Source organism: Glycine soja, chromosome 2, assembly GCF_004193775.1.
Source record: "Glycine soja cultivar W05 chromosome 2, ASM419377v2, whole genome shotgun sequence".
In the NCBI taxonomy this organism is placed as follows: Eukaryota; Viridiplantae; Streptophyta; class Magnoliopsida; order Fabales; family Fabaceae; genus Glycine; species Glycine soja.
This window is the reverse complement of record NC_041003.1, coordinates 27523908-27647767: the sequence shown is the minus strand read 5'-3', so window position 1 is coordinate 27647767 and position 123860 is coordinate 27523908. Positions and strand designations below refer to the sequence as shown.

At 34.9% G+C, this 123860-nt stretch overlaps 5 protein-coding genes, 1 long non-coding RNA gene and 1 pseudogene across 11 annotated transcripts; 4 read left to right on the top strand and 3 right to left on the bottom strand.

The window, feature by feature from the left end:
- Positions 1–8309: 8309 nt before the first annotated feature.
- Positions 8310–10349, bottom strand: LOC114374404 (annotated as a pseudogene).
- Positions 10350–14761: 4412 nt separating this feature from the next.
- LOC114374395 lies at positions 14762–15295 on the top strand. Its single transcript, XM_028332041.1, has 2 exons — positions 14762–15016; positions 15089–15295. Exons 1-2 carry the CDS (start codon positions 14762–14764, stop codon positions 15293–15295), a joined length of 462 nt encoding a protein of 153 aa, XP_028187842.1.
- Positions 15296–16318: 1023 nt separating this feature from the next.
- LOC114391804 (rRNA biogenesis protein RRP5-like) lies at positions 16319–56820 on the top strand. 2 transcript variants are annotated; one of them, XM_028352789.1, is made up of 40 exons: positions 16319–16675; positions 16768–16964; positions 17455–17595; positions 17765–17935; positions 21482–21581; positions 21685–21803; positions 28819–28941; positions 29058–29129; positions 29929–30021; positions 30241–30354; positions 30483–30605; positions 31769–31954; positions 32092–32166; positions 34687–34823; positions 36601–36735; positions 36946–37091; positions 37178–37243; positions 37854–37960; positions 38100–38180; positions 38281–38355; positions 38456–38557; positions 39328–39496; positions 39600–39745; positions 40126–40209; positions 40312–40412; positions 41281–41425; positions 41534–41608; positions 41884–42034; positions 42547–43153; positions 45160–45208; positions 51870–52015; positions 52099–52282; positions 52608–52706; positions 53544–53914; positions 54025–54201; positions 55297–55393; positions 55489–55644; positions 55730–55960; positions 56037–56120; positions 56212–56820. In XM_028352789.1, the coding sequence occupies exons 1-40, from the start codon at positions 16486–16488 to the stop codon at positions 56317–56319; spliced, it is 5733 nt and encodes a 1910-aa protein (XP_028208590.1). In that variant the 5' UTR covers positions 16319–16485; the 3' UTR covers positions 56320–56820. The 2 variants fall into 2 exon arrangements, with proteins under 2 accessions (XP_028208590.1, XP_028208584.1); XM_028352783.1 differs by having other exon boundaries at positions 45148–45208.
- Positions 56821–83199: 26379 nt separating this feature from the next.
- Positions 83200–84603, bottom strand: LOC114391795. Of its 2 annotated transcripts, XR_003662177.1 has the most exons (3): positions 84513–84603; positions 84385–84428; positions 83200–84168 (listed from the first exon to the last, which is right to left on the bottom strand). It is a non-coding gene; the product is annotated as an uncharacterized LOC114391795 (long non-coding RNA). The 2 variants fall into 2 exon arrangements; XR_003662175.1 differs by having other exon boundaries at positions 84385–84603.
- Positions 84604–105678: 21075 nt separating this feature from the next.
- Positions 105679–108733, top strand: LOC114391789. Of its 2 annotated transcripts, XM_028352749.1 has the most exons (4): positions 105692–105842; positions 106310–106354; positions 106450–107388; positions 108208–108733. In XM_028352749.1, the coding sequence occupies exons 1-4, from the start codon at positions 105837–105839 to the stop codon at positions 108511–108513; spliced, it is 1296 nt and encodes a 431-aa protein (XP_028208550.1). In that variant the 5' UTR covers positions 105692–105836; the 3' UTR covers positions 108514–108733. The 2 variants fall into 2 exon arrangements, with proteins under 2 accessions (XP_028208561.1, XP_028208550.1); XM_028352760.1 differs by lacking the exon at positions 106310–106354 and having other exon boundaries at positions 105679–105842.
- Positions 108734–110715: 1982 nt separating this feature from the next.
- Positions 110716–115495, bottom strand: LOC114391771 (DNA-directed RNA polymerases II, IV and V subunit 8B-like). 3 transcript variants are annotated; one of them, XM_028352721.1, is made up of 5 exons: positions 115439–115495; positions 115203–115297; positions 113930–114087; positions 111774–111862; positions 110716–111237 (listed from the first exon to the last, which is right to left on the bottom strand). In XM_028352721.1, exons 2-5 carry the CDS (start codon positions 115279–115281, stop codon positions 111126–111128), a joined length of 438 nt encoding a protein of 145 aa, XP_028208522.1. In that variant the 5' UTR covers positions 115282–115297; positions 115439–115495; the 3' UTR covers positions 110716–111125. The 3 variants fall into 3 exon arrangements, with proteins under 3 accessions (XP_028208522.1, XP_028208529.1, XP_028208539.1); XM_028352728.1 differs by having other exon boundaries at positions 115203–115283; positions 115354–115483; XM_028352738.1 differs by having other exon boundaries at positions 115203–115283; positions 115439–115481.
- A 465-nt stretch (positions 115496–115960) lies between these two features.
- LOC114374359 (protein MAIN-LIKE 1-like) lies at positions 115961–118596 on the top strand. The gene is made up of 4 exons (XM_028332001.1): positions 115961–116008; positions 117685–118107; positions 118180–118324; positions 118448–118596. Exons 1-4 carry the CDS (start codon positions 115961–115963, stop codon positions 118594–118596), a joined length of 765 nt encoding a protein of 254 aa, XP_028187802.1.
- The last annotated feature ends 5264 nt before the right edge of the window (positions 118597–123860 follow it).

Genomic DNA, 123860 nt, shown 5'->3' with positions numbered 1-123860 from the left:
AATCTTAATAAATACATTCGTTAACCTAATTAGTAGGCGCGTGGGAACAATATTGATTCGTTACTGCGTGTATATGTAGTCATTGTAGTGGGTTGGATAAACTTGGGATAGAAAAAATACACACATACGTACGTATACAGAAGGAACTTTTAAGGGAGGCAATGGAATGCGTGAATGGCTGAATGCGATGCAGGTGACGCGTCCCCATCCTTTTCTATTTGTAATAATGCTTTTTCTGGTAGTTCGGTACAAATATTGGAACCTAGGATTTGTTGGTTAGTGTTTGGTTGGAAATTTTATGTTCACGACAAAATAAAGAAAAACTAGTTGGAAATTAATTTTCTGGCAAATAAGACATGGACCTCTTCCACTGCAACACTCATGTGAAAAAAGTGCAGGATTGTGCAATCATAATTCAATGGTTTAAATTATGTTTGTTATAAAATATAAAAGACTAGAATACATTAAAATATGTTTGTGATTCTTATTAAATATTTAAATTTTGTGTTTTTTATAATAAAAAATTCATTTTTCATTCCTGATAAAACAGATTTATTTTTTATTCTTAATATTTTTTAGTTCTTAATAAATTAATGAACTTTATATTTGTTTTTTTGATAAAAACAAATTCATTTATTATTAATTTTTTTGAAAAAGACTAAAAGCAAATAAAAAAAGTTTATCAAGGAATAAATATATAATTATCTAATTTATCGGGAACTAAAGAAAGTGTTAAAAATCAAAAAATAAAATTATTATTTTATTAAAATTTAATAAAAGAATCATAAAAACAAATATAAAATTCAAGATTTATTAAGCATAAAAATATATTTTAGCCAATATATAAAATTATGCGTGTAGGTTTTGCCAAATCTTGCAATAATTTTGGTTAGATGATTTATTAGGGTATTCAATTATCTATTAAGAGATTGAAAGGTAAAGACGGTCGCCAGTAAAGTAAACAAACAAACAAAAAACGAAATATTTTGAGTATTTTTCAAGAGTTTAACTTTTCATGTATTGTAAGTTTAAAAAAATTTCCTACTATTAGCTAATAAAAAATAATATTTTGTTGACTTTTAAGTTAATTAATATAAAAATTAATAAAATTATAATACATAATTATTTATTATTAATGACAATATAAAATTCTTTATACTTTATGTGTATACACTATTTATTTATAATGATTATTTATACTTTATGTGTTATCGGGACATGACTTGATTGGGTGTAGGAGAAAATTCAGAGTAGAGATAGCTTATGATCATATCAGGTAAAATAGTTTGATAGGGTCTTTTTTTACCTGATTTAAATTTGGGACCAACTGGAAAAAAGAAAAATGTTGATCAAGATACGACTTTTTTTCTTTTTTAATTGTGCAATAGTCAATACAAAATTACGAAGTAGTTTCATCTACTAGCTGTAACTGAAAGAGATGTTGAGTAGTTAGTACATGAAAATGGAGTTTTTTGGGATCTATAGGGCCACAACGTAACAAATCTAACTTTGTCTCTTCTTCATCTTCAATTTCTTTAAGAAAAATTGCGTGATGTTATGTCTATCAAGTGAGTTATTATATCGAGTATAATTAAACTTCTTTTGAAGATGAGTATGAAGTGAAATTATTTGATAAAACCAAGTTGATAAATCCTCCAATCAAATAATATAATAATTGTAATTCTATAGTTGATAAAAACTAACAAATCTTCCATACAGATAAATTTATTATTTGAACATATATGTCTTTCTTATTCTCAAATCACCCACAATTATATTCAAATAACGTTGAATTTTATTTTTTTTTAGTAGAAATTGAAGACAAGAGATTTATAATAATTCACATATTCTTTCTCAAAATTAAATTAGACCTCTTGACAAATAATATAGGATTAAACATATACAAAATTCATTTAAAAAAATACATAATTTTGACGCATGAAATATTACTCCTAATATCATATGATTGCACTCAAGCATGCATAAACTTAACCCACTTTGATATATCACATGTTGAATTTTTATACATTATTAATAATTAGATTGAATCATAATTGTACGAAATAGGACACCAAAATAATTAAAAATGATCAATGATACTTAACTCTTAAGTCATGCTTGATTCTTGTTTTGATACTTTCTTGCTATGCTTCTTATCTTTATGAGTGTGGGATATGATCTCTTCTTTATCTTATCTCCTTTTAGAATTGATAAGATTCAAATTAACCTTTCCATATGTCCCAAAGACACATTTATAGAAAGAGTGGAAAGGTAAATTTAGCATTTTACGTAAGGCTACTATGGTTTATATTGTCTTTTCCCGAAACAATACAACCTTTCAAATCACACTCTTACATGAAAAGTTGCAATAGTTCTTGCTCATCAAAGAACCATTCAACCATAGTTTACACAATCTGGGTACCCTTACCATTTAATTTCCAATATCCATTGATTACAAAGATATGCCAGGAAACATCAAAATATATTTAAACAAGTGTTTATAAAATCAATGTAAGACAAAACTTTCTATTTGGTAAATGACTTCAGTTGAAAGATTATATTGTCAGTTTTTCCAGCGGGATACTTGAGAGTGTTACACATTTTTAGAGATAACTTTAAAACTTTATTTTATTTTGACTAACCATTGAAGGGTATAATTTTAGGGTGAAAGGGTTTCCTTTGCATAAATGAGTCTTTAAATATACTCAAGTATGATTTGGAGATGATTTCTTTTTAAAAAAACTTCAAACCAGTAGTATTGCTTGTTTCTCATTCTAAAACACATATTGAGTAGGCAGAAAGGCAAAAATCCAAATCTTAATCTAACACAACCAGTTCAATAGAATTAGAATCAAATATCAAGTACAAATGTTGTCTAGTCATAAAGCTGAAACAAAACCACCACAGGTCCCTCTACTGACAATCTGAAGTATTTCAACATACAAGCTCCATACAAAATACATATGAAAACTACAACATTTTCCACCGCACCCACCACCATGGTTATCAAGTTAATCACCTAAAATTGTCTGGACTTCTTGATGCGACTTCTTGATGCATAATGTTATGAGTTGAGAATCAACTCAAATGGTCCTAGACTTCGAGGGTCAGGTTCCTCCAAGGCAGAAAAGGGAAGGAAAGTGATTTATTAATTTTCTATGTCTTTCTTTACAGAATTCATGACTTATATAGCACTTGTGGCTTATTGATTTAGAGTTGTTATCCAAAATTCTAACAATTTTGGTAACAAATACATGGCTATCACTAACAGAAAAGATTCTAGCATTTTTTGGCAAATAATCGAAATGGAAATGGTAGACAAAATGATCTTGAAGGGCCAATAGATTTTTGCCAAGTCAGCACCCCTTGTCAGGGGTTGTTACACGAAATCTTTCAGGTATTGTGGCTTGGTCACCACCCTCTTTGGCCTTTGATTCATGTCTGCTAGTTGCGATTCTGGTTGTAATTCTGCTTGTTGCATTTCTAGTGAAGCTTGTTGTTTTCCTTCCATAACATTCCCATGCCCTTCGAAAAGCACCTTGTCCTCAAAGTGATACTCTTCTTTGAGGTCGTCCCAGGATTCCCACGAGGCATCATCAGGAAGCAATCCATTCCACTGAACCAAGACCCGAAGCTTAGGTGTGTTGTTCAAGGACTCCCATTTAGTGTTGAGGATTACTAAAGGCGATACAATGGGTTCATTGTTGATGGATGAAGATGGTAGCTCTGCGATTAAATTAAGTATGTCAGGGGCCTGATGGTATATGGCTTGAGAAGAGAGCAGTGGAACACGGGATGAATGTGGGAGTTAGGTGGCAGTTGAAGTTGGTAAGCCACGGGTCCCACCTTCTGCACTATTGGAAATGGTCCAAAAAAATCTTAGTCAACTTAGGATGTGAAACTCTCGTTACTGATGCTTGACAACGCGGTCTCAATTTCACGAACACCTAATCACCCACCTGAAAGCTAACATCACGTCTTTTATCATCAGCAAAGTGCTTCATTGTTTGCTGAGCCTTAAGAAGCTTCTTTCGTAAACTAGCAAACATCTCTTCTCGATTGACCAGAAGTTCATCAACAACGTCAATATTGGATGTTCCCACAATATACTGAGGAATAGTGGGAGGATATTTTCCGAAAGTGATCTCATACAAAGTCATCTGGATTCCTGAATGAGTGGAGGTGTTATAGGACCACTCTGTCCACGTGAAAAACTTCCCCCAACTCGTCGATCGAGAATGGACAAAAGCTCGGAGGTATTATTCAATGACTCTGTTTAACACTTCAGTCTGCTCATTGGACTGAGGGTGATAGGCCGAGCTCATTCGAAGCTTCGTGCCACTCAGTTTAAATAACTTCTGCCAGACGCGACTTATAAACAGAGGATCACGATCTGAGACTAGGTTGTGTGGCATACCATGAAGTTTGCTCACAATCTCCATAAAGAGTTGCGACCACATTGAAGGTTGTATGATGAGGCGCATAGTACCCAAATGGATTCCTTTGAAAAAGCGATCAACAACTACTAACACCACCGTGTGTCCTCGGAAAGCCGGTAATCCCCCAATGAAGTCTAGGGGTAAATCTTCCCATGGCCGAGACGGTATCAGAAGGGGGCATAGTAAACCAGGTTGTTTGTAGTGATCATATTTGGTCTGTTGGCAGTCAACACAAGTAAGAACAAAATTCCTAACGTCATCCTTGATGCCTGACCAGGTAAAGTTGTCGCTGATTTGAGCCAGAGTCTTCGCAATGCCCATGTGGCCTCCTGACGGTGTAGAGTGGAATTCTTCGAGAAGAGTCTTAATAAAGCATAATTTTTTTGGAAGCCAAATTCGACCTTTGTGCAGAATAAGGTCTTGCACAATGATGTTGTCTGAGTAATTGTGGTGATCCTGTTCTATTTTTGCACGAAATGCCACATATTCTGGATGAATATGTAATTGCTTCTTTAGATCTTGCAAGAATATGAAATTGGGAGTAGTTAGTAAAAGTTATTGCCCAATGAAGTTTCCAGGGATATGAGACAGGGCATCTGTGGCTATATTGGCTTTCCCTGAACGATATTGAATCTGATAGTCATAACCTAGCAATCTTGCCAAATAAAGTTGTTGTTTAGGAGTCTGCACTACTTGTTACATTAATTCCTTCAAACTCTGGTGATATGTTAGAATCGTAAATTGATGACCAAGTAAGTATTGACGCCACTTCTTTATTGCCAAAGTTATGGCGGCGAGCTCTCAAACATAAGTGGAGGCGTGAAGGAGTTTAGGAAAAAAGGCTTTACTGAAAATTGCAATAGGGTCATTCTGTTGAGAGAGAATGGCGCCCATACCCACCCCTGAGGCATCAGTTTTTACGACGAAGGGTAGTGAAAAATCCGGCAACCCGTGAACAGGGGCCTAACAAATGGCTTCCTTTAGCTTGTCAAAAGCCTTCTGGGCATCTAATGACTAGTGAAACTTATCTTTGGCTAGGAGTTAGGTCAAACGGACTACTATCGAAACATAACCTTTAATGCATCTTTGGTAAAAACCTGACAAGCCGAGAAATCCTCTCAAGGCCCTGGTGGAATGAGGTGTGGGCCATCGCTGAATAGCCTCAACCTTGGTTGGGACCGGTTGAACTCCATTTTGTGAGACCAAATGCCCTAAATATTTGACCTGCTTCTGAGCGAAAGTGCATTTGGATAATTTGAGGAAGAACTGACCAGTGAGTAGCACCTGAAAAGTCATCTCCAGGTGAACAAGATGGTCTAGAAAGGTTTTGCTATAGATAAGGATGTCATAAAAAAACAATGATGAATTTGCGTAAATAGGGCACGAAACCACTATTCATCGTTGCCTGAAATGATGATGAAGCGTTACTTAATCCAAACGGCATAACGTGGAATTCATAATGGCCATTGTGGGTTCTAAAGGTGGTTTTACTCACATCGTCCTCCTTCATCAATATCTGATGATACCCCTGCAACAGGTCCAATTTCGAGAACCAACAGGAGCCACCCAATTCATCCAACAACTCATCTATGGTTGGAATTGGGAAGCGGTCCTTGGCGGTAATGACATTCAGGGCCTTGTAATCAACGCAAAATCACCAAGATCCATCACATTTTTTGACTAACAATACCGGAGAAGAAAAATGACTAGTAATGGGTCTAATGATTCCCCTCTGCAACATAGTCTTGACCTGTGTTTCAATTTCGTGCTTCTGGAAGTAGGGGTAATGGTAGGGTCGCACATTGACAGGTTCAGAGTGAGGGAGCAGGTGAATGGAATGATTGGTGTTTCGAGAAGCAGGTAGGGTAGTTGGCGTTTGAAATAAGGGTTCGAAATTGCAGAGCAAACTGTCAATTTCAGGATATGGGGTTGGAGGTGTTTTGGTTGAAGGGAGTTCTAGAGTTAGAAGTCAAATGTGGAAATAAGCGTTGACACTATCGGTGCGAATCATATGGTGGAGCTGAGGAGGAGTTATCGAATGAAAGCCGCAGTCAGTGTCGCCCTTCAGTTCAACAATGTGACCCTTACTCATGAATTTCATTGTAAGGTCATTATAATCAGTAAGAACAGGACCCAAGGATTTTAGCCACTGAACACCTAGTACCACATCTGCGCCGCACAGGGGTAAGGCATGGAGGTCCATGGTGAAGTTGTGGTTCTGTATGTTGATTGTAACTCTGACACATAGCTGGTGGCAAACAACCTCATTGTCGTTTCCAACCACCACACGAAGGGGTTAAGTGGGCTGGGCAGTGAGGCCCAAAGAATGGACGAGACGAGCTTGCACAAAATTGTGCATACTTCCACCGTTAATCAGGATGATTACGATTTGATTCACGATCCGGCCCACTATTTGGAGTGTTTCTAGAGCCAGGTGACCCAATAAAGCTTAAAAGCTTATTTAGGCCTGGGCAGGTCAGAAATATCATTTGAAGGAGAAAGCTCTTCCTCGATAGGCTTAATGCCTACGGCCACATCTTCGGCATCTACAATGAGAAGGAAGAACTTGAAGGAACATCGGTGTCCTCGAGATAACTTCTCATCCCAATTTAAGCACAACCCATTTTCGCGGTGGACCGCCATTTCCTCCAGTGACAATCGTTTAAGAGGAAGGGGAGGCAATTTTGCTGGTGGTGGAAGTAGGGCCGAAGGCGATGTGGTTGGAAACAAGGATGATGGGTTTGCGGCAAATCGTCCTCAAAAGGCATGACAATGGTCAGCTAGCTTCTCTTCTTATATACGTGCTAGGGTCACGACGTGCATCAAGGTCAGGGGTTGGAGGACTTGAACCTCGCGATGAATGTCTGGTGCCAACCCCGAGATAAAGCAGCTGAGAAGGAAAGGGGTAGGTAACCCCACAATCTTGTTGGCAAGAGATTCAAACTATGACAAGTAATCCGTGACAGAGTCGCTTTGGGTAAGTTTAAAAAGGATACCGGTAGGGTCCTCATATTGCAAGGAAGCAAAGAGGGCTTCAAGAGCCTGAAGGAACCTATGCCACGATGTGATTTGACCACTCCTCATCATCCACTGAAACCACGCAATGGGGGGACCTTCCATGACGAAAGAGGCAATAATGAGGCGATCTGTTTCTGGGGTTATATGGTAGGTGAAGAACTGGTTGATTTTGAACATCCACCCAGAAGGGTCAGACCTATCGAAGCGGGGAACATCAAATTTCATTTTGGGTAGGTGGGAAGTGGAAGGTACAGGTGAGGGAATGGTGGACGAGGAAGAGGGGGATGAGGGTTGGTGTTGATTTGCCTCAATGATCGAGATGCATTGAATGAGTTCATCAAGTTTGTTGGAGACATTGAGATGATTGGAAGCCAATTTGGCAATTGCCTCTTCAATACGCTCCATGTTGGATTTCGAACGAGTTGATTTAGCCATGGCAGACACAAGAACCTCTCAATGAAAGCACCAAAGTGTATGAGCCGAGAATCAACTCAAGTGGTCCTAGACTTCGAGGGCTAGGTTCCTCCAAGACAGAAAAGGGAAGGAAAGTGATTTATTAATTTTCCATGCCTTTCTTTACAGAATTCATGACTTATATAACACTTGTGGCTTATTGATTTAGAGTTTATATCCAAAATTCTATCAATTCTGGTAACAGATACAAGGCTATCACTAACAAAAAAGATTCTAACATTTTTTGGCAAATAACCAAAATGGAAATGGCAGACAAGATGATCTTGAAGGGCTAATAGATTTCTGCCAGGTCAGCACCCCTTGTCAGGGGTTGTTACATGAAATCTTTCAGGTACTGTGGCTTGGTCACCACCCTCTTTGGCCTTTGATTCATGTTTGCTAGCTGCGATTCTGGTTGTAATTCTGCTTGTTGCATTTCTGGTGAAGCTTGTTGTTTTCCTTCCATAACACATAAGGTGATCTAGAGTATGATGGATCCCTACACTTTCTATCCCTTGGTGAGATTGACTTGAATCACAATAAAGGTGAGTATAAACACTATAGATCATCAGAAACGAAATTTTAGCTAATGTAATAACAAACTTGTAATGTCACCTTTGTCTTGGAGGAGAATAGTTTGCACTAGGTGAATAGGTTCGTGGAGATCGCCTATAATCATATGATCGATCCCTAGATCTTGATTAAATTTAATATAAAAAAAATCAAACATCAGGTAACAATATACAAATGCCCTTTCAAAATGACATGACAATAAGACTCTACTACTAAAACATGTTAAATAACATTGCAAGAAATACAAACACCCAATCCTTACCTTATGCGTTCTCTTGCTCTCATTTCAGCAAGTTTCTTTCTGTTTTCTTCGGCAAACACTATAGTTAACTCACGACCAAGAAGAATTTGACTGTCCATGTGATATTTTGCATCTGCAACATCAATTGGGTCCACATATTGGACAAACCCAAAACCTCTTGGCTCGTTGTGCCATAAAATTTGAAGTCATAAGTTACACCATATGCATGGTTTAGTAAGTAAACACACCTTCATACGGAAGGTGGGTTGATTGCAGATATCCACAAATATGATCGTGACTCCTAAACTATCACAAGTCATCTCAACACTCCACAAAAATCAATAATAAACACCACATGTATGCTAACCTTGTAGAAGCCAAAGTATTAATTGAGATTGAATTCTTCAAGACTTTAACTTCTGCACAATGAGTTCAAACTCAACCTTACGAACCTTCAAGGTCACTAACATCACCTTGAACAAAACTATTATTACTTATTTTTTTTCTTCAACACACTCTTATTACTTCATTTGTGTCTTCTACTCTTTCAATAAAACAACCAAATTCCCATAAAATAATTGGAGTATTAATTATTACTAACAAAGAAGTGGCAAAACTAAATACTTATGTAAACATCCACCACAAAAATTTTTGAAATCCCAATTCAAGAGATAACTTAACACAACTTCATAGTTGGAAATTTCTTAGTTAAATAAAGACTACTAGAGCAATTTATCAAAAGTGGCTACCAAGAAATCTTTCAACACATAAGGAACCATGTTTTAGCCAATGAAAAAACACATAACCAGTATAATAATCTCGAGGTAGGTAAACATCCTTAAGAAGACCAAATTGGCCAAATGGACTGTGCAAATCTTGTGGCCTGGAAAATGAGTATAGATGCAAAATCCCAATCAGTTCATGAAGTGCAAGTCTATTTGAGATTATTTGCTGAAAAATACTAGCCTTTAGCATTATAGGCAAACTCCCTTAGTAAACTGCAAAAAAAAAACAAGTAATCATTTTCTATAAAATAAATTAATCCAAGCACTTAAAATCATGATCGATTCAGATTTTCACCCAAGAAATAAATCACTTTTTTTCCAAGCTTCATCGGGAAACTAGGGAAGAAGCATTCAAACTATACATAAATGTCATACAAAAGGGGAGAAAAAAAATAGTTCATGCCTTCTCACCTTTTATAGTGTGTTCGAAACAGGTTCATAGTGAAAAAAATCAATTAATTTTTTGTGGTGAAGCTAAAGCAACAAACATATACAAACAAACTATATACCACCTAAGCTTCCATTACATACAAAAGATCAACCAAAGAAACATATACAAGCAACAAAGAGAAAATTCCATAATCATGATCTACATAATATCAACACTACAACAACCATGTAAATAAATAGAATAACTACTACAATGGAAAAAATTGTCCATTTACACAAATACCTGCAATCTCTGTGGAGGTTCCAAACCAAAGACTTGTTGGAAAATTTGTATCACGTCCTCTATAACGACCCCTAGGTCTAGGGCTGCGCTTTCTTTGGCAGTAACGCCTTGGAGGTGAAGGTGATGGGCTGTAGCTGTAGCTTCTTCCCCTCATGTTTGATGCTATTTCACCTATCACAACATAAACGAAAATATTGAAGACACACCATATTTTGCATATAGAGAAAACACAAACCCTAAAGCCACAATAGTTTCCAAAAAAAAATTCTGGAGAATCAACAAGTTCAACAGAGAAAACTAATCATAATATTTTATCTAGACGAAAATTACCTCTCATTTAAACCTTAAAAGAAAATTAGAAAAAAAGCATAAGACTAACCGCAACTTCCAATGCAATTTTGGAGAATCAACAAGTTCAAAATAGAGAAAAACTAATCAAATTCAATCTCAAAAAGAGAATTAGGAAAAGTAGAAGATTCCAAAGCCTAGAGAAAAATTTTTAAAATAGTTTTGCAGAATCAACAAGTTCAAAACAAAGAAAAACTAATCTCAAAAGAGAATTAGAAAGAAAAAAAAAACAAAAGATTTCAGCGCCAAGAGGCATTTTTTTTGTCACGAAAAATTCAACATTTACGAATTAGCATTTCATCACATACGATACGATGCAACCAATGAAGAAACAAGAATCAGATACACTTAACGATCGAATCAGAAGAAGAGATTAGAGTGTGAGATTTGAACTTTACCCGCGGCTTCACAATTCGCGAAACAAACGCAATCAAAATGTTCCAAACACGGAGAGGGACAAAGAGAGGAAGAAAGATAATACTTTGTTTTGTTGTTCAAAACCATAATTGCTGGGTAATATTTGTAACTGCATTCTTCTGGGTGTTGCTAGGTGATGTGTCATTATTTTCTCCTATTGCTTAACACTTTTTGTCACCATTTTAATTACTGATTAGCCTTAATTGTCAAATTAATTATGCAGTTTTATCATTTAGGCCTACTGGACTAATTTTGTGTTTTTAATTTAATTTCAGGAGAATTATAAGCAATTGGGCTTGAATCCGGAATTGAGCTTGGACTTGAAGAGAACATATAATATTATTTTATCAAATCTTATCTTATCCAGATTTTATCTCATCTAGATATTATTTCATCCAATCTTATCTTATCTAGATTTTATTTCATCAAATCTTATCTTATCTTGTCCAGATTTTATTTTATTTATGGGCTTGGACTTAAAACAGATTTGTAAGCTTTGGGTTGAGAACCTATATAACAACACCAAGGTTCTAGTTTTGAGAGTTTTTTTCGTTTGGGAGAAGAGGATAATTTTAGGTTTTGCAATTCCAGTTTTTACTGTTCATGTGCACTATTCACGTAGCAATAAAATTCATTTTCTGCTTCAATATGCAATTTTGTTTTCTGCTTTAATCTGCAATTTCATTTTCTATTGATTAATGGAAGGCTAAGTCTCCAATGTTGTTTTCTCTTGAGGATCAAGCACAACTCTCTTTGAGGTTTTGTTATTACTATTGAATTCTAATCAATTTTTCCTCTTCACCAATTACTCTGTATTTGTTGCTATTAATCCATGCATGCTTAGTACTTGATTAATTGTCTCTGCGCTTAATTTACGTTCATGTTTAATGATCAGTTTCATTCATGATTAATTGGTGTATGTGTTGCTTAATCACATAATGATAGCCTTATGTTAATTTTTGCTTAGTAATTTAATTTAGGGTTGGATTAAGTGGTTGAACTGATTAAGGATAAATTTTCGTAACCTAGGATAAGAGACTTGCTTGTGAATCAAGGGGAAACATGTTTTAATTCTATTATTTTCTAATTCAAAATTTGCTTGTTGTTTAAATTACAAAAACAAACACCCCCCCAATTCGCTACTGTTTTATTACTATCTGTTATGAACGTTTGGTTGACCATTGCTCGTTGGGAGATGACCTAGGATCACTTCCTAGATATTGCATTTTTAAAATTATCCTCCTCTCCCAAACGAAAAAAACTCTCAAAACTAAAACCTTGGTGCTGTTATATAGGTTCTCAGCCCCAAAGCTTACAAATTTATTTTAAGTCCAAGCCCATAAATAAAATAAAATCTGGACAAGATAAGATAAGATTGGATGAAATAAAATCTAGATAAGATAAGATAAGATTGGATGAAATAATATCTAGATGAGATAAAATCTGGATAAGATAAGATTTGATGAAATAAAATTGTCTACTCTCTTCAAGTCCAAGCTCAATTGCTTATAATTATCCTGAAATTAAATTAAAAACACAAAATTAGTCCAGTAGGCCCAAATGATAAAACTGCATAATTAATTTGACAATTAAGGCTAATTAATAATTAAAATGGTGACAAAAAGGGTGATAAAATAGGAGAAAATAATGACACATCATTAGGTGCACAAGCAATGTGCACTAGCATTATTGCTTGTGCACCCAGCAATTTTTGGTAATTTCAGAATACCCTCGCGTCTTCTTCGCTTTCTGCTCTATTGGTTTTTCCCGTTGAGTGAGGTGCCACTTGGGTGGAGGTGAAAGTGTTATCGACCGGTGATGATTGTTGCGGTGGTTGGTTCGATAGCAACGTCGTCGGAGGTACATAGGTTGTTGTTGTTGGTTTCCTGTTAAGTGATTTGATCCGTATGTTAAAATTAAAGTTATGGATTACATGATCCGTATAAAATATATGGATCATGTTATCCGTAAGTTTAATTTAAACATACGGATCACTTGCCATATAAATCATATGGATCACTTGATTCGTATGGTATATACAGATTTTTAAATTTGCTAAAATTGTTAAAGTTTTAATTCTTTTTAATTATAAATATGTTAGTGTGTAAATTTGTAAAAAATTATTTGTTTATATGTGTATTTGAAATAATTCGTATGTAGATTATATATATGGTTATGAATTGTAGTGTTTATAAAATGGTATGCAGTAAAAGAAGAAATATTCTGCTAACGTTGAAGGAGCAGAATGTCAATAGTTGTACAACAATCAAACAAATATACAATGCAAAAAGTGCATATCGTTCTTCAATTAGAGGAAGTGATACTGAAATGTAACATCTAATGAAGCTTCTTGAATGAGATCAATATATTCATTGACATAGATTAAAGGATGAAGATATGGTATGTGATATCTTTTGGTGTCACCCTGATATAGTGAAGTTATGCAATGCATGTAATTTGGTGTTTTTGATAGATAGTACCTACAAAACAAACAGGTATAGACTCTCACTACTTGACTTTGTTGGTGTGACACCAACGGAGATGACATTCTCTGCTAGTTTTGCATATCTGGAGGGTGAACGTGTTAATAATATGGTATGGGCTCTAGAATGGTTTTGAGGTCTTTTTCTAAGATGTGATGCCCTCCCTGGAGTTATTGTGACTAACAAAGACCTAGCATTGATGCATGCAATGAAAACTGTATTCCCTGAGTGAACAAACTTGTTGTGCAGGTTTCACATCGACAAGAATGTCAAGGCAAAATGTAAATCCTTAATTGGTCAAAAAAATGTTTGGGAGTATGTCATGGATGCTTGGGGAAGTTTGGTTGATTGTCCTTCGGAACATCAATTCGATGATTGCCTTAAGAAGTTTGAAATTGCTTGTTCATCATGACCAATGTTTGTTGACTATGTTAACGAAACATGTATAATTTCCCACAAGGAAAAATTTTTTACAGCTTGAACGAATAAGGTGATGCACTTAGGAAACACAATAACAAACAGGTATGAAAATGTTAATCTTTTTGTGTTAGGGTTGATGAATTGATGGTTTTTAATTATTGTATTTGTTTAATGTTTTTTGTAAATTTGAAATGTAGGGTTGAATTTGATTATTGGACTTTAAAAAGAGTATTACAAAATAGCCTTGGAGACCTATGTAGTGTTTGGGATGCCATGAACAACATGATCATGCTGCAACATATTGAAATTAAAACATCCTTTGAAACAAGTACACTTGTGGTTGCATATGTTTTTAAAGTTACCTTATACAAAAGGCTTCTTGGCATGGTTTCAATGTATGCTTTAAATCAAATTGCTGCTGAGTATGGGCGTGTACATTATGCTAACAAGAATCATTTTCGTTGTGGGTGTGTGATGAGAACTACGCATGATCTTCTTTATGCATGTGAGCTATCTAAATATGTTATTGGTAACATCCCACTAGATTCAATCCATATGCTTTGGAGGAGACTAAGTTTTTCAGACCAAGGGTTATCTGAGCCTCAAGTGACCATAACGGAAGAGATGAAAACCATATCTAAGCGATTTGAGGAACTTGATGTTTGTGGCAAAGTAATTCTAAAGAGTAAACTTCGAGAAATTGCATACCCTGATCAAAACTCTATGTGTTCTCCTCCAGAAAAGGTCAACACTAAAGGTGCACATAAGAAATCGATGAACAGAAACCAAAGATCACAAAGCATGATCCGTCTTACTAGGAGTATGTTGATGCTTTACATTATGTGCAAAATAGTAATTCTTCAGTGAAGCGTAGTGCATCATCTTCTGACCAAGCCATTCCAAGAAGGACCATGCCGATGTTGGATCAATTTCATCCGTTCATACACAATTTCATTGAGAACATTGTGGATGTCAAAGCTAACTGTAACTTTGGATATCATGCGATTGCTACTTTATTAGGTATGGGTGAAGATTCTTGGTCCTTGGTGCGCAACCATTTGCTTAAAGAACTTGGCAAATGGTCAAATGAGTATATCAACCTCTTTGGTGGCACAGAGAGATTCGAGGAATTAAGAAGGTCCCTACTTGTTGATGAATTATCCATGGTGTGTAATTTATGTTTTGTTTTTTAAGAATTAACTGTAAATAAATGTGATATGTATATTTGTTTGATTCAGGTTACTATGGATAAGTGGATGGATATAACTGAGATGAGATATGTCATTGCATCAAGGTATAATGTAATCCTTGTATCGTTGTCTCTGAAACAAAGCATGACGTTCTTTCCTCTTAGAAGTCAACCACCAACAGATTCTTCTGTGCTTCGCAAAATATGCATTGGTCACATCTATGACAATCATTTTGTTCAGGTAGATTCAAGATAATCCTATTTTTTAATTTATGCAATCATTTGTGTTATAATAACGTAAAATTGTTTGTGCATGTATAACATGCTTATTTAAAAGACCATTGTCCTTTACCGGCTCTAACATTGTTATGGTCTAGGAATTGTCATCCTCAGGCAAAACAGTGACCAACTCCATATATTAGTAGAATGTATCAGTACAAAAATTAAATGATGTTGAAAAGAGACTATGTTGACATAACTGAAGACTGAACAAAGATTCATTGACCTCTTTGCATCAACCAAGACCCATAGATCAAATCATGACAAGCTTGCATCAACTAGAGCCATCAACCAACTCCAGTGACAAGACCATCGCCAATTTAATTCAACATGATAAAAATTATACAAAAGCCATTCTTGTGGTTGCTACTAGTTTGTTTCACTACATGCATGTATTTTGTATTGTTTTAACACTTATGTTAGATTGTTTCATTTTTTGTTTATTTTGAAGTTGGATTTATATTGCCATTCATTGAGAATATATATTTTGTTTCCATGTAAGGGCATTTTTGTAAAAAAAACCTAAAGCATAAGGGTATACTTGGCAAAGAGAGGAGGTGTTTCAACAATTTTGTGTCTTGTTTTTCTTTTTTGGGGCTTGTGTTTAGGCCCATTATGCATCTTCTTGTTACCACTTCCCACCCTAAAGGGAACTGTTACGTGCATTCAACGAAATTGCTGGTACCCTTAACAATTCCTACACCCAGCAATTTCACAATTTTCTCATTTTGTCCTTTCCTTCCATAAAAGGATATAGATCAACTAATCTGTAAGTCTCACCAATTAGTTGATCCGTATGAGGCCCAATTCGAATTTTTTTTTCAAAAATATGTGTTACGAATTAATTTAAAATTAATTTGTAACACATATTTTTGAAAAAAAAAATTTAATTGAACCTCATACGATCAACTAATCCGTGGGTTTGATATGATTAAGCTAATCCGGGTCTCATATGGATGAGCCAGTGTGTATGAAACTTACATATTAGTTGGTCCTATACTTTTATGAAAGAACAAAATGGAAAAATTACAAAATGACTGGGTGTAGCTGGGCGTACTTAGCAGTGCGGCACCCTAAAACCCTTCTAAACCCTGATTCTTCTTCCTCTCGCTTCCAGGGACACAGCACAACACAACGCAACCTTGCGGAGCTAAGAAACGTTTCGACATGGCACCGCATTCTAAAAAACCGCAGAAGAAGAAGAAGAAGAACGACTCTGTAGACAAGCCGAAAATCGATAAAGCCTCTAAGAAAATATTCAAACCAAAGAAGAGGGAACAAAATGACGCCGTCGTCGCCGCTAAGTCCGAAGCACTCTCTCTGCAGCTAGAAGACGAGGTTCCCGATTTTCCTCGAGGTTGCAAACAATCACGCTGCTTATTTTTTCTGTTTTTTTCTTTGCGAATCCTCGTTTTTGAATTTGAATTTGGTTGAATGTGTTTCTTCTAGGCGGAGAATTTTCCGCGAAGGGAAGGAGTGATTACGACGAGTTTAGCGCCGAGGATCCCTCGAGGAAGACGAGGAAGAAGAAGAAGGGGAGAAGTGCGTCGAGTAAGAGTAATGAAGGCGCAGATGACTGGGGCTCGCTTTCTGGCGACGGCATCACCGGAAAATTGCCGCGGCGTGTGAATAGAATTACTCTCAAGGTAGGGTGCAGCAGTTTGTAGGATGGAGGATGCAAATTGGTTATTAAATAAGTTAATTTTTATAGCAATGCAAATGTTACTAAGTACATCAATGGCTATTTTTACATGTTTTTGTGTTGCATGCTTTGAGTGGTTTATTCTGCTTTCCAGATTAGAAATTCACACTAAGTAATTTCATGTAAAGAACATAGCTCTAGTGAACTGCAATTGTATATGGGGTTAATGTGCATAGCTTATAGAACTAGGTAGTTTTTGGTTTCATGATTTAGGGTTGAGTTTGTATATTCATGTCATGAAGTCACGATGAGTTCAATTAACAGTTAAAAGTTTTTTATTTTTTATGATATTATTTTTAATTCTTTATGATATGCTTTTAGCTTTAATTGTTGCATTTTTTTTATTTAGCTTATTGATATCATACACCTTTGGAGTTTAGATTCCTGTTGCCCGTGTGCTGTGCTTAAACCTTTCACTCTTGTATGCATTCCAGAATATAACTCCTGGAATGAAGCTTTGGGGAGTTGTTGCTGAAGTAAATGAGAAAGACCTTGTAGTTAGTTTACCAGGGGGTTTACGTGGTTTAGTTCATGCTTCAGATGCAGTGGATCCTATTTTTGATGACAAAATTGAGGTGTGCAATAAGCTTTTATTTGTATAATTCTGATTGTTCTTCTCCTGCGATTGTTGCAGTTTACACATATCTTCACTATGCTTAACATAAATTTTCTAATTAATTTTGAATTTTGTTGTTTGCCCATCAGTTTTAGCTCATCTATCTGTTTCTCTCCTTCTTGCTTCAGGTTGGGGAAATTTTCCTTTCTGGTGTATTTTGTGTTGGGCAGCTGGTTTCTTGTGTTGTACTGAGATTGGATGATGACAAGAAAGAGAAAGGAAGCAGGAAAATTTGGCTTTCTTTGCGTCTTTCTTTGTTACACAAGAACTACAACTTGGATGTTGTTCAGGAAGGCATGGTATGTCATTATTTTATCATGAAATTGTTTGTAGTTAACTTTTTTTTAAATCAATCATCTAGACTAGGATTTAGTTTCCTCTTTTGATTTTTAAGAGATTGTCAATTATGACATACTTGAGCCTGGCTATATGTTTTTTTTTTTTTGGAAGGCTGAAAATATATATATTTTATTAAAAGGTAAACCAGTACCAGTGGTACCAAAGATTAAAATTACAAAGCACCAAGGTGCTATCCTCCAAGAAAACCATCAACAAAAGCAAAAAACAACCAGGCCCAAACCCAACTAGGCAACGAAATTGGAAATATTAGAGGACCAGTAGTGTAAGCTAGAACTAAAATTTTTATCCTTAGCCTTTAACCATGACCAAGCTAAAATAATAGCATGATCCATGACTTTATAGGGATCAAAAGGTTTTCCTTGGAAAATCAAATGATTCCTATGCTGCCATATGGAGCTAGTTAAGGCAATCCACCACCCACATCTTGTACTATGATTCACATTTGCCCCAAACCCATCACAGAACTGATAGAAATGGTGAACAGGGTTAATGGAAAGGGGACCTACTACCCGAACCCAGCTCATAGATTCCCACCACAGGTCGTTTGTCATCTTACAGTTGAAAAACAAATGACCCACATCCTCCTGCACACAGCCACATAAGGAACAGGTGTCTTCCTGAGTAATGGCATTTCTTCTTAAGAGGTTGACCTTGGTAGGTAGTCTATTTTTAAGTAGTCTCCAACAGAAGATCACAGCCCGAGGGGGAATTTTCAGCTGCCATATTGCCTTAAAAATCTTGCCATCAGAATTTACTGAAGTGGTGTTCATGCATAAGCTATAAGCTGACCTAGTAGTGTATTGTCCATTAGATTCAGCCAACCACAGCATATTATCTTTCACCTGTCTTTGAATAGGAACAGAACTGATTTCCTCCATAAACTGCACAGCCAAATGGCTTTCATGATCAAAAAGATTCCTCCTCCACCTCATGTCCCACCTCCAGCTATCATGAGTAAAATGTCCCATTTGAGAGATGTGGTCCTTTTGCTGTCTACTTATGAGGAATAGCTGATTATACTTCTGCTGCAGAGTGTGTTGTTCCCCTAGCCAATTATCAGTCCAGAATTTAATATTCTCCCCACTCCCAACCTTCCAAGCCAAGTTGTCTTTAAAAATACTGCAGTCCGACTGGTGATACAGATTTCTAATGTCTCTCCACCAGTGGGAAAAGCCCCTTTTGTCACTACCATTTTGGAATTCTGACCAACCACCATATTTTGAAGTTAAAATTCTGACCCAGAGCTGCTGCTGATTAGATGCAAAAGCCCATATCCATCTTCCCATCAGAGCTATATTGAATTTAGAGATATCCTTTATCCCCAGACCCCCCTCAGTCTTAGGCAAACAAATATCATCCCATTTGACCCAAGAAATTTTTTTGTGATCATTGTCTCCACCCCACAGAAAGTTTCTTTGGAGGGATATAAGCTTTTTGACTACCCTTTGAGGTATTTTGAAAAAGGAAAGGAGATAAATTGGGAGGGCATTAAGGACAGAATTGATAAGGGTGATCTTCCCAACCATGGATATATCTCTTTGAGCCCATTTGGCTAATTTAGACTTGAACTTAGAAATGAGAGGCTCCCACACCAGCTGGCTTGAAGGATTAGCCCCAATAGGTATGCCTAAGTAGAGGAAAGGATACTCCAGCTGTCGGCAGTGCAGTATATTAGCTGCTTCCAAAGCCCAATTGACTCCACCACCTATTATCCCAAACTGACTTTTAGCAAAGTTAATCTTTAAACCAGAAGCTAATTCATATCCTCTTAATAAGGCCTTTATAACATGAATATTCTCCCACACAGCCTCTCCTACAAAGACAGTATCATCAGCATACTGCAAAATGTTGGTAGGTTCCTTTTTCTTTCCAACCAAGAAGCTTCTATATAGGTTTTTGTGGACTGCTTGTCTCATCATACCAGTAATACCTTCACCTACAATATTGAATAGCAAGGGAGCTAGGGGATCCCCTTGTCTCAAACCCCTTGTAGGGATAAATTCCTTAGAAGGGCTGCCATTAATCAAAATTGATATGGATGCTGAGTGGAGACAAGCTGATATCCATGATCTCCATTTTGGGCAGAATCCCAACCTAAACAGCATGCAGTCCAAAAAAGACCAAGAAACTGAGTCGTAGGCCTTTTCAAAATCCACCTTGAAGATCATCACAGGTTTCTTATTTCTCCTTGCTTCCTCAACCACCTCATTGAGAATCAAAATACCATGAAGAATATGCCTTCCTTTAATAAAGGCTGACTGCCTTTCATCAATTAACCCATCCATTACAGACCTCAATCTGTTAGACAGCAACGTGGCTATAACTTTATACATACAACCTATCAAGGATATAGGCCTATAGTCATTGAAGGACTGAGGATGGTTCATCTTAGGAATTAAAGCCACAAAGGAAGCATTGCTGCCTCTAGGAAAGCTGCCATGAGCATAGAACTCATCCACAAATCTTCTAAATTCTGGACTTATGATATCCCAAAATTTCTTGATAAAATTGAAGTTAAGGCCATCTGGCCCAGGGCATTTATCACCTCCACAACTCCATACAGCTTCTTTGATCTCTTGGTCAGAGAAGGGGACAGTCATCTGCTCTCTTTGCCCTTGAGAAATAGATTTAAAGGGGACCCCATCCAAATAAGGTCTAGAATAATCCTGTTCAGTAAATCTGGTCTGGAAATAATTAACAGCTGCAGTCTTCACTGAGTTAGGTTGCTGGACCCACACACCATCAATAGAATAATGTGTTTACAAAAATCTTCAATTTGGAAGAGTAATTTCAACAACATTTAAGCTATCCTATGCTGACCTTAACCTTAAATTATTGTGTGTATATTGGAGCCACTATGTTTCCTAGTCTCCTATAATTAACTTAGTCTTCTGTATTGTATACCTTACTCTGGATGGCACTTGTATTGGATGTAGGATTTAATTCACACTGCATTTGCCTACTTGCTGATTTATATATTGTATATTGCATATATAGTTTGCTTATTGTGTTACATTCTTACAATGCTCCTGTTTGCTCATAATAAAGCAACTTTCCATAAAAAAATTATAGGATTTGAACTTAGAATTGAATTTCCTATAAATTTTGATTGCTAAGAGTCACCATAATTTAATGCTACTGTTTAAAAAAAATTCTTTTTAAATCAGTTATACTGAGCAATTGCTAATTTTAATAAATAAATATGCTACCTTAAATCTGTTTATATTCTTTTTAATCTGTTTATTGCATTATAAAAATGTAATAAGAAAATAAAAATAAAAATTAACTAGTTGTTATTCTTATTATATACATTTTATTATGCTATTATGATCCACCATTATGATGATTGCATTTGCAAGGCATTTCATATTGTAGCCTGTTGTGGTTCTTAATCCATTCACTATATTCAGTGGCCTTTGAGTGTCATAGGGATTATGGAATATGATAGATGAAAGTTTTGATTTTTGTGCACTACGTATATTCAGGTCCTTGCTGCATATGTGAAGAGTATTGAAGATCATGGTTACATTCTTCATTTTGGTTTACCTTCTTTCTTGGGGTTCTTACCAAAAAACAGCTCTGCAGGTAAAAAATCAAGCAACTACTGTGAATTTTTTGCTCATCTTGTCTGGCATGATTGAACCAAGCTCAGTTTGTGGTTTTCTTTGCCCTTTCTTTTCTTATACAGAAGGTTGGGGTGGTGAAGTAAAAATTGGGAAACTTCTGCAGGGTTTGGTTAGAACCATTGATAAAGTTCGTAAAGTGGTTTACTTGAGTTCTGACCCTGATACAATGTCCAAAAGTGTGGTATGCTTCCTCTGTATTCATCATATTGTCTTTTTGGTATCTATTTTTAATGATTCTCAATTCCCTTTTGATTGGTTGTTTAACTTATTGTTGAATAAACTGAGAGAGAGAAAGGAGAGAAACATACAGAATAGTGAAGCTGATTTTTATTGATCTGAAAAGTTGATTGCAGTTAGTTACATATAGAGGTATATATAAACCTCTGTTCTGTTAACCTCTGTATAGATTCTAACTAACTCTAACTGATTCTAACTAACACTAACAGAAACTAACATAATCTGTTATCCTAACAGAAAACACAGATTCTAACTAACTCTAACTGATTCTAACACTAACAGAATATAGCCTTGTATCCTAATGAGGTGCAGTTGGTCAAAGCTAACTGCCCTTACCATCATACTACACATGTTTATCACTAGATGGGTGCTGTTAGCAAAAGCTAACAACCCTTACAATTAGCTTACAGAATTGTTTTCACAATTGTACAATAACATATTCCAATACTCCCTCAAACTCAAGGGGAAGCGTTTTTAGAAGAAACACTCTTCACATTGAGTTTGCCTCGGAGAACTTCAAATCTTGATGCAAATAGAGGCTTAGTGAGAACATCAGCCCACTGATCCAGAGCTGGAATATGGACAATAGAAAGCTGCTTGGCCAGAATCTTCTCCCTTACAAAAAAGACATCAATTTCCATGTGTTTTGTACGGCTGTGAAAAACAGGATTGTGTGCAATAGAGACAACACTTTGATTATCACAAAAAATAACAGGAGTGATGAATGAAACTTGTAATTCTGTTAGCAGAGTATGAATCCAAGTCAATTCAGTGGAAGTCTGAGCTATACTGCGATGCTAAGCTTGTGTACTGGACCTGTCAGTAACTTTTTGCTTGCGAGACCACCAAGATATTAAATTTGGACCAATGTTGTTAATGGCGGAAAGCCAAAAATCCGCTATAAAAATATGGCGGATGGTGTGGCGGACAAAAAAAAATACATATATATAAACTCATTGAAATTGAAAAAAACAATGGATTGTATTCAAATAAACTAAAAAAGTTTCATGAGTTCATACAATAATCAATTACAAAAAAAAAAATTGTGGTGTCAAATAGAAAAAAAAATTAAAAAGGGGACTGTCAAAAGTAAAAAGAGGGTGTCAAATAGCAAAAGGAAAAAAAGCTGTAGACAGAGAAAAGGGGTGTCAAACAGCAAAAACAAAACTAAAAAAAAAATAAAGCTTGCGCCCACCACTGAGTTGGATCGCGATGTTCACTGCGTGTGGGTTGTCGCCGCCGTTCACGCCGGTGCTCGTCGCTGCCATGGGTCGTCGCTACTGGCTGCGTTCTGTGTGTAGTGGGCCGCGCTTGGGTGTGGGGCGTCGCGGCTGGTTGCGGTGGTCGCGGCTGGGTTCCGGGGTTGCGGTTTTTGTTGGAGTTTGGAGAAAGGTTGCGTTCTGATTCAACCTTGCGTGGGAGGGGAGGGCTGTGCTTTTGATTAAGTTACCGGGTAGGGTTGGGTCGGGTTAGTCCAACTCCTACCGCGGGAAAAAAAACAAAAAAAAGACGGTATTCCGCCATGACCGCTATGCGAAAGCCGCCACGCCACCGCTATTCGGTGGCGGTATTTCAAAAAACCGCCACGCTTTTCCGCCATTGCGCCGTCATGGCCGCCATTTGACAACACTGATTTGGACCAAGAAAAATAGCAGTCCCTAATGTAGAGCGCCTGTCATCCACATCAGACGCCCAATCAACATCACAAAATGCTCGAATAACCAAGGGCTTTGTAACAGAAGTGGGTTGAAGAAGCAAACCATGAAACAAGATGCTCTTTAGATACCTTAATATTCTTTTCACCATTGTCCAATGAGAATCCAAGGGAGTAGCCATAAGTTGGCAAACTTTGTTAACACCAAAATTGATTTCAGGTCTAGTAAGGGTAGCATACTATAATGCACCAACTACAGATCTGTATAGGGTTGGATCATGAAAGGCATCAACACCATGTCTAGACAACTTGCAGTTGGAGACCATTGGAGAAGAAATAGAGTGAGCTTCAGTCATGTTAGTTCTATGAAGTAAATCTCTAATGTATTTGCTCTCAGTCATCAAGATAGAATTGTTGGGCAGATACTTAATTTCCAGACCCAGGAAATAATCTAAATGACCAAGCTACTTGAGTGAAAAGGTAGTATTTAGTTTGTATGTAAGCTGCTGAATCAGAGAAGTTGAACTACTTGTTATAATTATATCATCTACATAGACTAAAAGGTAAACAACATGCATTTGTTGGCGAAAGATGAATAGGGATGAATCACTTTTGCTCCCAACAAAACCAAACTTCAGCAGAGTAGATTTTAGCCTATCAAACCATTGTCTTGGGGCCTGTTTAAGCCATAGATGGCTTTGTTGAGTTTGCAGACCAATGACTTATCTGCAACTTCAAAACCAGGAGGCTGAGCCATAAAAACAATTTCTTCAAGTGATCCATTCAGAAAGGCACTGTTTATATCAAGTTGAAATAATTTTCACCCATGAGAGAGAGCAAGAGTAAGAATAATCCGAATAGTTACAGGCTATCAAAGGAGAAAATGTTTCATGAAAATCAAAACCGTGAACTTGATGAAATCCCTTGGCTACCAACCGTGCTTTGAACTTGTTAATGTAACCATCAACATTTTCTTTCACCCTGAAAACCCACTTACAACCAATAGCTTGTCTATTAGGAGGTAATGGTACTAAGTCTCAAGTCTTATTCTTCAACAAGGCATCATACTCCTGCTGCATAGCAGTAAGCCAATCTGAATTTGCCAAAGCTTGTTTTACAGTTTTAGGCTCAGAATGGGTAAGAAACAGAGAAGGATGTAACCAAGGATTGTGAATTCTGGATTTAGACCTTGTTTGCATAGGGTGAGTATTGACTGGTACAACATTTGATACAGAAATAGACTCCGAAGAGGATGTAGCAAGGGTAGTTGACTCTGAATTTAGAGGCTGAATTGAGACAGATACAAAGGAAGTAGAATTTTGAGGTACAGAAACAGTGGTGCTGAGCGAACAGTGTTGTTAAATGGCGGCCATGGCGGCGCCATGGCGGATTTTCATGGCGGTTTTTCGAAAAAACGCCACCGAATAGCGGTGGCGTGGCGGGTTTGGGATGGCGGCCGCATTAGCCATGGCGGTCATGGCGGTTATGGCGGGGTGGCGGAAAATGGCGTTTTTTTTTTTGCTTTTTGTCCGCGGTAGGAGTTGGGCTGACCCGACCCAACCCTACCCGGTTATTCATTCAGCTAAAAGACCCTCCAGCACAGCTCTGTGATTCAGAACAACCTTCCATCTAAGAGAGAACCCAACCGCGAGCCTCCCCTGCACCAGCCGCGTCCCTCCCGCACCCCACACGCGCACCCAGCCGCGACACCCGCAGCCGCGACGACCTCCGGCAGCGACGCACCGGCACAAACGGCGGCGACGAGCTCCGGCAGCGACGCACCTGTCACGAACGGCGGCCTGCAGCGAGAAGTTCTCGCGGAGAAGACGAAGCTGTCGCGAAGAAGAAGACGCAGGTTTTCTTAGTTTTATTTTTGCTGTTTGACACCCCCTGTTTTCTGTTTGCAGCTTTTTTTTTCCTTTTGCTATTTGACACCCCTTTTTACTTTTAACAGTCCCATTTTTTTTTTCGTATTTGACACCACAATTTTTTTGTTTTTGTTCAGTCCTCTTTTAAATGGCTGAGTTTATTTGAACTCTTTAATGAGTTTATTTGGTGTTGGTACTTGATTATTGTATGAACTCATGAAACTTTTTTAGTTTATTTGAATGCAATCCTTTGTTTTTTTCAATTTCAATGAGTTTATATATATGTTTTTTTTTTTTTGGTCCGCCATGACATCCGCCATTTTCCGCTACGCCATCCGCCATATTTTTATGGCGGATTTTTTACTTTCCGCCATGAACCGCCATCCGCCATTAACAACATTGTGAGAGAATGAGTTGGTAAAGGAGAAAACCTAGGAGGAACAAGAGGAACAAAAGCTGTATCAGCAGGTGACATTTGAGCTGTTTGAGGGATAGAAGTGACAGAAGGTGCAGAAAGATTAGGATTGAGACTAAAGTAGGAATCACAGCTAGTGATTAAACTAGTGGAAGAGAGAAACAAATCAGAATAGGGAAATCTTAATTCATTGAACAAAACATCTTTAGAAACATACACTCTACCAGAAAAGGATAAGCATTTGTATCCCTTGTGAGAAGAAGAATGCCCTAGAAATAAACATTCTTGAGATCGAAAATTCAGTTTATGTGTGTGGTATGGTCTCAATAAAGGAAAACAGGCACATCCAAATGTTTTAATAAAGTGATAATCAGGATCCTTTTTAAACAAAATAACAAGGAATGGCAAATTTGAGAGAAGAGGTGGGAAGCCTGTTAATGAGGTAAACAATTGTAGTAAAGGCATAATCCCAAAACTGTAAAGGTAAAGATGCATGATGCAACAATGTAAGACCCAAATCAACTATATGTCTATGTTTTCTTTCAACCACACCATTTTGGTGATGGGTGTGAGGACATGTGAGTCTGTGAGAGACGCCAAAAGAGGCTAGAAGTGTAGAGAAAGGTCTGTATTCACCTCCCCAATCAGACTGAACAATTTTAATTTTGCTGTTAAGCTGCAGCTCAACCATGTACTTGAAAGCTTGGAAAACAGAAATGGTTTCAGCCTTTGACTTTATAGGAAATATCCAAGTATACCTAGAGAAAGCATCAATGAAGGAGACATAATTTTTATAACCAGAATATGAGGGAATATGGGAAGGTCCCCACAAATTTGTAAAAATAAGCTCTAAGGGAGAATAAACAGAAGTAGAGTTGTGAGAAGGTAATCTATGAGACCTGCCCATACAACAAGAAGCACAAAATCCTGTGGAATTTTTATTCAATGAAGCAATGTTACAATGAGTGAGGACAATTTTCATTACATGATCATTAGGATGCCCCAACCTAGCATGCCAAAGATTAGCAACACTAAGAGAAGAAGAAACAAAATTAGAAATTACAGTAGAACTATTATTATTAACAGTGAGAGCTGAACTAGGGGAGTCAACATTTGAAACAGTAGATGCAGACATCAGTAGTGAAGGACTGTCTTGAAGCTTGAGATTATGAAAGGAGTAAAGTCCATCAGCACTAACATCTCCTTTAAGGAGGATCTTATTGGTCTCTTGAGATACAAGACACACATGAGGATGAAATTCAAAGAAAACAGAATTATCTTTGGCAAATTGACTTACACTTAACAGGTTTTTCAAAATTGAAGGAACATGTAATAATTTGTGAAGTTTAAAGGTTATGCCAACATCATTAGGAGACAAATGATGAGGAGCCAGTGTTAGAAATACTTAAACCTTCACCATTGCCTATGAATATCTGATTTGGTCCATCAAAGTAGGTGAATTGTTTGATATTCTGCGAGTCACCAGTCACATGAAAACTGGCTCTAGAATTTGGAATCCAGGTCGTACCAGCCTGACTGTTCCCACGAGAGGTTGAATTAGTGAGCATTGCATTGGGTTGGCTGTGGCCTGGAGCAGGATTCTTAGAATTAGGATTAACACAGGTGTTGGAGGTTTTGATTGAACCAGTGGAGTAGGGGATGGGTTGTAGTGTGGTAGGATCAATGAAAGTTAGAGATTCATGAGGCTGGAAGTTCACATCAGACCTAAAATGACAAACATTACCAGTGTGCCTAAATTTAAGACAGATTTGTCATTAGAAGTTTGTAAATTGTCCACCACCGCGTCCTCTGCCAGAGCCACCACCACCATGGCCAGCACTGCGGTCCAAAAAGGCACCACGACCACCACCACGACCATACAAACCTCGAGAACCACCAGAGTCACCAGTTTTATAGGCGTTTGGATGCAAATAGCCTTGAGTGTAGTTTAATGAAACAACGTTCATTACCTGTGCATCTTTGTCGTAGCACGAGTTGAGTTTCGTGACCATATAGCAAATCTTCAATTTCTGCGAAGGATTGAGTTCATTTTTGCTTTCGATAACAAAAACCACCAGTCCTTCGAGGAGCGCATCAACATATTCCTCGTGACGAACATGAACACCGACGCCAGCAAGTTCATCCACAAACCCTTTGATTTTTTGCAAATACTCCTCAATCGTTTTGCCTTCAAGAGTAACTGCTCTCATCGCAGTGCGGAGCTGTTGCGTGTGGGATTTCATGTGGAGACTAAAATGCTCATGAATTTTATCCCAAACTTGATAGGAATGATTTGAAACAAAAACGCGTGATAATACCGATTTTGAAAGAGTGGATTGCAGCCATACCAGGAGCGTTTGATCTTGAACCTCCCAGGCTTCATAGTCAGGGTTGACATGATCAGCAACACGATCGTCCTTTGTGAGGTAACGAGGAGGAATAATTGGATTGACAACGAAACGTTGCAATCTATGTGATTTAATAATCGGTTCAACATGTTGACGCCAGTGAAGATAATTGGAATCATCAAGTTTTTCAGCAATGGAGTTGGGAAATGATTGGGGAACTGAATTCGCAGGAGCAGAAGCCATGAACACAAAACATTGGACCTTGCGAAAGAACCAGGATTACGAAAAAATGGCTCTAGATACCATGTTGAATAAATTGAGAGAGAGAAAGGAGAGAAAGCTGTATAATAGTGAAGCTGATTTTTATTGATCTGAAAAGTTGATTGCAGTTAGTTACATACAGAGGTATATATAGACCTCTGTTCTGTTAACCTCTGTACAGATTCTAACTAACTCTAACTGATTCTAACTAACACTAACAGAATATAGCCTTGTATCCTAATGAGGTGCAGTTAGTCAAAGCTAACTGCCATTACCATCATACTACAGATGTTTATCACTAGATGGGTGCTGTTAGCAAAAGCTAACAGCCCTTTCAATTAGCTTACAGAACTGTTTTCACAGTTGTACAAAAACATATTCCAATACTTATTTTCCCTGTGCATTTGATACAGACCAAGGATCTTAGAGGTTTATCAATTGATCTTCTAGTTCCAGGAATGCTGGTAAATGCCCGTGTGAAGTCAATCCTTGAGAATGGTGTTATGTTATCATTTCTCACATACTTCACTGGAACTGTAAGTGCATCCTGCAATTATTGTAAATGGAATGCTTCAATGATATTGTGTAAATAGATTCTCTTGACAAACTCAATGCTCTCACAAAATTAATGTTTAGAATCTTTTCATTGCAGGTTGATCTGTTTCATTTGCAAAATATTTATCCTGGAACAAACTGGAAGGATAAGTGCAGTGAATCTCAGAAGGTACTTTTGAATTTGACCTTTGCAACTTTTACAACTTGCCCTGCTCCCATTTTTGCAAATTGTATCCCAGTGTTTGCTTGACACACTGAAATACTTTTTTTTTTTTTGTAAGCTCCTTCTGTATAATTTATTAAGTTATTGAGTGCAAGATTTTTCATGCATGCGTGCATCATGTGATATAATATTCTAGTGGAATATTTTTTTGATGCCTTAGCATGTATAGTAATAGGTTACATTGGCATTTTTGGTACCTCTGTTGTTTTGGAGAGAGGCTGACACCATTTAAGCTAAAAATGATGAGGAATTTGATCCATGATATAATACAAGTGATCCATTAGAAGCTTCTGGCAGTTTAAAGCTCTCTTGTCTAGTCTTCTTCAACTGATCTTAAGTATATAGCTTTAAAAGTTAAGTGTGTAATTTTTATAATCATAAATAATACAAGTGGATTGACATATGCGGATTTAAAAACAAGTTGTTTTAGGGGTATTATTTTTTTTTTATCAAAAGAAATTCTTATTTTATTCCTACTCAACCCTCCCATAAAAACAATGGTTGTGTACTTAGTTCTTTGGCATCATTGGATTTCTGATTGCAGTCATAAATTCATAATGCATCATCATGTGGTTGTGTTGTTTCTTAGCTTCATATTTACTTCTTTACCTTGATGGATTTTCACATTGAGTTTGCAATATGATCAATGTATTTTTCAGCTGATTCTGTCTCTTTTGCTGTCAAGCAGGTTACCTTCTTTTAGATTTACTGTTCTATTTTTCTAAGTGCCTTTTATGTTATCTAGGTTGTTTCTCGGATATTATTCATTGATCCATCAAGTAGAGCTGTTGGGTTGACGCTGAATCCACATCTTGTTCAGAACAGGGCCCCCCCTTCTGTAAGTATTGTAGATTAAATATTGTTGGTGCTCTAAGGATGGCATATTAGATTCAATGGAATGGATTCTAAAACTGTTTTTTTATTCTCTTTCCCACTAGTAATTACCGTTCAATGCTGTTAAAGGATGCTTTTCTTGTCTGTTGCTTCCATAATTATTATTGTTATTGATAATCATGGGTTCCATGTTGGAGACTGATGAACTGTCTTTGATGTGCAGCATGTTAAAATTGGAGATATATATGACAACTCAAAAGTTGTTAGGGTGGATAGAGGATTAGGACTATTGCTTGAAGTTCCATCAATTCCGGAGCCAACTCCAGCTTTTGTCAGTGTATGTAGTGTTTGGACAAGTTTTAATGATGCAGAACTCATACAGTATGAAATCTGAATGTTCAACTGCATTTTAAGCGTTACCCCACCAGGAAAAATGAAAATGATCATTGAAATTATTGTTGACAGATATCTGATATTGCTGAAGAAGAGGTCCAAAAACTTGAGAAGAAGTACAACGAAGGAAATCGTGTTCGAGTTCGGATTCTTGGGTTACGATATTTGGAAGGAATTGCTACAGGAGTTTTGAAGGTTGTCATTGTACTTTTATTTAATTTAATTTCTAAAAGATGATAAGCATCTGTCAGTGAATGGTTGCAGTGCCTTTTTATGTTGGTATTACACTGGAATCACATACTTTTTTATCATCTTAGGTCTTTTTGTTTTAGAATGGGTTACGTGCTTCACATTGAGCATTATAAAAAGCAGTCATGTTGGAACTTTTTCTATTTATGATTCACTTGTTATCTTACCAGCTTTGGTATTGGTATATACTGGCAACTGGCAAGTTATTATACACTTCTTTAATATTTAATCAAGTTGTCCTTTGTGTCTGAACATCAATTATCTGTTGAATTTGAAAATGTTTTTGATAATTTCTTTATTGACCGTTTGTAACCTCTGTCTAATTGCTGTAGACTGACTATATATGTATGTGGGCCAGCACACAATGGTATTATTGTTTCAACACTGTTCAAAACCTGTATGTCTTTTTGTGTGTTTATGTGCATTAGTACTTTTATGAACTTGACCTTATGATGGATATAGGAGTTATTACATTCAAGAGTTCTTATTCTTATGATTGTCTTGATTGCTTGGAAGAATTGCAAATGGCTCTAATCTCTTGTAGAAATAATAATTTGTTAAATTGTAATTTTTCTTCTACATTTTTAGTGCTCTGTCAGGACTATAATTGGTCTGGTCTGTATCATATCCTTTGAAAGTTCATTTCTTCTTTAGTATCCCATGTTAGATTGCTTCCAACCTTCTCATTCATCATTATTTTCTACATTTCAGTTGTTTCAAAAGCTCCAAGGTTTAGTTCATGTCATTTTTTGTCTATTCCATTCCCATAATTATACATATTCATATGTCTGATGTAACTAGAACATGTTGACCTTTTCAAAGTAGAAGCAATATAATTTAGTTGTTCAATATTCAATAATTTTTTTCTCTCTAAATCCTAGTTTGTTAATGTTAAGTATGCTCTTGAATGTGCAAATTAATGACATTTCATGTTTATGTCTTTAGGGAAAAAAATGTTAGCTGCATAAACTGAGCTAGTCTGTTGTTTCTCTGTATAATGGCTTTCCATGTGCATACGAGTTTAAATTTGATGTTATGTGGAATAATGTTGACTTGGTTGTTAGTAAGAGGTTTTCAATTAATCATCTTTTTGTTTTCATATCATGCAGGCTAGTGCTTTAGAAGAGGAAGTGTTTACTCATTCTGATGTCAAGCCTGGCATGGTGGTGAAGGCTAAGATTCTTTCAGTTGACAGCTTTGGTGCTATAGTGCAAATTCCAGGTGGTGTGAAGGCACTTTGTCCTCTTCGACATATGTCTGAATTGGAAATTTCAAAGCCTGGAAAAAAATTTAAGGTTCTATTAGCTTGTGCTAGTTATTTTTAGTATTGTCATTTTTTGTTTCTTTAGACAATATATGGTTTTGTTGCATGTTTGTGATGGGACAGTTTTGACATTATGTGGCTGAAGTTTTTACTTGGATTATGGTACAGGTGGGAGCTGAATTGGTTTTCCGTGTGCTTGGTTGCAAGTCAAAAAGAGTGACAGCTACACACAAGAAAACGCTTGTATGTTTCTACATGTGAACTCTTCTTCTCCAGTTTATTCAAACTCAAAGGCACTATAATAAATTTTCTTCTTCTTTTAGTTTAGTTATCCAGTATAACGTTTCTTTATGCATCCATCAATTATATTTTCATACCTATCGTGAATTATCTTTCTCGTCTTTCAAAAGTAAGGTTTATCTGACTCTTTGTTGTTGGATAATATGTTCCTTTTAAGAATTTCTTCTTTGGCTTCTTTTTTGTACTATATTTTCAGTGAGGACTGCGTCCAAAATCATTCTTCCATTCACCAAAAAAAAGCCTTCCCTGAATATAATTGCCATGCATTGATGAAATAGTATCTCCTGAAACCTCACTCAACCAACCAAATAAGATCTTAGTCAAAATCTTGACACCAGGCTAATAGTTTGACAATCCTTAATCCTCATCCTACCAAAAATTTAAAAAATATGATAATCTTTGCACTCTAGTTCTCTAGATATAATTTTCAACTGAATTTGCTTGTCTTTCCATTTTGGTCATAATTATCCCTAGTGTGAAGGATGTTGTAGTTTTGCACCTGAGTACTACTTTATAGTGATGTATTTGCATGAACTTTATATTACATGTTTCCTATTATGACACCATTTAGTTGATAAAATGTGTAGAGCAGCACTTGTGGAAGCAAGGGGGGTTGGGGTGGGGGGTTTGAAGAATTTTTTTTGCTCAGCAAAAATAGATAATATATTAATTGAGTACCAGAGGTACAAGCTTACAAAGTTTACATATTAAGACCACAGACCACTAGTTCCATTATGAAACATATGTAGTCTTGATAGAAACCAAAAGCCTAGATACAAGTGTCCTGTGCTCTGCAACTATGCACTGTACAATCTTCATCTAACACACAAACCCTGATCTAAGATTACTTGACCAGTGGTTGTAGCTAAATCTCAAAGTCCTTCTCTAGGCTCTGAAGCCATGTCCACATTACAAAGGATGCATCATCCATGATTTTGTTAGCATCAAATGTGTCATTGGAGAAGAGTATCTTATTTCGGTGCTGCCATATTGACCATGTGAGAGCCAGCCACCACCACCTCCACCTGGTACCCCTTACCCCCTGAGCCATCCCAGATATGTGTTGGAGGAAATGTTGTTTTGGGTTTATCGGGATAGGACTGATAGAGTTCACCCAAGACAACGATTCCAACCAAAGAGGACTGATTTTGCTACAATGAAAAAACAGGTGTCTTGTGTCCTCCTCCATGCTATTGCAAAAAAGACATCTCCTATCATTTATCTCCACTTGTCGCCTATGAAGGTTTCTTCTTGTGGGAAGTCTGTCTCTAAGTAATCTCCATGCGAAGACTGGTATTTTATTCGGTACCTTTAACTTCCACAATTTTGCAAAAGCTGTATCTTCTATCCCGTCTAATGAGGCCTCCCTCATAGCATTGTATGCGGTTTTTGTTGAGAATTGACCACTGGAGTCTGCCATCCACACCCACTCATTTGACCTTTGTGATTGAATTTGCTTGCTTTCCACATCTCTTAGGAATGAAATAGCCATGTCTATCTCATTATCAAACAACGGTCTCCTCCACGTGAACTACCATTCCCACCCTTTGTCCTTATGTCCTCCCATCTGCTGAATAGTATGATTTTGCTGATTGGATATGAGGTACAACCTAGGATATTTTGCTACTAGTGCTCTGTTGTCTCTGATCCAATCATCCTCCCAAAACTTAATTCTGTCACCGCATCCAACCCTCCAGGCCGTGCTCCTCTGTAATGCTTCGCCATGCTCTGGATGATGGGATACCATCTTCAGATCCCTCCACCATATGGATTCTGTGCTACTTCTAGGTGCCTCATTTAGACCCCTCCATCTACCATATTTGGACTCCAATACCCTAGCCCACAGTTGCCCTTGGTGCTGAAATAAGTGCCACTTCCATTTTGCTAGTAACGCAAGATTGAAAGTGTTCACATCCTTGATCCCCAACCCTCCTTTGTCCTTTGGGAAGCACACTGTGTCCCATTTGACCCAGGCTATCTTGTTATGATCAGCACCTCCTCCCCATAGGAATTTTCTCTGTAAGCATACTAGCTTGTCCACCACCTTCTTGGGAACCCTGAAAAAAGAAAAGAAATAAATAGGTATGGATGTTAGAACTGACTATATGAGAGTCACTCTTCCCCTGAAAGACAGGTGTCTTTGTTTCCATCTCGCTAATTTTCTCTCACACTTATTGATTAGAGGATCCCACATCTGACACCTTCTTGGATTTGCTCCAATCGGTATGCCTAGATAAATAAAAGGAATGGCCTACGAACTACAATTGAGATAATTTGCTGCTTCACTTCTTTCAAATAACAAATAAAAAATTTCCTTTTGCTGCATACATCTTTCAATAAGCTTGTTTGTCGCTACATTGTCCTCGATGAAGAAATTTTGGGAGCATTTATTAATATCCCCCACCCAACCCAATTGATTAGTTCCATATTCAATTCTGAATCAGATATATCATATTTATACAGGTGAAATCAAAACTTGGGATTATTAGTTCATATGCTGATGCAACTGATGGTTTGATAACCCATGGATGGATAACAAAGATTGAAGTTCATGGATGCTTTGTACGGTTTTACAATGGGGTCCAAGGATTTGCTCCCAGGCAAGTCTCTATTTATCTGTATACTTATGTCATGATAACAGTCAGTTATATTTTGATTTTTGCTTAAATCATGAGCTTTTAGTTTTGGAAATTTCATCTTCATTTTTCACCTTTTACTCTTGACTAATTTCTTCATTTCCATATCATTCATTTATCATGGGATTTTGATATGTTTGAACTTTGAAGCCTTTTCGTTTCTCACAAGATAAAATGATATATAGAAGTCTTATGGCGGAAGTTGATCCATGTAGCCGACCCCACCTAGTGGGATAAGGCGTTGTTGTTGTTGTTGTTGTTGTTGTTGTATAGAAGTCTTATGCCCCAAACAGTTCTAACTAATGAAGTGTATTTTATTTTGGCAATGCATGGGGTTTAATTTTTTTATTTCTACAATGTTTTTTTCTTTTTGTTTATCTAATCATGTTTCTCATTATTTCACATGGTTTTGAAGGGTTTTTATTGTTTAATTTTGTACTTTTCTCTTGTGGAAAAGATTTAGAACCTTGTTTAAATTGGATTTTCTGCCTGGGTATCATAATTTCAATAGTTTGCTATAGTGGCATTATGGTGGTGCATTTTTCAATAAAGGCCATAGCAAATCGCAGCCATAGCCATGCTAGAATAATGCTTTACGAAAACTCATTTTTGCCCTCAACACTTGTTTTAGGGGTTTTCTTTAGGGTCAAAGTTGAGATTTCACTTCCCTTTTCTGAATGTAAAAAAAGAAATCCCAAATTGGAGATAATTTCCCACACTTCTATTAACTTTTTGATTCCCACCCTATTCGACCAATAACCCACTCATCTTAGGCATTATTTCCAGTGGCATCCACCCTCCATTATTTTCTCTGCATTGAACTTTGAACTTTGAATCACCTCTGTACTGAACTCTTAAGTCTGAACCCTCAACTTCTGTTCTTTGTGCTACACTAACTAACCCTCAATTTTTATTGAATGTTTAAGATGTCTTGTATTTGAAAAAATATGGATGTCTTTTTTAATTTTGCTCGTTTCCTTGACTTTTATTTTTATGTACTTGTATATTTTGCTTAAAACCTATGACTATAGTTAATTATGAATACTTTGGGTAATTTTTTTGCAAACACATGCATACATATTTACTTCCTGTGGACTCAAATACAACTTATAAGCAAAAAAATGTCTAAGTTTGGTGGATTGAAATATAAGCAAATTTCAACTAATTCAACCCTATTTAATGCCATTATTCCAAAAATATCCTTAAGTTCAAATGAGTACCATTTCCAATAAATATGATTAAGGGTAGTGTAGGAGATGTCATTCTTTTTTTGTACAAAATCAAGAAAATTAAATGAAGTTAACCAACATTCTTAATAAGTGCAAAATTAGATATTTTTGCTTATATTTGAGTGCAAAGGGAGTATATATTAGTGTTATCAATAGTGGAAGGATGAAGTTCCACCGTATAAACATACTATTGTAGCCTATGGTGCTGCCATAGCTGGTCTCCCTTCACAAAGTGCCTAATGCCTATGGCAGTTGGCAAAAAATCTGCCATGCCATGATGCTAGCCAATCCATAGTTATGAACTGAGTTTCTTGCTAACTTGGTTAGCCCAATTCTGAAGTTGAACAAGTCTTCAATTGCAAGCCTTTATTTTTGGTGTGCATTATCTTCCTGTTTTTATGTTGTGGCATCTTGAAAACTCATTGACTGTGACTACATTTCATTTGCGATGTGAGTATTAGTGTTATTCTCTTACTAGAACTATGTTATTCATTGTTTTGATTTAAGAGCAGATCTGAGCTTGGATTAGAGCCAGGGGCTGATCCAGGTACAGTGTACAATGTTGGACAAGTTGTCAAATGCCGGGTCATAAGTTGCATTCCTGCTTCACGAAGAATCAATCTTAGTTTCATAATAAAGCCCACAAGGTTTGCTTCTTTCCACTTTCTGCTTGTTGTCAAATTGTATTTTTTGGTGACATAATATGTTTTCTTTAAAATGTAAAAAAGTAGTTTAAGTTCTGTCAGGTAAAATAGAAAGCTATCTGCTGACTTACTTTAGGGTTGTGATTAAAAAGTGCAGGCAGGCACTCTGCTGGGGTACAAATTATGCTAATCCAATTTGATTTCATATAACAGGGTTTCTGAAGATGATATGGTTACGCTGGGTAGCCTTGTTTCAGGAGTTGTTGACAGAATAACATCTAATGCTGTAGTTGTTTATGTCAATGCAAGTGGTTTCTCAAGGGGTACAATATCTATGGAGCACTTGGCAGATCATCATGGTAAAAATTCCCTAATGGTTGGTAAAGGCTTTCCCATTGCTGCTTACTCTTAATGTAATTGCTAATTGTAGCTTCTAACTTTGCAGGGCAAGCTATTTTGAGGCACTCAAGATTGAAACCTGGATATAATTTTGACCAACTGCTGGTTCTAGGTACAGTTAAGATATTCAGCATGTTCTTTGTTGACAAAGTTAATGCCTGGGCAAAGCTGTTAGGCATGAAATGTTAACAATTCTGTGTTTGTGTCATTTTATTAAGGTTTGATACTGAATTTGTTTACCTTGTAGAGTTAGGGAAGGATCCAAGTTTTCCCCATGGTTATATATATAAGTTTGACTCCTCTTCTATTTTAACATCTTTTTATTTACTACTTAGACATTCATTGCTGGGATGATTTTATTTCCCTTTTTTGGTGTAGCAGCTACTTTTTAACTTACTACTATCATTAAAATTATTATGTTTTTGTACTATAATTTTACTTGACCTAAGTTATGAAAATAAATAAGAGAGGTCAATTTTTTACATCATGAGATCATAATTATTTAGAATTTTATTGTTTTAATTTCAACAGTTTTCAGTAAGAAACTGTGTTTTGTGTGTGAAACAGAAACTTCAACATAGGTTTTTAATGTTATTTCTTAGATATGAATGAGATTCACTCTTATTATTCTCTGTTTTGCTTTTCAGTGTCATCTATTGAGTTGATAACTTATATCATAAACCTGCAATTATTAATTTAATGTTTCATTTTAATCAATGTAGATGTTAAGGGAAACAATTTGATCCTGTCTGCCAAAAGTTCTCTTATTAAACATGCTCAGCAGATTCCTGCAGATATCAATCAGATACATCCTAACTCCGTTGTGCATGTAAGTGATGATGTCAAACATCTATGAACTGCTTCCAACACTTTTTTTTATTAGTCTCATGATTTTTTTTGTTTCTTGCTTATCAGTGACATGCTGTTAAGTTTTTCTTCTTTTGCTAAATATATTGTGTATGGAGCAGGGCTATATATGTAACTTAATTGAGTCTGGTTGCTTTGTTCGTTTCCTTGGTCATTTAACTGGCTTTGCTCCTAGAAATAAGGTATCTCTATTTAACACATCCCCTTCCTTTTCTTTCTCTTTTACACACCTCACTTTATCCTAGGCATATGATTTCCTAGTAACCTCGTTCTATTGTATAGGCTGCAGATGACCAGAAAAGCAATATTTTGGAAGCTTATTACATTGGACAATCAGTTCGCAGCAACATATCCAATGTTAGTATATTTCAGGCTGTATCAATTTTATGAAAGCCTAGTGCTGGCTAAAACGGTGTAATACTAATACTCTTTTTTTATTAAAAAAAAAAACCTTCAGGTTAGTAGTGAAACTGGTAGAGTAACACTCTCGCTAAAGCAGACTGCTTGTTCTTCAACTGATGCATCATTTATTCAGGACTACTTTCTCATGGATGACAAGGTATAAACAATTATCATGTAACTCAAATATTATTGACACTTAGTGTTGCATTTTATTATTCTACTTATTAAATTGTTTATTTTATGCATGCTAGCACACGCGGATGTCTATCCTTGTGCTGTTTTCAACTATGAACTTCATATGCCCGCAAACATGCTTGTTGTCTTACTCAATTTCTTTCCAAACTGTTATTTTTGAAATTTAGAATTAGATACCTAGAGTACTTTTGTTCATCTATATGTTCATTTATTTTGATTAGAAAATGATGTAGGTGTTCACTTAGTTCTGCAATTAGATTAATGCAGTTTTACTATTTAATTATGAGATTTTTCTGTGTAATACATCTAGCTCTTCTAATAAAACCAGATCTGCATATTTCAATTTGTGTTTCCTTTTGCATTAAATTTTGGAAAATACAAGATAGCAAATTTTTTGCTCAAATGAGTTGACATTATTATTGATTATTGGATAGTTAAGTGGTCTCTACCACTTTGACTTGTCTTAGAAAATACAAGTCAACCTTGAATTTTGTCAATTTCAAGTTAAATCCATGAAAAAATTTTCTGGCCGTGAATTGCTTTTTGACTTATCATAGCTAACAATGTAATGCCATGTATTTTTTTTATAATAAAAAATAACATTTTGATTTTCGTTATTTCTGTTTATTTGCCTCCTAGCATCATTTTTCTCTTCTGCTTTCCTGTCAGCAATTCCTTTCACATCCTCTTCCTTTTCTTTTACTTCTAATCTTGTGTGCATTTTTGAATTAGATTGCAAAGTTGCAATACTGGGGATCTGGTGCATCTGATTCAAAGTGGGATGAAGGATTTAACATTGGTATGGTTGCAAAAGGGAAAGTTAAGGATGTTGAGGATGTTGGACTTGCTATAAGTTTTGAAAAGCATAATGATGTTTTTGGTTTTATTGCCAATTATCAGTGTAAGTTTTGTCCTTCCCACATGGTATTTAGTTATTAACTAATAAATTTGGATGGTTCTTATCAAGTGCAAGTACCAATTCTCATTGTGATATGATTCCTTAGTGGCTGGAACTATTTTGGAGAGTGGCTCTGTAGTGGAAGCATTGGTTCTTGATGTTGCAAAGGCAGACAAGCTTGTTGAGTTAACTCTAAAACCAGAGTTCATTAATAGATCTAAAGAAAGTTCCACAAGTCATACCAACAAGAAGGTTGGAATTTTTTTTCTGCTCCTTACCTCTTACGTCTGTCTTCATGCATATATATCACATTTTGGTCCCACATGGCAGAGAAAGAGCTGAGTAAAATTTTTGATACATATTATATGCTGCCGTGCTATGGAACCATCTTTATGAAATTTATCTCATTGCATTGTTTCTTTCTTCTCTCTAATAAACATTCCTTTTTTTTTTTTATCTGAAGGGAAAACAGTTTGGATTATTTTTTGTTGTTATGACGTTATGTTTAAGGTTTCTATAATGGGCATTCAATTTTGTCTTTAGAAGGCAGCCTTGGCCCTTGTGCATGAGGCTGCGTGCATCATTCTTTCGTGACCTACTTTGACCAAATCAATGAAATACCTTGATTCCAGAAACGTCGAAGAGAGGCATCGAAGGACTTGGTATTGCATCAGACTGTGAATGCAGTAGTGGAAATTGTAAAAGAAAATTACCTGGCAAGTATTAATGTTGTTCTTCACCTTTAGCTATCTTCTGGTAAAGTAAAACTTGTTCATGCATATTAACATATTTTACTGAAATTATTATCTACAATGCAGGTTCTATCAATTCCAGAAAATGATTACACTATAGGATATGCATCAGTATCGGACTATAATGCTCAAAGGTTTCCTCATAAACAATACCAAAATGGGCAGAGGTGAGCACAAAATTTGCTCTGATTAAAAGTATCAACTCAGCTTTTCACATTTATTTTATCCAGTATAACTAATCATTACTAAAGTTTGTGTCTAAGTAATATGGTGCCCCCAATAATTTTGGACAGTAAAGTGGGTACACACTCAAATGTCTGTTAGCAGCCTGGCCAGTGCCACCTGTGTGATTCCTAGACTTCAATTCCTCTTTTAATACGCTAAAGAGTTGGTAGTGACAAACTGTCTGATTGTATTGGTCTTTATGAAAAAGTTTTTTGTTGAATGCTCTTTTTCTTTGGATACAAGGGGATACAAGGAAATGCTCATTTATATTCTGTTTTTTTGTCTCGTGTTTTGGTTATCATCTTGTATTCTTTGGAGGGATTTCTTTGGACTTTCCTTTTTTGTCATAAATTTTGGACCTGTGTAATTCTTTTCCTTACTCTTGTACTCTTGGATTCCTGTGTTGATCATTTACTAAGAATCATTTTCTACTCCCTAATCTTGTGTGTTTTTACTTGTAAAGTTACAGTATTTAATTCAGTGCTTTATTGGGTTATTGCTAATCATTTTGTGTTTGGAGGCCAAATACTTATGCATAATAATTGTCTCCTGAGTTCATATCATAATTTGTTTCCTGTTACTTGGAATACATGAGGCATATGCTTTTTTATTGTCAAAGGAATTGGAGCATCAGATGTATGCTCTTTTAAGTATTCCATTGCTAGCAGATATATCAAGCTTCTGAAAAATACTTCTTATAATGAAATATCATTTTAATTTTAAATATGAGAATTGTTTTCACGAGTTGAAGCTTCATTATGTTTCCTAGTTTTCCCACAACTCATTGCATTGCATATTTTACTTGGTTAGTGTTGTTGCAACTGTTATGGCTCTTCCAAGTCCTGAAACATCAGGAAGGTTGCTCTTACTTCCCAATGAGGTCAATGGGACATCTAGTTCTAAAAGAACCAAGAAGAAGTCTAGCTACAAAGTGGGAACTCTGGTTGAGGCAGAGGTATGTGGGTTTATCTAGTTTGATTATATTTGAGTCCAGAGTAGTATTTCTTATTCTGCAAGTTAAAAATGTTTTTCATGAATTTTCTTTTATGGTATGGTTGTCCAGATTACTGACATCAAAACGCTTGAACTGAAGTTGAAGTTTGGATTTGGTCTACATGGCCGGATTCACATAACAGAGGTAAGCCTTCTGTTTTTCTGGTGTCAATATTAAAATTAGCATTTAAAGTTGTAGATTTGATAACAAAGCTTCTGCCATTCTGGGGCCTTGAGAGTGTCAGATTTGAGTGGCCTTACCCCGAGCTGATATGCTGTTTTTGTAGCTGTAAATTGTGACCAAATTCACATAGCAGTGGCCTTAATGATGCAGTGCATCAACGCTTACCCTCTTGTTGATGTTCTATCTATTTTAGTTTTAGTATTTTTCTAAATAGTTGGGTGCCTATCTATGGACAGGTACAGAATGGAAGTGTTTTGGAAAATCCATTCTCTTGTTACAAAGTTGGGCAAACAGTGACAGCAAGGATTGTTGCAAAACCTAATGAGTCAGATGGCAATCGGAAGGGCTCACAGTGGGAGCTATCAGTCAGATCTGAAATGGTTACAGGTTAAGTACACCACTAGCTTGAAAATATGTGAATGATTGAAATACTGGTTACTTTGTGAAACACATGAAGAAAGACTGGTTAAATTGAAGGCTAAGAATTTGTTTCATAAGCATGTATGGACTCATCTTTATTTGTTACCTCAGTGGTGCTTGGGAGTAGATCCTACAGTTGCATTCTATTGGGAATTAATTTTACCTGACATCCTAACATCCTTGTATAAGTTATAACCGTTTTTGTTCTTTTCATTATATATTGATATTGATATCAGATACATGTTCAATGGAAGCAAGGGTAAATATATTTTCATCCCCACCCACGATTGAACTTTGTTTTGGTGTCCATTTATTTCTATTCCAGTCTGCCCTTATTTATCTAATTTGTTTTCTAATGAATCTTAATTCTATCTCGTCAGTATCTGCTAGTCAAATATATCTCAACAGTTTGTACTTGTTAATTATGAAAATTATCATAATCTTCCTGCAATTTAATATATAACTCAATTTCAATTCAGGTTCCAGTGATATAGATGATGTATCTGAAAATCTTGAGTTTAAAATTGGGCAATGCGTGGCTGGTTATGTATATAAAGTAGAAAGTGAATGGATCTGGTTAACAATATCGCGAAATGTAAGGGCTCAGCTATATATTCTTGATAGTGCTATTGAACCCAGTGAGCTTGAGGATTTCCAGAATCGATATCATGTTGGACAACCTGTTTCTGGCCATGTTCTAAGTGTCAACATGGAGAAGAAGCTATTACGGTTGGTTGTGCGCCCCTTTTCTACTCTTCCTTGCGGAACTAGTGAAGAGCCACACATTAATGTTGTGGATAAGGGTTTAACAGCACATTTTCATGAAGGAGATATTTTAGGTGGAAGGGTTAGTAAAATACTTCCAAGTGTTGGTGGATTGCTTGTCCAAGTTGGTCCTCGCACATATGGAAAAGTACATTTTACTGAACTTGCAGACACATTGGTGCCTGATCCGTTGTCTGGATATCATGAAGGGCAGTTTGTCAAATGTGTAGTGCTTGAAGTCAGCCACACTGTCAAGGGTACTATTCATGTTGACTTGTCATTGCGATCTTCCAATGTGAAGCTTTCCCAGGATTCTGCCGTGTAAGTACTAGTATTGATACTTCTTGATCAATCTTTGAATAATCCTAGCCTGTGCTGTTTTTTTCCCCTTCTTTTTATCATACTAATATATGTAGTTGCCATTAGCTCAAATATTTAATCCTATTAGTATTGTCACTGCTGGAAAGCTGCCTTAATTGCACAATTAAGGCTGGCTTAGTTGTGTCCTCTTTGGGAGCTTCCTTAATTGCAGTCTCAAGGGTGGTGTTTAGTCCTACATTGACTAGAGATACGACTTGAATAGAGCTTATAAAGCTTGGATAGTCCTTACCACCCTAGCCAGTTTTGTGGGTTTGAGTTAGACCATAAACCCAAATTCTAAGATGGTACAAAACAATGTTGTTAATGGCAGATGGTGGTTCATGGCGGAAAGCCAAAAATCCGCCATAAAAATATGGCGGATGGCGTAGCGGAAAATGGCGGACGTCATGGCAGACAAAAAAAATTATATATATATATACATATAAATATTAACAAAAAAATAGATAAAAAATAAATATAAATAAAAAATTAAAAAAAACAATGGATTGTATTCAAATAAACTAAAAAAAGTTTCATGAGTTCACACAATAACCAAGTACCAACACCAAATAAACTCATTCAAGAGTTCAAAATAACAAAAAGATAAAAGCATAAAAAAGAGAAAAAGGGGTGTCAAACAGAAAAAGATCTTAAAAAAAGGGCTGAACAAAAAAAAAGGGGTGAACAGAAAAAAAAAGCAGAACCAAAAATAAAAAAGGGGTGTCAAACAGAAAAAAGAAAAAAGAACAGAACAAAAACAACAACAGCAACAAAAAAAGAAAAAAAAAACAGAACCAATTGCCCTCCGTCGCAGACTGTAGCGCTGTTGCTGCCGCCGCCGTCGCTGTCGCCGTTCGTGCTCGCGAGCGTGGTGCGTTGGTGCGGGGTGCCGCGTCGCGTGCGTGGTGCTGGTGCGGGGTGCTGAGTTCGCCGTTGTTGTCGTCGTGGTGCAGGTGCTGGTGCGGGGTGCTGCGTCTCGTTCGCGTGGTGCCGTTCCTGCTCCCGTTGCTCACCTCTTTTGCATGCGAAAATTGGGTTAGGGTTGGGTCGGGTCAGCCCAACACCTATCCCGCAAAAAACAAAAAGAATAGCTGCAATTCTGCCATGACCGCCATAGCTATGGCAGCCGCCATGGCGCCGCCATCTGCAACCCGCAACGCCACCGCTATTTGGTGGCGGTTTTTCAAATTCCCGCAATGCTATTCCGTCATGGCGCCGCCATGTCCGCTATTTGATAACACTGGTACAAAAGCAAATCCTAAATCCATTGTTGTTAGGTCACCTGCATTGCCTTGCTCCAAGCCAGTAGCCCTGGGCATGAGGGGGAGTGTTGGAAATCTGCCTTAATTGCAGTCACCCCTAGTCCACCTTAGTTGCGGCCTCTTTGAGGGTTGCCTTAATTGCACAGCCTCAATGGTGATGTTTAGTCCCTCATCAACTAGAGATATGGCTTAAATAAAACCTATAAAGCTTGGGTAGTCCTCACCTTACAAGTTGGTCTCATGGGGATAAGTTAGATCCTAAGCCCAAATGTAGTGCATTTATTTGTTTCTGACATTCCAAGTAGCTTGATATAACAGATTTTTTTGAATTGAAAATTGCCTGAAAAATTATCAGTTTACAAGGGTTGTTTATCTGCTTGGGCTGACTTCTGGCTGGACCTTTTAGCCTGTTGATATCATTTTTTTGAGGTTTTGTTACAGCAAATGCAAGTTATCTATTTTGAAATTGAAATATCTAACTAATGCATTTCTAAAGGATTACATTGATTGCCCTGTCTTTAAAGTGTTGCATTGCATTTTTTAGTATATTAGAATTGGTTGTATTGGTTTACGACCCCTGTTCAAAGCACAGATTGTTGCCCAAGTTATGTTAAAAACCTATAATAATAGCAATATAATTGAATCTGTTATATCTGATAATTTTCATCCCATTATTAATTGTTGATTTTTCAGGAATGCTAACAGCAAATGTGTGGAGAAGATTGAGGATCTTCATCCTGATATGATTGTAAAGGTATATGGGTTTTTTTTGTCTTTTTCCTTGTCATAATTTTTTTTTATCTAGGGTTTATGTTAGCTTATTTAATGCTAAGTGTTTGCTTAACATCATAGCATTCATCATTTATGTATCAGGTTATGTTTTTAGAATTATTTGAATGAATCATCGTTAGAGTATAGTTTGTGTAATGGGCTTGAGTAATACTACTCTTGTAACTGCACTGTAGTTGTTACCTGCCTCTATCTGTCAGCTGTACGTAGTTAGTAACCGGTTATTCACAGAAATCTTCTTCTATACTCTGCTCCATATATAGAGATTCTATGTACTCATCATATAATCAATAATAGAATTTCCTTGATTCTACATTTGTACGTTCTCTCTCTCTCTGTAATTCTAACAATAATCAATTGGGCATAGTTTTTACTTGGGGGGGTGTTGAAGGGGTGAGGGTAGGAGGTACTTTTTAGAGATAAATGCTGCAATCTCGCTTACATTCTCTTGATTTTCCCCAAGCATTTTGCTCTTAGATTTCAGTTTTCTTTGTATTTTTGCAGGAGGACTCTGAGCACCTTTGTTTTCTATCTTTCCTCTCTTTTATAATTCTTTTTTGAGGAAAGATCTTTTACTGAGGAATCTGTCATTTAGACTGTTTGATTTTGCATTACAAGGACACCATCTAGTTTGCACTAGTTTAATGTCAATTAAGAATGCCATGTAGAAAGTATAGAGAAGAGATAAGGGATTTATATATTGCTTTGAGAAAATATTACAAAAGCCACTGTAATCTCTTACAAGAGCAGTATTTATACCGTTGAGTTTCAGTTGTAACAGAAATCTAACTAAACACAACTGTCAACTAACTCTAGTTATAAAGCTTGTTAAGAATAGTCCCACATCGGGTAATTCATGAACATGATAAGTGCTTATATAGCTGGGTAGACCACCCCCTTATGAACCGGTTTTTAAGGGGACCTTTCGGATGCCTTGGTTGCACTATAAAATTTAATATGGTATCAGAGCCATCTTCTACTTCTGTCCAGTGGGTGCCGCCAGCCCTCGCTTTGTGGTGACGAGCCCTGGCTCGAGGGGGCGTGTTAAGAATAGTCCCACATCGGGTAATTCATGAACATGATAAGTGCTTATATAGCTGGGTAGACCACCCCCTTATGAACCGGTTTTTAAGGGGACCTTTCGGATGCCTTGGTTGCACTATAAAATTTAATAAAGCTAACTAGAGTTATTTACTCATATACACTTACACCCCCCTGCAAACTCAATGGGGCTGAGAAACCAAAGGTAGCACAGCACATTGAGTTTGGAACTCAAATAGGCAAACCTAGTAGGAGACAAGGGCTTAGTAAGTAAAACTGCCCATTGGTCTGTCCCAGGTATATGCTGAACCACTAACTGTTTAGTTAAGACTTTTTTTCCTTATGAAAAACTCATCCAACTCCATGTGTTTGGTTCCAGCATGCAGAACTGGATTGTGGGCTAACTGCACTGCACTTGAATTATCACAAAGAACTAAGGGTGTAGTGTGAGGAACTGCAAGTTCCTGAACTAGAGTCTGAATCTAGATAATATCTGCTGTGGCAGCAGCTAAACTTCTATATTCTGCTTCTGTGCTGGACCTGGAAACTACTTTCTGCTTACGAGACCACCAAGACACCAAATTAAGTCCAACATACCCTGCTGCACCAGAAGTAGATTGTCTGTCGTCTGGGTCTGAAGTCCAATCAGAGTCACAAAACCTTGAATGGAGAGATGTTGATGAGGAGAAGCAGGATACAAAATAAGACCAGAATGAAGAGCACCTTTAAGATACCTCAAAATTCGTTTCACTGCTGTCCAGTGGGACTCAAGAGGTGAAGCCATGAACTGGCAAACCTTGTTGACAGCAAAACTTAGTTCTGGATGAGTGATAGTCACATACTGCAGGGCTCCAACAACAGACCTGCAAAAAAAAGCATCCTGCAGTAGATCAGATCCATATTTTGAGAGCTTGCAACTTGAGACCATTGGTGAAGAAATGGGGTTTGCCTCTTAACATATTTGTTCTTTGCTGTAGATCCTGAATATATTTTGATTGAGTCATTAAGAGAGCTCCACTGGACAAGGAATGGACTTCAATCCCCAAAAAATAGTCTAGAGAACCCAACTGTTTGAGAGAAAATGAGGTATTGAGTTGCTGAATCAACTTGTCAAGATGAATTACCAGTTATGATGATATCATCCACTTAAACTAGAATGTAGGTAATTGTAGAAGAAGTCTTGTAAATGAATAAAGATGGGTCACATTTACAGTCAATAAACCCAAACTGCAGTAAAGTAGCTCTGAGCCTCTCAAACCAAGCCATAGGAGTTTGTTTTAACCCATGAATTGCTCTATGTAATTTGCATACAAGTGACTTATCTGAATACTCAGAACCTGGAGGTTGAGCCATGTAAAGTTCCTCTTCTAAAAGCCCATTAAGAAAGACATTATTTACATCTAACTGTTGCAAAGGCCACTTGTGAGTGATGGCAAGAGTTAAAATCACCCGAATTGTCACTGGTTTAATCATAGGAGAAAATGTCTCATGCAAATGAAACCCAAACTGTTGATTAAAACCTTTCGCCACCAATCTGGCTTTCTACATATTTTTACTGCCATCAGAGTTTTCCTTAACTCTGAATACCCACTTACATCCAATTGCATTTCTGTGTGGAGGAAGAGGAACTAGGGGCCATGTATTGTTTCTTTGAAGAGCCTGAAACTCATCAGTCATAGCAGAATACCACTTGGAGTCTTGAAGTGCCTGTTTTACTGACTTGGGTTCAGTATGAGCAAGAAGCAAGGAAGGATGAATCCTTGGCTGCACTATCCCAGCTTTGGCTCTTGTAATCATAGGGTGAACATTTTCTGGTCTAACAAGAGAGGTCTGTGGGGGATTCTGAGATTCAGTTGCAGAAGACTGAGGATGATCATTAGACTGAGAAGTACCAGTATTTACATCAGTTGCAGAAGACTGAGAATGATCATTAGACTGAGAAGTACCAGTATTTACAGTAGCAGTAGAAGCTGCTGTATCCTGAACAGGAGACTGTGCAGGAACAGGGGACTGAGATACAACAATGCCAGAACTGTGAGGTTCCAGAGAGGGTAATGAAGAATGACTTTGAGGGGGAGATGGATTTAAAGAGAAAGGGGGAAGAGAAAATGACTCAATTATAGGTAAGGTAGTGCAAAAGGATGCAGTAGGAACAGAATTGGAAGAAGAGGTAGAAAACAGTTTAGGATAAGGAAAATGATGTTCATTAAAAATGACATCTTTCGAAATAAAAATTTGACCAGAAGAGGACTTGTAGTTGTAGCCCTAGTGACTAGGTGAGTAACCCAAAAACACACATTCAGAGGACTTGAATTCAAGTTTATGGGAATGATAAGGACGCAAGAAGGGAAAACAAGAGCAACCAAAGACTCTTAACAATTGATAATCAGGATCAGTTCGAAAAAGAAGTATAAGGGATATCAAACTTAAGAGGAGCTGAAGCCAATCTGTTTATAAGATACACATCTGTTTGAAAAGCATGATCTCGAAAGGAGAGAGGAAGGAATGCATGGCTAAGAAGAGAGAGGCCTAACTCAACTATGTGACGATGCTTTCTCTCCACAACACCATTTTGATGATGTGTGTGAGGGCAAGTTAGTCTATGAATGATCCCCAATTCAGACAAATATGAAGATAAAACTCGAAATTCACCGTCTAATCTGTTTGAATAGCTTTAATCTTGTTAAATTGTAATTCAACAAGTGACTTGAATTGTTTAAAAACAGATAAAGCATCAGATTTATTCTTTAGAAAATATATCCAAGAAAACCTAGAATAAGCATCAACAAAGGATATATAATAACGAAATTGACAATGAGAATTCATAGGAGCAGGACCCCACAAATCACTGTATATTAATTCTAAAGGAGAACTGTATACAGTTTGAGAAAGCTTAGAAGGAAATCTATGAATCTTGCCCATACAACAAGCAGAACAGACGGGCAGTTCATCTTTAACTGAAAATTTGAAATTACAATGATTAAGCACAAGCTTTAAAGCTTGAGAATTGGGGTGACCTAGCCTAAGGTGCCAAGTATATGCAGAATTAGGCACAGTATTATTACAATCAACAAAAGAAACATTGTATTGGAAAAAACCTAAGTCCCACATTGACTAGAGATAGTGCTACGATAGAGTATATAAGTAGGGACAACCCTCACCTTATGAGCTAGCTTTTGGAGTTGAGTTAGGCCCAAACCCACATTGTAAGGCGATGTTTATACAATAAGAGCTAGAAGCTGGAGAAGACACAGCTGAGCAGAACTGAAGATTGGAGAACTGGTACAAGCCATCAGGTCCAACATCTCCTTGAAGAAGGATTTTATTGGAATCCTGAGATTTAACAAAGCAATTATTAGCGTGAAATTCAAAGAAAACATGATTATCTTTAGCAAATTTGCTTACACTAATTAGATTCTTAATGATTTGAGGAACAAGAAGCATGTTTTTAAGAACAAGCTTGTCATTAGGACTGAAAGGGGAAATAAAATTGGAATGACCAGAGGCTGAGATATTCAGACCTTGTCCATTATCAATGACGATCTGATCTGGACCCTCAAAAGGGGAAGTTTGCCGGATATTCCACGAGTTATTTGTCACATGGAAGGATGCTCCAGAATCTGGAAACCAAGAGGATGAAGTATTGGAGTCAGAATTTGCCACCATAGTAGCTTGTGGAGGCCTAGAGTTAGAGTTCTGAGAGTTGTAATTCTGATTCTGACTTTGTTGTGAACTCCAATTGGAAGAAGAATTGTTCCAGTTGTTGTTTTGATTCTGATTCTGACCCCAATTTTGATTATGATTCTGATTTTGAGACCAGTTAGTACAATTGTTGTTGTTCCCATAATTGCCATTGTTGCTGTTCCCATAATTTCCACTGTTTCCAGCATTTGAAGCCTGATACTGAGGATTGAACCTATTGTAGCAAGCTGTGTGGTTGTACTTGAAACGAACTTGACATTATACTGAGTTACGACCACCATGATCACCACTGCAGTTGAAACCTCCTCCGCCACGGCCATTATGGCCACCAGAACCTCCAGAATCAGAGGAATACTGATTGGTATACATTGTATTGGTGTCAAAGTACGAATTTGAGTTATCATTCTCAGTGGAATGCGAAGAACTCATTTGAGTAAGATTCACTGTTGGTGTGAAGGAATTACTCAAAGATTCGAGTGTAGTGTATTTTTCGAATTCATAGTTCTTGCGTAAGAATGTAACCTTCAGCTTCTTCAATGGTGATGTGTGGTAGACGACTCTCAATTAGAGCAATCTTTGAGTCAAAATCCCTAGGTAGACCTTCAAGAATCGCATCCATGTGTTCACGATAGGTAGCAGCATCACCAACTGAAGCAAGCACATCAATAAGCTTTTGATATGAGAGAGAAAATCAGAAACTGGACAATTGTCAAGTGTTGTCTGACAGAGTTTTGGTTTGGAGTTGTTGTGCCTTTGTGCGGTCTAGCGATGAAAATACGCATGGATCTTGTCCCACACTTGATACAAGTGTGTCGATCCAAGAATTCAAGCATTGAGCTCGAGAGTGTTGACTAAAGCCAAACAAGGAGAAACTGATGTTGTTTCTGCCACAAGAAACTCATCTTGTTTCTGCCACATTGAGAAGAAAGGATTAATGTGATCAAGGTCGCAATCTTCATCAGAGACATATTGCAGAGGGATTTGAGGATTCGCAATGAAGCGATTGAGTCCAAGCATAGTGATCGAAGGCTCGATTTGCTGTCGCAACAGCAAGAAGTTCTTATCATTTAACTTTTATGTGATTTGATGCAAAAAAATTGTTGTAGGGAACGATGAAGAGGAAATATCTTGATTCATCGGAACAATGTTGAGTGGAGTCACACTGAAGTTGTTCGTCGGAGTCGCACTGAAGTTGTTTGCTGAAGTTGGAATCGCACCAGTGTCGTTCGCCGGAGTCGGAATCTCACGAGTGTCACCAGTGTTAACTGGAGTTGCATCGGTATTTGCGGAAGCCATGAAAATGGGTCAGAGAACTCTAGATACCATGTAGAAAGTATAGAGAAGAGAAAAGAGATTTGTATATTGCATTGAGAAAATATTACAAAAGCCACTGTAATCTCTTACAAGAGCAGTATTTATACTGTTGAGATTCAGTTGTAATAGAAATCTCTACCATCAACTAACTATCCTTATCAAGCTAACTGAAGTTATTTACTCATACACTTACATGCCATGATAAAATAAATTGTAGATTCAACTTTTTCAAGAACCTAAATACTTTGCGTGAATTGTTTACAAGATACAGTTACTCAGAGGTACTTGTCAAGCTCCATAAGAAAACCAAATATTATTTTTCTTTTTTAAAATATTTATTCAGTTCATTTTCCAACTGGCTATAACAACCCTGCCACGAGATATGAAGTGCACGTGTGCAATATTGTTTTACCTGTTGTTTTGGTCCTTGATGATTTTCTGCGCTGGTAATTTATCGCTGAGCTAAGCATGGATTGGTTGGTGGCATATCGTTTTTGGATTTTCTGTATTATATATCTCTAAATATTGTATTTTTTATCTTTTGGATTTATTTGTCTTCTTTTGGCTAGGGTTATATTAAGAATGTCACACCAAAAGGTTGCTTCATTATGCTGTCACGAAAGATTGATGCCAAAATTCTTCTGTCCAATCTTTCCGAACAATATGTTCAAGAACTTGAGAAAGAATTTCCTATTGGAAAACTTGTCATTGGCAGGTAAGTAATCAACCTATTGTTTCTGTTTACTTCTTGACATGAGATAGATACTTGAAGAAATGTACTAAGACAGCAAATAACAGGGTTATATCTGTGGAGCCTCTCTCAAATCGTGTTGAAGTTACACTGAAGACGTCAACGGATCCCAATATACCCAAATCTGAGATTATTGATTTAAGTAAATTTCACGTTGGAGATGTTATATCTGGCCGGATTAAGCGGGTTGAGTCATTTGGTTTATTCATTGCAATTGACAACACAAACATGGTATTCCTACAACCTTGGCAGCCATTTCTCGTCCATGTATTTGTAATAAAAAGTATTATGATAAACAAAATGTGAAAGCTTATATTTCTTTCATGCTTTTAGCTTTTTTATAAGTTTATGCATTGTATAATATTATTTTGATTTTCATGGTTTTATCCATTTCTTAACATGGATGCCTCAAATGCTTACAGCTTTATCCACAAAATGTATTCTTGGTTGAGATCATATTTATGTAAAATTATTATTTTCATAAACCAGTCTCTTAAGTAACCGTGGTCAACTCAGTTCTGTGAGCTCACTTGATTATGGTCCTTTAATTACCTAGGTTGGGTTATGCCATGTATCAGAAATTTCTGATAACCGTATTGAGAACATTGAAGCAAACTATAGAGCTGGAGAGAGAGTAAATGCAAGAATATTAAAGGTAATTCAAATACAAAAGCTTTGGATATTTTACTGGTTTCTATGTTTTTACCAGGAATTATATGCCTATTGGTTTTAATTCACATTGCAACTTCTAGCTATTAACTGTGACTATTTGATTGCAACTTCTAGCTATTAACTGTGACTATTTGTATTTGTTGAGGTATGATATGATTTATATCTCCAATAACCTGTTTCTAGGAAAATACGGAACTTTTGATATTTTTTGTAATTAGTATCTCATAGGATCATATCTCTAGATTTCAATTAGATTTTGATCCTTTCCTTTTTTTTTCTAGCCTATCCTGTATATCTATATATTCATACACTCTTTGTACAGAATTAATCAATGAGAAATACAAAGTTTTAATTCTGTCCTTCAATCTCAAGTGTATATATTGTATAATTGGAAGTGCTTTGCATGAGACCTGTTGATGTTTCTGTAGTATATTGATTTTATCTCCAGCAGATAAATATATTTATAATTATGATTCAGAAGGTTGTTTGATAATAAGGGTATATTCTAGCAGACAACCTAAAATCCGCAAGGAAAAAAATGGAATCCAATGGATTTGTGTACAAGTTGCTTGAATATCTGTAACCATAGTTGACGGATAACTAAAACCCTTCCAGAACACTTCTAAATGCTATGCTAACTTATTCAGACTCTAATTCCATCTTAATTATCATTGAATTGTTTTGAACTAACTCACATTTGTGATACATCCTTATCTTGAATTCTTTATTGTCCTACGTCAGATAGGCCTTCTTGCTTGATCCTTGTGTATTGAAGTACTAAATTACTAATTACTGGCATTTCTGTAACATATTTCATCAGGTGGATGAAGAAAGACACAGAATTTCTTTGGGAATGAAGAATTCATATATGAGGGATGAAACCATGCTTCAAATACCATCTGAGGAAGAATCAGATGAACCTATCACAGATGGAATGAAGTCTATAACTTCTATGAATAGTAGTTTGCTTGGAACCTCAAATATAGATGTTGAGGATGAAATTAATCAATTCCCAATTCTTTCACAAGTACAACAAAGGGCAGACATTCCACCACTTGATGTTCCCCTTGATGACTTTGATCAATTTGATGTAAATAACACTAACAGTCAAAGTGAAGAACATGCAAATGAAGAAGACATTGTAAATGAAAAACATAAGAGACGTGAAAAGAAGAAAGCAAAGGAGGAGAGGTTAATATAAGGCTTACAGTTATTTGGGATTTGCTTTTTATAAAATGCTGCCTCTATCATTTTTTTCTCTTTTGCTTTTTAATTTCTAATGTGACAAGTATACTGTACAGGGAGAAGCAAATAAGGGCTGCTGAGGAAAGATTACTGGAGGATGATGTCCCTAGAACTGCTGATGAGTTTGAAAAGCTGATTAGAAGCTCTCCTAATAGCAGTTTCACCTGGATAAAATATATGGATTTCATGGTTTCTATGGTTGATGTTGAGAAAGCCCGCTCAATTGCCGAAAGGTACATCTAAACAACTATGATTTTGTGTGTGGATTTTAAAATCATTATGAAATTCAAACTTGACTTTGTTAATATTGATTTGAATTTGTATAATCCTAAGCTTTTTTTGAGGAGCCATAAACATAATCCTATTCTAAGGAAAATCTTGGGCAAAAAAGTTTTCTATTTGTTTATTTTGGGTCAGTTATTGGGCTATTAAACATTAAACCTTCATCTATCGGAGAAAGAGTATGTGCATATAAACAAGTAATCTTGTACTAATAATTACTAAAGTACAACATTGTCTTCACTTTATGTTCTTTTTTTTTTGGAAGGCAAAGATAATTTATATTATAGAATAAAAGTACCAGAGGTACTACATATTACAAAAGAGGATCCTGAAAGATCAGGAGATATAACACCCTACACAATTGAAAACCCTACTAACAGAAGCTTTAACTAAAAGCTGTAGACATGTTTGAAGACCAACAATAATAAGGAATCTGGAAGTTCCTTTCCCACCCCCTCAGCCAGGTCCATAATAGGAACAAAGAGTTATCTGTTGTTCTGGTTTTAAGAAACAAAAACATGAGACAAATTTCAAACCAAACAGGCCTTATTATTTGTACAACCTATGATTTAGCCAAAGCAGCTATCTAAACGATTTGATGGTACATCCTACAAATGACATTGTTTCAACAATTACTTGAAAGGCCTCCTTCATAGATTTGTTACAGAAGACAAAAGTAACTTGAATCAATGTTATGTACTTTTTGAAGTATAAAGATTCAGCACTTGAATAAAAACTTTTAATATGTTCTTTGTTAAATGATGTCTTCCATGTATGGTCATTGTTAATAAAATATTAAAGTAGAGTGACTTGAGCCGAACAATTGCTTGCGTACTACTAGTATCTTTATGGTGACAAAAGTGGAGAGAAATCATTATTCATTTGTTTGTTGGTTCCCTTGATTGTGTATTTCAAGTTTCTGTTTGCAACAAACAGTGTACCCATGTCTACTTGTTACATTGTATTTCAATACATCCATGTGAATGTCATATTACCATAGTCATCTGACTTGACATTTTTCTACTCATGAATCCGTAATTTTGAAGGGCTTTGAGGACAATAAATATCCGAGAAGAGAATGAGAAGCTTAACATCTGGAAGGCCTACTTTAATTTGGAAAATAAGTATGGAAACCCTAGAGAGGTAAGAGTGTTTGTGGGAGAGCAAGAGCAATTTCAGTTTTTGCTTGTTCACTAATACTGTTGTGTGGAGTATCCTTAATCGGTGTTTTTGTGTAGGAGGCTGTTATGAAAGTATTCCAAAGAGCTCTACAGTACAATGATCCCAAAAAGGTCTACCTAGCACTCTTGGGAATGTATGAGAGGACTGAACAGCATAATTTAGCCGATGAACTTCTCAATAAAATGACAAAGAAGTTCAAGCATTCATGCAAAGTATTGTGAACTTTTTAAGTATAAATACTACTCTTTTGATGTTGATAAAAAATGCATGTGAAACTTATTTTGCACTGGATTGTAGGTTTGGTTGAGGCGTATACAAAGTCTTTTGAAGCAAAACCAGGATGGAATCCAACCTGTCATTGATCGAGCTTCGTTAAGCCTTCCCAAACACAAGCATATTAAATTTTTCTCTCAGACAGCTATTCTTGAATTCAAAGTTGGGGTTCTAGATCGAGGGCGATCCATGTTTGAAAAAATCCTACGGGAGTACCCAAAGAGAACAGACTTATGGAGTGTTTATCTTGATCAAGTATATCCTTCTCCATCTCATTTTCTTTGCGTTTGTATATTATTTTGAACGTAACATTCTCTCGTGTACTTTACAGGAAATTCAACATAAAGACAAAGATATAATTCGTGCACTGTTTGAAAGGGCTGTTAGTCTGAGCCTCCCACCGAAAAAGATGAAGGTTTGGGCATATCTATATTACCAATTTTACTGACATTGTTTTGTATTTTTCCAGTCAGACTGACTTAGGATTTTGTTGTCTTGATTGACAGTTCTTATTCAAAAAGTATCTTTATTATGAGAAGTCCCAAGGTGATGAAGAACGGATTGAATCTGTGAAGAGGAAAGCAATGGAATATGTCGAGAGTACTAGGGCTTGATATAAATTCACCACTGCTTTAGTTTTGAATTCTTCAACTTGCAGCCACTCTGGAGTCTAAGCTGGATATCTTAAGACCAAGCTTTGTGTTAGATAAGGCATGACAACTAAACAGTACATGTTTTCCCAAATCACCTGGAGACAGTATTTGATCTTGGTTGCCTCTGTAAATGGAGTGGTTCTAACACTACCTAATAGTGTGCTGCTAAGTGCTAATGTGCTTTGTGCAGCATAGGGTGAGTTGTGAATGCATCAAATGAGCACGAGAAAACCTTTGAGATGAAATATAGGTCTTTGTATTGTCTTTTGCCCGTTTATTGCATTTGGGCTGTAATTTTTTGGTTTGACACATGATTTGTCATGGGCGCAGAGGTTAGGACAATGTTGTAACGTTGGTATAGTGTTAGGTTATAACGAAATTTTGAGAATGTAACCATTACTTTATATATTCTTATATGCTTATGCTCCAAAATGAGAAATTGTGGCTTTTTTTTTTCAAAAATATCCTCGTTTCATTGATTTTTGTTCCCTTTCTTCTCTCAATTTATTAACGGGTAGATATTTAGATATGATTTTCAGTTAAACACTAAGGTTTCTGCAGATTATTTTAATCTAAGATGTTCCCTAGAAAGCATCACATTGCGGCAACGAGCAACCATTTTGCCTTGCTTTTCAGAAACAACAAATTAAAAAATATAACGTATTGTCTTGCTCGTGTACGTAAAATTACTTGTCAGACATGTGTTTGTGATATAATGAAATTTCCATTAAAGTGAACTGTGAACATCGCTTCCTATGCTCTCATGCTGCAGCATCTTTGATTATCATTAGAGGTCTGGTACACATTCATCTCTTTCCAATTAGATGTATTTTAGAGCATAAAGTGTAATTTTTTTCCCCTCCTTGAAGGAAAAAAAAACAACTAATGTTTTGCGTTCCACTTGAAAAACTGCTTAAATATTAATCATTTTTACATGATGTTTTTACCAAAAGAATTAATAGGCCAATTATATTATAAAGTAATTAATGTCGCTACATGTAATATTAAAATTTTTAATGCACATGTAAATTTAGATAATAAATTTTGTGACAATTAATTTTGATCTAATAATTAATTTATTTACATAGATGAATTTTAAATAAAAGTCATAGGTTTCATAAAAATTTATATATGTAAACATATTAATTATTATATCAAAATGACATCACCCTAAAACTAACAATGTTGATCAGTTTGAGGAAAATGAAGAGAAAAACAATTATTGTTTTATTTTAAATTTAGAAAGTCATATAATTTTTATAAGAAAAATAAACAAAAGTTTAACATTAATTTGTGTGAATATCAATTTATTTCTTTTAGTATGTTAAAGAAATGATCAATTTGGAGAATATTAGAGTGTGCTTGGTTTGCATTTTTATTTTCTGTTTTTATTTTTTGAAAACTGTTTTCATTTTTTAAAGATTAGAATTCTGAAAACATATTTGGTTTAACTTCTTGTTTTCTGCTCTCAAGAAATAAAAACACTGAAAATGTGTTTTCAAAAGGAAATATATTTTTAGATTTGCTTAAAATTACATTTCTTGCCACCGCGTTTTCATTTTACCCAAAATGGGGTTTCTGGTTTCAACTGAAAATGAGATTTTATTGTTTCCCATTTTTGGTTCGTTTGGAAAAATATTTTCACTGAAAATGAAAACAGAAATCCAACCAAACACATTTTCATCACCATTTTCTATTTCCAGTGAAAATGAAAACAAAAAACAATCAAACCAAACACCTCCTTAGAAATTCAAAATATGTGGCAGTGGCACGTAGTTGGAGGTGCGTGGTAATGGGATGCATCTGTGGGAGAGTGAATATTTGCTCGCACCAAAGGACATTCTTAGCATGTCACTTTTTGACATGAGAGGGAGACACACCATAATCACGAAGCTCATCTACGACTATGAATTGAGTACATGCACCTAATAATTAAGAATTGTTAAGAGTATTATGTTTGGATTTGTGTTGTAAAAGTAGTTTTCAGGCAAAAGTAATTTTGTCAACTTATCAGAAATCTTGCTTTTGTTTTTATTCATTAAAATTGCATTCAAATGCATGTCATATTTCTAACTGCAAATCAAACATGTACTAAATCGCCTAGTTAGGATAGAACTTGCATGATTAAATATCGTCCCACTTAATTTACATGATAAACCTCATTACTCGTGTCAATCTAATCATGTTTTACTAAACAAAATTAAACATCTTGAGGTATTTTTAATAAAATAGCAGACTAATTAATGCTTTTTTTGAAGGAGTTCACTTATACTGAGAAATAGAAGAAAAACAAAAAGCATTTCTTTTTTGAAAGGAAAACAAAAAACATCTTTATGAACATCAATAATATACCCTTCCAAAGAATCTTTATCTATATAGATAGATATAAAAGAGTAGGTTGGTGATTTTACAAAATTGGACTAGTTAAAAAATTTACACATGTCCACTTTTGGGGGCAAAATAGTCTAAAGAGTGAGTGAGTGAGGGAAGAGAATGCGAAGAAGAGTGTCGGTAAGTCACAAACGAGGAGGGGCGGATGGGTTGGGTCATGTAGAGAAAAAGGGAGGAAAGAAGACAGTACCATGATCTATATCAAGTATTTTTTTTATAACTAAAATTCATGTAAAATTTATTTAAATACAAATTATGTTGTTGTTAAGGTATCTATAATTTATGGAATGTAACTCGATCTTTTTAAATAAGTTTTTAAATTTAAATTTTGTATATGAAAAAAATATAATTAAAAAAATCTACAAAAGATAATTAATCAATAATAAAAAATAATCATTAATAAAATGAATATTTGTACAAATATGACGGCCACAACAAAGTGTCCTATTTGGATTGATTTTGGCTAATAAAGTATGTATAAAAGTTTAAAATGGACATCCTGTATTTTTGACAAGTTGATATTATATAAAGAAATAGTCCAGCAAAATTAAATTTATGCCCTCTTTGGTTGCGTTACAAAGAAGTTGCAAAAAAAAAAGGAAAATTATTATATGATGATGTGACACATATCTCGTTCAAATCATTCACGTTCAAATCATTTTTTCCTTATTAATAAATAGATTGTAATATTTAAAAAAAAAAAAAGCATACATGTTGAATGATAAAATATTAAAATTAAGTGCATCATAATATTTTATTGAAAATCATTCAGTTAATATCTTTAGAGTAGCCGGAGTAATATTTTTTTATATTAAAATTATGGTAACATATATTATCAGATTTTTTATTTTTGTTTTTTTTATCAAAAAAACACTTTATAAGAAGATAAAATTTACTTCTTAAAATAAATAGCAAATTGAGTTTTTAAACCGAAGTAATTCAGATAAATATATTAAATTTAAACAAATTGATCGATAATAAGAAGAAAAAAACAATTAAACTATAATATTATTTATTATTTATATACATTTTACTGTCGAAAAGTCTAAAAGTCTAAAATGTACATCCTATATTAATATAGGATTCTTTTTGTACAACAATATTTTTTATATTAAAATTTTGGTAACATATATTATCCGTGTTTTTATTTTATTTTTTAAGATAAAAATATTTTTTATAAGAAGATAAAATTTACTTCTCGAAATAAATAGAAAATTGTGTTTTTAAACAAAAGTAATTTAGATAAATACATTAGCTTTAAACAAATTAATCGATAATAAGAAAAAAAATTAAACTATAATATTATTTATTATTTATATATATTTTATTATCAAAAAGTCCAAAATATACCTCCTATATTAATAACTAGTCTGTAACCCGTACACATGCACGAGTTGTTTGGTAAGCATTTTGTAAATGTTAATGGACACCAAAATAACAAAGTTGATTAACGGCAAAATGGATTTAAGAAACATGGATGAACAACAATGTTTGTTAACAGGAAAATACACTTAGTAAACATTAACAGAGTTTGTTGAAACTACATGAGCAAGATTTTTTTTCCCAAATTTCAGACTACGAAAGCCAGTCTAGTTGTTGTCACTATCCTCCCAATTCTCTTGCCTTTTAATTATAATATCCCAAATTTTTTCATAATATCTATAGTAAATAGAGATTTCATCTCCATCATCAAAGTCCATTTCTTCAAGAAAATCGTACCATGGTTGAACAACGCCTTTTCCACCAATAGCAGGATTCAGGGTTTCAACTTTCCATTGCAATGGAGGGCCAGATCGCCTTAAGACTGTCATGTGATGACCGCAAGCTTTAAGAGGAACTTCTGTACAACGCAGGAGTTTCTGTAAATAGAAAAAAGTAAAATTGTTAAACTGCTAAAAATATGTTTAAAGAAATTAATGTATGAAAGTCAATTTACCAGGGGTTCAGGAGCATCCAACATTTCCTAAGTAAGTCGAATAGTCTATATATGCTTTCTGGATGAATGCCTCTGACTGCCACAATTTTGTCGCTCCAGTGGTGGTATGAAATGTATGTCAAATACGTAGTGATGGTCACAGGCAAAAAAGTTTATGGTGGTTGACTCATAAATTTTCAAATCTTTCCTGAAGTTTTCGAGTCCATCTGCCAAATAGACTTTTTCTTTGTGTCGTCTGACCCGTATTTCGTAGATGGCTCCATTATATCTCAGATGAACAAACTCCATATACTGTGGTGCACATTGTGTATGGTAGAACGCTAGAAGTTGTATGGTATTCTTAAAAAAAAAGTGAGAAATATAAATGCATGTATATGCAACGATAATACTAATGAAAGAATTGGAAAAAAAGATGACTTTGTCGTTGTTGAAGGCAGGAATAAATTGGATGATCAATGACGGTCCGATCATGGGATTTTTCATCTGCAATGAGAGAGATATCGTGGTTTTAATAGATTAAGTGTAGATCTTGAAGAAAAAGAGGAAAAAATTGTCTGGCGTGAAGAGGAGAGTAGGAATGACTTACTTCACTTGATGTTGTTGAAGATGTGCTGTTCATTTTGTGGATGGCGTGAAACTGGAGTCTGGATAGAAAAGTGAAATAGGATTTGTAGGAGAAGGTAGGTTATAGCGTTTTCTAGAGTGTAATATTTAATATATGCATGTTTCCAATGTCATAACTGACGGTTGATTTGATCATTGCTTTTAAATTGAGCACGGTTGTCAAGAGGTGTGAAGTGAATAATTGTGAATTGAACAAGTGCCAAGTAACTGAAGAGTTTTTGTTGAAAGTAAAAGGTTAAGACCGTTGATATTGTGGGGCATTAACTGTCTAGATTTATTTTCGGCCTGGATATGAGGATTGGCGCAATTTCTAGAATTCCTTGTTAGGATTTGGTTTTTAATGTATTGCAGAAGGGGTATGATATGGTATTTTTTAATCATATGATGTTTGAAGCATATATATAACAATTTTTTAAAAATAACTATGTCATGTTGCATAACTGAATTTTTTTAATGAAGTTTTTTTTGTAAAATAAGAATGATGTTGTTTTCAACCAATGGAGTATATGCAGCATGATATGATATATTTGCACGATTGGCATAAGTGAATTTTTTTCATAGTCGCACAAAAGTGCAAGGAAAATTTGATAAATATTCTTTAAAGAATAATTATCATATAAGGAGTAGCATATGAAACAAAAAGAAATTTTAAGCTCAGTGGAATGCTAGATACTTTATTATTGAACTTCAATTGTTTAAATTTCTATGTTTCGGAGAAAAATAAACAGAATTTTTACAGGTAAATGTCAAAGCAAGAATTTGGGCTCAAATATATTGAAGTCATTTGATTGTAGTTCACTTGTAGTAGCTGTTATTTGTGGATGAAAGGCAGTCATTGTATGATTTGGCTATAAAATAAAGCAATTGAATATGAGCATCATTGTTTAATTAAGTAAAAGACATTTTTAAAGCTGTGATAGTGCTATGCTAAGCTGTGATAAAGTGCTAAATATTCAGAGGTTATGGATGTCTTTCTAAACGAGTTAATAAAATAACGTTAAGTAAATGAAATTATAAATGGAAGATATTAATGTAGTAACTAAGATTACATACCTGACAATGTAAAATTTAAGATTGTGATATATGATGTCATCTTTGGTTGTATGTTAGAATGTATATGAGTAAGATAACAGTTAAGAATTGTTGCCAATAAATAGTACAATTTGTTGTTTCAAAATTTAGAATCACCTTGTAAGATTTTTGAAAACTACATTGGTAGTAGAAGTCATATTTTTTTGGTCTTTATCATGAATAAGAACTTTTAATCCTTGCCTTGAATTGACCCTTAATAATGCAACTTATAATTGTCCATGGCTAAAGACTGGTTTTGGCAAATAAAGTCCAACCATAGAAAGTGATTGGCCCTGAGACTTGTTAATTGTCATTGCATAAGATAGCATGATTGGAAATTGTCTTCTTAAAAGTTTAAAAGGCCATGGTGATTGTGAAAGTGACATTGACATTCTTGGGATGTAAACATTATGGCCAAGATTTTTGCCAGAAATGATTTAAGCTGCAATTACATGTTTGGCTAGTCTTGTAACTACTAATCTAGTACCATTACACAGACCTTGCGTTTGGTCTAAGTTTCTTAGCAACATTATAGGACTACCGATTTTTAGCTTGATACAATGATTTAGCAGACCATATGTGTTTAGTGAATTGAGAAATTCAATGGTAATTGATTGGAAATGCCAACTGTCAATGGTTTTTGATTTCTCTATATAATCATAGCTTAAGTATTCCATCTGTTCACCTATTATATTTATTTCAGTTAGCATGCAAAGTTAAATAGAGGACAAATATTGAATAGATGTTAGTTTTTGTAAGTTTTAGATATGCATTAATACCTGGAATCAATGAAAGTATATAATCATTCACCTTTTCAACTGTTTCATTGGTGGAAGCTAATATTGCTCTTCATTTGAAGAATTCAGGATTACTGTGGTGTTGATATAAATCTGGGAATGTTGATTTGACTATATAAAGTAATCAGTAGGTACTCAGGAATTTCAACCGTAGCATATCCATCATTTTGATTCCCAATAACTTCATCTCCAATATCTAGAATCCACTTTGCAAATTTAGTAGTTTATTGATCATCAATTGATTGGGCATTGCCTTGTAAACGCATGTTTTTGGTGAGTGTTAAGACTTCACAGGAAGGCCAGAGATATGATGAATTGATTGTTGCATTTATAATGTCTGAACGACTTCCTCTTGGAATGACTGGTAGAATTTGTCGAAAATCTCCACCAAGTACAATAACTTTGCCTCCAAAAATTTGATTCGGATTTTTTTTTCTTTAATAATGTCTGTTAAACTTTGATCAAGTGCTTGAAAGCAAAATTTGTGAGCCATGGGTGCTTCATCCCAAATTATCAGATTTGTCTGATTTAACAATATTGCTAGCTGACTTCCTTGAAGTATGTTGCATGTTGAGTCTTCGAAAATTGACACAGGTATCTTAAATTTGGAATGGGCAGTCCTGCCTCCTGGCAATAACAGAGAAGCTATGCCGCTAGAAGTAACCATAATTACAATTTGATTTTTTGCCCTCAGTGAACTTGCTAATGTTCTCCATATGCATGTTTTTCCTATACCTCTGTATCCATATAGGAAAAACATGCCACCTTCATTGTTGTTGACAGCTTGCATAATTTTGTGATAAATTTTTTTTTGTTCATCTAGAATAAAAAATAAGTTGAGATTTGATAGAAATGAAGAATAAGTAGATGCAAAATTAGAAGATACAGATGGAATTTAACTTTGTTAAATGCAATTTATAATATATGAATTGGTAGATTACCTGTCATAGATGAAAAAATATTTTTGAATTATGATCTAGCCTCATCATTGTTGTAATTAAGTTCAGATAATATCAAGCTATTCTCTAGACACCAAGCAGGATTTGCACCCTCAGGATATGGCATTGTAGGATAGTCTTTGAGTGATTTTTGGTTTGGATGTAGAAGTTTTTCAATTTCCAGTAATGTTAAATTTTTAAGTTGCTCATCATCAATGTCTAATTCTAAGAAATGATAAAGAAAATAGTTAAACAATGCCTATCTGTGATGTTATTCAACATACAAAGTTACAAACTGATAAAAACTAACCTGTGTTCAGAGTTGTTTTTTTATAATGATATGCAATGTCTTTAGCTAACCAATTCCATGTTTGATTCCAAAGTTCTTCAGGTTTAGTAATGACACCTGTTAATAGCATTAAGACAAATAATTTCCTCAAATAATTAGTTGTGCCCCAGTCCTTAGCTTCTTTGATTGCTTCCACAAATTCTTTGTCATCTTGCAAAAAAACTCATTGCGAAGCATGCTTCCCTATATGTAGGGTATAGAACATTTTCAACTGTTCTAATATCCTCAAATGAAGTAGGTCCTTTGCATATAGTAAGCATCATTCTTAGATAAAATAATTCACCAGTGGTTGGTGGAACCCATATTAGCCTGCCAATTGTATTGCCTTTCTTTCTGAGGTTCCATGATCTAGCCTTTTGGTTGTACATGAATTTGGAAACAAATTATGAATAAGTAAGATTTCTACCTTCTGAAAAACATTTGTTGTTATTCATCCAAGCTAAGAATTTTGAATCTGAAATGCTTGGCTTTGATAGGATATCATCTATATCATCATCGTCTTCATAAAGAACACTGTGTTGCCCTGACAAATGAAAATGTAATCTCTCCACAGCAAGCTTTCTAGCATGTATTGGAAAACCAAAAATTCTCCAAGTAGCTTCACACGGAGAAATATATCTAGCATAAAAAATTCATAATTAAAAAAGTTAATTAAAGAAACAATGAGTAAATTAAGTATGCATCTTAAATTAATATTACCTGCAATCTACATATTCTTTAATCTCATCATTTTGAGTGATAGGATTCTCAAGTGCACTATTAGCATCATAAACAACAACAACAGTGACTCTGTCATAACCTTTGTTTATGTATTCAAATAGATATTTAATGGAAGTATTTTGATTACACCATTCAATATTTATATGTGCTTGGTATTTCCTCATCAATTTTTCATTGAAAGATACTATATATCTATTATCAATAATAACTCCATTCTTTGAAATAGTACGACCATCATTTCTTCTACGATAGATTGGATAGCCATTTGAATCTAAAACAGTTTGAGGCTAAAACATTTTAGGGTATAAACGGCTACACTTGCCTTCTTTCATACATGGAGACTTAGATTGTAGAATTCCACATGGGCCATGTACCATATGATTTTGCACTAATGTATAGAGTTCAGGGTCATTTTCATGTGAAGGAATTTCTACTAATATTATCTGGTCAATGTCATCTGAAGATGGATATTTATTATCTGGGTGTAAAAATAGCAATAGATGCACGTGAGGAAGTCCTCTTTTTTGAAATTCAATTGCGTGCATATCTACAATTGTTAGCTGATTGTATTAATAGTGCAACAGTAATATAGAAATTCTGCATAGTTGTATCATATGAGGGAAACATGGAAAGCAATAAACAAATGTATAAGTTTAAGAACCACATTAATAGCAAACTCACATGCGACTACTTTTCCAAGCAGGTGTTTTCTTGTTAAGTCAAAAAGCATTTGTTCATACTTCAATCTAAAAACACGTGAGATAAGATCTGGTCTATCTGTTGCTTTTAGATTCAAAGGTGCAAGTACTCTACGGATTTCAGGCCAATTTGGATTACAGGTTAAAGTAATAAAAAGATTTGGAAAACCCACATGGTTGCATATTGTCATACCATCAAAGTAAAGTTGATCCATATAACGTGGACTGCCAACAAAGGTTGAAGGCAAAATCACTCTTTTTCCTTTAGATAAGCCTTTATTGCTTCCAGCATCCAATGATGTTTGTAAACTACAATACTAGTCAACTCTAAGTTTTTTTTGGTTGTTCCTGATGTAGCTAAGTCTTTCAGACTCAACCATAGTATATGCTTCAACAATGAATTGTTGGAATAGTTTTCTAGAATGCAACAAAGTTTGTGCTTCATTTTACCTGGACTGCAGTCTATAAGCAAACCACTCTTTCATCGTTAGACGATTTCTCTTCCTTTTTCTGCTGCTAGATGTAGAACGGTGAAGTATATCAGGTCTATATCCATCTTCACAATAAGGGAAGAGTAAAGGGTATTGCAGTCCTAGATAGCTAGAGTGTAATTCATGGATTCTTTGTAATTCTCTTTTTTGAGTTTCAACAATAATATCCCTTCTTGAGTCTGCATCAAAATCACCAACAATTAGGGCAGCAACTTCAGAAACATTTGGGAGATTGTATGTACGACCATCTTTTTCATGTCCAGCTATCAATCTCAATTTTACATTATCTAGTTGACTATCTGTCAATCTGTCCCTGGCCATTCTAAAACTTTTTGCATGGAAATTGTGGTCATCCATCATTTGACTTAAAGTTGAAACAATGTGTGGTTGAATTGCAGCATGTTGGCTGCAAAAAACAATATAAAAATACATCCATTGGTGTCAGAAAACATGTTTTCCCAATCAGAATTCTTCATATTTGATAATAAAAGAAACAAAAGAACTACTACCTCATCGTATTAATTCTATTTTCAACTTCATTCTGCATATCAAAGATATATAATTGTGCAAATTTCGGTTGTTTTCCAGGCATTGGTAATAAGCTGCCTATTCGATGACATGGTTGACCCTGAATTCTAATTGTAGGAGGTCCTCTAGTTTCATTAATTGATTTGTCTAGCTTAATACCAGCAAAGGTAAAGACAAACATCATGTTATATGTCCATATTTTAAACTGATAATTTTTACTATCACTTGCATTATCATCAAATAGAAGTCGTTCAAGATATTTTGGTGGACTTTGTAATAATGGAAGTTCAACTTTGCCATCTCCTCAACATAAGCTGAATTTTGGACTTGTTGTATTTTTATCTTTTGAAATTCTTTCATTATACCACATTTTTTCATTACAATGTCTACATTGCATGACCTGATCACCCAAGTCAGAATAGCCTGAAATTGTTTAATGAGATAGTACAATTTAATTTAAAGCATATCAGTTGATATCGTTAACGTTATATCAGAGCTATAATTATTACCTTCAATATTGATTTCATGTTCATTACTGTTGGATTGGCAATTTTCATCCTCAGATAAAAAATTAGAATTAGATGTTGTGACAATTTAGGTTAGATATCATAGATATAATTAAAATTTGCGAAAAAAATGTGTGGAAGCAATGCCTTCAAAGGCTATTTTGATGATGCCAAAGAATTCAAGAATCAAGAGAAAGATTCAAGAGAAGTTTCAAGTTTCAAGTTTTCAAGAATCAAGAATAATCAAGAACAAGATTTAAGACTCAAGATTCAAGAATCAAGATAAGTATGAAAAGGTTTTTCTCAAAAAATGAATCGCACATGGTTTTTCTCAAAACATGTTTACCAAAGAGTTTTTACTCTCTGGTAATCGATTACCAGATTGTTGTAATCGATTACCAGTAGCAAAATGGATTTGAAAAAGTTTTCAAATTGTATTTACAACGTTCCAATTAATTTCAAAAAGCTGTAATCGATTACAATGTTTTGGTAATCGATTACCAGTGCCTTTGAATGTTGAAATTCAAATTCAAATGTGAAGAGTCACCACCTTTCACACAAAAGCTTTGTGTAATCGATTACACTAATTTGGTAATCGATTACTAGTGACTGTTTCTGAATAAATCAAAAGATGTAACTTTTCAAAAGGTTTTTGACTTTTTCAAATTGGTTTTAAGTTTTTCTAAAAGTTATAACACTTCTAAATGGCCTTCTTGACCAGACATGGAGAGTCTATAAAAGCAAGGCTTTGTTTTGCATTTCAACAATCTTGAACACTTATTCATGCAATCCTTTACAAGCCTTGAATCTCTTTGAACTTCTTATTCTTCTTTGTACCAAAAGCTTTCTGAAGTTTTTTGGTTTTCTAAACCTTGAAAACTTGTGCTATTCATCTTTTCATTCTCTTCTCCCTTTGCCAAAAAGAATTCGCCAAGGATTAACCGCCTGAATTCTTTTTGTGTCTCTCTTCTCCCTTTTCCAAAAGAACAAAGGATTAACCGCCTGAATTCTTTTGTGTCTCCCTTCTCCCTTGTCAAAGAATTCAAAACGACACAGTCTGAGAATTCTTTTGATTCTTCCCTTTCCCTAATACAAAAGTGTTCAAAGGACTAATCGCTTGAGAATTCTTTTGTATCCCCATTCACAAAGTATCAAAGGTTTAACAGCCTGAGATCTTTGTCTCAACACATTGGAGGGTACATCCTTTGTGGTACAAGTAAAGGGCACATCTACTTGGGTTTGATTGAGAACAAGAGAGGGTACATCTCTTGTGGATCAGTTCTAGTGGAGGGTACATCCACTAGGTTCAAAGAGAACAAGGGAGGGTACATCCCTTATGGATCTTTGCTTGTAAAAGGATTTTTACAAGGTTGAAAGAAATCTCAAGGACCGCAGGTCGCTTGGGGACTGGATGTAGGCACGAGTTGTTGCCGAACCAGTATAAAAACTCTTGTGTGTTTGTTTCCTTCTTCCCTACTCTTTTACTTTCTGATGTGCATTTAATTTCCGCTTTTACTTTCTGTTAAGTTTCTCTTATACTCCTCATTCTCTTAACAATTTAGTAAAAGCCTTAGAAGAGTAATTTTTAATTAGTAAAGGTTTAGGAATAATTAATTCAACCCCCCTTCTTAATTATTCTGAGGTGGCTCGATCCAGCAAAATGGAGCAAGGATTTTCTATCATCGTACCTTGTGTAGATTCAGAATTTATATCCTCTAATGAATCAGCTGTCATGACTTAAGAATAGAGACAAATTAAGTCAAATTGAATAGACTAATGTTTTTTTTAAAAGAAAACATCTTATTTATAATTTCTCACCATGATATCTTTTAGAGTGGAATCTATAGTTGCCTCATGTGGTCTGTCAGGCTGAGTCTTCTTTTTTTTTTGCAGGATAGCTTTCCTATTCATCCTGGCTTTAGTTGAGGTAGATGTATTTGCATGTGTATTGTTTTTCATGTTTGCAATTGATATCAATGAAGTTGTTTGATATATCAATTCACCACGACAAAGTTTTGAAATGCACAAAGAGAAAATTATACATCAAAGGAATTCCAAATGTGCAGTTGTGTAATAAAGAGAAAATTAAACATCGAAGTTGAATTTAAGTAGGTTTGAAAATGACCCATGTAACAATGATCAGACTCACATGTAAAGATATTGTATATAGAGGAGTAAGTTCTTGATGTAGAATCAGCTATATGATTGATCTGCACCTTTAGAGCTCAAGAATTTAGAACGGAACTTGGAACAAAAGATGGAATATTTTGTAAATTAATAAACAAATATTAATTGACATCAAGCAAGAGATGACAAATATCAAATCCGGGTTTGGTGGATTAAATGTGATTAGATGTTTTTATATAATGGATTTCATAATTAATGAACAAATTTCTTTTGGCACAGAGCAAGTCATAACTATCAAATCTTGAAATTAGCAGCCAAAACTACAGCTAAAGATTCACGGGTAAATTAATAAACAAATTAATATTATGCTTTTGTTGAAGGCTGACGTGACAAATCAATAATTTCGAATTACTAAGAATGGAAACCAACATATATATAATTAGTGAAACAAAGGACCCGTGTAATACAAATTGTTGTTTCGATGCTAAGCATAATATTGTTTTCACATGTACTTGATTAGTGTTGATTCATATATTCTACAATTTTTTTATTATAGAATCAAGTTGCATGCAAATGAACCAGCGGCTACGGGTAGCTGTATCAATGAATCAACAATTTGAAATTGCTAAACGCTTATGTGACAAACCAATAATTTTAAATTGCCACTTTATTTTAATGTGATAAAATAATAATTTGAAATTGCTACTTCCTTTAAAACGATCAAGGGTGAAACAACTATTTAAAATTGATGTTTCATCCTTTTTGCTGACTGGACTGCTAGGTTCTCAAATTGTCAGTTTGACCCTAGACTTTGGTCAAAATAGACCCGTGCCAGTAATTTGTTTTAAAAAGAACTCATTTTGATAAAAAAGTTTGTAAAAGTGACTCAAAAGGGTTAATCACTCCCTTTTTGGATATTAATTTAAAATTTACCCCCATTTGATAATTTAGAAAAAAATTGTCCCCATTTAGATGTTTTGTCGTATTATTCTAACTTGTATAAGTGTTTATGTTTACATCAATATGTATATTAGCAAAAATTTTCTATTTTAAGGAAAAATCAAGTGTTAAATTTATATTAATGTTATATTAAATGTTAATGAAACCAAAGGATTGGTGAAACAATGTAAGGTTTATATGTACACGAGAAAATAATCTATCTAGAGGGAGAATTTGTGTTTGATTAACATCGTACAAAATCCACTTGGATTAGTAGTAGTCGCAAATCATGTGTGGGGTTAATATGCAACCTAGTGGATTGGGGGAAACTTGTGATTTCGGATCCATGAACAAAAAAAATAATAATATTACATAATAATAACATAAATTAATTTACGTTTAAAGTTTCAAGATTTGTTTTGGAATTTAACAACAGTTATTTGACTTTCACTACCCAAAATGCATGAGACATGTATTACAATATTGTAAAAATATGAATGTGCTCACTAAATAACGCATGTATTTGGTGTATTTTTATTTCTTAGTTATGACAAAAAAGTAAAAAAAATGAAATCAGCATGTTAAATATAATATTTAAGGAAGTAATAAATTAATTTAAATTTATACTATAAACATGAAAGAACCTTAAAAATGTAAAATTGGATAATATTTTACAAAATATCATAGTAAACATTGCATATAATCAATATAAGTAACCTATATAACATAATAAACAACATACTTACCATCAATAGATGACTTGTCTTGATTGCACAAATATTCATTGCCACAAAATCTGCAAAATAGGAAAAAGCAAATTTTTAATATTTAAAAATTATACAATATATTATGTTACGTATTAATATTTAATAATTAAAATTAAATGTGTAACCGATACTAAGTAGAAGTTATATGAAAAACATATACCAATTTATATATTATTGAAAACTTCTTTGTATTCTATATTCTCGTTGTGTGTAAGTCTTTTATTATCATCATCACAAATAAGCACTTTTAAACTTGACTTGCTTTTCATTCTTGATAGTACAACATATAATTGTCCATGAAAAAAAAAACTGGTCTTGGAAGGTAAACCCCAACATGACATAATGTTAGACCCCGACTTTTGTTTATGATCATTGTAAAGCAAACAACCACCGGAAATTGGTGTCTCTGAAATTTGATATTCATAATTGAATAAGAAGGTTCCAAATTCATTCTAGGAATTAATATAGACTTTATCTCTAGAAATTTTAGAAGTAATGATCGTTGATACCTAATTCATTGACAATAAGCCTTGTTCCATTGCAAAGACCAAGTGAAATATCTAGATTTCTCACAAACATAACAAGAACACCCTTCTTTAGAATAACTTGATGATCAGGCAGTCTGAAACATTTAATATCATTCAAAAACTCAATAGTCAACCAATTAGTTTGTATACTGTTATGAAGATGGATCAACAATAGTTAGTTAGCTAAGCTCTAGCCTTGTAACAGAAATCTGTTGTAAACCTATTAGTTATGTGATACCCTTTTTTGTAACTAGAATTGGTGTATATAAGTCTCAGCTGATGTAATTCTTCGAGGACTTATTCTTTAGATTCATTGTGATCAAATACAAAACTCTGAGTGCAAGTTAGGAGAGGTTATTGTAAACTTCCCTAGAAGTTTTGCTGTTGTATGCTGTGCAGTTGTGATCAAGTAATGAAGAAAGAATCGGCTACAGTGTGGATGTAGGGGTCTCAAATTGCCCTGAACCACGATAATATTCTTGTTGTTTTGCTCTTTCTTTACCACCTCTGTTCTTAGCATTCTTGCTGTGTGCGCTTGCATATCACCATTTCTGCAGTAATATCATCGCAGCAATATAACAATTGGTATCAGAGCCAGGTTCTTGGAGGGATCTTGCGATGGGGACAAGGTTTGATGTGGAGAAGTTTACAGGGGAAAATGATTTCAGCCTGTGGAGGATCAAGATGCAAGCTCTTCTTGTTCATCAAGGGCTTGATGATGCACTACAAGGAGCCTCTAAGCTTCCATCTACACTGTCAGACAAAGAGAAGAAAGATTTGCTCAATAAAGCTCACAGCACAATCATTCTTTCTCTTGGTGATGAGGTTCTTCGAGAGGTAGCTGAGGAGAAATCTGCAGCAGGGATTTGGCTGAAACTTGAGAGCCTGTATATGACCAAATCCCTAGCTAACAAGTTGTACCTGAAGAAAACACTACATCAGCTGAAGATGGAAGAAGGTTCTTCTATCAAAGAACATGTTTCTTTGTTCACAAAGGCAGTTCTTGATTTGAAAAGTGTAGATGTGAGGATAGATGAGGAAGATCAAGCAGTAATGCTATTACGTTCTCTTCCATCATCCTTTGAAAATTTGGTGGACACTATGCTTTTTGGGAGAGATACACTCACCTTGGAGGAGGTTAAAACTACCCTGAATTCTTGAGAATTAAAGAAAAAGATAACTGAAAATAAAGGTGAAGGTGGAGATCCCGAGGCATTGATGGCTAGAGGAAGATTAGAAAAGAGGGATTCAAAGAGCAAGAACAAGAGGAGGTCCAAATCCAGGAACAAGAAGGCCTGCTACTACTGCAAGAAAGAGGGTCATTTTAGAAAAGAATGCCCTGAAAGGAAGAAGAAGAACAATGGTAAATACAATGATGAATCTGATATAGCAGTGGTGGCTGATGGATATGAAAGTGCTGAAGTGCTCTCCATCTCAACTAAAAAGCACAGTGAGGAATGGATTCTAGACTCGGGTTGGTCATTCCATATGACACCCAATCTGGAATGGTTCAGCTCCTATAAGGAGATAGATGGAGGGAAGGTTCTCATGGGAAACAATATGGCATGTAATGTCATTGGCATTGGAACTATTAAATTGAAGATGCAAGATGGATTTGTAAAGCTGCTCCCTGATGTGAGGCATGTTCCTGAGCTTAAAAGGAACCTGCTCTCTTTGGGAATGCTAGATCAATCTGGATGTTCATTCAAAGGAGAAGGTGGAACTTTAAAGGTATTCAAAGGTTCATTACAAATAATGAAGGGTACAAGGCAGAATGGCCTTTACAAACTGCAAGGTAACACTATCTTGAACTCAGCTGGCCTAGTTTCTATCTCTGAACCAAATGCTTCCAAGCTTTGGCATTATAGATTAGGTCATGTGAGTGAGAAAGGGCTAGAAGAACTACATAAACAAGGATTGATCGGTAATGGGAATTATCAAAAGCTAAGTTTTTGTGAACATTGTGTATATGGAAAACAAAATAGAGTTAGTTTCCATAATGCAACTCACACAACTCAGGGTATCCTAGATTTTGTACACTCTAATGTTTGGGGGCCAGCCAGGGTACCTTCATTAGAAGGAGCAAAATATTTCATAACTTTCATTGATGATTGGTCTAGGAAAGTCTGGACTTATATGTTGAAACATAAAAATCAGGCTTTTAAGTGTTTCAAACAATGGAAATTGCTTATTGAGAATCAAACTGGTAGGCATGTGAAGCTGCTCAGAACTGATAATGGCCTTGAATACTTAAGTGAGGAATTCAATGAATTTTGCAAAGACAATGGAATAAGAAGGCACAAAACTGTTAGATTCACCCCTCAGCAAAATGACCTTGCTGAAAGGATGAACAGGACCATTTTGGAGAGGGTGAGAAGTATGTTGTCCAATGCAAAATTGGCAAAGATTTTTTGGGGAGAGGCTGTGAATACAACATGTTATCTAATAAACAGATGTCCTTCAAGTGCAATTGAATTCAAAACACCAGAGGAAAGATGGACAGGAAAAGCTCCAAGCTATGAAAACTTAAGAATTTTTGGATGCACTGTATATGTTCATTCTAATGAAGGCAAACTTGAACCTAGAGCTAAGAAGGGAATCTTCTTAGGTTATCTGGAAGGAGTGAAGGGATATAAAGTGTGGTTATTGGATCCTGCAGGTCCCAAATCTATTATCAGCAGAGATGTCTTGTTTAGAGAAGAAGACATGATAGCAGATTATCAACAGAAGTCTGATTCAGTTCAAAAGGGTGTTCAAGCTGAGCAAAACAGACACTCTGATCAAGGAATTAGGTTGGAGGTGGAGAAGCTTGCACAAACATCAAGTCCAGTAGAGGACATAAATGAAGCATCTCATGATGAACCTATGATTTCATCAATTCCTAAACCTGTTGATACTTCATATAACCTGGTCAGAGACAGACAAAGAAGGTAGATTAAAGCTCCTGTAAGATTGGGTTATGATGATCTCATAGCTTATGCTTTGAGTATAGAAATTGATGATCAAGGATTAGAACCAATTTCTTACAAAGATGCAATTTCCTGAACCGACAATGATCAGTGGAGATCAGCAATGCAAGATGAGTTTGACTCTTTAATGAAGAATGATACTTGAAAACTTGTTGAAAAGCCAGCAAAGCAGAAAGTTGTAGGGTGTAAATGGATTTTCAAAAGGAAACCAGAAGAAACAGGAATGGATAGCTACAGATACAAAGCAAGGCTTGTGGCTAGGGGTTTCACACAAAGAGAAGGAATTGACTATAATGAGATTTTTTTCTCCAGTTGTGAAGCATACAAGCATTAGAATCATCTTGGCACTAGTTGCAGTTCACAACCTTGAATTGGAGCAAATGGATGTAAAAACAACTTTTTTGCATGGGAATCTAGAAGAAACAATCTATATGAGTCAACCTGAAGGATATGAGGTAAAAGGGAAAGAAGAGATGGTATGTTTGCTGAAGAAATCTCTGTATGGACTGAAACAGTCCCCAAGGCAGTGGTACAAAAGATTTGACTCTTTTGTAGTGTCAAATGGTTTCAGCAGAAGTTCCTATGACAGTTGTGTCTACTTCAGAAGGTTAAAGCCTGATTGTTTTATCTACTTATTGCTCTATGTAGATGACATGTTGATTGCAAGTGCAAATATGGAAGCCATCAAAGAATTGAAGAATCTGTTGCAATTCGAGTTTGAAATGAAGGATTTAGGGGCTGCAAGGAGAATACTGGGAATGGATATTATCAGGAAAAGAAATGAAGGTCTGTTATATCTATCTCAGTCAAGCTATGTGCAGAAACTATTGAGAAGGTTCAATATGCTTGATTCAAAACCTGTATCAACACCTATTGTTGGACATTTTAAATTGTCAATCACTCATTCTCCACAAACAGAAGATGAAATCAAATATATGAGTAGAATCCCCTACTCGAATGCTACAGGTTCACTTATGTATGCTATGGTTTGTACAAGACCAGATTTAGCATACTCTGCTAGCATTGTAAGTAGATTCATGGCAAATCCTGGAAAACAACACTGGAGTGTCGTAAAGTGGATCTTAAGATATCTAAAGGGTTCAAAGTCTATTGGTCTGGTCTATGGAAGAAATTCAGAAAGAATCAATGGTCTGTCAGGCTATGTTGATGCTGATTATGCAGGTGACATTGACAAAAAAAGGTCCTTAACAGGATACTTATTCACTTTGTATGGAAGTGTCATAAGTTGGAAGGCTAATTTGCAATCAGTTGTGGCTCTATCTACCACTGAGGCAGAGTATATAGCTCTCACTGAAGCTATAAAGGAAGCCATATGGCTTAAAGGTCTTGTTCATGAGCTCGAAGGAAAGACTGTTCCTGTTGAAGTATGGTGTAATAGTCAAAGCGCAAATGATCTCTCTAAAAACCAAGTTTTTCAAGAGAGGACAAAGCATGTTGACATTAGGATGCATTACATCCGAGTCATCATAGCACAAGGTGAAGTTGAAGTGAGGAAAGTGGCTGGAGCAAACAATCCTGCAGACATGTTGACAAAAGTAGTTCCATGTTCAAAGTTTACTCATTGTTTAAACTTAGTGAACATTGGAACTTGTGACACTTGAAGTCTCTGTAAGAGACTAGAGGAAGGAGAGCTTGCTAGTCCTAATATTGAAGATCCAAGGTGGAGATTGTTATGAAGATGGATCAACAATAGTTAGTTAGCTAAGCTCTAGCCTTGTAACAGAAATATGTTGTAAACCTATTAGCTGTGTGATACCCTTTTTTGTAACTAGAATTGGTGTATATAAGTCTCAGCTGATGTAATTCTTCAAGGACATATTCTTTAGATTCAAGGACATATGTTGTGCAGTTGTGATCAAGTAATGAAGAAAGAATCGGCTACAGTGTGGATGTAGGGGCCTCAAATTGCCCTGAACCACGATAATATTCTTGTTGTTTTGCTCTTTCTTTACCACCTCTCTTAGCATTCTTGCTGTGTGCGCTTGCATATCACCATTTCTGCAATAATATCATCGCAACAATATAACATATACCAATGTCTTCAACAATTTTGATGATAGAATCAGAGCTTAAATATACTTTCGTGTCACCAGGTAATAGGCTTAACAAGTGTGCATTTAAAGAGTTAACCACATCCAAAGTAGGTTCGAGTATAGCCCTTTCTTGGAAATAATCGTCGTCATGCCAATTTATATCCAAACCAAAATATATAGTATTAATAATGTCATTGATGGGACTCTGTGACGGTTGTACTAACAAAGAATATGGAATCTCAATATTATGTTTTGCATCATGTGAATCAAATGATCACCCATCATCAATAGATAATAACCACTCTGAAAAATCTTTACACTCTTTATCATGTATAGCATTAGTGTAACCATTTAAATGCATGTTCTCAAAGAGTCTTAACACTTTGTAGTATTTCCACAATTTGGATGAATTAATGATAGCGTTGACAATTTTTGCTTTATTCCCGTTGGGGATAACGGGCAAAATTTGTCTAAAATCACTTTTGAGAACCAAAACCTTTCCACCAAATGGTTTTTCACTATTGTTGATAACCTTGAACCTCATAATGTCTCGCAGTGTCCTCAAATGCAAATCTGTTAACCATGGGTGCTTCGTCCCATATAATCAAATATGTGTGGTGTAACAATTCAACTTTTAAACTACATTGTTTAACTCCACAACACGAATCTTCATTTAAGTTTAATAGAATGGAAAATTGAGAATGAACCGTTTTGCAACCTGGAAGGGGAAGTGATGTAATACCACTTGATGCAACATTCAACATTATTTTTCTTTTAGCATGTAGTTTATATGAAAATGTTTGCCATAAAAAAGTTTTTGTCAATTCCTCTGTAACCATATATAAAAAAGAAATCCTTCATTGCCATCATATACAAATTTCCATATATGATTATACGCATTTTTTTTTATCAAAATTGAGTTTGTTGATGTAGTCATCATGAAAAGTTTGCATTTGAACAATGTCATAATTCAACTTGTTAAACAATAACATGTTTCCAAATTCATTGACATCATTATCATCGGGGCAAAGGCATACCTTTAAAGTTTTTCAATGACTTTCCGTTGCATATAAGAAGCCTTTCAATTTCCAGAATACACAATTTCTTCATATTGAATTCAGATATAAAAATGATTACTAATGATCTACATGTAAAAGTACACGACACATCATATAGATGCATTATGGTAAAGCCTCCCTATACTTTATCTCAGTTTATGATTATCGTCCATAAAATAAAATTCACATTTATTTGTCTTTTGCATTTAAACATGTTCATGAAAATATGAGCAACCACATAAGGGAACTTAACACCACACTTTAATCCAAAACCTTAAGACTCAGGTTTATGGGTCTTCTCCTCACTTATATGGTGCTCAACTTTTCTATTTTTATCCAATGTGGGACTTTACCTCACACTTGTAACCCAACAATCTTCTCCTCAAGTGTGAGTCTCTTCACATGGTAGTCTCCCCCTCGAGCAGAAGTCATTTTCATTCACGATTATAACCATTAGAGTCCACATGCTCTAAGTATTTGCGGTACTTGCATCGTCGCTCCATCCACGGGACACGCCACCTGGATCCATCGTCAGGAGGACTTTCGATACAAGGGACCCCCCAGGCTAAGGATCCATCACCGCCATCTTACTCGTCTGAGCCTGTCACTAAGTCAAACCATCGGCTCTAATACCAGTTGTTGGGAAATTCGAGGAGAGTAAACACTACGGAGATTTACACCAATGAACCATGAGCAATCACATAAGGGAACTTGACACCACACTTTAACCCAAAACCTTGAGGCAGATGGTGATTTTGACACATTAGATTGTGGTAGATTTATTGCAATATTTACATATTTGTGGACTAAATTAGTCATTTGTAGATTAAATTAGTCATTTAAAAATGTAGAGACTAAATTGTCATTAAATACATAATTTAAAGACTAGATAGGTTATTTATTCTAAAGTACGAAATTAAAATCTTTTTAATTTTAAAATATAAAAATAGCTATTTTGCATTTTTTAATTTAAAAATAATTATATTTTCAATTTATATTTTGGAGATAAATTGAGTAGTAAATTTTTGTTTTTACAACTATTCATATTAAAAAAATCAATTTAAAAAATAAGTAAAATTATTTTTTTGCAATTAAAAAGTATATAAATACTAATTGGGTTTTTAGATTTAGTTTTCAATTTTAACATTATTTTTTCTATAAAAAAATAAATTAAATTGAAATGAATATTAATATTGAATTATATTATAAAAAATTGAGATATTGTAATTTTCAGTTTTAGAAAAATAAGTAATTAGTATATTTTGATAAAAACTATTCGAACAATAATTTTTGTAATACTTTTATATTTTTAATTTTGAAAATTTAAAATCTAATTTAATTATGCCTGCTACTATTTTTATGCATAAATTTTGAAATTAAGATTATAAATTTCTTATGTGTTGTGTCTACATGTCTTAAGACGAAACTTCTTACATTCCACTATGCATGGTCTCCTAAAGTATTGGAATGGAGGGAAGATGATTGTTATTTGTGAATCAGACTCCAGAGTGACTCTAAATTTGATACAAAGAGACTCATTCAATTAGAATGGTCAATTTCTCTTCAGCATTCTCGGCATGAGAAAAACTCTTGCGCAGATTGGCTCGCGAAGCATGGAACTCTAGTTCGCTGGAATCTTATGTTCAAATGCAACGATGTCCTCCTCAGCTAGCACCCCTTTTGTATCTTTTTGCTTCTAATCTTCTAATGCATAAAGAAAATATAAATATCTTATATGCTGTGCGATTTATTTTTCATGAATACAAACTATTAGATTAAAATAATTGGAAGGTTGGTTTTAGTTTTGATTTTAAAAATTTTCATAAAAAATATACACTATTACTTTATGTGAAATGAAATTACTTATTCAATATTACATCTGGATTAAAAATAATAAATTTATATAACACAAATAAGTATAAAATGTTTTTATAAATAAAGTATACAATTTATTATTTGATATATTTTTCATAGAATCAATTTTTGTAATATTATTTAAAAATGGTATAAGTGATGTAGAAAAAGAATAGGAAGATGGGAAGAGAAAAATATTTATATGATTATATTTATTGTATGAAAAAAATAAATAATATTTTATCTTCCAATCTTTCTATTCTTTTTCAACATCACTAATACTATATTAAATTTTAAAAAATATAATGCCAAAATAATACAAACAGGGATATGATACAAATAGTATAATGTTAAAATAAATAATATAACATTCAAAACATGGATAGGGGCATGATACAGAATTTTCATACGGCTAGTACCACTACCACACAACCCATAAATATTAACTACAAGGGAACAACAATTTATAAAGGATTTTGGTTAATCTATTTATAATCCAAAAAGAGAAACATCCATGATAAATCCTTTCATCCCAAGATCCAATGGATGATAAACCTTAAGCCTAGAGCACTATGCTAGCTTGAGCAAAAGCAGACATCAGCCTGGATACAGCCATAACCAACTCCAATTATGATGGTCACTTACTGGAATCACAGGAAAACAAAGAACAGAAGAAACAAAAAAATGAGTCCAAGTGCTTGGTAGATTTTAATTTGAAATGAAGAAAAAAAATATTCCAACCATGTAAGTACATGGAAAATATATGGATTATGAGATCAGTCTTTCAGTGAAAAGTAGAGAAAAATAAACTATAATTGTTGTCAAACATTTTGGTCATGGCATGAATCACAATTCCATGTCTCAGCCAAGATTTACATAGTTTGTTCCCCACATCTGCCAAGTTTTATGGCAGCACATTCTGACTAAGCATGGCAGATGGCAAATATTTGTATCAGATAGTAACCTAGTATCAATACCATGTGTTCCTCTTCAACAAATCATAGTGCAAGATTCTCCTCCCTCAGCCCATATTTTTCTGCTCAGCATATCAGTTTAATATAATCCACAATACCATGTACTCCAAATTCATTATGTATGTAACAGAAAATAGTACAAGTTTAAATAATCATGCCTCATATGGTAACCCTGATGTCCAAAGTAATTTTTCTGTTAAAACATGGTATGCCAATCACAGACAAAATGCAGAGAACAATAAAGTCAAAATTTGAATTTAAAATCAGCTGAGCATGAGAAACTAAGGCCCCGGTCATGATGGTTGTTAGTTTTCGGTTTTTTGTTTTAAAATGTAATTTCGAAATGAAAACATGTTCAATAAAAATTGGACTATGTTTTTTACTTCTTTTTACAACAGTTTTTACCCAATTTGAAAAACAATAAAATTTGGTTTGTTGATTCTTGTTTATGTTTTTTGACCCTAACACTCAAACTCCCTTACCTTCACGCTGCCCTCTGCCCGTGCCTCTCCCTCTCGCTTCTACCTCTCTCTCATTTGTACGCCGCTCGTCATCGCTCGCTGCCACTCGTCTCCGTTTGTTGCTCCCTACCCACCACTCTCCCTCTCGTTTGTGCATCTCGTTGTTGTTTGATCAAGAACGAGAAAGGGATATGGAGCCACCACTGATGCCAAAGTGGGAGGTTGTGGTGAGCATGATTCGGTCGATGGACATGGTAGTTCAGATTTTCTGCGTTGATTGGTGGATGCCGTGGTGACTGGTGATTTGTTTTTTTTAATTCAGATCTGGGATTAGGGGTTTTACTGTTGCTTAATTTTGTGATGAATATGGCGTTATTTTTCTGAGATTCAGAGAACACTCTTATGTGGTTTGTTGCTTATTTGAGACTATGATGAATTCTTACGGAGGTCTTCTGCATTTCTGGGATTTTTCACGCCATGTTTTTCACTGCCCGCTAGTTGTTTGATGAAATGCAGAGGGACTTTTAGTTGAAATTGTATAGTTGGGTATGTGCGGGTTGGGGATTTGGATGATGCAAATGAGTAGTTTGAAATAATGCAAAGGTTGGAATGTTTGTATGATTTTTCTTCATCTTTCATTCAGTAGACTAGTAATCTGATAACACTCAAGGAATGTATTTTCAATTTACAACAACTTTTTAAGGATTAAAAACCAAAATAAATTGAAACTGAAAACTCAACAAAAAAACTGGTTTTATTTTTTAAAACTTTCAAAATTAAAAACAAAAAACAACCCTGAACAGGACCTAAGCTAATCAATTTCATGGTTTGAATTTTGAAACATCAAACTTCAGTTTTTCAGCATCAATATCCTCTGTTCAAACTGGGACATATTTAACACCATCAAATACAAAAATCAAAATATTTCTGGCAAAAGTTCTGGGTAAATTTTGTAAAGGAAATGGCAAAAACAAATTCTTGTTAATTACACCATTTCCTTCCCAAAATCCAGAAACAGAAAACAATGAGGAAATAAGGAGGTATTTTTGAAATTATTAGTGAAGACATATCAACCAAAAAACACAAGCAACAAATAAAACACCACTTAAAAGTTCAAAATCAAATTCACCCACCACTGGTCATAGGTGAATCTTAGGTGTATTACTGAAAACAAGAAACAAGAAACAAGCAACCAAGCAACCAAACTTATGCAACTAACTGCATGTTATTAACTTATTATACTATATAACCAACATGAAATTGTAAGGATTTTATTATATTATCTTAAATCTAATATTACAGCAATTTAAGAAGACAAAATAAAATCCTTACAGCAAACTGTAAGGATATTTAGATCTTCCTAGAAACTAATCCTAAAATATTCAGATGTGAAATTGAACATAATTATGTCCATCAAGCATTCTTATCATTCTTATCCTTAATCACAGAGAAACCCTATTTGAATTTTGATCCATTTTCATTAATTAAAACTTGACAACGGTCATTATATGACACCAACAAACAAAAACAGAGCAAGAAATAGTATAAATCATATAGATTGTTTGCCAGTTTCCACAATAATAGTTACTTAAATATTGTCGTCCACCATAGCCAAATATAGCAAAAACACAAGGCTACAACTACAAGGGGATCAACAAGAAGCTCATGATATAGCAACCTATAACTTGCTGTGATTCTGAGAACTGAGAAGAGACTAAGCAGGTATAGGGAAGAGAAGCAAACATAAAATGCCGCAAAAACTGAACAACATGTAACACTCATCACCTAAAGAGTTCAAGTATGCATACTCTCAGCAATTAATAGCATCAACTTTGGCCACCAGAGATTTTTCAAGTAAGAACTCTATTATCCTGTTAACTCCTTCATCAGATATATTTGATGAAGATTTCGTTTTCAATTTCAATGACTTCAATTGAACATAACAAGGAATTTGAGTTGTCACCAAATCAGAAGATGAGAGATCCTACTCAATGAGAGTTAATTAGAGATACAGTTTGAAGGATAATTTGAAAGGCAAGATGACAGAAATTTCACATAAAGGTAATGATATTATGAGCAATTTCAAAACTTCAATAGTAAAAATAAAGAGAATAAAATAAAGTAACTTAATTTAAAATCTCAAGGGTACTCAAAGAGAGTATCAGTGTCTTTACATAATCTGCGAGCACGTACAGCAAACTAATAAGGGCTAAATGTTGCTTCTCAAAATGAGTATGAAAATAGGTTTACACATCAATTTTTACTTGTTTGAGGAAAGAAAGATTGCATACAAAGAGTTGGTAAATAAGATGACATATCAGTGAGAGATCTAAGGTTAGGAGTAGAAAGCACAATTCCGTGAGCAAAATATCGAGTGGCATTAACAAGGGTCAAACTATGAAGGTTGGCATAGATATGCAGAGGACTTTTGCATCCTGCGGAAAGGAATGTATTCAACGAGTTACAAGTTGAAAAGGGCTCAGCACAGCTACGGTCAATTGCAGTAAATCCAACATTAACAAGATGCAAGCTTTTTAATGCTGGAAACTGCAGAGATTTTGGCAAATGGGAATAAATGGAAAGCTTAAGGAAGGTCAAAAACTGGCAGCAAAAGATGAGAGGGAAAAAACAATCAGGAATGTAATCTGCATCGATTGCCAGCCGCTGGGTATTTTGCTTATTCAAGAGGTTGGGCGCCCCTGCAAACCATCGGCCCAGAGAGATTAAGATTAAGAAGGGAGACGGAACCATCTCGACTAGACAGAACCCAAGACACAAATTTGTAATAAAGTAACCACGGCCACACAAATTATCTCTTTGGAAACGGCTGAAAGAGAGACTAGTGAGATATTTTCAAAGGTCCTTCCATCGTTTAGACAATAATACACAAGTTTGAACAGAATATTTTGTGTTCATAAATTCCATTATCTGGAGCAGAACACAATTAGGCAAGTCGCCTGTCCCTCTCCTTTTCTCTGTCCTCTGCCTCTTCTTCTTCGTCTTCATTTCTTTTCCTTCTATTTATTGATACCTGACATAAGAAACGTTAATTTTCTTTTGATTAAATATTAGCATCTAATGGAAAACCTTGGGGAAGTGATAACCCCCCTAAAACTACCAGGGAAAACCTAGAAATACTTGGCATAACATTTCATAATAGCACCAAAAGGGATTTATTACAGTGATTTTCATAAATTTGGTGAAGAGGAAAATGAAGTTATAGAACCCCAAGGAAGAGAATGCGCACCTGAATTTCTCGCTCTAGCGTTTTGGTTTTGAATCACTGCAACACTATATATTCACCCAAATGACTGTTATCAGAGTAAAAAAGATCGCAAAGAAGAATGAGATAAAGGAAAAGACGATTAGTATTACCACTTGATATTCGAGTGAGTGTCTCGGGATAGCAAAACAGTAGGAGAAAGATTTGAAATTTGAAGAGAGTAGGGGAAATGTTGGACCCGGTTTACATTTGTCTTTAGTCAGTCACTCAGTCTGAATTTCTTATTATATTTTTGGATAAATAATCAAATCGGTTAAAAGTATTATGTGATGATAAATTAATCTTTAGAAAAATTTAAATTTTATTTTTTTTAATGTGTAAAAAATATGATAAAATAATTTTATTTTTAAATTTATAAGATTATTCTATTATAATTTTTAATGATTAATTTAATAACAATTAAGATAATTTAAATTTGGAAAGTATAGGAAACAATTTGATAGATCTTGTCGAACCAAAGTGGGTATTGAAAGAAAGACAAAGAGGGAGAGAGAGAAAATCAGAGAGAATTCCTATTATCGTGCCAAGGGAAAATTCCTATTATCTACCCACTACATTACGTTAGTTCTTTCTCTTCCTATAGTATACCCTTAATATTGGGACTTCTTGGTTCTTAATAATTTGTTCCATTTTTTTAATTTAGGCATCAAATTTGAATTAGGCTATTTTTTAGTGAGAGAAAAAAAATAAAAAAAATTATAAATACGATAAGATTTATGATGTAATAAGTAAAAAGACAAAGAGAAATGAGAGAAGTTAATATGATATGGAAAATAATAAAATATTTATATACATTATTCTATTTTTTTATTTGATCTTGAATCTCATCCTATTGAAACTCAAAATATATTAAACATAACTAGGTTAACTTGACATTTTAGGATAATATATCAATATTTATTGTATATATAGGTTTTTTGTACATAATTGTATATATAGTTAATTTGTAGAACAAAACAAATATAAAACTTAAATTAAGTTAAATTTTATAATATATATTTTAATATCATTATAAATATGATATATTATGTTATACAAAATATTATCTATTAAATAAAAAGTTTCTTATTAATTAACAATTGTTCCAGGAAAAATTGTTTAAATTGTACAAAATCATTTATATAAAAAGTACAAAAAAGATATTTTATATTTTAGAATTTGTTCAAATAAGTTTTGAATAGAAGAAAAAAAAATTGAAAGAGTAATCTCATCATTTCCTTCACAAGAGAACTGGCTGGAATGGAATGGGAGTTAATAGACAATTCATGCTAATTGGGTGGGTGACTAGTATGCATCACTATTAGGAAAAATATTTTTTAGGACAGCGAAACCACAAAAGTTGATCAAGAATCGTTTTGATATATATTTTAGGACAGCGAAACGACAAAAGTTGATCAAGAATCGTTTTGATATATAAGGTAGTAGTAATTTTATAAATAAGGAGTTTTCAATGAAGACGGTTTTATGAATAAGATATGTAAATAAAAAAAGAGTAGTTTGAGGTGAATGAAAAAATAACATAAATTTGACTAGTTGTGGAGATAATATGTGATACTTACTAAAAAGGAAAAAATATTAAAACAAGTGAAAATTTAAAACTATGAAAACCTCACTTTTCAAATTATATATCTAATTACTATTTAAATATATATATATATATTATAAATTTTAATTATATAAAAATAAAACTTAAGAAAATGAATTAGTCTCCCATATATTATGATGAATTAAGGTTTAAATTTTTGCTAAAAAGAGATTTTTTGTTTGTATAAATTATTGTTTATTTTGATCCTTGAAATTGTGACACAATATCTTATATTTTTTCTTCCGCCTTTGATTGTTTTGCAATCCCTTCTATAGCTTGTCCTGTTATCTAGTAATTTTTAAAATATAAAAAAATGACCAACAAATTCTTTAATCTGAACTTCATTAATAAGTTAGTTTTTGCCGTTAACAATTCACTTTTTCCATTAGCAACTGTATGATATGTCTTGAGCTCTGCAACTTTGGCAGCAACATGGTTGCCCAGTATAAACATGTTTTTTTTTTTATTTAAAAAAAAACACCGGTAGACATATTCACAATAATCAAAATGAAGATTTCAGGAAGCTTTCACAATGATTTTCGGTAATTGTACCATTGTATTTTTAGGGACCAAAGTAACTGATTCGATCAGTAACCAATTTGCGGACTAAAATAATGTTAATTAATAGTCTAATGATGTAAGTATGTAACTTCATCTTTCTCTTCTTGCCATTGCTCTTCCCTCACTTTTTTTTTTCTCTCCTCTATCTTTTCTTTCTAAAAGCAATATGTTCATAAGTCTTAATTTTAATTTTCTTAAAATACACTTCGGGTATAAGTTGTTAATAAAGAAAAAGAAGGGGATATACACTAACAAATTCGGCATAAGTGTGTGCGTGGGAGAGAGAATCAAATGATACTAAGTATCAAACTTAGTAAAATCACACACATTCAATAAATTTTTATTAAAAGGAAGTTTTCTCAATCTATTGAATTCGAAGTTGCATAAAACAAATTAAGTTCACAAAATTTCGCATAAATAAAAAATAATCGATATGTAATCATTTCATTTTGTTTTAAAGTATTGCATGTGATTTAAAATATAGCTGTTTTTATTCAATTGCATATTTACAAACATTTAAATTATTTTATTGATAAATTTACTTTTAATAAAAAATATTGAAAATACTATTTTACGAAATTTAACATATGATGTTACTTGATCTTGTATATATTAACACGTTATAAATATATAATAAGATTATAAGATGCCCCGTCACATCTTTATTAAACCATACATTTCTCATTTGGTGTGAGTTTTTTTTATTTTAAAAAATATAAATATGTTTCTTCTTCATTTTGCATTGCATTTATATTTCTTCAGCATCTCTTTATGAAGGCATTGCATTTTTTCTATTGAAGACCACACCGTGTGTTTACACTTCATATAATAAAAAAAATCAATTGAGTTACTATAACTTTTTATCATTACCTGTTTAAAATTCTCATAGTAATTATATTTAAAAATAACACCAGCAAGGAGCCTTTTTTCTAGTTTTTTTTGTAAGTTTAGTTATTTTAAGACATATTCACCGATTTATACATATTTGCTGTCATTTTGTTTTCTTTACAAACTAACACGTGTTGTTGTATATTAATATAAATCTAATTCGTGTTGTTAGGATTGGAAATTTGGAATGAGGTGCAATAAATTATATTTTATGATTAATATAATAATTATTTTATACGGTGTTCATCAAATAATAAAAATATATTTAAAAATGTATCAAAACTGTACACCACAAATGACTTCTTCATAATTTAAGCTCACGTGTGAAATATAAGTAGTATGAAAATATAAGAAGAAACGGCAGCGTAATGACGAGTGGCGAGTGTGGACAAAAGCATCAGTTTGAGGTCTTTTTAAAAACTATTTATTAAAAGGGGTTGTTTTGAAACTATTTATTAGGAGAGTCTATTTTTATTTATATTGCGCCAAAGGCAGGGACGCAATTCAACCGAGGGCTGACAAGTGGTATAAATTTGTTGTGCCAAAAACTTTACGCAATGGGTTGCTACACATGCAGTGACAACCACTTTTGGTCAGCATAGGCACAGGGTAGGGCACAAGTGCTACACAGGGTGCAAGTACGCATGTGAGGGGTGTGTTGCGCCAAACCTCCTGGAGCAATACTCCTTATTACTCCTCTTCGAGCAGCTTCCTTCTTCCCGGTAAGTATTTTTTACTCCCTTTCATCCCAACTTGCTCTCTCTCTCTTGTAGTTTGATATGTCTCTCATAATAATTTTAGCTCATATTTTTTATTATTGCTAATGACACTTACATATATTAAAATAGGTGATATTATATGTATATTTAAAATATTTAATGAGTATGACATGTTCAGGGGCACGTTAGCCCCCTCAATTTTTTCAATTTGTTTTTTTTATTGTTAGATATAATACTAACATTATAAAATTAAAAGTTAAATATAATTTTACCTTGTGACATGCATGATTCTTCATAACACGTTTTTACTTTATTTTTAATTTTATTTCACTTCTAGAGAGCCTAAGGAAAATTACGTTTGTGTCTCTACATTTTTTATATAATAAAATACAATAAAAGAGAAAGATAAATAGAAAATGAGAAGAAAAAAAGTAATAAAAAGGGAGTAGTGGATAGTGTTCAGAATAATTAATGGGTGTAAAATAATTATGGCAAAGTGTGGAGACCAAATTAAATTATTCTGATTACATATTGTTATAGATACAAAGGAAAATGAGTCTTCACGCGGATGCATTATTATATATGGACGGAGAATTAATTGACATCAAATGCTAGTTATTTAGAGATAGATAATTAATGTTTTAGTTTGTCTAATATATTAAATAATTATTTATTTTATATAATTAAAATTTATAATAAATAAATATTTTTTAATATATAAATTATATTATTATTAAATTTCATAATAAATAAATATTTTAAACTTGTAAAATATTTTAAATTTATGATAAATAATTTATATTAAGATAAGGTTATTTATAACTATTGATATTTAAAAAAACTATTGAAATTAAATTTAGAAATAAAGATAAAAAATAGATCAAAAGAGATAAAAAGTTAAAAAAATCTAAAAAATACTTGTTTTTATAAAAAAAAATGTAAAAACACTCTTGTAAAAAAGTCCTTATTCTCGTTTAACATGACTATTCTGATTTATATATAAAGATGACATTTGATGCGTGTTATGATAACGGAAAAATTAATAGAAAAAAATTATAAATAAGTGTAGTTTGTAACCAAATGGTTTATTAACCTTTCTGGTTTAGAAATTTATTTGGAATATTAGTTTTTTACAATTTTTTGTAATATATGATATTGTGATTTTTTTTAAGTTGTTATGTAACTTAATTATTATATGTGAGATTGTAAATGGAATTTTTAAATTGTTTGTGATATTTGTTGTTATTAATAAGGTTTTAAATAAATTTAATTATTTTTGTAATATGCAGTGTATTTGATATGGCAAGTTCATCATCCTCCTCATCCAGTTTTGATGTGGTATGTGGACCACGTGAAAATGATGTGTTGTGGATGCAAAAGCAACATGTGTCCCAACATATTTGGAACGGGGATGCAGATAGAAAATTAAGAATGAGGCGAGCGATTCCAACTTATCAGGGTATAGAACAACCACTGACAGAAATTATTCCTCTGTTACAGCAGTCTGGATTATACGTGCAATATATTTACCTACAACTAAAAACCGACAAGTCATACTAGATATACTTTCATTTTTATCTATTTTTACCTTATCACAAATTCTTTTTTTTAACCCATCAAAAGTTATACAACGTTTAATTTGAATAGCCTTTTTAGCGCCTTCAAATCTGATGTCGTCGTCACTTTGAAATATTCTTCCGTTCAAATAAACCAGAACAATAATCGAAGAACTCATTTTTATAATAAAACCTACAAAATAAATCAATAAGCCATCAATAATTTTCATTAGCTATAATAACATAAAAAAATAATACAAATTAATAAAAAATTAATAAATATATTACCGATTTTCACCCCCACAGAAGAAATATCAACAAAGTTATAATATAGAGAGAAAGAAAATTAGAGAGATGCGAAAATGTACCAGAGAAAGAAAATTGGAGAGATGCAGAAATGTAGCAAAAAGTGTGTCTCGTTTATATAGGCATGTATTGCGCCGGTAGTAATGGCGCAATACGTTGTAGTTAGTTAATTTGAGCAAAGGGTTGCTCCAACTGACATGCCACAATACCTTTTCAGCTGGTCACGTGTTGTCCAAAGCAGTCAACACTGTCATAGCCTATCCAAAAGTGGTTGTGCCATTGCATGTGTAGCAACCCATTGCGCAAAGTTTTTGACACAACAAATCAATGCCACTTGTCAGCTCCCCGTTGAATTGCGCCTCTACCTTTGGCGCAATACAAATAAAAACAGACCCCCCAATAAATAGTTTCAAAACAGCCCCTTTTTGGTAAATAGTTTCTAAAAAGACCCCAAACTGGTGCTTTTGCCGACGAGTGTGTACCTGGGTCCCACAACGAAAAGATCAACCAGTTTGACTCAGGGTGGATCCTATTCCACACGTACGCCAGCGTGTTTCGAGTTTTGACCCTCTCTTTAACGATTAACAAACATTTCATATAAAATAATGATTTTTAAGAGAAATAATCACTAACTAAACTAAATAATTACTTGAAAATATTTAACTATATTATTTATAATTAACCTTGATATTTATCAAGAAAGAAATAGAATTTAGCTTCTTTATTTTTATAAAAACGTGATTGAGATCTAGGAGGGTCTTTACTTAAATTTTTCATTTACATTCACAAAATAAATTGAAATCACATTTTTTATTCATAAAAAGTAGCTTAATTATTTATAATAATTATTCTAATACATTTGTATTCTCATTCTTCCATATTTATTACCTAGAAAACAAAATAATTTACTAACATGTTCTCACAGATAGGTCACATGCACAACCAACATGCATCAAACACACATTGGAAAAGAAAGTTTTTCAAAACACACCTTGGAAAAGAAAGTTTTTCAAAACTCTATTTTTTTTGTTTGATTTAATTTAGAACCAATTCCACCTCCCTCTCCCTCTTGGTTTGTAAGTTCCATCATCTTTTTTCAGATAGTTCTTACTTTCATCCACGCCCAAGACTTCAACTAGACATTTTCCATAATCCCATAAAAAGATAAATTATCTCTGTTAAAGATTATATCATTTCTAGTCCTCCAAAATGACCAATGCATAGCCACTCAAGTCATGTTCCACACATGCAATCATTTTTTCGTGAGCAACATCTAGTCATGTTTCTAGAAGTGGGCCTCAATGGAAAGGGGGATAACAATTTGAATGCCCATCTAAGAGTAGCACCACTTTCACAGCCTATCTGAGATATAACATGAGAGACACAAGTGCAAGCTAGACTCCACCATACCACAAAATGGACACAAGTAAGAATCATCACTCACTTGCATCCTTCTTTTTCTAAGATTAGCTCAAGTAGGCAACCTGTGAAGTACCAATCTCCACACAAAATGTAATGTTGACAATGGAACTTTGATTTTCCAGACAATTTTAAGGAACTTACTATCCTCCACATGGTTCTATTGTACCAACACATCATAGACCAGGATACCTAATAAAGCCCAAACCCTTCAAGATCCCACACCCTCACATCCGCAACAAGTTTCTTTAGAGATACAGTCACAATATCCTCATAAAACTATCCAACATCACACCTTCCTATGCAAACCATCTTCTTCTCCATGCAAATCCAACTCCCACACCTTTCTTCTCCACATCCCCAAGTCACTCACTCACCCTTCCTTATGCACCGAGTTTTGATACACTCTACAATATATTGATGAAAGTTTGTCACCACCAACCCAAATATCGTCCCAAAACTTAACTTGTTTTCCATCCCCCACCCTCCATGATATGTGTGAGTCAAACCACCCACCTTGATCTCTCCATCCAAAAACTTTGCCTATGTCTTTCCACCAAGAGGATTGCTTATGCAAAGATTGTTGCGAGCTAAGATATTCCCAGTCAAGGTCCCCATCAATGAAAACTCTCTCTAAAGGGTCAGAAATCCTCACACTTGAGAACACCCCCTCCATCAATGCATTATATATATCAACAAACTCAATGTAACTATAAGAAGAAAATAAGAAAGGTTGTTTCAAAGTATCAAACAAATTAAGCATTACTTTCTCATCCCCTAATCTAAGGGTGAGTCTATCTAGTCTAAAATTTAATTGAGGCCGTACCCGAATCAAATAAACATTAAAAATGTAATATCTAGGAAGTGATCCTAGGTCGTTTCCCAACGAGCAATGGTCAACCAAATGTTCATAATAAGCAAAATTTAACATAAGGCATTCATTATGTGATTAAGCAACACATACACCAATTAATCATGAATGATCATTAAGCATGAACGTAAATTAAGCGCAGAGACAATTAATCAAGCACTAAGCATGCATGAATTAATAACAACAAATACAGAGTAATTGGTGAAGAGGAAAAACTTATCAGAATTTAATAGTAATAATAGAACCTCAAAGAGAGATGTGCTTGATCCTCAAGAGAAAACAACGCTGGAGACTTAGCTTTCCATTAATCAATAGAAAACAAAATTGTAGTAGAAACGAAGAAAACTAGAATTATTCTCCAAAACAAAAAAAAAGCTAAAAACCAAAGAGAGAGAGAGAGAGAGAGAGAGAGAGAGAGAAGAGAGCCTAAACTAGAACCTTGATGTTGTTATATAGTTTTCAGCCCTAAAGCTTACAAATCTGTTTTAAATCCAAGCCCATAAATAAAATAAAATCTAGATAAGATAAGATAAGATAAGATCTAGATGAAATAATATCTAGATGAGATCAAATCTAATTAATATCTAGATAAGATAAAATCTAGATAAGATAAAATTTGGTAGAATAAAATAGTCTGCTCTCTTCAAGCCCAAGCCGAATTTTGGATTCAAGCCCAATTGCTTATAATTCTCCTGAAATTAAATTAAAAACACAAAATTAATCCAGTAGGCCCAAATGATAAAACTGCATAATTAATTTGACAATTAAGGTTAATCAGTAATTAAAATGGTGACAAAAAGGGTTAAGAAATATAAGAAAATGATGACACATCAAATCCCCTCACACTTAGCCTTTTGCACTCTTGGGAAAATAAAAAAAAAACAAAGCAAGGGACAAATTTAGATACGTTAAAGAGAAACAAATAGACACAACAACAATTACATATTTTTCAATGAATATCAAGGAATGAAAAAAATGGGTAACATCTAACATGAAGAGATCCAAAGAGTCAAGACATTTGTGAAAATCATCCAAACAACCCAATCATGGCAAAATAGTTAATTAGCTTAAGAATGAAAAGTGATAAAGCCTCACAAGATATACACTCTATCTCTCAAGTGTCTAGGCTACTATTTACCCTCAAAGCACCCATGAAAACCAACACCACGTAAACTTGGCAAGATTCTAAAATTGACAATCAACCCATAAACACAAGCACATGAGGATCAAAAGGTCTTTTAAGGTTATAATGGGGCCAAGGACAAGGTAGGGAAAAATATGGAATAAGTAGCTAAATCCCAAAGGAATAGAGGAGCAATGGGAATAAGTGCATATTAAGAAAAAATAACAAAACCTAAAGATAAAATTTAAACGCAAAGAGTAGAGCCAAGAGTCTCATCATTCTTTTTCCATTTAAGATCTTATTCACTCAACTTTATTGCTTTTCTTTTTCTTTTTTTCGAATTGATTCAACTAATTTTTTTTTTTTGCACTGTAGCATTTGAGAAATAGCATATCATTCAGCATGTCCAACATTTAACCAGTATGCAATGTACATCAAGTATGGCCCAAAATACATCATGAAGCATAGCCAACGAAATATGTTATCCAACAAAACCCCCCACACTTATTCCCAAAACAATTTCAAAGCTCCAAAATTCCTTAAGGTTAAGGTGAGATCATGGTTTTTCACTTAAGGCTTGTAATGAGCTTCAAAACAAAGAAAGGGAAACATAGGCTCAAATGGCTATCAAAGGGATTAATTCAAGGTAAGTCCATTTGGCTAGAGGCTTATAAGAACAAAATTTCCTAAATCATTTCCAAATATGCATGTGAATTAGGAAGCATCAACAAGAATCAAGCCAAGACTATTGTGCAAGCAATCAATGAGGCAAAACACACCAAATGATTATGATGATGGCTCAAATTCTCACAAAGGTAAACTTATCACTTCCAAATTGAGCTTTCAAAACTATCATGACATGTAGAGGAAAAACAAGGACTTCAAATCACAAAATGTCAAGCGATTTTTATTTTCAAAACAATTACCCATTACTTGAACATATCCTATAATTCAAAGAAAAATATGCAAAGTTGTACATGCAAACATAATTGACCTAAAATATTACACTAGAAACCCAACAAAACTAACAAATTTAACACAACTAACAAAACTAACAAAACTAGCAAAACCAAAGAACACTCCCCCCATACTTAAACAACACATTGTCCTCAATGTAGCACAAGTAAAAGATTAAAAGCAATTAAACCATCAAATAGAATCAGACAAATGTAATAAAAGTAAAGAAGGAGATAGGAAACGAAAAACTCCCTAAGTCATGGTGGAGGAAAAGTAGGGTGGAGTAAGGAAGTCTCTTCCACCACTACGTCCACTAAAGAAGGGTTTGTGAGGAATGGCTTAAGTCGGTGTCCATTGACCTTGAAGCTCTTGTTTGTGGAGTCGCTTTTGATCTCAATTGTACCATAAGGAAAAACATTAGTAACAACAAAAGGACCAATCCACTTAGACCTCAACTTACCACTCATGAGTCCAAGCCTAGAATTATACAATAACATTTTTTGCCCAACCATGAAGTCCTTCTTAATTATCATGCTATCATGGAACTTCTTGGTCTTTTCTTTGTAGAACTTGGCATTCTCATACGCTTCTAGGCGGATCTCATCTAACTCACTCAGTTGCAACTTTCTTTCCTCACCAACTTGATCCATAGAGAAGTTGCAGGTCTTCACTGCCCAGTATGCTTTGTGCTCAATCTCCACTGGAAGATGACATGCCTTTCCAAAGACAACCCGATAAGGAGACATTCCTATGGGTGCTTTGTAGGTAGTCTGATGTGCCCAAAGGGCATCATCAAGCCTGGTACTCCTATCTTTCCTGCTTGGCAGCACAATCTTCTCAAAAATTCTCTTAATCTCCCTGTTAGAAATTTCTGCCTATCCATTGGTTTGGGGGTGGTATGGTGTGGATACCCTGTGTACAACCCCCTACTTTTTAAGCAAGGCATGCATTGATTTTTTGCAAAAATGGGTTCCTTGATCACTAACGATTGCTTTAGGTACTCCAAACCTGCAAAACAGATTAGATCTGACAAAATTTGCAACAATCTTAACATCATTAGTTCTAGTGGGCTTGGCTTCCACCCATTTTGAAACATAATCAACTGCAAGGAGAATGTGAACATAACCAAAAGAGACAGGAAAAAGGGCCCATGAAATCTATGCCCCAGACATCAAACACCTCACAGAATAGCATGGGTTGCTGAGACATTTGTTGTCTCCATGTAAGTGCACTTCCTGCTCTCTGACACTGCTCACAAGTGCTATAGATCTTCCACGCATGTTTAAAGATGGTGGGCCAATAAAAGCCACAGTCAAACACTTTGAGAGCTGTCCTTTGAACACCAAGATGACCTCCCGGTGCAGAAGAATGACAGAACCGCAGAACTGAGTCAGTCTCATGATCTGGAATGCATCATCTAATGACCTGATCACTGCACAATTTCCACAAGTAGGGGTCATCCCAAATAAAATGCTTAGCATCACTTTTAATTTTATCTTTTTGAGCTTTAGATGCTAAGGGAGGAAAAACAGAAGCAACTAAATAATTGACAATGTTAGCAAACCAGGGAGTAGAAAGAGAATCAGAAATAATATACAGTATATACAAATGATCATCCGGGAAATCATCCCGAATGGGTGAATCCTCATCAGACACACGTTCGATCCGACTTAAATGATCAACAACTAAATTTTGTGCTCCGCTCCTATCACGGATCTCCAAGTCAAACTCTTGGAGCCAGAGCATCCATCGGATCAATCTAGGCTTTGAATCAGCCTTCTTCAACAAGTACTTTAGAGCTGCATGGTTAGTATAAACAATAATGCGAGTACCAAGCAAATAAGAACGAAATTTTTCAAGAGCAAAAACTATGGCTAGTAGCTCTTTCTCAGTAGTAGTATAATTCGCTTGGGCAACATCTAAAGTCCTAGAAGAATAATATATCACCCTGGGCAATTTATCAATTTTCTGAGCAAGGACAGCCCCCAATGCATAATTTGATGCATCACACATAAGCTCAAAAGGGGTTGTCCAGTCGGGTGCCTGGATGATGTGGGTGGTAGTCAATGCTCTTTTGAGGCAATCAAAAGCCTCTTTGCATTTATCATTAAAGTCGAACTCCACCTCCTTTTGCAACAAGTTGGATAGTGGAAGGGCTACTTTGCTAAAATCTCTTATAAAGCGCCTGTAGAATCCTGCATGACCAAGAAAAGATTGCACCTCTCGCACGCAAGAGGGGTAAGGAAATTGTGAAATAACATAAATTTTTGCAGGATCTAATCCAGTGCCCTTATTGGAAATAATGTGGCCTAAAACTATACCTTGCTCAACCATAAAATGACATTTTTCAAAATTTAGAACAATGTTAGTTTCAATGCATCTATTCAAAACCTTTTCCAGACTAATATCAAAAGAGGATCCATATACAATGAAATCATCCATAAACACCTCTATGCAATTTTCTAAAAAATCACTGAAAATATTGATCATGCATTGCTGGAAGGTACCAGGGGCATTGCACAGGCCGAAAGCCATCCTCCTATAGGCAAAAGTGCCGAAGGGGCAGGTGAATGTGGTCTTTTCTTGATCCTCAGGAGCAATAGTGATTTGCATATAACCAGAAAAACCATCAAGGAAACAATAGTGAGATTTACCTGCTAGGCGTTCAGGCATCTGGTCAATGAATGGCAGGGGAAAATGGTCCTTTTTGGTAACCTAGTTCAACCTCATATAGTCGATGCAGACTCTCCAACTGTTATGCACCCGAGTAGGAATCAGCTCCTCCTTCTCATTTTTTATGACGGTGAGGCCGGTTTTCTTCGGGACTACCTGGACGGGACTCACCCATTGGTTGTCGGAGATAGGATAAATGATTCCAACTTGCAAAAGCTTGGTTACCTCCTTCTTTACTACATCAAGAATCACCGGGTTGAGTCTTCTCTGTGGCTGTCTTACTGGTTTAGCCCCATCCTCTAAATTTATCCGTTGCATACATGTGGATGGGCTAATACCAGGAATGTCCGCTAGGGTCCAGCCTATAGCCTTCTTATGCTTCTTGAGAACTGATAACAGCTTCTCCTCTTGCTCATCAGCAAGGGAGGCAGATATAGTTACTGGAAAACTTTTGCTATCATCCAAGTAAGCATATTTTAAATTTGATGGCAGAGACTTCAATTCTGGTGTGGGCGGCTGGATAATGGTAGAAAGAGATGGTTTCTCAGCCTGTACCTCATAAAGAAAGTCAGATGTATGTGCACTTCCTGAAACATGGTTAGTTCTATCTGACTCTAGAAAATCAATCTCAAGAGGTAAAACATCACCAGACATGTAATCAATATCAATTTCAGATTCACTCTCAGCATCAAATTCAGACATATGATCAAGTACAAATTCAGATTCAATGCATGAAGAGTGACAGACATGCAGATTAGAATGAAGATAAGTCATGTATTCATCAACAATATGGTCAATTATTTCAGCACGAAATACAGAAAGATCTTCAGATGGGTGTTTCATAGCATCAAGAATATTAAAATGAACAGTTATATCACCAAACTCCATAGATAGTGTGCCTGCATAAACATCTATCTTAGTTCTAGCAGTTTTCATAAAAGGTCTGCCTAGAATGATGGGAACTGATCCTTGAGAAAATCCTTCCTCCATATTCAAAATATAAAAATCAACAGGGAAAATCAGTTCACCAACTCTAACTAAGACATCCTTTATGAAACCAGGAGGATAGGCAACACTTGTATTAGCTAAATGAATCACCACATCAGTTGACTGCAAAGGGCCAAGAGATAGAGAATTAAAAATAGACAGAGACATAACACTAACAGAAGCTCCTAAATCTAGCATGGCATTGTCAAACTTATTGTTCCCTATAATACAAGGTATGCTGAATGTACCTGGATCTTTACATTTTTTATGGATTTGGGGAATAGATTTACCAATCAATGCGGAGACATTTTTGCCCATACTAATTCTTTCACTTCATTTTTACTAAATCTAGCATGGCATTGTCAAACTTATTGTTCCCTAAGAATACTTTCTTGAGGTCATCCTAGCTCGTGATGGACCTTGGAGCAAGGTAATATAGCCAGTCCTTTGCCACTCCCTCTAAAGAATGAGGAAAAGCCTTTGGAAATATGTGATCCTCCTGGACATCTGGGGGTTTCATGGTGGAGCAGACAATATGGAATTCTTTCAGATGTTTGTGCGGGTCTTCACCTGCAAGGCCATGAAACTTTGGAAGCAAATGGATCAATGCAGTTTTAAGAACATATGGGGCATCCTCATCAGGGTATTGGATGCACAAGCTTTCGTAGGTGAAATCAGGAGCAGCCATTCCCCTTAGAGTCCTCTCACGGGGTGGAGGTTGTGCCATGTTCTCAGAATGTTCAAAATCAGAATGCTCAAAATCACCAATAACAGAATGCATAGACTCACTAGTAACAGAATGCTCAGGATGCTCAAAAGGTATAAAATGATGCCTAACTAATCTATCTCAGGATCAAAGGGTTGTAAGTCAGATGGATTGCCTCTAGTCATACACTACATTTAGCATGCACAATTAGTTGCCTTCTTATGCAAGTAACAGTGTAGGTTTGAACTACAGCTACCATTAAATGATATCCAAATGACTTGAAAATTTGTAAGCAACACCCTAAAATCATGAAAAGATAGCACAAAAATTTTCAGAGAAAAATTCAAAGTCTAACTATGGAAACTACCTAAGGAAACTTTAGAAAAATAAAACAATAAAACTTGAAAAATAGAAAAAAAGAAAAAAAAAACTAGTAAACAGGTGATTTTGGCTAGCTAGAGACCTCAGTCAGCCTTCGGCGGGTTACCATGGTATGGGAAATTTTTTTTTTACCCCAAATATATATATAATAATAGTCATTCTGATACCCGGAGTAAAAGTTATGGCCGTTTGAAGTTTTGCTAAACACAAGTTCTCAAATTTTTTTGAATCTCTCAAATCTAGCCACACCAAGTGTTCCTGGTATTTTTCACACAATATGAGTCAAAAGAACCTACCACACCAAAATTCAGCCAAAAATAATAACCCTAACTATCAAAACAAAAATCGCCAATTAAATTGTCAGCAGCAGTCACTAAAGGATTTGCACTACTACTCTGTTTCCCAGGTCAGCAAAAGTGGTGGCTAAATCCATCGCAAAGCACTACTCACAACAAAACACAAAAACTGAAACAGGGGAAGCGCTGAACAGAAAAACTAAAGCAAAATACCACACTAAACAAAATAACAAGACACTAACACAATCACTAACACAACACAAAAGCATAAAACAACTAAACATAAAACACGAATCACTAGCTATTATGAATCTTTGGACATTGCTCCCCGGCAACGGCGCCAAATTTGATCGAGGTCGTACCTGAATCAAATAAACATTAAAAATGCAGTATCTAGGAAGTGATCCTAGGTCGTCTCCCAACGAGTAATGGTCAACCAAACGTTCATAGCAGATAGTAGAAAAATAGTAACGAATTGGGGGAGGGGGTTGTTTGCTTTTGTAAATTAAACAGCGAATAGATGTGAATTAGAAAATATCAGAATTAAAACACGTTGCTGCCCCTTGATTCACAAGCAAGTCTCTTATCCTAGGTTACGAGAGTTTATCCTTTATCAGTTCAACCACTTAATCCAACCCTAAATTAAATTACTAAGCGAAATTTAACATAAGGCATTCATTATGTGATTAAGTAGCACATACACCAATTAATCATGAACGATCATTAAGCATGAACGTAAATTAAGCGCAGAGACAATTAATCAAGTACTAAGCATGCATGAATTAATAGCAACAAATACAGAGTAATTGGCGAAGAGGAAAACCTGATCAGAATTTAATAGTAATAATATAACCTCAAAGAGAGTTGTGCTTGATCCTCAAGAGAAAACAATGCTGGAGACTTAGCCTTCCATTAATCAATAGAAAACGAAATTGTAGTAGAAACGAAGAAAACTAGAATTATTCTCCAAAACAAAAAAAAAAAAGCTAAAAACCAAAGAAAGAGAGAGAGAGAGAGAAGAGAGCCTAAACTAGAACCTTGGTGCTGTTATATAGTTTTCAGCCCCAAAGCTTACAAATCTATTTTAAATCCAAGCCCATAAATAAAATAAAATTTAGATAAGATAAGATAAGATCTAGATTATATCTAGATGAGATCAAATCTAAATAATATCTAGATAAGATAAAATTTGGTAGAATAAAATAGTCTGCTCTCTTCAAGCTCAAGTCCAATTCTAGATTCAAACCCAATTGCTTATAATTCTCCTAAAATTAAATTAAAAACACAAAATTAATCCAGTAGGCCCAAATGATAAAACTGCATAATTAATTTGACAATTAAGGTTAATCAGTAATTAAAATGGTGACAAAAAGGTTAAGAAATATGAGAAAATGATGACACATCACTAGTCTAACCTCAGCAAGAAAATCACAAGTACTAAGGAAAGATCGTCCTAATATGATAGGAATATCCCCATCTGCCTCCATATATAAAATTACAAAGTCAATTGGAAAGAGGAACTTGTCTAGCTTAACCAACACATCCTCAATTTTCCTTCTAGGATAGACAATTGAATGATCAACAAGGCAAAAAGTGATGTTAGTAGGCTCTAAGTGTGTTATGCCAAATTTCTTAAAGACGAAATAAAGCATCAAATTTATACTAGCCCCCAAATCACACAGACGCTTATCAAAGTAAGACTACCCTATCAAATAAGGAATAGTATATTTATCGAGGTCTTTCATCTTAGGGGAAAGTTTCCTAAGGACCACAACAAAACACTCCTCATTAAGATCCATAGGTCAAAATTTGTCAATTTTCCTTTGTTTAATAAAATTTCTTTAAAATGCTTGGCATAAGATGACATCTATGAAATAGCCTCAATGAAAGGGAGGTTGATGTGCATTTTCTCATAACCTCAAGAAATTTTTTAAATTACACATCCCACTAGTCATTCTTAACTCTTCAAGGAAAGTGTATACTTACCTTAGGAGATGTTAGTATCTCTTCCTTTTTCTTCCCCTTCCTTCTTTGGTATCGGGTTCCCATTAGTAGGATCCTCAATTTTCTCAAGTGTTTGGTCCTCTTTAGTAAGGACGTCATCTGCAACTTTTGAAGAAGAACCTTCCTTCTCCTCAGAGTCCTCTTGAATCCTCTTGCTTCTAGTCATCACATCATCGACATCCTCCTTCTTAGGATTTGGCTCAAGCTGTGAAGGAAGGTTGTTCGGTTGCCTTTGTGACAAGAAATATTATATATTGGTCAATTGGGACTTCACCTGCTTCACTCTCTTATCATTCTGGGCCATATACTAAAGCATGGTTTCTTGAATAGTGGGTTGTCGCTTCTCTTGTCTAGGCCTCTGATTTTGCATGGGTTGAGACCTAAACATTCCTTGACTTTGCCTGAAGCCTTGTCCTTTATTGAAATTGTTGGGGTACTGATTATAAGAATTTTCCTCCCCTAACAAAGTTGATCTCATCCATGGCTGCAACTAGCTTGTCACCAATAATGCATTCTTTTGGCCCATGCACAATCCTACATTTAATCATAGGTTGGGAATGAAGGTGCAGTAATGAGGACTTGAGCTTGAGTTCTCATGAGTGTCTCAATCTTTAGTGGTAGAGCTTACATTGAATTTTCCAATTCAGTTTGGGATTCATTTGTCCCCAACTAGTTAACGCCTTTCTTCATAATCCTCATATCCCTGAGTTGTTGTAGGGGTCATAACACATGTCTTCAATGATTTTGATGGCATCAACATGGGGTTTTACATGAGGTAGCCCCTATAACCAACATCCAAGCTTGTCCTATTATGCGAGGACACTCCATAGAAAATATGAACCAACCTTTGTTGAGTAATGCCTTGGTGTGGAAAGCTTCTGATCATCTCTTGCAATCTTTCCCAAGCTTTAAGTAGACTCTCTTGCTCCATCTATACAAAGTTTCCAATGTCCCTAATGCATTGATATGTCTTCATGGGAGAGAAATAGCTCCTTAAGAAGTACTTGTGGACTGATTTCATGTAGTGATACCATTCTCTAGTAGTAAACATACCCAATTTTATGTCTTCCAGTTGAGAGAAAAGGGAAAGGCATAAAGTCTAATACATTCTAACGGCAGATGGTTCTATTTTGTCGTGTTGATCAACTTGATGAACTTCCTCAAGTGATACATAGGCTCTTCATGGGCAGCACCACTAAACATGTTACTCTCCAACATTTGTAGGAACCCATGCTTGAAGTCAAATGTAACTCCTTCAGGTAGCTCGGGGAGTAGGATGGTATTGGTTTCCCCCAAGGAAAGGGTGAAGTAGTCCATAAGGTTTTGAGTTGGATAGACTATCATTCCTATTTCTCTCTCTCCATAGAGTTTTGCACTAAGTCTTCATATTAGCTTGTTAATATCAGGTTTGTACTATAGTGATGGATTTTGGGACCTGGTTTGCATGCACTAAAAAGCAGAGGAGAAGATCAAGTGCAATGAGAAACAAAAAGAATAAAGTAAAAACAAATAACATAAAATTAAATAAATAATGAAAGAATTTCTATGAACAAAAAATTGTTTGGTTTAACAAAATTAAACTACTTAGGAATTTTCACAACTCCTAACAACGATGCCAAAAACTTGATGCATTAAAATAGTGTTTGAACAAGCACAAGTGTACTCTATGCAATAGTAACAGTAGATTAAAAGTATGGTTATTGAACCCTAAAGACCAATTGTATTTCCAAATAATCAAAATTATTAAACTAAACGATTGAGATAATTTAAAAAGAAGATTAAAGTATTTTATGGTTTTTGGATTTAAAAAAAAAACAAATAAGCTATCGCAAAAGAAAGAATTAAGCGATATTGAAAGCGATTGTCGATTATGATTCACCAGTGCCAATTTTCCCCCAATCACAATTCCTATGAAATTTCTAGCAAAGTTAATTACCGATTCAAAGTCAATCAAAAGCCTATGATCAAGGTGTAATGATGCTTTTTTTACCTTAAACCAATACTCCAATGATCATAGATATATTGATTTAAGTCAAATGATATAATCAGAATCAAGGATGATCAATTAAGGATTAATTAATCTATTGGAGATTACCCAAACAGTTTACCTAGGTTTACCAAATATACATAGATGATCACCATAGTATATTTGATTAAGCATAAGAATGATCAGTTCCCAAATAAATAATAGAGATAAGGAAGAGAATTAACTAACATAAAACATTGAGAATTTTCATTAAGAACAGAGAAAGGAGTACAAGTGGACAACTACATCATAACTCCTAGACTAGGGTGACTAGCTGCTCATGATCAGAGCACAAATCGAAAACCTATATGAAATTAGCATAGACATACCAACAAGGTAGGAATCATGATCACGATCCATCCTTATGATGTTGCCCACACTTCAAAAAAATCAAAACCCCTCATAGTGCTTTCAAATTTGTAAATTAGGTAAAAGATAAAAAGATATAGAAAAAAACCTTTAGTTATAGCTTCCTAATGATATCATCCAAAAAGGCACACTAAAATTGTGTTGAACTCCACCACAGTTGTGATCGGAAATTTATGGCATTGAAGCTTTGAAGCATTGTGGAACGACTACAGTCATCATGGTGTGGACTACGGTCGTGGCAAATTACCATGACCGTCGTCGGAAGCTGACACTGTTCAGAAGGGATGTCATCATTTTGACATGGTCGTACTGCTTACCACGACTATGATGAATGTACCATGATAGTAGTCAAGTGATAGAGTTCTTTAGATCTTCAGAAAACATGTAATTTTCATCTCTTTCACTCAATTGAGCGACTATACTTGTGCAAGACAAAACTAGTGTTCAAACGTGAGTTTTGCCAAAAAAAAATACATGAAAATGACACAAAAACTCACATAATATCACTCAAAAATTGGTTTATCAGTGGACCCTCCTCCCAATTGAGATAAGAATGAGGTCCGATGTCCTAACAAGAAGACTCGCCTTGTCCAGTTGATCCCAACTTCTAGTAAATTCATCCACCTCAATCAAGTTATCCACAGGGTTGACAACCTTTTCAAAACAGTCACGACTCCACAAGTGAATAGGTATCCCTCAACATAATACCCAAGTTGTTTGATATCCTGTTCTTTCTTTAAGGATCCATTGTGTAATAGATTAAAAAATGGTATTAAACCATTCCTTATCCTTTTCTACTACATCTTTGAGCACTATTCCCTCCATTCTAGATAGGAGGAATGAGCAATCACCCAGGTGGCACACTCTGATTGTACTCTGATTGAGTTGAAACCATATATGCATGATGAAGGCTTCTTTCGACGACATAACATGGCTCATATCATGAACCCTCCCAACTAGGCATTGCTTAAGCCAATCACAATCCTCCACCTATACTCAAGGTCAATACATTTCCAATCATCATCTAAGCGTCCCCTTCAGTCTCCACCTTCTTTGTGGTTTGCCCCTCTTTTGTTGGACAATATGGTCAATACCTTTCCAATCATCATCTAAGCATTGTACTATGACTATCTTCAGAATTGTCTCAAATTTGATTTCAAACGAGTTATATACAAACTTTCATGTGATACTTTTGAGAACACACGTTAATTTCGTCCTTTTGTTTTATAAAGGTATAACTTCATTTTATTCTTTCTTTTGCACGTCTTGCTACTTTAAATAGCTGAAGCATTGTACTATGACTATCTTCAAAATTGTCTCAAATTTGATTTCAAACGAGTTATATACAAACTTTCATGAAACAATGCTTTAGATGATCTTCATGTGATACTTTTGTCTGAAACTTGAGGCTATCCCAAATTTTTATAATTGAGTGCTTCTACACTCTTTATAATTTTTTCAATAAATTTATATAATCTTTAGAGTTATGTAATCATCAAAACTTTAAAGATTTATAGACATTAGGCCTCCTTGGTTCCAACAATAATAATGTTTACAAAAATAAACAAAAATCAGGATACTAAATCTATACTAATTTATTATTTCCTTTAAAAACTATCAAATTAACAAAATACTTATATTTCTAAAACCTCCCATCTAAACTTCAGAAGAAAAAATTCAAAAAATATAATATAAAAAGAAAAAATTATAATGCTTATAAAAATAAGTAAAAAAATTAAATATTAAATTTATATTAATTAATTATTATATTTTTATTTTAAATATTGAATTTGAGAATATATATTAAAATCAAAAACAAAAAGCATCCATCAGATTTGGCATATTCCTTGTAACTGAGTAGAAGAGCATCCACCTTTTCGATTCCCCCCCTAAAATTAGCTACGCCATTAATTCCAATCAATCAATCAATCATGTACTTCAATTACAATGTTGGAATCTAAGATCCTTTAGATCTCATAACCACAACATATGTCGGTATGTTTTTTCTTCTTTCTTATTCCCTCATCTTTGTCATTAATTACACGGTTTCATACACTATAATAAGGTTTCAATTGTTGAACATTGTATGCTTTTCGAGTGGGACAGATTATTAGAATGGTCTTCCACTGGATGTTTGGGAATTAAGTGTCGGGTTTCTTGAAAATTAATCAGAAGAGGTGGAAAAAACAGATTTAAACATTTGATTTCTTGGTATCTTAAAATCAACTGTTTTAGGCGCAAATGTGTTGTTACTGTTGATAATTTCCTCTCTCTCTCTCTCTTTTCGAGTGATGATGATTTCTGAAAACCTGAACTGCAATGATATATAGTCAATATTGTGCAGTAGATACTGAAAATTATGGTATTATAGGAGAGCTAGAAATTACTCGGTGAGGGGGTAATAAAACAAAGAATTTTAGAAATTTGAAGTGTTTTTTGTTTTGATTGTTTGTTTGTTTTAGGTTAGGATTCGAAAGTGTTTTTTTGGTCTATGTCTAGACCAGGAGGTAATCTTGTTCGAGCAAAGTATGACCACTATGGACAGCAAAGCAGAAATTGAAAGAGTGTATGATGATGTTTTCTTTCTGAAACTTTCGTGTAGGTTTTACCAAGCATGGAGCTTCCTACAACTGATGTGGACCTTGAGCCTAAGAAGATTGAACCTGAGAAAAACGAAGGTCCCTTGTTCCATTGTGATTTTTGTGATACAGAAGTAGTTCACAAGCTGGCTCAAATGTTCCTGCCAGGACTAGCCTGTGCCTGTGTTGATAACACCACAGGCGGTCCCTTCAAGACCCCTGGTTCAGTGGCTGTTGATCTGAGAAAGGAAATGATAGAATTTGTCACCCAAAAGAGCGAATCGTTTGTTGCTGAGTCTGTTATCTTAGAGGGTGGTCCTGATGGCGGAGCATTGGAACACCCTTTTGATATCATTTGCTATTTTGTTGATGAGTTTGTTAGTTCAAAGAGGAATTTGTTGAGCCAGGTTTCGGGGTGGCTGCTGAGTGATAAGAGAGAGGACAAAATAGACGATTTTGTTCAGGAGATGGAAATGAATGGTTTTTGGCCGCTGGATAGAAGAGAAACACTTGCAAAAACTTTGATCAAGAATGTTGACGTGAAGAGCTCGTTTCATTGCAGCATGAGTTTTAAATCGGCACGAGATCTTGCCAACCATGCTGACGATGGTTGCAACTTCAGGCCTGTGATCTGCCGAAATGAAGGGTGCGACGCCAGATTCAGTGCTGGTCATTTGAAGGAGCATGATTCAGCTTGTGATTTCAAGATAGTTCCATGTGAACAGAAGTGCACAGATAGCATTTTGAGACGCGAGATGGATAGGCACTGCATAACTGTTTGCCCAATGAAGCTTGTGAATTGCCCTTTCTATGCAGTGGGTTGTAGATCTGCTATTGCACAAAGTATGATTAGAAAACATTGTTCAGATGACATCGAGTCTCACCTGTTGCTCATGCTTAAAGGCATCCACCAGGAGGCATCAGGCGAAGATCTAAAACGACGTGTGGAGCAAATTTTACAGGTTAGTCAACATAAATCATAAGTACATTGGATGTTTTTGGTTTAGTAGCTACAAACTAAAAAATTACTTTAATAACTTTAACCTACCCTCCAATGTTTTTTGGTTCAATAGCTCTGCTAACATACTAAAGTCCCATTGGCTCTCTTGGCCTCCAATGTTATCGTGTTTATTTTGTTTAATTTCTGATGATCTTAAGTGTAATTGAAATTTAGACTACTTCATTTTTAAAGCTAATCATGAGCTATAATGAATCAAAATCTGTTGCTTGGTTGACTGGTATGGTATGTATTCTGAAGTATACATTGGACAGGAAGTGTAGACCCAATGAGAAAAAAAACAGGTGTATAATAATAATCATTTGATAATTTTGTCAATACTAGTTTTAAAACATGAATGAAACTCTAGCATTGAACATTTGGGCTGTGGCTATTTATATGCTTCATTATGTGAGTATTATGTTACGTTTTAGTTATTTGTGAACTTTATAGTAAGAATTCTGCTGCATCACAGCTCATTGCTTTCGACATCTAATTCAATCAAGTTCCCAATTTCTGGTGGATTTCCCTTCTGTATTTTAGTTTATGGTCAGAAAATACTTAAGTAAACAAGTCTAATTAACAAGTTTTTGAGGGAATAAATTTGGTTTTTTATCCTAAAGTGAATAGGTCTACATTTTGGCAATAGACCAGCCTTTGATGGGGCTAGAAATTGTTAACTCGTATAATTAGTAGCCATTTATCTTCCCTAACTATCTATAGGAAGAGATACATAAATTTTCTTGGTATAATCAATATTCACACTTTTATTTTCATATGATAGGCGTCATCAAGAAGCAAATTAGCAGAGGCTCGGGATGTGAGATCTTATAAAAATATTGTCAAGGACCTTGAAGTTAAGCTAGGGCCTCTTGAAGTGATTGCCAAAGAGAAAACTAGTGCAGAAACTGTTGCCGAGAATGAAGATAGTGAAGACAATAGAACCAAAACAAAAGACAAGGAGCAGCACACACAAACTTTGAATTCATTGGATAAAGCTGAAGTGAGTGCCATCTTGGAAAAGACTTGTGCAGGGAATGCTGTCAATAAAGTGGATAGTGAACATAAGGAAAATGGAAAGCAAGGGTAGTGCACAGAAAAATGTGAGGAGCAGAAGGTCTTAAACAAAGGATGAGAAGCAAGGGTAATACAATATTTACTTTCCTCAGTAACTGAAGGTTAACTAAGCATGTTGTAGATGTAGCATTATATTGATTTTTCTAATTTGTCAAGTTTCAACGCAATTCATTAATATCTCTTCTGGTCCTCCCCCTCGTTTCACCGTGCAAATTTTCTGAAGATTTTAGAGATGTGCTTGTGTACCACCAGATGTTTTTGTGCATGTTGGATATGCATTTGTAGAATTGATTATACAAATTGATTTTGAATCAACGTAATTTTATAAAATTGATTTCAAGTAAATGGGAAATTTTAGTAATGTGATTTTGTTTTGATAATATATTTTGGAAAATTGATTTTCACAGGTAGCTTTGTTTGAAAACTTAACAATCAAAATTGATCTTGGATATATGATTACCAACATGACTTGAGAGTGAGTCTAAGGGTGTACATGGAACAAATAGCATGACTAAGGATATATATGAAACACAGAAAAAAATGACTAAGGTTATACATGGAACAAATAACATGACTTGAGTTAGTGTTGAAGAAAAAGCCACTTCTAACTTGGAATCATGTTTCGAACATTGTTGATTAATTAATCATAAAATGTTTCTTTAAAAGGCCACATATTCATACTGGATAGATCATGCCCCGACTTTTAAAAATTGCAAAGATGGTTTACTATATTGTTAACCTATTAATCTATTATACATATGTTATAAATAGTATCATTAAAACTGTTCAGGTCGTCACATGTTGTAGGGTTTTTTTTTTCACTTCACTCTCTTTTACTTTTGCCTTTCTTCACCCTATTTCCTTTATTTTCTCTCTTCATGGGATTGCACAGTGTACTGACGTGCTTTGCACACGGGATTGTTCTAGTGACTTTTGAAAACCTTAAAAAAATTGCAACTTCACAAAGAGTTACTAGAATTTACCAAATACAAAGTCGATGTCTTCTTTTTGGTAAACTGTGTCAAAAAAAACTAAATGTTAAGAAGAATTCATAAAATAAATGGTAGTCACTATTGAAAGAGTAATACTTAAATGTTAACATAACAAAAAGTATTAACTATATTGTTAAAATATGACATGACAGGATAATAACACGTGTTTCAGATTATGTACTATCAATCGATTTTTCAATCATTCTAAACAATTCTTAAAATACTGTTTGAATAAAATGACCCACACTAAACGAGAAGAACCAGGTGATTTTGTCAAAGTTCAAAGATCAACTATTCCCAAAAAATACTATCAAAGATCAACTATTCCCAAAAAATACTAAATTGGTTGCCTTTTAACACTTAATTTACAGATAAAGATCAAATTCTTTTATTAATTTATATAACAAAATATATTGACAATTTCCTATATTAGTTTTTAAATATTCACAAAAGAACGAGGCATATCTAAAATTTTACCCTTCAATATTTTAAAAAACAACCCTTTGATATCAGTGAGAAATAAAACTCCTTTATAAAATTATTATATAGCAATACTTTCTTATTTTTGACTGGACTGAAATGGGTCATTGCCAGATCCAGACAGCACTGTTCCGAGCCATTGACTGCACATGTTTTCTCATACTGATTAATGGCTGTTGCGACATGCACCCAGCACAATTGTTGATACACCTAATAATTATGTACAATTCCCATTTTGTCCTTCATAAAACTGATACAGATTGGACAATCCGTAAACCTCGTACGGACTCATCAATCTCTATGAGACTTATGGATACGGATTGAACAATCTATAAACCTCATACGGATTGATCAATCCATATAAGACTTACAGATTGTCCAATCCGTATCAGTTTTACAAAAGAACAAAACAAGAATCGCACACAATTGTTGAGTGTATCATCAATTGTGCTGGGTGTGCGTAGCAACAGCACTAATTAATTCTATTAAGGTTGCAGTATAGGGTGTTGAGTTCTATTGTTTTTTGCTGCAATTTGTTGTCTTTTGCAGGCACGTGTCTGTTGCCAGCTTGTTACATTCTTGCATCTTGCTCTTTAAATCAGCTTTCGTACATCTTGTGCAAAGAGCTGATATTAATTTAAATCATTTTGGCCTTTCAAAAAAAATCTGTTAAGGTTAGTTTGTGGGGACTTATTAAGCTTAATTAGTGATTCTGAACAAGACAATATATCCGCAAGTCATGGTTTGATATATGAGCTTTTCTTATAAGTAATGTAAAGAATACATTATCCAAACAATAGTAAAGATACACACCAGGGGAATGAGTATAATCAAGCAATAATAATTTCACACCCCATGGAGGGATGCGAAATAGGTGTAGGAGAGAGAGAGAGAGAGAGAGAGAGAGAGAGATGAGTAAATAGAGAGGGAGTGGAAAATAAATATAAGGGAGGGTAAAGAAAAAGATGTGAGAAAACCAGAGTCTTTGATCAAATCACCAAATATTTGGTTTTGAAACTTCAGGTCCTACTGAAGACCCGCATTAGTAAGAAAATCGACAGCTTAAGTACTCAAACATGAAGATAGAAATAGCTGCTGTCTTTTTGCTGCAACAAGGCTTCACATCTTCATATTTATTTTTTACATACAATTTTCAGACTTTCCTTATCAGAAGATACAACCTCTGATCCAGCTCAAACTTGTTGCAATGAGAGGTATCTCCCTTCAGCATCATCAGAAGCCCACCAAATGAAATATTCATCTCCCTACAATTCAAAGCCAATAAACATTATGACTATTAAAAAGAATTACAAAAAATAAAAATAAAATACACAACATTAATGTAATGATCACATTAATCTCTAACTAGGGAGCTGCTATTAGGAATAAAATCCACTACATAATCTCAGAACTTAAGATAACTTGTTATCTCATAATCTCAAGACAATTTCTAAATGATTGGCACAATAGAACTAAACAATGTCAAGATAATTTTCATTTTTATTTAGTTGAGCAGTGTTCACTTAGAAACAAAATGAGTCAATTGGCATTATACAAACTACATATATGCAATTCACTTATTCAGTTCAGGCTAACGATCATTAAAAACAATTCACTTCCGAAGGAAGAATCCATTGTTCCTAGTGACTAGCTTTCAAATGGCTAATCCGCAACACATGCTGGCTATACAGAATTAAGTTACAAGCATTAATTTAGTAATTTAGTACATTAATTTGGTTATTTAGTAAATTATTACATATGAATATGAAACTCAAAACTGGAATTCTGGAAATAGACATACGCTTTTTCACGCCCTGAACCCTCTGTTATCCTGTAGAGCTTCCCATACATGACATATTCAAAATTGTTGGCCAGTGATTGTCGACTGATCTGGAAAATAAGAAATATATGGCAGAATTCTGTAAGCCAAATTAATTCACTAATTGATGTGACAAGCAATAGGGGAAAAATGAAATAAACAAACAGAAATAGAAACCATAAAAAGAAAATGATGAAGGACGAAGGGAACTATTAGTTATAAATTGGGTTATTTATAGATCACAAAAATATCCACAAAGTTTGTTAACAGTACTATGGCATATTGTCAACAAACACAGACTTAGTACAAGTTTATGATTCTAGGACCTAGGTAGAGAAATAAATCAATCACACAAACTGATCAAACACTCATCGCTATTTGCCTTCTCAAATTATTTGTTTGTTTTCTGTGTGCCATAGCATTAATTTATGACATCATTGAACCCGCTGTTATAAACCTATCATTTCTCTTCTGTCACAACATCTGCAAACCCAGGGTCCATCAAGAACCCAAAATGACAAAGGTGTCTAGAATAGAGGGCTTAAACATGAAGGAAAGAGTTGAAGTTCTATTCCAAACTTGGGTTATTTTCATTCAATTTTGGTGCTGGTGTGCTTTCATTTGTTGTTGAAAGGAATACATAAATGTACACATAAAGTTATTGAAGGATAGAGGATAAGGACTAAGGTATTGTGCTTTGATATGGAATATTCTCTAGATGAACACTAATATATCCTTCTAGGAAACATCACATGTTGGAACACCTAATACAAATATTGTTTGTCACATTTAAATAACACTGCCACTGTGGACATCCTTTTAATCTTAGTTTCAGAGCCAGAGTAAATGAGTAATAATCACGTGTACTGGCATGAAGGCCCATGTCCTTGTGTATCTATTATGACTAGTGATGGGTTTCTGCTTTACGTTTGAATGCTATGATGCTATCCTGGGTTTTATTTAAATATTATTTTTATATCAGGAATACTCTGATGACAGAAGCTCAATGAGTTTGTGTAGAATTTTGGATTTGACAAACTTGATGGCATCTGCTCTGTAGCAATGTTATTTTGTATGTTACTTGTGTCTCAGTAATCATGATTTACAAGGGCTAAGAATTGTCTTTAATTAGGATTAGGATATAAAGGTATTTGCACCTTTGAGGGTTGTCAGAGGGCTTAATTACAAATAATCAATGTTTTTCATGGAGGTTAACCAGAAGAGTGACCCTCTTTGGGCTGGGATTCATATCTCTTTCACCCATCATTTTCTCTTCTAATCACTCTCGAGCTATAAAATTGCTTACTATTTAGTATAGCATTAAGGATACAGAGGAAACGATAGTGTTGTATGTAGTTTATCCTATTTAAAGTATCTAAGCCATATCCCAACCCACATGTATCACTTGAAAAAAATTGAAAAAGAAACTAAAAAAAATATAAGATATTCCGGCCCTCGATTTACGTATCTAGGTGTATTGCACACATTGGAGTCACATACAGGTACAACATTGATATGTTGGAGTATTTTAGAGGGTGACATACTTGAAACTTGTTTTAGTAACACAGAGTGGCCACATGGTTAAATAGTAAATATAATGAAAGATACTGAATATTCCAGAGCACAATAAAAAGGCACTAAATAAAAAATATAGAAGAGCAAACTGTATTAAACAACCGTAGTGAAAACTTGCTTCCAACTGCATTAAATTAAGCTAGTGTCATCTGATCATCAAGATCCAAGCATTAAAACTTACTTCACTGCAAATAACCACTGGTCCACATATGAATTGAATCACACCTACCCAGAAAAAAATTTGGCAGAAAACAAACCACTCTTGAGGCTTGTCACATCAACCATGTCTATGCTCACCATTAACCCAAGTTCTAATTTGAATTCCAAGCTGATGATGAAGGATAAAAGCTCCCAGTCACAGAAAAAGCTTAACGAAATGGTAAACTAAACAAACAAAGATTGGCAAACACCTGAGGCTTTGACAAGGATAAGCACAGCCACACACCATTAAATGCACATTCTATACCAGTAACTAATTTTTTCTACCATGCTCACTTGACAATCATAACAACAATCCTTCACAGTAAAAAAAGGTTCCTTGCAAAAGATAATAAATTAATTACCTGGGTATAATATCCAGTGTCTGGAGTTCCATCAGGATTAAGTGTTGAAACAAGCACAAGAGCAAACTTCTGACCAACCTTTAACGGATATATCTCGGAATTAATGTCCAGGTGCATAAACATGTCAAACTTTTCACTTCTTGCTTCAATGCGAGTGACTTGAGATGCACAATATTGAAGCATTAGAATGAAAAACACAAACAAAAGTAAAAATGTCTCTTGTAAGACCAAATAATCATGTCACCACAACATGGAATGTAAATAAAAGCAGACAAACTTTAATGGTGAGTTTGGATGGGGAATTTTAAGAAAGGAAATTCAATTTTTAAGTGAATTTAAAATACCATACATCAAATAACTTGTTTGGACATCAAATCTAAATAATTTTTCAAAATGATCAAAATTTTATAGGGGATTCTTTTTCGACCAAAATGAAAGAATTTGGAAATTCTTTATCTTTTTCAGGTTCTCACTGAACACTCTCATTCTGAAGCTTTGATGCATTCTCTCTTTCTCTCTATCCCTTCTCTCAATTTACACCATTATGTATAATAGAAGCTATCAATATTTGCTTCTTCCTTTTCTTTTCAACTATATTTTCGTAGTTGTAAATTATATTGAAATCAAAACAGCAAGTACTAAACAAAGAATTTTACACACACAATATTTAAGTTGCTTTATCCAAACAAAATATTTTAAAAATAAAAAGAATTTAATTGAAAATAATTAAAGAGAAACTACTCTATGCAATGAGAGTATTTACACTGTAATTCTCATATATTTGTTTTGACTTCTACGCTAACTAGCTTTAAAGTTATAGCTACTATGATTTCTGATTGATCAACAGTGTCATGCATTTCAAATTCCTTGTAATTTTGAAATCCCATTAACAAACACTACCAGAAAGAAAAATGAGATTCCTTTCTGCAGTGAGAAAAACATTCTAGAAAGAGAAAAAAAATTTGAAAGGTGGTAATATATAGACAGCACAAATGGAAAAACCCTAGACATTTAACTCTTGACTATGATATATTTTTTTTTATCAGCAAACGTACGTTAGTGGTTAGTTTTTGTTGGTGGGGAATTCGAACTCACTACCTCTCCACCCTCTCTTTTCTCTTCACCACTAAGCCAACCTTATAACCCCATGATAGAACAATAAAGCATGGAAAGATAAACAAAAACAAATAATATATGGATACAATTGAAGTCATGAAAAAACAACAAACTTGCAAATAATAATAATAATAATAATAATAATAATAATTAATACCTTTATCGAATAATTTTTTGTCATCGGGGTTTAATTTTTCGACCCTAAATATATCCTCGAAGAGATTGTTCTCCACCATGGCTGAAACGGAACAACTTAACACCCAAACGCGACGTATGTGAAAAGCACAAAGCAGAGAAACGAAAATTACAGCGCTGCTTTTATCCGCAAGATGCGAACGAAGAGATCAAAAGAAGAAGAAGAAGAAGTGAGTTAAACGTCAGAACAGAACCTACCTACGGTTCGTTCAGTGCAGTACTCTGCGTGAGAACTGAGAGGAGAGTAAAGTAAAACATGGAATAGAGGGAGCAGAGAAGGAGTTCGGGAATTTCCAAATGGGCCTAGACAGGAATGGCCCGTGGGCAACACTACTGGCCCACAAATGGTTTGGGCCTTTTGTCTTAAGTGTTGCTAGGTGCACCCAGCATTTTTACTGGTGCACCCAGCACTTGAAGTGAAAAGCCCGTAATACCCCTGACTTATTTTTTTTTTAAAAAATGTGAGATTCTCTCTCTCCCACCCGCGTTTCGGCTTCTTCTTCCTCAGCCCGATTTTTTCTTCTTCTTCCTCACCTCAGCCGTTTCCGTCTTCTTCTTGCTCACCTCACCGGCGTTTCCATTTGTCACCATTGTTGCCGTTAAGAGGAGGTTGCCGGGAAGAGGTTCTTCTTCTTCTTCAGCCACCATTGTTGTTGTGAAGAGGAGCTTGTCGTGAAGAGGTTTCCGTGAGGTGCATTGAGGAGGTTTCCGTGAAGAGTAATGCCACCATTCACCGTCGAGGGAGCTTCGTCACCATCCACTGTCGAGGTAAGCGTTGTAACCATGTCTTTTAGTTCATTGTTGCCGGAGTTAGGTTGATCCGCTTGGGTATTATGTTGATCCGTAAGTAGAGACGTTAGTGAACGGATCAACTTGATCCGTAAGAAACTTACGGATCAAGTTAATTCGTAAGCTTCATATGAATCAAGTTAATCCGTAAGTTTGATTAAGGATGTAGTTGATCCGCAACAAGCTTACGGATCAACTTGATCCGTAAGAAGGAATTTTAATTTTAAAAAATGCCAAATAGGTTATAAATAATGAAAAATATTTTTATTAAGATTTAGGGCTAGATGTGAGGCTTTTAGACTGAAGTAGAGTACGATTAAGTGATGAAAAAAAGTTTGAAATCATGCGTTCATTATTTGATGAAGTTTCTCTCAACTTATTTGAGATAATGAATATTTATTAAGATATTTCTGTGGACATAAGCAAGAAGTACTCAAAATGTTAAATTTGTGTTGTTCTACTATTTCTATTTTATGGAGTTGTAGTTAGTGTTTTTTGTCCTTTGATGTGTTCTTCCCATATTTCTATTTTATGGTGGTGTTGTTAGTGTGTTCTGTCTTTGATGTTCATTGTACCTAAAAGGGTTTGTTTCCCTAACAATCGCATTCAGCTACTACAATTTATCATAGCCTGAAACTAATAGCTTCAATACCAATAAGAACACAATGAAAACGAGTAGTTTATGGAGCCAAAATAATCATTGATTATTACCTCAAGAAAATCATACAGTTGATACATTTTGGTTGGTTTCACCCTCAAACCAATCACACCTAAAACATTGTTTTTTATCCTTTTGTGGTTTGTACTGTATAATGCATGAGTAGATAACATGTAATTGGATGTGTGCTTTCATGGTCATAGTTGGTTATGTTTTGTGGTCAAAAGTTTATGTAGTAATTCATTTAAAGAGCATGTAATCATGATTTGGAATGAATATTGAGCTTCAATGGAACAAAACTAATCATTTAAAGCGAGAGTGAACAAGAGTGGATAGTAGTAGTTGCTGGTAATGCACCAGGACTAGCTCATGCACTTGCACTTTCCCTTTCATTTAACACTATGATTCAATTCGATTGATATAAGCCAGTGATTCATATAAGCCAATGATTTTCACTTTGTGGATACCTCTTAGCATATTTGCATCGTCATTTAGGATCTGCAAATCATGGTTAGGACTAGAGGCCTAGGCCGTGCTTTAGGTAGGGTTAGCGGTAAAGGTCTGGGGAGAGGTGATCGTGATGATTCTGACGATGCTCCCCAACGCTGAAGGCTACCGCATCCGCACGTAGGCAACGAGTACCTGTGTCGTACCTGTGGCTGAGGCTGACGTACCTGGTCCTGACTTAGCCTCGAGTGAGGCTGGCCTAGATGCAAATGAGCCGATGGTAGAAGCTAACATTCAGGACACTGGTGCAGACACTACTGCAGAGGATGATGCAGACACCGACGCATAGGCTACTGAGGATGAGCCTGAGGGATTTCCGAGTGGTCCGACTGACCCATTCGTGCTGACCGAGTATGCAGAGCACGTTGCAGCAGTGTATAGACGGGAAAGGTATTTATAATATTGAATTTTAGTTATGTGTTAATTATACTTTATTATTGAAATTTGTTTTCCTTTAAAAGATTATGTGTTCCTTTATACTTCAATTCAGGAGCGTCCTGAGTTGAAGTTATCCTCTCACGGGAGGAAGGTGCATAATTTAGGCAGGCCTGTCCCTTCCATTGAGGGGCTAGTTGTTGGGACAGGACTAAGTCCTCTGATCGCATGTTCAATACACACTGGTGATCGGGGACTTTTATCGTCGTTTGTCGAATGGTGGCACCGGGAGACTTCTAGTTTCCATCTTCCTGTGGGAGAGGTGGCGATCACACTGGACGACGTTGCGTCTCTTTTGCATCTGCCCGTGGTTGGTGACTTGCATGCCTTTCAGCCCTTGCACGTGGATGATGTGGTACAGATGTTGGTGGAGTTATTAATGGTCTCTGCAGAGGCTGCCAGGGCTAAGACAGGGCAGTGTCGTGGACCGTATGTACACCTGCAATGGGTACGTGATATCTATGAGCGTCGATGCCAGGTAAGACATTGGACAGCTGCGGCTCGCGCGTATCTTCTTCATCTTCTGGGTTACACTCTTTTTGCTAACAAGAGTGCAACCCATGTTCATGTTGTGTTTCTGGAGGCCCTTCATGACCTCAGTCAGACTGGGAGGTATGCCTGGGGAGTAGCTACGCTGGTGCATATGTACGACCACCTAAATGATGCTTCTATCAGCACCAGCCGACAGCTTGGTGGTTACATCATGCTGTTGCAGGTAACAAACATGTTTTTTATTCGTTGAGGTTCAACAATGTTTAACTTGAAATTTTTTTAGACTTTCATTATTAATGTTTATGATTTTCATGTTACCTCTGTAGTGATGGATATCGAGCACTTTCCCTCAATCGCAAAGTCCACTGCTGATCCAGACTACGACGAGGATTCACCGTGTGCTTATAGGTGGATTGCTACGAAGAAGACCGTGAAGAGCATGCGTACACCGACGTACAGGGAGTGCCTGGACTGACTCCGGATTCTGGATGTCTGTTGGATCCCATATGGGGTGCACCGACCGGTCCAAGACTTCCATATGATTTCATGTTATTCCGGTCTACTGCGTTGGGGGCCCGTTGCTGTGTATTACCGATCAGAGAGGGTCTTGCGACATTTTGGATACACCCAAACCATTCCTGCTCTGCCTATCGATTCATGGGTGTCGTTTGATGATATACACAACAGGTGGATGCACTATTCGAACCATATGATTGCAGCAGGTGAGATGTGCGTTGTGCCAGGTCAGTGTGCCAACGACTACATGGACTAGTTCTTCCGCATTTCGCATCCATTCATGACATCGGACCAGCCATCAGATCCTTTGCCAGATGGTTATGCTACGCATCCCAGAGTTGTCCCTCAGGTCCCAGAGACAGATATCCCTCAGGTCCGGGAGCCAGCAGTACCATTAACATCTGTAAGGTCTGATGTCGACGAGTCGAGACATGCAGTGGTAAGTGTTACTAATAATTTATGTCATTTACGTCAATTTTTTCATAATAATTTGTCTAATTTGTTTGTTTTGTATTTAACAGGAAGCTTGCAATGCGATTGCGGAGAGGTTGGAGCGGTATCTCAACCTAGGGGTGGTCACGTAAGGCACATTGACACATGAGGTGATCAAAGAATGCCTTAGGATTGTCAGGAGTGTCACACAAGACCAGCTAGTGTATGTTAGGTCTCGACGCAAATGGCGCACGAATCAATCATAGTTTATTTACACATTTTATATTGAAATTCGATGTATATACATTTATTGTACTTGAACCCATTTCGTTAGTAATTTTAGTTTTGTTTATTTCCATTTTTGTTGTTCAAAGACGTTGGTCAATCTTTACAAAGTTTAATGAACAAAAATAATAAATATAAAAAATTTTAAAGACTAAAAATATAATTAAGCAAATTGTAATTATTTTTTATTTTTATAAAAATATACAAGCCTACCTATAGGCATAATTTCATATTTCATTTTTTTAGAAAAAAAATTAAATACAAACTTATAATGTAAAATATTTATCTATATATATATATATATATATATATACTAACATATATAAAATTTTAAAAATAGATTATAAAATATATTAATAATATAAAAATTTTATAAATTATAAATTCAACACCCGTACATAACACGGAATATTACGCTAATATTGTCGAATATGTTAACCTCACATTCACATCAATGATTGTGTATTATGGTTAAAGAAAAGGCTAAAACATTGACATAAGTATATTAAATCCTTCAAAAGCAATTTATTCAACAGTTAAAGTATATGTAAAATAACATAGCTTTGCACATAGCAACTCTATATATTAAATCAAAACTTAGAACATTCATTTTACCCTAGAAACCTGAAGTCACCACGTTCAATAGTTGAAACATTATATATTATATTAAATTAATAATTGACTCATATAATTTATTTATTTTCTTGATTTCCATATTTTGCATTAGAGTTAAATATACTTTGTTAAATATTTTTAATCATTAAATTATTTTTAATTTATGACAAAATATATTTTAATTAAATTTTAATTTTATAGTAGTTTCTTTTAAAAAATGAACTACTCGAGTTTAAATAATTTGTCTAATTGTAATCTTTACAATTAATTGTTATTTTTCATTTGTTGTAGTTGTTTTTTTATTTAAAATAAATTTGCAACACCGACAAGAAAGTAAAAGTAGTAGAAATAAAACTTAATAGAGAACGACAAGTCGTCTTCCATTTCCAGAAAAACAAAAAAGAACGATTTGCGATACATGAATTCAAATAGTACATTAACTTCATCATAGTCGAACGAAATAAAATTTGCATCAAATACTACAACTAAATCATGCTAGTTTTGTGACAAGGACAACTCGTCTTCCATTTTCATTACAGGTTTATTGAAAACAGCTAAAATTTTCCTGTCACACCCTTTATGTTAACTCAGGTAACAATTTATCATACATGCTTTTTCACAATGTGTTTTCAACTCAAACAACGATATATCTAACATGCTTTTTTAGAATTAAGTAATAATTTTGTTGTGGACGTAACAAATACACAAAGACACATAATGTAATGTGAAAATCCAATTCAAAATGATCAGTCATTATAAATTACATGTTCAATCATCATTTATGTCAACATAGTCTCTCTTGAACATCACGAAGCTCTTGTAATGCTGCATTTTGCTTATATATGGAGTTGGTCACTGCTTCGCCCGAGGATGACAATTGGTAGACCATAACAATGCTACAGGCGGTAAAGGACAACATTCTTTTAAATAAACCTGTTGTACATGCGAAAAAAGTGTTAACTCAATCCTACAAAACTCATTACATAAATATAAAAAAAAACACTTCATATCTACAATGTATTTCAACAAAATGATTGTCATACACATGACCGATGCAAATTATACGATGCAATGAAGAATTTGCCAGCGGTTGACTTCTAAGAGGAAATAATGTCATGCTTTGTTGTTTAGACAAGGATACAACGATTACATTATATCTTGATGCAATGACATATTCCATGTCCATTATATCCATCCACTTATCCGTAGTCACCTAAATGAAACAAATATACATGTCAAACTTAATTGTAAAGTTAAGTATTAAAAAGAAAAAACATAACTTACATACCTTGGTTAACCCATCAACATGTAGTGACATCCTTAATTCCTCAAATCTCTCTGTGCCATCAAAGAGCCGGGTATAGTCTTCTGAGAATTTCCCAAGTTCTTTAAGAAATGGTACCTGACCACCAACCAAGAGTCTTCACCCATACCTAATAAATTGGCAACCGATTGATATCCACAATTACCATCAGCTTTGACATCAACAATCTTATCAATGAAGTCATGCATAAATGGCTGAAACTGATCCAACATGGGCATCATTGTTCTTCGATTTGGTTGCTCAGAGGATGATGCAATACGCCTCACCAACGAATTGCTATTTTACGTAGATTCAAAGGCATCTACATACTCCTAGTAAGATGAATCACACTTTTTTGACCTTGGGTTCCTGCTCATAGGTTTCTTCGGTGCCCCCTTTGTGTTAACCTTTGCTGGAGGAGGACACATCGAATTCTGATCAAGGTATGCAATTTCCCAAAGTTTAGTCTTTAGAGTAAACTTGCCACAAACATCAAGTTCTTCGAATCTTTTGGATATTGTTTCTATTTCTGCCTTGATGCTCACTTCGGGCTCAGATAACCCTTGGTTTGAAAAACTTAGTCTCCTCCAAAACATATGGATTGAATCCAGTGGGATGCAACCACCAACATATTTGGATAGCTCAAGCACAAGGAAGACCAAGCGTGGTTCTCACCACACAACCACAACTTGAAGGATTCTTGTAAGCATAGTCAACACGCTCTAATTCAGCAGCAATCTGATTTAAAGCATACCTTGAAGTCATTCCAAGAAGCCTCCTGTATAAGGTTTTTTTGAAGACATGTCCAACGACATGTGTACTTGTTTCAAATGATGATTTAATCTCCGTGTGCTACAACGTAATAATGTTGTTCATGGCATCCCACACATTGCATAAGTCTCCAAGGCTATTTTGTAACAATCTTTTTAAAGACGAGTGAGCAGATTCAACCCTACATTTCAAGTACACAAATAACAATAAACATATACAATAATACAATTCCATCAATTCATCAACGTTAATAGAAATAGTTGAACAATTTCATACATGTTTGTTGTTGTGTTTCCTAAGTGCATCACCTTATTAGTCCAGGCAGAAACAAATTTTTCCTTGTGTGGTATTATTCATGTTTCCTTGACATAGTCAACAAACATTGGCCAAGGTGAGCAAGCCATTTCTAACTTCTTCAGGCATTCATCAAACTGTTGTTCTGAAGGACAATCAGTCAGACATCCCCAGCAATCCATGACATAATCCCAAGCATTTTTTTTGCCCAATTAGTGATTTACATTTGGCCTTCACATTCTTATTTATGTGAAAGTTGCACAACAAATTTGTATAATCAGGGAATACAACCTTCACTGAATTCATCAATTCTTGGTCTTTGTTAGTGACAATAACTCCAGGGAGGGCATCACACTTTAAAAAAAGGCATCAGAAGCGTTGTAAAGCCCATACCACATTATTAACGCGTTCACGCTCCACATATGCAAAATCGGTAGAGAATGTCATCCCAGTCGGTGTCACCCCAACAAAATCGAGCAGTGGGAGTTTGTACCGGTTTGTTTTGTTGGTGCTATCTATCAAAAACACCAAATTATATGCGTTGACTAACTTCACTGCATCAGGGTGACACCAAAAGATATCACGAACCACATCTTCATCCTTTATTCTGTGCCAATGAATATATTGATCACGTTCAAGAAGCTTCATCAAATGTTTCATTTCAATATCGCTTCATCTTATGGAAGAACGAAATGCATTTATTGCATTGTATATCTGTTTAATGATCGTACAACTATTAGCATTGTTTTCCTTCAGAGTTAGCAGAATATTTCTTGGTTTCCCCATGGACTTCGTCATATCAGTAATAATTGTTTTTTCAGCTTCAGTCAATCGCCCTACATATGGATGTCCAACTAATGAGTTGGCCAATTCATGATTATGCACTCCACAAATCAACTTCATCATCCAGCCTTCTCCTCCAACCACTGGCTTGCAACGAAGCTTGAAGGGACAACCACATTTCTTAGTCCCAGTGTCTCTTTTGATAAATTCTTTTTTCCTACACCTATACTCGCCACTCATTTCACAGCCAATTAACACAAATGAAGTCCTTCCTCTACTACCTGTGTTTGTGTCTGACCTTACAATCACCACCACAAATCTGTTTTCATGAGCAACGGATTGAGCCCACCGCAAAACATCCTCTCGGCCGTCAAACACCTACAAAGCAATCCATCAAATTGATTCGTAAGTCTTTTACGGATCAAGTTGATCCGTAGGTGACTTACGGATCAACTTGATCCATACATGTCTCATAACAACTGTCGAATCAAGTTGATCCGTAAATCTATTACGGATCAAGTTGATCCGTAACTGATCCGTACGTCCCCGACAAAGGCACCACCATCTGCATATCTCGTATGCTAGCGACGACCACCGCAACGCTCAACATCGATAGCTTCACCTTCACCGCACCTAATCGTTCACAACGAATTGACGAATCGGAGACAATGCCGCACCAAAACAGAAAACGAGAGAAACAGAAGCAACACAAATGGCGTACCTTGCATTTCCGGAAAAAA

Coding starts and splice junctions, on each gene's coding strand:
- LOC114391789 (XM_028352749.1), top strand. Junction 106,355..106,449: donor GTCTATGTCTAGACCAGGAG/GTAATCTTGTTC, acceptor ACTTTCGTGTAG/GTTTTACCAAGCATGGAGCT. Junction 107,389..108,207: donor GTGTGGAGCAAATTTTACAG/GTTAGTCAACAT, acceptor TTCATATGATAG/GCGTCATCAAGAAGCAAATT.
- LOC114391804 (XM_028352783.1), top strand. CDS start 16,486: ATGGCACCGCATTCTAAAAAACCGCAGAAGAAGAAGAAGAAGAACGAC. Junction 16,965..17,454: donor TGAATAGAATTACTCTCAAG/GTAGGGTGCAGC, acceptor TATGCATTCCAG/AATATAACTCCTGGAATGAA. Junction 40,210..40,311: donor TTGTAAAAGAAAATTACCTG/GCAAGTATTAAT, acceptor TCTACAATGCAG/GTTCTATCAATTCCAGAAAA.
- LOC114374395 (XM_028332041.1), top strand. CDS start 14,762: ATGCCGATGTTGGATCAATTTCATCCGTTCATACACAATTTCATTGAG. Junction 15,017..15,088: donor TTGTTGATGAATTATCCATG/GTGTGTAATTTA, acceptor TGTTTGATTCAG/GTTACTATGGATAAGTGGAT.
- LOC114374359 (XM_028332001.1), top strand. CDS start 115,961: ATGCCACCATTCACCGTCGAGGGAGCTTCGTCACCATCCACTGTCGAG. Junction 116,009..117,684: donor CGTCACCATCCACTGTCGAG/GTAAGCGTTGTA, acceptor ACTTCAATTCAG/GAGCGTCCTGAGTTGAAGTT. Junction 118,325..118,447: donor CACCAGCCGACAGCTTGGTG/GTTACATCATGC, acceptor TTACCTCTGTAG/TGATGGATATCGAGCACTTT.
- LOC114391771 (XM_028352721.1), bottom strand. CDS start 115,281: ATGGTGGAGAACAATCTCTTCGAGGATATATTTAGGGTCGAAAAATTA. Junction 114,088..115,202: donor CAAAAAATTATTCGATAAAG/GTATTAATTATT, acceptor GTGCATCTCAAG/TCACTCGCATTGAAGCAAGA. Junction 111,238..111,773: donor GGTTCAGGGCGTGAAAAAGC/GTATGTCTATTT, acceptor TTTGAATTGTAG/GGAGATGAATATTTCATTTG.